This window comes from Pelobates fuscus, chromosome 3 (genome assembly GCF_036172605.1).
Source record: "Pelobates fuscus isolate aPelFus1 chromosome 3, aPelFus1.pri, whole genome shotgun sequence".
In the NCBI taxonomy this organism is placed as follows: Eukaryota; Metazoa; Chordata; class Amphibia; order Anura; family Pelobatidae; genus Pelobates; species Pelobates fuscus.
Window position 1 is genome coordinate 420,767,174 of NC_086319.1, and position 144,179 is coordinate 420,911,352.

General features: G+C 44.0%; 1 protein-coding gene across 1 annotated transcript; it reads left to right on the forward strand.

Annotated features, from left to right (window-relative positions):
- Nucleotides 1-17,449: 17,449 nt before the first annotated feature.
- LOC134603721 (chloride channel protein ClC-Kb-like) lies at nucleotides 17,450-100,577 on the forward strand. Its single transcript, XM_063449900.1, has 22 exons — nucleotides 17,450-17,663; nucleotides 24,230-24,358; nucleotides 24,993-25,121; nucleotides 42,811-42,950; nucleotides 43,053-43,130; nucleotides 44,860-44,938; nucleotides 45,015-45,140; nucleotides 49,663-49,747; nucleotides 54,763-54,864; nucleotides 62,105-62,192; nucleotides 62,659-62,841; nucleotides 64,446-64,515; nucleotides 65,135-65,245; nucleotides 82,185-82,398; nucleotides 82,770-82,903; nucleotides 84,914-85,053; nucleotides 93,567-93,612; nucleotides 97,355-97,419; nucleotides 97,497-97,565; nucleotides 98,202-98,306; nucleotides 99,581-99,667; nucleotides 100,195-100,577. Exons 1-22 carry the CDS (start codon nucleotides 17,450-17,452, stop codon nucleotides 100,327-100,329), a joined length of 2,529 nt encoding a protein of 842 aa, XP_063305970.1. The 3' UTR covers nucleotides 100,330-100,577.
- The last annotated feature ends 43,602 nt before the right edge of the window (nucleotides 100,578-144,179 follow it).

Genomic DNA, 144,179 nt, shown 5'->3' on the forward strand with positions numbered 1-144,179 from the left:
ATTCGAAGCATGGGCTTGTCACCAGTGGGGTACCTGTCACGTATTCATCCGCACATGAAAATGTGGTTAATGGCATTTACTGTCCTGACAGGAAAAGTTGTGCCAAGCAACATTACCGTCCTGACAGCAAAAGTTGTGCCAAGCAGCAATCATGCAAACCTGGTAATTACTTTAGGGATCAAAGACCGGTTACAGCCAATCAGATCCACAGGAGGGGTATTTAAACCCAGCTCTCCTCTTGCTCAGTGCCCTGCCGTGGTTTCATGCCTATGGTTATCTGAGAGTGCATGCCTGATCTTGATTTTCTGGTATTTGACTTTGGCTTTGTTTTGACTTCCCTGATATCTCGTATCCTTGACTTTTGGCTTTCCCTCATCTTTGTGTCTGATTCTGTGTCCCTGACCTCGGCTAGTATTTTGACTTTTCTTGGAGACAATAAGTCCGGCCATTCTAAGGTCCGGTTATACGTTATCATTAGTCCTAGGTGTGACACAGTACTGCGTGCTGGATCAACTTGTAATCCTGACAGTACCTCAGGGATCTGTAATTGGACCCATTATCTTTAATATTTTTATTAGTGATATTGCAGAAGGTCTTGATGGTAAGGTATGTATTTTTGCTGATGATACTAAGATATGTAACAGGGTTGATGTTCCAGGAAGGGTAAGCCAAATGGCAAATGATTTAGGTAAACTAGAAAAATGGTCAGAGTTGTGGCAACTGACATTTAATGTGGATAAGTGCGAGATAATGCATCTTGGACGTACAAACCCAAGGGCAGAGTACAGAATATTTGATAGAGTCCTAACCTCGACATTGAGGAAAGGGATTTAGGAGTAATTATTTCTGATGACTTAAAGGTAGGCAGACAATGTAATAGAGCAGCAGAAAATGCTAGCAGAATGCTTGGTTGTATAGGGAGAGGTATTAGCAGTAGAAAGAGAGAAGTGTTCATGCCACTGTACAGAACAAGGGCCCACTAGATTTTATTGTAGTCTCTAAGGGGACTTTTTCTAACATAGAGTGTAGAACAAGCATGTCAAACTCAAAGTCTAGCACGGGCCACATAAACAGGGTTTAAGTTTATGTGAGCCACAAAAAAAAAAAATTAATTTTCATAGAAACGTAGGTTTATTTTGAAACATACAGTGTAAAAAGAAACCCAGCATCAACGTTTACTAAAACCCAGCATCCCCCTCTACTAAATCCCAGCCCCCCCCATACTAAATCCCAGTCCTCCCCTTCTACTAAATCCCAGCACCCCCCTCTGGCCAACAAGCAGACTCACACTTAATTGCCGCTGCCAGTATGCGACTCTGGAGCCGGCCTCTGGTATACCTCAAATGGCGCCGTCCGCACCCTGTGCCAAGTCTGTTCCCTCCGCTATTTCTTGAAACACTGTGAAGGTGGAGCGCGTTGTAATGTGACGTGGCGTTGCGTGCCTCTATGCACCCCCAGGTATTTCACTGTTCAGTTGCAGCCAATGCAACACTGACCAACACACACACCCTCACTGACAGACACACACACACAGACACTGACAGACAGACACACTCACTGACAGACACACTCACTGACAGACACACGCAATCACTCACTGAAAGACATACTCACTGACAGACACACTCACTCACTGACATATCTATCTAAGACAATATCAGTGGCTTTATCCAGGAGAGCAGTGACAGCCACCACTGTCCTAACACATGAGGGGGCACCCCTGGCAACACTGTCCAATCTGGTGGAGTAGTATGCTATTGGCTGCATGTAGATTGCTGCAGAGCGGAGCCAAGATCGGCAGTATGAAACCAGGTGGGGGGGGGGGAGTTTAATATTTTTAACTGCAGTTTTTCTGAGATGTTTTGTGTCATGGGAAATACAATCTCCTAGGAAAATAGGAAAATAATGTCCTAGGAAATTTGCCATAAATTCCCTCCATATATGTGGGTCTAGAGTGCCCTCTGATGGCATGCCAGCTTTCTTAAGTAACCTCTTAACATTCTTAATTGCTCCTTGTCCTTTGTGATAAATCCCCCTTAAGTGCTTTGAGAGCTACCCATCTTAAAACTTGTAAGGGTTAATTACTTCCTTACGCAAGACAAACTGTACAAAAACATTGTATAAGACTGTGACAGATCCATCTGTATAGACTAGTATTGCTGGTTCGTCTGTTTGCCGTTATTTTCGCCGGATTTCCTGTCCGTATGCCCCTGTTCGTGTGATTCTGGAATACCGATTGAAACTACCGAACAGACGGCCACCCAGGAGAGAAGTGTTCTGCTGGTTAACCTCTTGGCCCCAATTAGAAAGTTGTGGTTAACCGCAGACACCTCTCCATTCCATTCGTACGGGTGGTCGTCGTTCGTATGCCGACCACGAGGCGGCAGCCATTTTGGGACACGAGGAAGATCAGCGGTGCTCGGTGTAAATCCTATGGAACTAAAAACGGACACTTTATCTACCGAACACCGCTGGAAGCTGCCGCCCGCCTTCTATTTCGTGGTACGAACACTGGTCAGTTCGGGAGTTTTATAACATTCGTATGGACTTTACCCAGATAGCCGTCCCATGGAGTCATTCGTATACTGAAGGACTTGTGAAAGACTTTGACTCCATTGCGATTGAACTAGGTACATCGGATCTGAGCGCTATTCGGTAGAAATATGCACTCAGATCCAGGCTATCTGGGGATACGTTACACGAACCATATTGATTCGGTATTTCTTCATTTATGTATTTTACTGTATTTTTCTTACTGTATTTTAAAATGGCGATTGTCTCTATCCTTGGAGATAATTAAGTTTCTTCCCAATTATCTCCGGGATAGAGAAGAAGGATTTATGGGTAAGATGGGAAGGGCTTATATTGAAGCCACTGTGATTGGCTTCTGGCCAATATGTTTTACAGTCTTCCACAAGGTCCCCTAGGGGAGTGTCCACCTTGTGGAGACATGCATAAATACCGGGCAGGTAGCCCCCATTAAACAGATTCCTGTTTGACCTTCAAGACGGAGCTTGGTCTCGTTTGTGGAGGGATTTATTATTGGGACAGCGCTTTCGTTATTTCTAGCTGTGAAAGGAGTTCGGATGATTGGATGGTCGGGAGTTGCCGCGTTCGTATTCTCCGTTCGGGAGTTTGACGGTCGGCTATACGAAATCTGCATTAAAAGGCAAACAATAAAAATCACTTAAAAAAAAAATCTCAAGATTCCTTTCACAAGACATAACACATCATCCACCTGAATATTACCATAATATCAAAGAAAACAAGTTCTTTAGTTCAGACCTTTTTAAATTGTTCCTTACCCATACAGACTAGTAGGACGTGGATCTGAGAGAGAAATTGATAAAGGTAGAAAAAAAGATTTTGCTGTCAGAGGGACGTCCACCTGTACGCTAGTGTCCGAGTCTTTCGACCGTCAGATCCTGGGTTTCGGCACCACATTGATATAGATCCAAATATTGATCTTTGTTATATTCAGAGAAAGACCAAATTATTATTACACGTGCTCTTGAAGGAGCGCGAATTAGACACCAGATGCGTGTTGGTTATCAAAATAAGCCTCTGTCGTTTTTTCGTCAGTTGGGTGTTTCTAAATTAAAAAGTAAGAGCTTACGTGCAAATATTCATGGGACAGTAGTAGGAAGGGAGTGAAAGGGTAAAAGGAGTACAGATAAGACATAGGGATGAAAGTCATGTACATATAACAAATAAGTTCAGAGAAAGAAAAAGAACAGACTGATTGAGAAGAGACAGCTCAGGTGGGGGCTATATGCTCCCGGAACTAGACATATATGGTCTTAAATGTCGTTTTAAGCATCAAGCATTTCCTGAGTCCAAGTTAGCCAATTTTAATATAGGAAATCAATATATGACACCTATAAGCTTGAGCCTTGGAATCAAGATAAATTCTATCACAGTTGCACACTGTGTTTTCTTCTAACTAGATTTGTTATTAACCCTTTTGCTGCTATGAGTAGTGTTACGAACTCTGGTATTTCGGATACCTGTTTGTTTGCTTTCTCCCGAACTGCTAGAGGCTGAGTGATTATAGCTCACAATTTGGCTGTTGACTCGAACGTTCTCCAGACGAAAATACAGCATAGAAGTAAATCCACCAAGTAATCAGAAGCATACCCAAACATTCGCCTGAACTAGATGAAGCGTACAACATGAATGTTTTTATTCAGGCCAAATGGCCAGCCTTTATCCAAGACAGGGGTACATTATACACACCCACAGAAACTCCCACAACATGCCCCTTACATTCCTGAGTCACAATGACTCGACATAAAATATAAAATATCAAAAGTACATAATAAAACCCATAAATATTATAGGGACCCCATAAATGACATATCTGAGCGCCCAAGTTGTCCAAATTGCTGTCTGATCCCACGAACACAGCCGAATCACCAATAGGGTAAAGATTTGACCGACCGCTCACGAGGCGGTCAATTTCAGGAGTCCCAAACAAATCCACAAACTGTGCCCCTGGCTCTTAGGTAGCGTTTGTTCCCTGGGTTCGTGAGAACAAACTGCTCTCCTGGCTGGTCAGGGAAAAGAAGCAGGCGTTTGCAAAGTTGACCGGCGCTCGGGAAGTCGAGGGTCCGATTTGGAGTTCCAGACACTTGATGACCAAGTCCCGCTGCAGCCAGGGGGTGGTAGGTGTTCGGTAGATTTATCTACTGAACAAAAAAAAAGTATGTAGTGTTCTTCAAAGTAGTAATGAAATACTTATTCCTAACCCAATTGCATAAAAAAATATGCATAATATTCGCTTCCTGTCTATATATGTTAAATTTGAGCAGTAACCATTATTTTCAAAACTAGAGCAAATTCCATTAAACTGAACTAAATATCCTATATTCGCTAAACATGGTAACTAGACAAAAATGATTTCCTTTTTTTTCTTTTTTGTTGTTGACCTGCGTAATTATATAAATAAATATTTATTATTTTAGTTTTCCCCTTGTTGGTCACTTCTCACTTGATCTGTGAATAAAATCAGTATTTAGTGGTTAACCATCAATCAGCGCCACAGCGGGCGAATTCCAAATCACGAATCAAACCTGCTCAGTACAGGAAGATCTCCCGATCAGCCCAAATTCACGAATTGTAGTTTGTAACAAAACAGATCGTCAAGTCTAGTGATCACTAGTTTACTAAATGTGTGCGGTTCTCTGTTTAATTTAATGTCTGGACGTTGTGCACACAAGTATAACGTATCTCTTTCTCCTCCCATGCTGCACACCTCCCGGGGTACCGCAGTTTACTACTTGCTTCAGAGGTAGGCTGATATTAAAGGGACACTGTAGTCACCTGAACAGCTTTATCTTAATGAAGCAGTTTTGGTGTATAGAACATGCCCCTGCAGCCTCACTGCTCAATCCTCTGCCATTTAGGAGTTAAATCCCTTTGTTTATGAACCCTAGTCACACCTCCCTGCATGTGACTTGCACAGCCTTCCATAAACACTTCCTGTAAAGAGAGCCCTATTTAGGCTTTCTTTATTGCAAGTTCTGTTTAATTAAGATTTTCTTATCCCCTGCTATGTTAATAGCTTGCTAGACCCTGCAAGAGCCCCTGTATGTGATTAAAGTTCAATTTAGAGATTGAGATACAATTATTTAAGGTAAATTACATCTGGTTGAAAGTGAAACCAGTTTTTTTTTTCATGCAGGCTCTGTCAATCATAGCCAGGGGAGGTGTGGCTAGGGCTGCATAAACAGAAACAAAGTGATTTAACTCCTAAATGACAGTGAATTGAGCAGTGAAATTGCAGGGGAATGATCTATACACTAAAACTGCTTTATTTAGCTAAAGTAATTCAGGTGACTATAGTGTTCCTTTAAGTCAGGCTTAGGGACTATTAGGGGTAAGGGTTCCTTTAAATGTTAGACCTGCTGGCTCTTAGTGTGCACTGATCATTCTGGGCTCACATTATTCATGCTACCCTTGCCTTCTGATCCCTGTAAGTGACATTTCAAGTGGCAGAGTTACGGTTCGTTATAAATAAACCTTTTATTATGATGAAATTGCTTGTAAATCATTTAAAAAAGAATCAGAGTAACATACAATGCTTGCAGTTAATAAATTACTTTACAGACAGTTTTATTTGACAACATCCTTTAAACACTGGAATGAGTGATCCATGCCTTGTTTATATCAGGACTGCTATGCTTCTAAGCAAAGGGTCAATCTAAATAGAAGAGACAGTTCTTTACAGGGCCGGACTGGGGATACAAAGCAGCCCTGGAAAAAAAAATCTATGCCAGCCCCATAAGTCATTGTGCTGTGTAGTGTGTGTGTGTGTGTGTATGTATGTATATATAATATGTGTATGTATTTTATGTGTTTATATATTTTATTTCAAAATATTGGTCCTTTCAGAGTAAAACATTTAACTATACAGTAAGCATACCCACATGCAGACACAGACAAACTCACTGTCACAAGCTCTTTCATGCACGGGCTCACAGACAGACAATCTCATTGATATACATACGCTCAATGACATAAAAACACAAGCTCACAAATTTAGTACAGACAAACTGACACGCAAAGGCTTACTACAGACAAGATCACGGTCACACACACAAGCTTACTGACACCCACATGCTCACTACAGACAAGCACACTGACAAACATGTTCATTACAGACAAGCTAACACACCCATGCTAACTACAGACAAGCTCACACACACATGCTCACTACAGAAAAGCTGACTGATACACAGTGCATTGAGTCCTGGATACCAGTTTATAAGGATCTAGCACTGAATGCTGGGTTCCAGTTTATAAGGATCTAGCACTGAGTCCTGGATACCAGTTTATAAGGATCTAGCACTGAATGCTGGGTTCCAGTTTATAAGGATCTAGCACTGAGTCCTGGATACCAGTTTATAAGGATCTAACACTGAATGCTGGGTTCCAGTTTATAAGGATCTAGCACTGAATGCTGGGTTCCAGTTTATAAGGATCTAGCACTGAATGCTGGGTTCCAGTTTATAAGGATCTAGCACTGAGTCCTGCATACCAGTTTATAAGGATCTAGCACTGAATGCTGGGTTCCAGTTTATAAGGATCTCACCTCTGAACACAAAGTCCATCTAAACAATAGCACACATACTCAGACACCTACTGACACACATCACCAGGTTCACAGTCATAGATCACTCACTAGCAAACAGACACAGACACACACTCACTCACACTCTCTCTCTCTCACTAGCAGACATACACACTTACACTAGCAGACATACACACTTACACTAGCAGACACTTACACTAGCAGACACACACACATACACACTTACACTAGCAGACACTTACACTAGCAGAGACACACACAGCCATTGCTGAAGCTTACCTGGCACTGGCAGGTGAAGTTGCCCTTTTGTGGCCCTTTGCAGTGATGTCAGCAACGTGCGTGGGGGCGGAGCTTGCGTGCGGAGGCGGAGCTTTCATTAAGGAGGCTTGGCTTGCGTGCGGAGGCGGGGCATACGGCCGAAATTAAGGTAAATAGTGCAGAGAGACTAATAGGTCTCCCTCCGGCCGCGGGCAGACCAATTGCGGCCGCACCATCCCCCTGCTCCTCCCTCATTACTCCCCTCGGACTGACACAGGCTGTCACAGTCCGAGGGGAAAATACTTAAAAAAACCTTTACCTAATGATTTGGGCTGTCTGCCCAGCCTCAGATTACTGCGGCCCACCGGGAAATTTCCTGGTATCCCGGTGGGCCAGTCCGGCCCTGGTTCTTTATATTATAAAGAGGAGAAGAGATTCAAGATGTATATTATTAAAGGGACACTCCAGGGTCCCACACACGTTAGATGCACTGTGTAGGTTAGGTTACAGTTATACTGGGTGGGTTTATATTATTAAAGGGACAGTCCGGCTCCCACACACGTTAGATGCACTGTGTAGGTTAGGTTACAGTTATACTGGGTGGGTTTATATTATTAAAGGGAGTCCGGCTCCCACACACGTTAGATGCACTGTGTAGGTTAGGTTACAGTTAGTTATGCCGGGTGGGTTTATATTATTAAAGGGACACTCCAGGCTCCCGCACACGTTAGGTGCACTGTGTAGGTTAGGTTACAGTTAGTTATACTGGGTGGGTTTATATAATTAAAGGGACACTCCATGCTCTCACACACGTTAGATGCACTGTGTAGGTTAGGTTACAGTTAGTTATACTGGGTGGGTTTACATAATTAAAGGGACACCCCAGGCTCCCACACACGTTAGGTGCACTGTGTAGGTTAGTCTACAGTCAGTTATACTGGGTGGGTTTATATTATTAAAGGGACACTCCAGGCTCCCACACACGTTAGGTGCACTGTGTAGGTTAGGTTACAGTTATACTGGGTGGGATTATATTATTAAAGGGACACTCCAGGCTCCCACATACGTTGGGTGCACTGTGTAGGTTAGGTTACAGTTGGTTATACTGGGTGGGTTTATATTATTAAAGTCACACTCCTGGCTCCCACACGTTGGGTGCACTGTGTAGGTTAGGTTACAGTTAGTTATACTAGGTAAGTTTATATTATTAAAGGGACACTCCAGGCTCCCACACACGTTAGATGCACTGTGTAGGTTAGGTTACAGTTATACTGGGTGGGTTTATATTATTAAAGGGACACTCCAGGCTCCCACAGACATTAGGTGCACTGTGTAGGTTAGGTTACAGTTAGTTATACTGGGTGGGTTTATATTATTAAAGGGACACTCCAGGCTCCCACACACGTTAGATGCACTGTGTAGGTTAGGTTACAGTTAGTTATACTGGGTGGGTTTATATTATTAAAGGGACACTCCAGGCTCCCACACACGTTAGGTGCACTGTGTAGGTTAGGTTACAGTTAGTTATACTGGGTGGGTTTATATTATTAAAGGGACACTCCAGGCTCCCACACACGTTAGATGCACTGTGTAGGTTAGGTTACAGTTAGTTATACTGGGTGGGTTTATATTATTAAATGGACACTCCAGGCTCTCACACACGTTAGATGCACTGTGTAGGTTAGGTTACAGTTAGTTACACTGGGTGGGTTTATATTATTAAAGGGACACTCCAGGCTCTCACACACGTTAGGTTACAGTTAGTTATACTGGGTGGGTTTATATTATTAAAGGGACACTCCAAGCTCCCACACACGTTAGATGCACTGTGTAGGTTAGGTTACAGTTAGTTATACTGGGTGGGTTTATATTATTAAAGGGACACTCCAGGCTCCCACACATGTTAGGTGCACTGTGTAGATTAGGTAACAGTTAGTTATACCGGGTGGGTTTATATTATTAAAGGGACACTCCAGGCTCCCACACACGTTAGATGCACTGTGTAAGTTAGGTTACAGTTAGTTATACTGGGTGGGTTTATATTATTAAAGGGACACTCCAGGCTCCCACACACGTTAGATGCACTGTGTAGGTTAGGTTACAGTTAGTTATACTGGGTGGGTTTATATTATTAAAGGGACACTCCAGGCTCCCACACACGTTAGGTGCACTGTCTAGGTTAGGTTACAGTTAGTTATACTGGGTGGGTTTATATTATTAAAGGAACACTCCAGGCTCCCACACACATTAGGTGCACTGTGTAGGTTAGGTTACAGTTATACTGGGTGGGTTTATATTATTAAAGGGGCACTCCCGGCTCCCACACACGATAGATGCACTGTGTAGGTTAGGTTACAGTTAGTTATACTGGGTGGGTTTATATTATTAAAGGGACACTCCAGGCTCCCACACACGTTAGGTGCACTGTGTAGGTTAGGTTACAGTTAGTTATACTGGGTGGGTTTATATTATTAAAGGGACACTCCAGGCTCCCACACACGTTAGATGCACAGTGTAGGTTAGGTTACAGTTAGTTATACTGGGTGGGTTTATATTATTAAAGGGACACTCCAGCCTCCCACACACGTTAGATGCACTGTGTAGGTTAGGTTACAGTTAGTTATACTGGGTGGGTTTATATTATTAAAGGGACACTCCAGGCTCCCACACACGTTAGATGCACTGTGTAGGTTAGGTTACAGTTAGTTATACTAGGTGGGTTTATATTATTAAAGGGACACTCCAGGCTCCCACACACGTTAGATGCACTGTGTAGGTTAGGTTACAGTTAGTTATACTAGGTGGGTTTATATTATTAAAGGGACACTCCAGGCTCCCACACACGTTAGATACACTGTGTAGGTTAGGTTACAGTTAGTTATACTGGGTGGGTTTATATTATTAAAGGAACACTCCAGGCTCCCACACACGTTAGATACACTGTGTAGGTTAGGTTACAGTTTGTTATACTGGGTGGGTTTATATTATTAAAGGGACACTCCAGGCTCCCACACACGTTAGGTGCACTGTGTAGGTTAGGTTACATTCAGTTATACTGGGTGGGTTTATATTATTAAAGGGACACTCCAGACTCCCACACATGTTAGGTGCACTGTGTAGGTAAGGTTACAGTTATACTGGGTGGGTTTATATTATTAAAGGGACACTCCAGGCTCCCACACACGTTAGATGCACTGTGTAGGTTAAGTTACAGTTATACAGGGTGTGTTTATATTATTAAAGAGCCACTCCAGGCTCCCACACACGTTAGGTGCACTGTGTAGGTTAGGTTACAGTTAGTTATCCTGGGTGGGTTTATATTATTATAGGAACACTCCAGGCTCCCACACACGTTAGATACACTGTGTAGGTTAGGTTACAGTTAGTTATACTGGGTGGGTTTATATTATTAATGGGACACTCCAGGCTCCCACACACGTTAGGTGTACTGTGTAGGTTAGGTTACAGTTAGTTATACTAGGTGGGTTTATATTATTAAAGGGACACTCCAGGCTCCCACACACGTTAGATACACTGTGTAGGTTAGTTTACAGTTAGTTATACTGGGTGGGTTTATATTATTAAAGGGACACTCCAGGCTCCCACACACGTTAGATACACTGTGTAGATTAGGTTACAGTTAGTTATACTGGGTGGGTTTATATTATTAATGGGACACTCCAGGCTCCCACACACGTTAGGTGCACTGTGTAGGTTAGGTTACAGTTAGTTATACTGGGTGGGTTTATATTATTAAAGGGACACTCCAGGCTCCCACACACGTTAGATGCACTGTGTAGGTTAGGTTACAGTTAGTTATACTGGGTGGGTTTATATTATTAAAGGGGCACTCCAGGCTCCCACACACGTTAGGTGCACTGTGTAGGTTAGGTTACAGTTAGTTATACTGGGTGGGTTTATATTATTAAAGGGACACTCCAGGCTCCCACACACGTTAGATGCACTGGGTAGGTTAGGTTACAGTTAGTTATACTGGGTGGGTTTATATTATTAAAGGGACACTCCAGGCTTCCACACACGTTAGATGCACTGTGTAGGTTAGGTTACAGTTAGTTATACTGGGTGGGTTTATATTATGTATTATGTATAGAATAAATCTGTTTTTTGGTGCATCAATAACTTACATTGCATAGTAACAACCCCTGGATGTCGGGCTAAGGTAACATCCCCAGAACGTACTTGAAAACCAGAGTAATCTGAAAGTACCTTTTCTGGTTAAAAACTTTGTTATTATTATTATTGTTCACTCCTTATAGGTTCTGTCAAAATAACTAAATGTTACTGAGAAACTAAATGGAATAGTCGTTATCCCTCAAACTGTCACATACTGAGATGTTCCTTCTAACTTACTATCTCTGTCCAATAAAAACCCGTATCCTATATCCATCTGTATGTCTTTCTTTCTAATCCCACTTTCTCTTTTCTATTATGTAGCAAAGAATAAAGAATGGGTTTCAGTGAGCAGTTATCAGACATCTATTGCTGTGGAAGAATCCCTCATTGTATTGGCCTTATCTGGCCAGCTTTCTACGGGATTAACGAACCAACACGCACAATGTTCTTGGATAATACTGCATCCATCGTGGACACACTAATAACACAAGACAAGAAAATATTGACAGCTCTCTAACAGTGAGACTCACCTTCATTCTATCAAATAAAATATAATGGACGAAATATTATAATGTATAACTTATTATAATCGTTTTATTCTACTAAATGGAAATAATCTGTATTTTCAGAATCGTTGGATGTACTATATAAAACACTTTATTTAATATTTTTGGATAAGCATTTCCAATTATTACAATTAGTGTTAATACAACTTTACAATCATAATATAGTACATTTAGTTACATTTTTTTCACATTGAGTTGCTATCAAACTAAAAATTAACTGTAAAACATTAAATTATAGGGCATTAATGTTACATAATTAGACATGGTAGAGCATACACTGATCAGCTACAGCATTAAAGCCACCTCCCTAATCGCATGTAGGTCCCCCTCGTCCACTTACCTTCAGCCACTTACCTTAATCCAGCGCTGGTGACCTCTCCTCCCCGTCCGACGTCACTGGAGCCGAACGCGCATTCCAAGTGTCCATAGGAAAGGTCTTTCTCAGGTGCATCTACCAACAAGGATACAAACATACTATTTATACATAACTTAATAGCAAAGTGATTACAGGTGTGTAATTACAATGCCCATATGTGGTTCTTCTGGGTACTAGTTGCGTTTTTCAGTTTCTAAATTGTCGAAAAATGTTAAGAGCACTAGGTTCCCATCCAATACCACACCTCCCAAATACATAAAAATTCCCGCTCCGGAATGAGTGTCATCCAAGTGCTTCCAGTGTGTATTATGTGCGCCGGAATGTGGAAAATCCAAAATTTACAGTTTCCTGAAGATCAACGGTATGACGTGGGTCATTGTGTATAACGTTCTCCTTGGGCAAGTCCCCTCCTACTTGGGGTAGGAGCATTTTAGAATGAGTCGCCATGGGGATTAAGGGAATAAGGGAGGGCAATCGAGACAGTTGTTATAAATATACTAAAAATGTAATTCTGAATAAAAGCATTCTCTTTATTCTTTCCCCACAGATCATACCCACACCCCCTTTATTCTTCCACCCATAGATCATATCGACACCCCCTTTATTCTTCCACCTATAGACCATACCTATACCCCCTTTATTCTCCCACCCATAGATAATACTTACACAATCTTTATACTTCCACCCATAGATCATACCTACACCCCCTTTATTCTTCCACCCATAGATCATACCTATACCCCCTTTATTCTTCCACCCATAGATCATATCTACACCCCCTTTATTCTTCCACCCATAGATCATATCTACACCCCCTTTATTCTTCCACCCATAGATCATATCTACACCCCCTTTATTCTTCCACCCATAGATCATACCTATACCCCCTTTATTCTTCCACCCATAGATCATACCTACACCCCCTTTATTCTTCCACCCATAGATCATACCTATACCCCCTTTATTCTTCCACCCATAGATCATATCTACACCCCCTTTATTCTTCCACCCATAGATCATATCTACACCCCCTTTATTCTTCCACCCATAGATCATACCTACACCCCCTTTATTCTTCCACCCATAGATCATACCTATACCCCCTTTATTCTTCCACCCATAGATCATATCTACACCCCCTTTATTCTTCCACCCATAGATCATATCTACACCCCCTTTATTCTTCCACCCATAGATCATATCTACACCCCCTTTATTCTTCCACCCATAGATCATATCTACACCCCCTTTATTCTTCCACCCATAGATCATATCTACACCCCCTTTATTCTTCCACCCATAGATCATACCCACACCCCCTTTATTCTTCCACCCATAGATCATACCTACACCCCCTTTATTCTTCCACCCATAGATCATATCTACACCCCCTTTATTCTTCCACCCATAGATCATATCTACACCCCCTTTATTCTTCCACCCATAGATCATACCTACACCCCCTTTATTCTTCCACCCATAGATCATACCTATACCCCCTTTATTCTTCCACCCATAGATCATACCTACACCCCCTTTATTCTTCCACCCATAGATCATACCTATACCCCCTTTATTCTTCCACCCATAGATCATATCTACACCCCCTTTATTCTTCCACCCATAGATCATATCTACACCCCCTTTATTCTTCCACCCATAGATCATATCTACACCCCCTTTATTCTTCCACCCATAGATCATATATATACCCCCTTTATTCTTCCACCCATAGATCATATCTACACCCCCTTTATTCTTCCACCCATAGATCATACCTATACCCCCTTTATTCTTACACCCATAGATCATACCTACACCCCCTTTATTCTTCCACCCATAGATCATACCTATACCCCCTTTATTCTTCCACCCATAGATCATATCTACACCCCCTTTATTCTTCCACCCATAGATCATATCTACACCCCCTTTATTCTTCCACCCATAGATCATATCTACACCCCCTTTATTCTTCCACCCATAGATCATACCTATACCCCCTTTATTCTTCCACCCATAGATCATACCTATACCCCCTTTATTCTTCCACCCATAGATCATATCTACACCCCCTTTATTCTTCCACCCATAGATCATATCTACACCCCCTTTATTCTTCCACCCATAGATCATATCTACACCCCCTTTATTCTTCCACCCATAGATCATATCTATACCCCCTTTATTCTTCCACCCATAGATCATACCTACACCTCCTTTATTCTTCCACCCATAGATCATACCTACACCCCCTTTATTCTTCCACCCATAGATCATATCTACACCCCCTTTATTCTTCCACCCATAGATCATATCTACACCCCCTTTATTCTTTCACCCATAGATCATACCTACACCCCCTTTATTCTTCCACCCATAGATCATACCTACACCCCCTTTATTCTTCCACCCATAGATCATATCTACACCCCCTTTATTCTTCCACCCATAGATCATATCTACACCCCCTTTATTCTTCCACCCATAGATCATATCTATACCCCCTTTATTCTTCCACCCATAGATCATATCGACACCCCCTTTATTCTTCCACCCCTAGATCATATCTACACCCCCTTTATTCTTCCACCCATAGATCATACCTACACCCCCTTTATTCTTCCACCCATAGATCATATCTACACCCCCTTTATTCTTTCACCCATAGATCATATCTACACCCCCTTTATTCTTCCACCCATAGATCATACCTACACCCCCTTTATTCTTCCACCCATAGATCATACCTACACCCCCTTTATTCTTCCACCCATAGATCATACCTACACCCCCTTTATTCTTCCACCCATAGATCATACCTACACCCCCTTTATTCTTCCACCCATAGATCATACCTACACCCCCTTTATTCTTCCACCCATAGATCATACCTACACCCCCTTTATTCTTTCACCCATAGATCATACCCACACCCCCTTTATTCTTCCACCCATAGATCATACCTACACCCCCTTTATTCTTCCACCCATAGATCATACCTACACCCCCTTTATTCTTCCACCCATAGATCATATCTACACCCCCTTTATTCTTCCACCCATAGATCATACCTATACCCCCTTTATTCTTCCACCCATAGATCATATCTACACCCCCTTTATTCTTCCACCCATAGATCATACCCACACCCCTTTATTCTTCCACCCATAGATCATACCTACACCCCCTTTATTCTTCCACCCATAGATCATATCTACACCCCCTTTATTCTTCCACCCATAGATCATATCTACACCCCCTTTATTCTTCCACCCATAGATCATATCTATACCCCCTTTATTCTTCCACCCATAGATCATATCTACACCCCCTTTATTCTTCCACCCATAGATCATACCTATACCCCCTTTATTCTTCCACCCATAGATCATACCTACACCCCCTTTATTCTTCCACCCATAGATCATACCTATACCCCCTTTATTCTTCCACCCATAGATCATATCTACACCCCCTTTATTCTTCCACCCATAGATCATATCTACACCCCCTTTATTCTTCCACCCATAGATCATATCTACACCCCCTTTATTCTTCCACCCATAGATCATACCTATACCCCCTTTATTCTTCCACCCATAGATCATACCTATACCCCCTTTATTCTTCCACCCATAGATCATATCTACACCCCCTTTATTCTTCCACCCATAGATCATATCTACACCCCCTTTATTCTTCCACCCATAGATCATATCTACACCCCCTTTATTCTTCCACCCATAGATCATATCTATACCCCCTTTATTCTTCCACCCATAGATCATACCTACACCCCCTTTATTCTTCCACCCATAGATCATACCTACACCCCCTTTATTCTTCCACCCATAGATCATATCTACACCCCCTTTATTCTTCCACCCATAGATCATATCTACACCCCCTTTATTCTTTCACGCATAGATCATACCTACACCCCCTTTATTCTTCCACCCATAGATCATACCTACACCCCCTTTATTCTTCCACCCATAGATCATACCTACACCCCCTTTATTCTTCCACCCATAGATCATATCTACACCCCCTTTATTCTTCCACCCATAGATCATATCTATACCCCCTTTATTCTTCCACCCATAGATCATATCTACACCCCCTTTATTCTTTCACCCATAGATCATACCTACACCCCCTTTATTCTTCCACCCATAGATCATACCTACACCCCCTTTATTCTTCCACCCATAGATCATATCTACACCCCCTTTATTCTTCCACCCATAGATCATATCTACACCCCCTTTATTCTTCCACCCATAGATCATATCTATACCCCCTTTATTCTTCCACCCATAGATCATACCCACACCCCCTTTATTCTTTCACCCATAGATCATACCTATACCCCCTTTATTCTTTCACCCATAGATCATACCTACACCCCCTTTATTCTTCCACCCATAGATCATACCTACACCCCCTTTATTCTTTCACCCATAGATCATACCTACACCCCCTTTATTCTTTCACCCATAGATCATACCTACTCAATATTCGTATCATCTCGTCCCCTTTTATATTCTATCTGTGATCAAACCATCTTTCCCTAACCAGATCATCTCATGTGTTTGTCATGTTTACACTCAGATTCTAATCATCACAAATTGCACTCAGCGTTTTAAACCCATAATGAGAGCTGGAAATGATAATGTGTGCTGATCCCCCTTACTGGGATATTTATTAAACCAGGCATTTGGGGGAAAGAAGCGATAAGTGAAATTCAAAGTTTAGGGCAAAACAGTATAAATTGAGTTGAAGCATTTTTTGAATCTCCCGGTTTGTATTTTGTTCCAAAATCAGCAATTCTTTACTTAGTGAAGGATTGTGTACCCTCCTCCCCCCCCCCCCCCCCCCCCCAGCAGAAAGTTATTGTATACACACTGGGCTGCACTAAGTGTACCACTCCTGGCTGGGAAATACTGGGAAGGGCCGGCAGGTAGCTGTATATATAAGATAAGAAGGTGAACTGAGCAGTAGCCACACGCACTCAGAATGGGTCTGTTCAGGTCAGATCAGCCAGGGGAGCAGGATGGGCTGCAAGACAAGGCTGCAGCAGTGGAGCTGGGGGAGACAAAAGAAACAAGGGGGGAAAGTAAAGGGGAGAGCGAAATGACTGAGAGTGAGGCATATTCCTTTAATCCCAATGACAAGGACAATCAGAGTACGCTCATCCAAGTCTGTAGCAGAGTACGGGACTGCTTTAAACGTGAGTATATAGCTATATATATACAGCTATCTGTCACTGGGAGACACACAGCTATCTGTCACCGGGAGACACACAGCTATCTGTCACCGGGAGACACACAGCTATCTGTCACCGGGAGACACACAGCTATCTGTCACCGGGAGACACACAGCTATCTGTCACCGGGAGATACACAGCTATCTGTCACCGGGAGACACACAGCTATCTGTCACCGGGAGACACACAGCTATCTGTCACCGGGAGATACACAGCTATCTGTCACTGGATAAACAAAGCTTTAGATACTCAGTATTATTATACAGAGCGGCGAGTTCATTATCAGTGTATTGATACTCAGTATTATTATACAGAGCGGTGTGTTCATTATCAGTGTATAGATACTCAGTATTATTATACAGAGCGGTGTGTTCATTATCAGTGTATAGATACTCGGTATCATTATACAGAGCGGTGTGTTCATTATCAGTGTATAGATACTCATTATTATTATACAGAGCGGTGTGTTGATTATCAGTGTATAGATACTCAGTATCATTATACAGAGCGCTGTGTTCATTATCAGCGTATAGATACTCAGTATCATTATACAGAGCGGTGTGTTCATTATCAGTGTATAGATACTCAGTATCATTATACAGAGCGCTGTGTTCATTATCAGCGTATAGATACTCAGTATCATTATACAGAGCGCTGTGTTCATTATCAGCGTATAGATACTCAGTATCATTATACAGAGCGGTGTGTTGATTATCAGTGTATAGATACTCAGTATCATTATACAGAGCGCTGTGTTCATTATCAGTGTATAGATACTCAGTTTCATTATACAGAGCGCTGTGTTCATTATCAGTGTATAGATACTCAGTATCATTATACAGAGCGGTGTGTTTATTATCAGTGTATAGATACTCAGTATCATTATAAAGAATGGTGTGTTCATTATCGGTGTATAGATATTCAGTATCATTATACAGAGCGGTGTGTTCATTATCAGTGTATAGATACTCAGTATCATTATACAGAGTGCTCATTATCAGCATGTAGATACTCAGTATCATTATACAGAGCTGTGTGTTCATTATTATTATTTTATTTTTTTATATAGCGCCATCACATTCTGTAGTGCTGTACAATGAGTGGACTAACAGACATGTAATTGTAACCAGACAATTGGACGTACAGGAACAGAGAGGTGGAGAGCCCTGCTCAATTAGCTTACATTCTAGAGGGAGTGGGGTATAGTGACACAAAGGGTAAAAGTAGGGGCACGAAGTAGGTTGTTAGAAACGTATTAATTTAGGGCTTAGTAGGTAATTTTTGACAGTTGCAGGTGAGGAGTCATGGGGGGTGGGTTTAAACACCTGCTAACAGTTTAATTGATATGCATTCTTGAAGAAGTGAGGTTTTAATGATTTTTTGAATGAGTGGGACTGGGTGAAAGTCTTACGGAGAAGGGAAGGGAGTTCCACAGGAGAGGTGCAGCCCTGGAGAAATCTTGGAGGCGAGTGTTAGAGGTGGGAGTATGGACAGAGGATATACGTAGGACAGTACGGGCCTCAATGGGACATACTTGTGTATTAGGGAGGATAGGTAGATTTGAGCAGCATTATGTAGCGACTTGTAAGCAAGCACCAGCATTTTAAATTGAGCCCTATATCTAACTGGAAGCCAATGCAGGGACTGACAGGACGGGGAGGCATAAGAGGTGCGAGCGGACAGGAAAATGAGCCTTGCCGCCGCATCAGTGTATAGATAGTATTTGTGGCCACCGACGGATGCTCCTAGCGCTGCTCAAGGACTATCAGCACCGCACTTGACACCATAGGCACCACAGACTCCACAAACTGCCGTAGCTTGGTTGGAATCTCACTGTCTCCTTCCCACCCTGGACTCCAACCTCTGGATCCAGGAGCGTGTAGAAAGTATCTCTCCCGCAAGACAGCTGGGGCTCTCCTCCAGGAGAGTATAGCTGGGGCTGTCCTCCAGGAGAGTATAGCTGGGGCTCTCCTCCAAGAGAGTATAGCTGGGGCTCTCCTCCAAGAGAGTATAGCTGGGGCTCACCTCCAAGAGAGTATAGCTGGGGCTCTCCTCCAGAAGAGTATAGCTGGGGCTCTCCTCCTCCAAGAGTGTATAGCTGGGGCTCTCCTCCAGGAGAGTATAGCTGGGGCTCTCCTCCAGGAGAGTATAGCTGGGACTCCCCTCCAAGAGTGTATAGCTGGGACTCCCCTCCAAGAGTGTATAGCTGGGGCTCTCCTCCAAGAGAGTATAGCTGGGGCTCTCCTCCAAGAGAGTATAGCTGGGACTCCCCTCCAAGAGTGTATAGCTGGGGCTCTCCTCCAAGAGAGTATAGCTGGGGCTCTCCTCCAAGAGAGTATAGCTGGGGCTCTCCTCCAAGAGAGTATAGCTGGGGCTCTCCTCCAAGAGAGTATAGCTGGGGCTCTCCTCCAGGAGAGTATAGCTGGGGCTCTCCTCCAGGAGAGTATAGCTGGGGCTCTCCTCCAGGAGAGTATAGCTGGGGCTCTCCTCCAAGAGAGTATAGCTGGGGCTCTCCTCCAAGAGAGTATAGCTGGGGCTCTCCTCCAAGAGAGTATAGCTGGGGCTCTCCTCCAAGAGAGTATAGCTGGGGCTCTCCTCCAAGAGAGTATAGCTGGGGCTCTCCTCCAGGAGAGTATAGCTGGGGCTCTCCTCCAGGAGAGTATAGCTGGGGCTCTCCTCCAAGAGAGTATAGCTGGGGCTCTCCTCCAGGAGAGTATAGCTGGGGCTCTCCTCCAGGAGAGTATAGCTGGGGCTCTCCTCCAAGAGAGTATAGCTGGGGCTCTCCTCCAAGAGAGTATAGCTGGGGCTCTCCTCCAAGAGAGTATAGCTGGGGCTCTCCTCCAAGAGAGTATAGCTGGGGCTCTCCTCCAGGAGAGTATAGCTGGGGCTCTCCTCCAGGAGAGTATAGCTGGGGCTCTCCTCCAAGAGAGTATAGCTGGGGCTCTCCTCCAGGAGAGTATAGCTGGGGCTCTCCTCCAGGAGAGTATAGCTGGGGCTCTCCTCCAAGAGAGTATAGCTGGGGCTCTCCTCCAGGAGAGTATAGCCCGGGGCTCTCTTCCAGTTGAGTATAGCTGGTGCTCTCCTTTTTTCCCCACAAGGTTATCATCCACGTGGACCTTGTTGGGCACCGACAACACAAATCCAACAACCAATCATTTACAGACACACGGTTAAACACTCCCATTCATTACTGTAAAATTCCTCCCCTCTGTTTGGGAGATAATTAAGTTAATTGCTGTATCAACTCAATTATCTCCAAGCGAAACATATACTTTTTAGACAATTTCTATAACTCCAAAACTATACATGCAATATTAATAAAATTACATTGAACCAGCATATTTAGGGGACAAACATATGTAAAAATCATGCAAATTGGTCCAGTGGTTTGGGAGATAGCTGGAAGTCCCATTTTGACTGACCGCACGCACCTTTTCATGCCCAAAACAGTTCCAGAGATTTGAGCTGTGGGGCCGGTCCATTCACCACAGTTTAAATACTGTTAAAATGCACGAACTGGTGCCATTCGTGCAAATAGCAATGTTAATGTGGCGTTCGTATTGCCAAACGCCGTTTGACTCCATTCACAGTGTTGAAGTCTGAGAGAAGGTAAAATTCAGCGGTGTTCGTGCCATCGCGTGTCCGTTTTGAGTTCCATGAACTCGACTGCAAAACACAGCTGAATGCGTTCAACTAAATTAAAATGGCCGCCGCCACGCGTTCGTATGCTGAATTGCGGCCACTTTGACTACTTCTGCACTTCGGCTGTATCCGAAGTGCCAGTTCAAAAGTGCAGCTCCTTTCCCATAGGATTTAAAGGGCCAGAAACAGTCTTTTAGCATCCAATCTGCACAAATTTAGTTTTTAAAAGGCAATACACCCCATAGGCCATAGTCACAAGGCAAAACGCTAGCCATTAGTACTCTCCAAGCACAAGTGGAGAAGGGCACTTCGTCACACTATTATTATACAGAGCGGTGTGTTCATTATTGGTGTATAGATACTCAGTATCATTATACAGAGCGGTGTGTTCATTATCAGTTTATAGATACTCAGTATCATTATACAGAGCGCTGTGTTCATTATCAGTGTATAGATACTCAGTATCATTATACAGAGCGCTGTGTTCATTATCAGTGTATAGATACTCGGTATCATTATACAGAGCGGTGTGTTCATTAACAGCGTATAGATACTCAGTATCATTATACAGAGCGCCGTGTTCATTATCAGTGTATAGATACTCACGATTATTATACAGAGCGCTGTGTTCATTATCAGTGTATAGATACTCAGTATCATTATACAGAGCGCTGTGTTCATTATCAGCGTGTAGATACTCAGAATCATTATACAGAGCGCCGTGTTCATTATCAGCGTATAGATACTCAGTATCATTATACAGAGCGCTGTGTTCATTATCAGTGTATAGATACTCAGTATCATTACACAGAGCGGTGTGTTCATTATCAGTGTATAGATACTCAGTATCATTATACAGAGCGGTGTGTTCATTATCAGTGTATAGATACTCAGTATCATTATACAGAGCGCTGTGTTCATTATCAGTGTATAGATACTCAGCATCATTATACAGAGTGGTGTGTTCATTATCAGCGTATAGACACTCAGTATTATTATACAGAGCGCTGTGTTCATTATCAGTGTATAGATACTCAGTATCATTATACAGAGCGCTGTGTTCATTATCAGCGTGTAGATACTCAGTATCATTATACAGAGCGCTGTGTTCATTATCAGTGTATAGATACTCAGTATCATTACACAGAGCGGTGTGTTCATTATCAGTGTATAGATACTCGGTATCATTATACAGAGCGCTGTGTTCATTATCAGTGTATAGATACTCAGTATCATTATACAGAGCGCTGTGTTCATTATCAGTGTATAGATACTCAGTATCATTATACAGAGCAGTGTGTTCATTATCAGTGTATAGATACTCGGAATCATTATACAGAGCGCTGTGTTCATTATCAGTGTATAGATACTCAGTATTATTATACAGAGCGGTGTGTTCATTATCAGTGTATAGGTACTCATTATCATTATACAGAGCAGTGTGTTTATTATCCGTGTATAGATACTCAGTATCATTATACAGAGCGCTGTGTTCATTATCAGTGTATAGATACTCAGTATTATTATACAGAGCGGTGTGTTCATTATCAGTGTACAGATACTCAGTATCATTATACAGAGCGGTGTGTTCATTATCAGCGTATAGATACTCAGTATTATTATATAGAGCGCTGTGTTCATTATCAGTGTATAGATACTCAGTATTATTATACAGAGCGGTGTGTTCATTATCAGTGTATAGATACTCATTATCATTATACAGAGCAGTGTGTTTATTATCAGTGTATAGATACTCAGTATCATTATACAGAGCGCTGTGTTCATTATCAGCCTATAGATACTTAGTATTATTATACATAGCGGTGTGTTCATTATCAGTGTACAGATACTCAGTATCATTATACAGAGCGGTGTGTTCATTATCAGCGTATAGATACTCAGTATTATTATATAGAGCGCTGTGTTCATTATCAGTGTATAGATACACAGCATTATTATACAGAGCGGTGTGTTCACTATCAGTGTATAGATACTCAGTATCATTATACAGAGTGCTGTGTTCATTATCAGTGTATAGATACTCAGTATCATTATACAGAGAGCTGTGTTCATTATCAGTGTATAGATACCCGAATCATTATACAGAGCGGTGTGTTCATTATCAGTGTATAGATACTCAGTATCATTATACAGAGCGGTGTGTTTATTATCAGTGTATAGATACTCGGTATCATTATACAGAGCACTGTGTTCATTATCAGCGTATAGATACTCAGTATCATTATACAGAGCGCTGTGTTCATTATCAGCGTATAGATACTTAGTATCATTATACAGAGCGCTGTGTTCATTATCAGCGTATAGATACTCAGTATCATTATACAGAGCGCTGTGTTTATTATCAGTGTATAGATACTCAGTATCATTATACAGAGCTGTGTGTTCATTATCAGTGTATAGATACTCGGATCATTATACAGAGCGGTGTGTTTATTATCAGTGTATAGATACTTAGTATCATTATACAGTGTTGTGTTCATTATCAGCGTATAGATACTCAGTATCATTATACAGAGCGCTGTGTTCATTATCAGTGTATAGATACTCGGAATCATTATACAGAGCGGTGTGTTTATTATCAGTGTATAGATACTTAGTATCATTATACAGTGTTGTGTTCATTATCAGCGTATAGATACTCAGTATCATTATACAGAGCGCTGTGTTCATTATCAGTGTATAGATACTCAGTATCAATTTACAGAGCGCTGTGTTCATTATCAGTGTATAGATACTCAGTATCATTATACAGAGCGCTGTGTTCATTATCAGTGTATAGATAGTATCATTATACATAGCGCTGTGTTCATTGTACAGGTATATTGCATATATTGTTAATAGCTAACATGGTCTCTCTCTCCTCCCAGCTGTCGGGCTGACTCTCCGGCATGTCTTGCTCCGGTTCGGTGAAGATTGGATCTTTCTCTTCTTACTTGGAATCAGCATGGCCATTATCAGCTTTGGGTTGGATGTCACCATTGCCAAGTTACAGAGAAGTTTGTGCCTTTTATCTTAATGGATGGGATTAATGTTAATTGTGCCATTTGGAATCTGGTCACGAAAATTCAGAGTTTAAATCCAGTTATTTGGTTCAGTAAATGGTATGATCCAATTATTTGGTTTAGTAAATGGTACAATCCAGTTATTTGGTTTAGTAGTAAATGGTACAATCCAGTTATTTGGTTTAGTAAATGGTACGATCCAGTTATTTGGTTTAGTAAATGGTATGATCCAGTTATTTGGTTTTTTAAATGGTATGGTCCAGTTATTTGCTTTAGTAAATGGTGCAAACCAGTTATTTGGTTTTGTAAATGGTGCGATCCAGTTATTTGCTTTAGTAAATGGTGCGATCCAGTTATTTGGTTTAATAAATGGTATGATCCAGTTATTTGATTTTAATATCATGATACGTCCCAGTGGCACTGTATCTGTAGCCCTCTGGATTTACTGAATGTTCTGATCCAGTGTAGTCCGTGGATTCTGGAGATTGTTTTACCGTTATAGTAAATGTTCTCATGTGTCCAGTGAGCAGATTCTGGTTTAATAATGTGATATATCTTATGATGTTGTGCTGGTTGATGTATGTTTTTCTATTCCATGTATTAATCAGTTACTACATACCTCTTGCAGTGAACCTGTGGGTGTACGATTCTCTGAACAATTACCTGTACCTACAGTACTTCTCCTGGGTCCTGTATCATGTGTTACTTATGATGATTTCAGCAGGAGTCGCAAAATACATCTCTCCGCAGGCAGCAGGTAACAATGGTTAATGATCTATGGTGACAGGCTTCCACAGTTATTTACTAAATGTCGGATTTTGACCAGATGGCTAAAATTCTAACTGCAATGGCAATTTTTATATTTAATAAAGCCAATTACGGTTTTCCCCGAGCAAATCTGCAGCAATCGCCTGGCTGTATTGAGTGTCTGGATTACATCTGAGCACCAATCAAAGTATATTATTCAGGAAGATTGACAAAGCACAGGCTTTAAACTGAATATAGACAGAACTAACACTAGCAGCCAGCGGGTAAATAGTAAAATATACCTTAGCACTGCAAGGCTTGCTAGCCAGCTGTCACATTAAAAAAGTAAAAATTAAATGAATAAACAATAAGACCCCCATTTTACTATAAGGGAGATTTTAAATCTTCACATCCTTTAACTGCCATGCAGGCATCAAGTGGAGGACTTGAAAAAAAGTAATGGGGCTGACAGATAACTATCTACCTCCACCTGCTGCCATCCGTGATGTGAAGGTGATATTATGGGCTGAAAGGATAGAGAGAAGTTGCCTTTCATGGGCGTGATGTGAAGGCGATATTATGGGCGTGATGTCATGGGCGATATTATGGGCGTGATGTGAAGGCGATATTATGGGCGTGATGTGAAGGCGATATTTTTTTTTAATTTTTTTTTTTTTTTAATTTAATATCTGTTTTTATTTTGTTTTCAAACAAATTTTAGATGAGGGATACAGAATAAAGAATAAGGGTCATTCATAGTGGTAACATATTGGGGAGCATTAACAAAGCACATAGTATACCAAACTTTACAAATGCACCATTACCTCAATCCTGCATAACCACTTTGTGTGAGTGTTTGTATGGGTGCGGAATAGGGGGTGGGTCGTGGTGGGGGTGGGGGTAGTAGTTAGCGAGTCCTGCTGCATGTAAGTCGGTCATAGTAATAAACATATCTGCTAGGGTTTTAGATAGCGTCGTGATGTAGTGTAATTCTTGTCTACAGTCCTTATTTGTGTGAGGTCCTGTCCTCGGGTCTTATGTGGAAATTCCCCAGAAGGTGAGCCATGGCTCCCAGGTCTGGAGATATCTGCCCCTCTTCCCCAGAGTAGACCAATGTATCTCCTCTAGTTCCCTGATTTTTTCTACTTGCTGGATCCATAGCTCCCTTGATGGTATCGCAGTTTGTCGCCAGAACCGTGGAATCAGAGCGTTAGCCTCTCCCAGAAGAAAGTTCAGGAGTTGTTGTTTTGATGGTTCCTTGAAGGCTCGAGGCCATCCGAGGAGAATTTGGGAGGGGGACAGATGTGCCTGCCTGGGTAGTATTCTTATAATATTCGCTAAGATTTGTGTCCAGAGTGGTATGATGGACTTACAGGTCCACCAAATATGCTCCATATACCTCCGTGCTTCCCCGCACCTCCAGCATTCATCGCTGACTGCTGGCCAATATGAGTGTAGCTGTACGGGTGTTCTGTACCACCTCATAGCCCTCTTATAGAAGGTTTCCTTTTGTGCTATGCTGAGTGGGGTTCTGATTCCCATATTCATTATATGGTCCCAATCCTCGTCTGCCATATGGATGTGAAGGCCTCTCATCCATTGGCTTGGAAAGCGGGTCTGGATTGAACTGCTGTTGCTGTGTGTAACATGCGATATATGGTTGAGAGGGGCCGTCTGCGTTTGTGCCCTTGGGTGCATAGAAGTTCAAATGGTGTTTCGTCCCTTGCGTGCCAGTGAGGGAGTACAGAGTGAGTCAGGAAGTTGGTCAGTTGGGCCCTACCCATGATATCTAGAAGTGTTTCTTGCCTGTTGGGTTTGGGGAATGCTTTAGGTTTGGGAGGGGTGTCCTCCGTCACAAGTGCTGAGATGTCGGGGTTTGGGGTCCCCAGTAATCTGGATAGAATGGAGATTCCCTGGCCGTTGTGGAAGTCTGGGTTGGCTGCCATAGGGAAGTATGGGGGAATTCCTGGGGAGAGACCCCAGTCATCTTTATGTCGTCTCCACACCCTGAGGGTGTTATGTATCAAAGGGTGGGGAGTTGGGGATATTTTATGAAGATGGCACGTCTGCCACGGCAGCGTGTGGAGGGGGACTTTCGCAAAGCTCTGTTCTAACCCGTACCATGATTTCCTCTTGGTCATATCTGTCCATTCCCTGATGCGTGTGAGTAGGACAGTGACATAGTACTTGTATAGGTGGGGTAATCCCAACCCTCCCCTTCCTGGAGTGGATGTCAGTGTGGAATAAGCTATTCTGACGTGTTTGTTTCCCCACGTATAGCGCGTGAATATGGATCTCATGGTTCGGAAGAATTCTCCTGGGAGAGGAATAGGTAGGGCTTGGAGCAAGTATAGCACCTTCGGCAGGATCATCATCTTTATTATGTTATTATGTTAATTCGGCCCATTAAGGAAAAGTGGGGTAGATCCCACTTTTTGAGGTCTCGTTTGATGGTAGCCATAAGGGGGGGGGGTAGTTTAATGTGTATAATTTGTTTTGTGTCGCCGTTAGATGTATTCCTAGGTATGTGAGTCCTATTTTCGTCCAGGAGAAGTTATGTGTTTGTCGGATGCGAGTTTGTAAGCTCGGGGGGACAGAGATCCCTAGGATCTCGCATTTTGCTGAGTTGATTTAAAAATTTGATAGGGATCCGAATTTGTCTATTTCCGATTGTACCTGTGTAAGAGTGTTGAGCGGGTCTGTGATAGTGAAAAGGACGTCGTCCGCGAAGGCAGATACCTTCACCTCTTCCCCAGGATATTGGTAACTCCGGATTTTGGTATTGTTTCGAACAGCTGTTAAAAAAGGCTCGACTGCCAGGACAAATAGTAGGGGCGAGAGTGGGCAACCCTGGCGGGTCCCGTTATTTATCTGAAAAGGGGCGGACAGTTGTCTGTTGACACGGACACAAGCTGTTGGGCCTCTGTACAGGATTTGTATCCAGTTCCTCAATTTCGGGCCAAAACCTAGTGAAGGCGATATTATGGATGTGATCCGAAGGTGATGTTAGGGATGTGATCTGAAGGCGATATTATGGATGTGATGTGAAGGTGATATTACGGATGTGATGTGAAGGTGATATTAGGGATGTGATGTGAAGGTGATATTATGGATGTGATGTGAAGGTGATATTACAGATGTGATGTGAAAGGGATATTACAGATGTGATGTGAAGGTGATATTACGGATTTGTGATGTGAAGGTGATATTAGGGATGTGATCTGAAGGTGATATTAGGGATGTGATGTGAAGGTGATGTTACAGATTTGTGATGTGAAGGTGATATTAGGGATGTGATCTGAAGGCGATATTATGGATGTGATCCGAAGGTGATATTACGGATGTGATGTGAAGGTGATATTATGGATGTGATGTGAAGGCGATATTATGGATGTGATGTGAAGGTGATATTAGGGATGTGATGTGAAGGTGATATTACGGATGTGATGTGAAGGTGATATTATGGATGTGATGTGAAGGCGATATTACGGATGTGATGTGAAGGTGATATTATGGATGTGATCTGAAGGTGATACTATGGATGTGATGTGAAGGTGATATTATGGATGTGATGTGAAGGTGATATTAGGGATGTGATGTGAAGGTGATATTAGGGATGTGATGTGAAGGTGATATTAGGGATGTGATGTGAAGGTGATATTATGGATGTGATGTGAAGGCGATATTACGGATGTGATGTGAAGGTGATATTATGGATGTGATCTGAAGGTGATACTATGGATGTGATGTGAAGGGGATATTACGGATGTGATGTGAAGGTGATACTATGGATGCGATCCGAAGGTGATATTATGGATGTGATGTGAAGGCGATATTATGGATGTGATGTGAAGGTGATATTAGGGATGTGATGTGAAGGTGATATTATGGATGTGATGTGAAGGTGATATTATGGATGTGATGTGAAGGCGATATTATGGATGTGATCTGAAGGTGATACTATGGATGTGATGTGAAGGGGATATTACGGATGTGATGTGAAGGTGATATTAGGGATGTGATGTGAAGGTGATATTACGGATGTGATCTGAAGGTGATATTATAGATGTGATGTTTAGGTGATATTATGGATGTGATATGAAGGCGATATTATGAATGTGATGTGAAGGCGATATTATGGATGTGATGTAAAGGTGATATTACGGATGTGATGGCGATATTACGGATGTGATGGCGATATTACGGATGTGATCTGAAGGCGATATTACGGATGTGATGTGAAGGAGATTTTGCGGATGTGATGTGAAGGCGATATTATGGATGTGATGTTAAGGTGATATTGCGGATTTGATCTGAAGGTGATATTACGGATGTGATCTGAAGGTGATATTACGGATGTGATGTGAAGGCGATATTACGGATTTGAAGGCGATATTACGGATGTGATCTGAAGGCGATATTATGGATGTGATCTGAAGGTGATATTACGGATGTGATGTGAAGGCGATATTATGGATGTGATGTTAAGGTGATATTGCGGATTTGATCTGAAGGTGATATTACGGATGTGATCTGAAGGTGATATTACGGATGTGATGTGAAGGCGATATTATGGATGTGATGTTAAGGTGATATTGCGGATTTGATCTGAAGGTGATATTACGGATGTGATCTGAAGGTGATATTACGGATGTGATGTGAAGGCGATATTACGGATTTGAAGGCGATATTACGGATGTGATCTGAAGGCGATATTATGGATGTGATCTGAAGGTGATATTACGGATGTGATGTGAAGGCGATATTATGGATGTGATGTTAAGGTGATATTGCGGATTTGATCTGAAGGTGATATTACGGATGTGATCTGAAGGTGATATTACGGATGTGATGTGAAGGCGATATTACGGATTTGAAGGCGATATTACGGATGTGATCTGAAGGCGATATTATGGATGTGATCTGAAGGTGATATTACGGATGTGATGTGAAGGCGATATTACGGATGTGAAGGCGATATTACGGATGTGATCTGAAGGCGATATTACGGATTTGATCTGAAGGTGATATTATGGATGTGATCTGAAGGTGATATTATGGATGTGATGTGAAGACGATATTACGGATGTGAAGGCGATATTACGGATGTGATCTGAAGGCGATATTATGGATGTGATCTGAAGGTGATATTATGGATGTGATGTGAAGGCGATATTACGGATGTGAAGGCGATATTACGGATTTGATCTGAAGGTGATATTACGGATGTGATCTGAAGGTGATATTATGGATGTGATGTGAATGCGATATTACGGATGTGAAGGCGATATTACGGATGTGATGTGAAGGTGATATTACGGATGTGATCTGAAGGTGATATTACGGATGTGATCTGAAGGCGATATTATGGATGTGATCTGAAGGCGATATTACGGATGTGATGTGAAGGTGATATTATGGATGTGATGTGAAGGTGATATTATGGATGTGATGTGACGGTGATATTATGGATGTGATGTGACGGTGATATTATGAATGTGATGTGAAGTCGATATTACGGATTTGATCTGAAGGTGATATGACGGATATGATGTGAAGGCGATATTACAGATCTCATGTGAAGGTGATATTATGGATGTGATCTGAAGGTGATATTACGGATGTGATCTGAAGGTGATATTACGGATGTGATCTGAAGGCGATATTACGGATGTGATCTGAAGGTGATATTATGGATGTGATGTGAAGGCGATATTATGGATGTGATGTGAAGGTGATATTACGGATGTGATGTTTAGGTGATATTACGGATGTGATCTGAAGGCGATATTACGGATGTGATGTGAAGGCGGTATTATGGATGTGATCTGAAGATGATATTGCGGATGTGACGGCGATATTACGGATGTGATCTGAAGGTGATATTACGGATATGATGTGAAGGCGATATTACGGATGTGATGTGAAGGCGATATGGATGTGATCTGAAGGCGATATTACAGATCTGATGTGAAGGCGATATTACGGATGTGATCTGAAGGTGATATTACGGATGTGATCTGAAGGTGATATTACGGATGTGATCTGAAGGTGATATTACGGATGTGATGTGAAGACGATATTACGGATGTGATGTGAATGTGATATTATGGATGTGATCTGAAGATGATATTGCGGATGTGATGGCGATATTACAGATGTGATCTGAAGGTGATATTACGGATATGATGTGAAGGCGATATTACGGATGTGATGTGAAGGCGATATGGATGTGATCTGAAGGCGATATTACAGATCTGATGTGAAGGTGATATTACGGATGTGATGTGAATGTGATATTATGGATGTGATGTGAAGGTGATATTACGGATGTGATCTGAAGGTGATATTATGGATGTGATGTGAAGGCGATATTACGGATGTGATGTGAAGACGATATTATGGATGTGATGTGAAAGTGATTTTATGAATGTGATGTGAATGTGATATTATGGATGTGATGTGAAGGTGATATTATGGATGTGATGTGAATGTGATATTATGGATGTGATGTGAAGGCGATATTACGGATGTGATCTGAAGGTGATATTATGGATGTGATGTGAAGGCGATATTACGGATGTGATCTGAAGGTGATATTATGGATGTGATGTGAAGGCGATATTATGGATGTGATGTGAAAGTGATTTTATGAATGTGATGTGAATGTGATATTATGGATGTGATGTGAAGGTGATATTATGGATGTGATGTGAAGGTGATATTACGGATGTGATCTGAAGGCGATATTATGGATGTGATGTGAAGGTGATATTAGGGATGTGATGTGAAGGTGATATTACGGATGTGATGTGAAGGTGATATTATGGATGTGATGTTAAGGTGATATTAGGGATGTGATGTGAAGGTGATATTATGGATGTGATGTGAAGGTGATATTACGGATGTGATCTGAAGGCGATATTATGGATGTGATGTGAAGGTGATATTACGGATGTGATGTGAATGTGATATTATGGATGTGATGTGAAGGTGATATTACGGATGTGATCTGAAGGTGATATTACGGATGTGATATGAAGGTGATATTATGGATGTGATGTGAAGGTGATATTACGGATGTGATGTGAAGGTGATATTATTGATGTGATCTGAAGGTGATATTATGGATGTGATGTGAAGGTGATATTACGGATGTGATGTGAATGTGATATTATGGATGTGATGTGAAGGTGATATTATGGATGTGATGTGAAGGTGATATTAGGGATGTGATGTGAAGGTGATATTATGGATGTGATCTGAAGGTGATATTAGGGATGTGATGTGAAGGTGATATTATGGATGTGATGTGAAGGTGATATTATGGATGTGATGTGAAGGCGATATTATGGATGTGATGTGAAGGTGATATTACGGATGTGATGTGAAGGTGATATTATGGATGTGATGTGAAGGTGATATTACGGATGTGATGTGAATGTGATATTACGGATGTGATCTGAAGGTGATATTACGGATGTGATATGAAGGTGATATTATGGATGTGATGTGAAGGTGATATTACGGATGTGATGTGAAGGTGATATTATTGATGTGATCTGAAGGTGATATTATGGATGTGATGTGAAGGTGATATTATGGATGTGATGTGAAGGCGATATTACGGATGTGATGTGAAGGCGATATTATGGATGTGATGTGAAGGTGATATTATGGATGTGATGTGAAAGTGATTTTATGAATGTGATGTGAATGTGATATTATGGATGTGATGTGAAGGTGATATTATGGATGTGATGTGAAGGTGATATTATGGATGTGATGTGAAAGTGATTTTATGAATGTGATGTGAATGTGATATTATGGATGTGATGTGAAGGTGATATTATGGATGTGATCTGAAGGTGATATTAGGGATGTGATCTGAAGGTGATATTATGGATGTGATGTGAAGGCGATATTATGGATGTGATCTGAAGGTGATATTATGGATGTGATGTGAAGGCGATATTACGGATGTGATGTGAAGGTGATATTATGGATGTGATGTGAAGGTGATATTACGGATGTGATGTGAAGGTGATATTATGGATGTGATGTGAAGGCGATATTACGGATGTGATGTGAAGGTGATATTATGGATGTGATGTGAAGGTGATATTATGGATGTGATGTGAAGGTGATATTATGGATGTGATGTGAAGGTGATATTATGGATGTGATGTGAAGGTGATATTATGGATGTGATGTGAAGGTGATATTACGGATGTGATGTGAAGGCGATATTATGGATGTGATGTGAAGGTGATATTACGGATGTGATGTGAAGGTGATATTATGGATGTGATGTGAATGTGATATTACGGATGTGATGTGAAGGTGATATTATGGATGTGATGTGAAGGCGATATAACGGATGTGAAGGTGATATTATGGATGTCAATTGAAGGTGATATTACGGATGTGATGTAAAGGTGATATTAGGGATGTGATGTGAAGGTGATATTAGGGATGTGATCTGAAATATATATTATGGATGTGATGTGAAGGTGATGTAGCAGAGCTCCAATACCCCGGCTGGCTATCTCCGCTGATGCCTTCTCGTAGCTAGAAGAAGCGCTGGTTAATGCTTCTAACTTTCCCCTAGTAACTAGATGACACTTAGCTCTGGAAGTACAACTGGTTTTATTATGCTGAATGCAGCCTTTTATGCACAGACCTTCAGCATGGGGTCTCCATTCAATACACTTAGTGCCCGCCTAGGCGCTCTGTGTCTGCAAAATAATTGAGTTGCCGGTCGCTAAACTGTTTATCTCCCTGACACAGAGGGCTTAACTTAAAAAACAAACCAGAAACATAAGAAATCACACAGGAACTCAACATATCATATATAGAGAAGTCGCGAACATAAAATTTTCGGTTCGCGAACGGCGAACGCGAACTTCCGCAAATGCTCGCGAATCGGCGAACCGCCATATTCTTCAATGGGCAGGGGAATTTTAAAACCCACAGGGACTCTTTCTGGCCACAATAGTGATGGAAAAGTTGTTTCAAGGGGACTAACACCTGGACTGTGGCATGCCGGAGGGGGATCCATGGCAAAACTTCCATGGAAAATTACACAGTTGATGCAGAGTCTGGTTTAAATCCATAAACAGCAGAAATCACCTAATATTCCTAAATCACAATGGATATGGATTGACACCTTGACATATGGATTGACACCTGTCCTCAGAGACCCTGATACACACTGACACAGAGCAGAATAGGGACTGTTCCCCCTACATAGGGTCACTTGGCAGATATGGATTGACACCTATCCTAAGGATCCCTGATACACACTGACACAGAGCAGAATAGGGACTCTTCCCCCTACATAGGGTCACTTGGCAGATATGGATTGACACCTGTCCTCAGAGACCCTGATACACACTGACACAGAGCAGAATAGGGACTTTTCCCCCTACATAGGGTCACTTGGCAGTTATGGATTGACACCTGTCCTCAGGGACCCTGATACACACTGACACAGAGCAGAATAGGGACTGTTCCCCCTACATATGGTCACTTGGCAGATATGTATTGACACCTGTCCTCAGAGACCCTGATACACACCGAGAGAGAGGAATAGGGACTGTTCCCCCTACATAGTGTCACTTGGCAGATAGGGATTGACACCTGTCCTCAGGGACCCTGATACACACTGACACAGAGCAGAATAGGGACTGTTCCTCCTACATAGGGTCACTTGGCAGAAATGGATTGACAGCTGTCCTCAGAGACCCTGATACACACTGACACAGAGCAGAATAGGGAATATTCACTAAATGCCAAACATTGTTATTCAGGGGAATATTCAGTAAATAAGGATAAGGGGGGGACCTACTGTCCTCCCCCTCAACCCCCACCCCTGCGCGGTGGGTGGGGGCCATAAATCACAATGGGGGGGGACCTACTGTCCTCCCGCCCGCCCCCACCCGTGAGCGGTGGATGGGGGCAATAAAAATAATGACGGGGGGGGGACCTACTGTATGATGTTGTATCGATCAGGTAGTATAAGGGTTACGCCCGCTTCACAGTGACAGACCAAACTCCCCGTTTAACGCACCGCAAACAGTCCATTTGCACAACCGCAAACTCCCCATTTGCACAAGGTTGGATACCAAGCTAGCCATGTCCCGTTCCTTGTCATCACTGATGTCATTGAAGGTCTCTTCCTCCACCCAGCCACGTACAACACCAAGGGTCCCCGAAAGGTGACAACAAGCCCCCTGGGACGCCTGCTGTGTTTGGTCTTCCACCTCCTCAAAGCCACCTTCCTCCTCTGACTCCTCTTCTTCAGACTCCTCTCTCTGCGTTGCCGCTCTCTGCGTTATTATAAGGTGTGTTAAGTAGTACTATTCTTATCAGTTTAATCCCTGTTACGAGTAGAGGACTATTTCCTTGTTTCGCCAAACCCCTTCAAAGATGGAAGAAGCGGTATGAGTGGAAGAAACAAGGAAATGTGGTCAGGTGGTGGTGCCAGCCCCACTGAGGGCTTGTACCCAGGTATGCATACTAAACTGAAAAAAGAAAAAATCTCGAAAGAAGGAGATCTAAAACTGGCATAGGAAAAGGTTAGACAACTATAATAAAGTGATACCTACAAATCCTAGTGAGCATAGTTGTATAATAGAGGGAGAAAGGGAAAGCAGAGTAATGCTTCCTAATACCGTGGTTAGTACCCTTTGTTAAAGTAAATTGAGTAATGGACAAAAGTCTTTATTGTATCATTTATAAATAACAAAGGGATACTATACTCATTCCCCTATAGTGGCTAATTGTGTAATAATGGTAATACTATTACCTATTATATAATATTGGCAGGGGCAAGGAAATTCCCTCTAAATAGATGGGTATAGGCAGAGAGTATGGAGACCGGAGTGATGCTGTCATAAAAAGTGTCAATAAGGTGATATAAAGTTAAATGTATCACAGACACGCAGCCACCCTTTCTCTTAGCTAGTTTCCAGAAATGCTGGATAGGTAGAAGGGCTATAAAGACTCAGAGAGGTCTAAGAAGAATCCTCTAAACTAGCCCTAATCTCCTTAAACACCTTCAAGGGTGTTCTAAGCTAATGCTCAATCTAAACGTTTAGATGACTGCCTGATTTCCCATCACAGATGCTGGCTAGGAATAACAGTGTGCAAGACAAAGAGTGGGTCTAAGTGCCCATAGTGCAGTAAAGTGTCCCTAGTGAAGTGAAAAAGAGAATAACGAGCTGGCGCCCAAGAGAATAACGAGCTGGCGCCCTATCTGGGAACGTGTATATGGCATTGAATTTAGGAACCGGGAGATGGAAAAAGATGCTTGGTCGGTCCTCCTACTTCAAATTTGGGGCACTGCGCGTGCAATCTAATGTGCCACCAGATAGGAGTGGTGTGTTAAGTAGTACTATTCCTATCAGTTTAATCCCTGTTATGTGCCTTTTTTTTTGGTTTGTTTTTTGAAGCCACAGTGCAACACCAGAAGCCCGAAAAATTAGGCATGTACACATGCCTGAAAAATTAGGTATTGTTGCAGCCGCTGCAAGCAGCGGCCAGAAAAATTGATGTTTGTTTCCCAGGCAGAAAGTGCCCTAAAACATTGCGGCTTGAACCCTAGTTGGTGGCGGGTAAGTCACGCAAGTCAACCGGCATTCAGAGCTAAAATGCAGCAGCGTGTGGACCATTTTTAGCCCAAGGCAGCTCATCTCATCAGGCCTTTTTTAGTCGAATGTATCGCCCACTGTCAGTCCCTTCGGGATCCATCCCTCATTCATCTTAATAAAGGTGAGGTAATCTAGACTTTTTTGACCTAGGCGACTTGTCTTCTCATTGACAATACCTCCTGCTGCACTGAAGGTCCTTTCTGACAGGACACTTGAAGCGGGGCAGACCAGAAGTTCTATCGCAGATTGGGATAGCTCAGGCCACAGGTCAAGCCTGCACACCCAGTAGTCAAGGGGTTCATCGCTCCTCAGAGTGTCGATATCTGCAGTTAAGGTGAGGTAGTCTGCTACCTGTCGGTCGAGTCGTTCTCTGAGGGTGGATCTCGAAGGGCTGTGGCGATGCGTAGGCCTTAAAAAGCTCTGCATGTCCTCCATCAACAACACATCTTTAAAGCGTCCTGTCCTTGCCGGCGTGGTCGTGGGAGGAGGAGGATTACTTTCACCTCTTCCCCTGTTAGATTCCCGTTGTGCTGTGACATCACCCTTATACGCTGTGTAAAGCATACTTTTTAATTTATTTTGCAAATGCTGCATCCTTTCCGACTTGTTGTAATTTGGTAACATTTCAGCCACTTTCTGCTTATACCGGGGGTCTAGTAGCGTGGACACCCAGTACAGGTCGTTCTCCTTCAGCCTTTTTATACGAGGGTCCCTCAACAGGCACGACAGCATGAAAGACCCCATTTGCACAAGGTTGGATGCCGAGCTACTCATTTCCCGTTCCTACTCCTCAGTGATCTCAATGAAGGTATGTTCTTCCCCCCAGCCACGTACAACACCACGGGTACCAGATAGGTGACAACAAGCACCCTGGGATGCCTGTTGTGGTTGGTCTTCCTCCTCCTCCTCAAAGCCACATTTCTCCTCTTCCTCACAATCCTCTTCCAGCGCTGCCGCAGGTCCAGCAAGCGATGCTGATAAGGCTGTTTCTGGTGGTGATGGTGACCACAACTCTTCCTCTTCCTCTTCACGCTCATCTATGGCCTGATCCAGCACTCTTCGCAGGGCAAGCTCCAGGAATAAAACAAATGGTATGATGTCGCTGATGGTGCCTTCGGTGCGACTGACTAGGTTTGTCACCTCCTCAAAAGGACGCATGAGCCTACAGGCATTGCGCATGAGCGTCCAGTAACGTGGCAAAAAAAATCCCAGCTCCCCAGAGGCTGTCCTAGCACCCCGGTCATACAAATATTCATTAACGGCTTTTTCTTGTTGGAGCAGGCGGTCGAACATTAGGAGTGTTGAATTCCAACGTGTCGGGCTGTTGCAAATCAAGCGCCTCACTGGCATGTTGTTTCGCCGCTGGATATCTGCAAAGTGCGCCATGGCGGTGTTGGAACGCCTGAAATGGCCACACACCTTCCTAGCCTGCTTCAGGACGTCCTGTAAGCCTGTGTACTTATGCACAAAGCGTTGTACGATCAGATTACACACATGTGCCATGCACGGCACATGTGTCAACTTACCCAACTTCAATGCCGCCAACAAATTTGTTCCGTTGTCACAAACCACTTTGCCAATCTCAAGTTGCTGCGGAGTCAGCCACTTTTCCACCTGTGCGTTCAGGGCGGACAGGAGTGCTTGTCCGGTGTGACTCTCTGCTTTCAAGCAAGTCAAACCCAAGACGGCGTGACACTGCCGTATCCGGGATGTGGAATAGTAGCTGGGGGGGTGCCGTTGATGTGGAGCAAGACGCAGCAGCAGAAGAGGACTCAGCCGAGGAGGTTATGGAAGAGGATGGAGTAGGAGGAGTAGAGGAGGTGGCAGCAGGCCTGCCTGCAAGTCGTGGCGGTGTCTCCAACTCCTCTGCAGAGCCACGCATTCCATGCTTGGCAGCCGTCAGCAGGTTTACCCAATGCGCAGTGTAGGTGATATACCTGCCCTGACCATGCTTTGCAGACCAGGTATCAGTGGTCAGATGGACCCTTGCCTCAACAATGTGTGCCAGATATGCCATTACTTCCTTTTGCACAATCGAGTACAGGTTGGGGATTGCCTTTTGTGAAAATAAATTTTGGCCGGGTACCTTCCACTGTGGTGTCCCAATAGCTACACATTTTTTGAACGCCTCAGACTCCACCAGCTTGTATGGTAAAAGCTGGCGGGCTAATAGTTCAGACAAGCCAGCTGTCAGACGCTGGGCAAGGGGGTGACTTTCTGACATTGGCTTCTTAAGCTCAAACATGTCCTTTACAGACACCTGACTGTGGGCAGATGAGCGGGAACTGCTCAAGGCGAGAGATGGAGTGGCGGATGGTTGAGAGGGGGCAAGGAGGACAGCAGTGGTTGATGTGGTTGAAGATGCTGGACCAGGAGGAGGATGGCGGCTTTGAGTTTGTGTGCTGCTTGTACTCATGTGTTGATCCAAAAGCAGTTGTACCTAGGTGGGTGTTGGACTTCCCACGACTCAGTTTCTTTTGGCACAGGTTGCAAATGGCATCGCTGTTGTCAGAGGCAGACACACAAAAAACATTCCACACTGCTGAGCTCTGCAAAGACGGCATTCTGGTGGTGGACACAGCATGCGTTGATTGGCGTGCTGTCGGGCTGACCCCGGGTGCCGATGCATGCTGTCTGACTGTGCCACTAGCTCCTTGCGACGACCTCCCCCTGCTTCCAACTCGTCTCCTCCTCCTCTCTGTCTCCCCATCTGAACTTTCGCCCTGTTCTTCTTCTTGCCGAGCGGGCACCCACATGACATCCATGGACGCATCGTCATCATCAACCGCTTCACTTGTATCTGACAACTCAGCAAAGGAAGCAGCAGCGGGTACAACATCATCATCATCACACCGTACGTCCATGTGTGTAATGCTGCCTGACTGAGACATATCCCTGTTATCTACATCCTCTGGCAATAATGGTTGAGCATCACTAATTTCTTCAAACGGATGTGTAAATAATTCCTCTGACAGATAAAGTGAAGCAGCTGTGGTGCTAGTGTTGGTGGTGGCGGCAGGCGGGTGAGTGGTATCTTGAGAGGTGCCCGAAGCTAAGCTGGAGGAGGATGGTGCGTCAAGGTTCCGAGCGGAAGCTGTAGAAGATTGGGTGTCCTGTGTTAGCCAGTCAACTATGTCCTCAGAACTTTTCAAGTTCAGGGTACGTGGCCTCTGAAAACTAGGCATTATTCTAGGGCAAAAGGGAATCACAGCACCACGACCACGATGGCCCCTGCGGGGTGGCCTGCTTCTGCCTGTAATTTTTTTTGGATTAGTGGTACTATGCATGCAAGCTACTGTGAGACCAGATATGAGTGGCACTGTGCACTGGCAGAGGTTGGCAGAGTACACGCTATAGGCCTGACACACCCGCTTGAAGACAACTGCTATTCAATCTATAACAGTGAAAAAAGTTTTTGGGTTTTTAAATGCACGCTATTGTGACACCAGATATGACTGGATCTGTGCACTGGCAGAGGTTGGCAGAGTACACGCTGTAGGCCTGACACACACGCTTGAAGACAACTAACTGTTATTCAATCTATAACAGTGTAAAAAATGTTTTGGTTTTAAATGCACGCTATTGTGACACCAGATATGAGTGGCAATGTGCACTGGCAGAGGTTGGCAGAGCACACGCTGTAGGCCTGACACCCGCTTGAAGACAACTAACTGCTATTCAATCTATAACAGTGAAAAAATTTTTGGGTTTTTAAATGCACGCTATTGTGACACCAGACCAGATATGAGTGGCACTGTGCACTGGCAGAGGTTGGCAGAGTAAACGGTGTAGGCCTGACACACCCGCTTGAAGACAACTAACTGCTATTCAATCTATAACAGTGAAAAAAGTTTTTGGGTTTTTAAATGCACGCTATTGTGACACCAGATATGAGTGGCACTGTGCACTGGCAGAGGTTGGCAGAGTACACGCTGTAGGCCTGACACATACGCTTGAAGACATCTAACTGCTATTCAATCTATAACAGTGTAAAAAAAATGTTTGGTTTTAAATGCACGCTATTGTGACACCAGATATGAGTGGCAATGTGCACTGGCAGAGATTGGCAGAGTACACGCTGTAGGCCTGACACCCGCTTGAAGACAACTAACTGCTATTCAATCTATAACAGTGAAAAAAAAATGTTTTTAAATGCACGCTATTGTGACACCAGATATGAGTGGCACTGTGCACTGGCAGAGGTTGGCAGAGTACATGCTGTTGGCCTGACACACAGACGCTTGCAGACAACTAACTGCTATTCAATCTATTACATTGAAAAAAGTTTTTGGGTTTTTAAATGCATGCTATTGTGACACCAGATATGAGTGGCACTCTGCACTGGCAGAGGTTGGCAGAGTACACGCTGTAGGCCTGACACACACGCTTGAAGACAACCAACTGCTATTCAATCTATAACAGTGTAAAAAATGTTTTGGTTTTAAATGCACGCTATTGTGACACCAGATATGAGTGGCAATGTGCACTGGCAGAGGTTGGCAGAGTACACGCTGTTGGCCTGACACACAGACGCTTGCAGACAACTAACTGTTATTCAATCTATTACAGTGAAAAAAGTTTTGGGGTTTTTAAATGCACGCTATTGTGACACCAGATATGAGTGGCAATGTGCGCTGGCAGAGGTTGGCAGAGTACACGCTGTAGGCCTGACACACACGCTTGAAGACAACTAACTGCTATTCAATCTATAACAGTGAAAAAAGTTTTTTGGTTTTAAATGCACGCTATTGTGACACCAGATATGAGTGGCAATGTGCACTGGCAGAGGTTGGCAGAGTACACGCTGTAGGCCTGACACACACACTTGAAGACAACTAACTGCTATTCAATCTATTACAGTGAAAAACAGTTCTTTGTTTTTAAATGCAAGCTATTGTGACACCAGATATGAGTGGTGGCACTGGGCAAGTGGGCACAGTATCCACTGTGAGCCTGACTCAGAAGCTGGCAGGCAGGCAACTGCAATTAGATTACACAGGAAAAAAAAGCAGACTGATGTTCTAGCCCTCAAAAGGGCTTTTTGGGGTTCTGTCCTTACAGCAGAGATCAGATGAGTCCTTCAGGACTGTAGTGGACACTGAATCGACTAACCTAGCTATCAATTTCCCTTTTAAATAAGCAGCAGCTACACTGTCCCTCCTCTCACTAAGAATGCAGCTTCAGAATGAATCTAAAATGGATGCTGTACAGGAGGTGGGAGGGTCTGGAAGGGAGGGTCTGCTGCTGATTGGCTGGAATGTGTCTGCTGACTGTGAGGCACAGGGTTAAAGTTTACTCAATGATGACGAATAGGGGGCGGACCAAACCGCGCAAATGTTCCCCGCCGTGGCGAATGCGAACACGCTATGTTCGCCAGGAACTATTCGCCAGCGAACCGTTCGGTACATCACTAGTCATATATCCCTGGATATCTCTGGTCCGAGCGCCCATGTTGTAAAAATAGCACCCTGATCCATAAGGAAATGTCAAATCACCACCGGGGTAAAGTTTTGAATGGCTGCGCACAAGGTCTAATCCCCAAATAGTTCCAGCGCATATGGGGTTTTTGCCAGTCAAATGTCAGGAGTTCCTGTGGTCCAACAAAAGGTGACGTCCCCGGGCTCTCTGGAAGCTATTGTTCCATTTAGTCTCTAGTGCCTTTCCTCCAAATAGAGCTCTCCTGGCAGGTCGGGAAGTGGGACAAAACCGTCAACCAATGTGACCGTCCACCGCGATGTAAAGTGTCCAAGTTGTAATTCCATATGGTTGCCGGCCAAGTGCCACTGGAGACCTTTCGGTACTTTGGGTGCGAATGCTTGCCAGGGAATGGGAGCCTTCGGTACTTGTGTTTTGGAGAAGGGAAGGCACTGAGCCAGTGGTTATAATAGTTACTTTGGGGAAAAGGTTGGGGGGATATTGTACAGGGTCTACCATAGGTAATATTATGGATGTGATGTGAAAGTGAAATTATGGATGTGATATGAAGGCGATATTATTATTTTGATGTGAAGGTGTTATTATGGTTTCCTCAAAATTCTGTTGCAGGATCCGGTATCCCAGAGTTGAAGGTAACACTGCGAGGCGTCGTATTAGCCGAATTCTTCACATTCCGTACTTTTGTTGCCAAGCTAATTGGCGTCACTTGTACCCTTGCAGCCGGCAGCACTATTTTCCTAGGCAAAGTGGTAAGTGTTTTGATGACAGATTAATATTAAGAAAGTCGACAAAAACTAATCATAAGAACAATAATAATTCATTTTTACTGTCTGCTTCACTTATCTTTACAGGGTCCCTTTGTACATATGGCAACTATACTGGCTACCCTTTTAGGGAAGCTTATGGTGAAAATTGTGGGTGCTAAAGAGGTAAATCTTAAATCTTATCCCATCAGTCACCTACCCTATAACTTCTACTAATCCCTATGTGTGAGACGCTCTCTTATCCCATCAGAGGGGACGTCACTGACCCTATAACTTATAGGAATCCCTGTGTGTGAGACGCTCTTATCCCATCAGAGAGGACGTCACTGACCCTATAACTTATAGGAATCCCTGTGTGTGAGACGCTCTCTTATCCCATCAGAGGGGGCGTCACTGACCCTATAACTTATAGGAATCCCTGTGTGTGAGACACTCTCTTATCCCATCAGAGGGGACGTCACTGACCCTATAACTTATAGGAATCCCTGTGTGTGTGAGACGCTCTCTTATCCCATCAGAGGGGACGTCACCGACCCTATAACTTATAGGAATCCCTGTGTGTGAGACGCTCTCTTATCCCATCAGAGGGGACGTCACTGACCCTATAACTTATAGGAATCCCTGTGTGTGAGACACTCTCTTATCCCATCCGAGGGGGCGTCACTGACCCTATAACTTATAGGAATCCCTGTGTGTGAGACGCTCTCTTATCCCATCAGAGGGGGCGTCACTGACCCTATAACTTATAGGAATCCCTGTGTGTGAGACGCTCTCTTATCCCATCAGAAGGGGCGTCACTGACCCTATAACTTATAGGAATCCCTGTGTGTGAGACGCTCTCTTATCCCATCAGAGGGGGCGTCACTGACCCTATAACTTATAGGAATCCCTGTGTGCGAGATGCTCTTATCCCATCAGAGGGGACGACACTGACCCTATAACTTATAGGAATCCCTGTGTGTGAGACGCTCTCTTATCCCATCAGAAGGGGCGTCACTGACTCTATAACTTATAGGAATCCCTGTGTGTGAGACGCTCTCTTATCCCATCAGAGGGTGCATCACTGACCCTATAAATTATAGGAATCCCTGTGTGTGAGACGCTCTCTTATCCCATCAGAGGGGACGTTACTGACCCTATAACTTATAGGAATCCCTGTGTGTGAGACGCTCTCTTATCCCATCAGAGGGGACGTCACTGACCCTATAACTTATAGGAATCCCTGTGTGTGGGACACTCTCTTATCCCATCAGAGGGGGCGTCACTGATCCTATAACTTATAGGAATCCCTGTGTGAGACGCTCTCTTATCCCATCAGAGGGGGCGTCACTGTCCCTATAACTTATAGGAATCCCTGTGTGTGAGACGCTCTCTTATCCCATCAGAGGGGGCGTCACTGACCCTATAACTTATAGGAATCCCTGTGTGTGAGACGCTCTCTTATCCCATCAGAGGGGGCGTCACTGTCCCTATAACTTATAGGAATCCCTGTGTGTGGGACGCTCTCTTATCCCGTCAGAGGGGGCGTCACTGACCCTATAACTTATAGGAATCCCTGTGTGTGAGACGCTCTCTTATCCCATCAGAGGGGGCGTCACTGTCCCTATAACTTATAGGAATCCCTGTGTGTGAGATGCTCTCTTATCCCATCAGAGGGGGCGTCACTGTCCCTATAACTTATAGGAATCCCTGTGTGTGGGACGCTCTCTTATCCCATCAGAGGGGACGTCACTGACCCTATAACTTATAGGAATCCCTGTGTGTGAGACGCTCTCTTATCCCATCAGAAGGGGCGTCACTGACCCAAAAGTGATAAAGTGTCTCCTTAGTATGGCTTCCTGTATTACATTATAAGACATAGGCCTGTGTAAACGTTTTTCCTCTGTTCTTGCAGAATCCGAGCAGGAAATATGAGCTTTTAATAGCTGGAGCAGCTGTCGGCGTGGCTTGCTGCTTTGTGGCTCCCGTGGGGGGTAAGTAGTTCAGCTGAAAAGATAACAACCTACCCTAGATACAGTATATTTTAAAGTATTTTGTCTTCCTTTCTAGGTGTCTTGTTCAGTGTTGAAGCCACGGCCACGCATTTCGCAGTTCGCAATTACTGGCGTGGATTCTTTGCTGCAACATGTGCAGCGTTAATGTTCCGGCTACTGGCAGTCATCAAAAGTGAAAGAGGTGACCTGTTAGAGTATTGCAGAGTGTTACTCCATTAATACCTCTGTCAGCAGATCATTACTCCATTAATACCTCTGTCAGCAGAGCATTACTCCATTAATACCTCTGTCAGCAGAGCATTACTCCATTAATACCTCTGTCAGCAGAGCATTACTCCATTAATACCTCTGTCAGCAGAGCATTACTCCATTAATACCTCTGTCAGCAGATCATTACTCCATTAATACCTCTGTCAGCAGATCATTACTCCATTAATACCTCTGTCAGCAGAGCATTACTCCATTAATACTCTGTTCCTTCCGCCTGTCAGTATACTCTGCTCTATCCTCCTGTCAGTATACTCTGCTCTGTCCTCCTGTCAGTATATTCTGCTCCTTCCTCCTGTCAGTATACTCTGCTCTGTCCTCCTGTCAGTATACTCTGCTCTATCCTCCTGTCAGTATACTCTGCTCTGTCCTCCTGTCAGTATATTCTGCTCTGTCCTCCTGTCAGTATACTCTGCTCTGTCCTCCTGTCAGTATACTCTGCTCTGTCCTCCTGTCAGTATATTCTGCTCCTTCCTCCTGTCAGTATACTCTGCTCTGTCCTCCTGTCAGTATACTCTGCTCTATCCTCCTGTCAGTATACTCTGCTCTGTCCTCCTGTCAGTATATTCTGCTCTGTCCTCCTGTCAGTATACTCTGCTCTGTCCTCCTGTCAGTATACTCTGCTCTATCCTCCTGTCAGTATATTCTGCTCTATCCTCCTGTCAGTATACTCTGCTCTGTCCTCCTGTCAGTATATTCTGCTCCTTCTTCCTGTCAGTATACTCTGCTCTGTCCTCCTGTCAGTATATTCTGCTCCTTCCTCCTGTCAATATACTCTGTTCTTGCCTCCTGTCAGTATATTCTGCTCTATCCTCCTGTCAGTATACTCTGCTCTGTCCTCCTGTCAGTATACTCTGCTCTGTCCTCCTGTCAGTATACTCTGCTCTGTCCTCCTGTCAGTATACTCTGCTCTATCCTCCTGTCAGTATACTCTGCTCTGTCCTCCTGTCAGTATACTCTGCTCCTTCCTCCTGTCAGTATACTCTGCTCTGTCCTCCTGTCAGTATATATAAGGTAAAACAGAATATATCTAGACCTATAGAAAAATAAAAGAAAGCGCTCATAGGGGATTAACGTTAGACCATAAGTGTCCCCTTGGATTTATGTCACACTTACAGAATATCTGTATTTTTCAAGCTCATCAAATTGGTGGATCTCCCCAGATTCCTCGAAATTAGGATAGTAGATTAAGCATGCAAAAGATAAAAAATATCATAGTGCAGCACTGTTTGAAAAGTAAAATCACAGCTTTTAATGGTTACACTTACAACATAGTAGTAGTAAAAAGGCTCATCAAAATGATTCTGTTTTCTTCCATCAATGTGGGGCCAAAACGTCCTTATAAAGAGGTCAGGCAGGCAAAACAGATATACAGTTATAAAATAATAAAATGCCAATCAAATAAAAAGTCTCAAGTCTCTACGCGTTTCGTCTGGGTCACCAGACTTCCTCAGGAGTAGTGCTTCAATCCCTCTGGGGGCTTCAACTTCCTTATATAGGTCTCCCCGCCGGTATTTCAATCCAATTTTCGAAAAACCGATCAGCTGTGTGTCGGTTTGTTCATTCGCTCCATATATGGAGTTCCGGATCCTGCTTGTGGAACGCACGTGCGTTCCATAGACCCGGAAGCATCCACTTCCTCCTCATCTGAGCGGACGTGCGTCACTGGAACGCACGTGCGTTCCACTTCATCCGGTTTACATGTCGGCATCAGAAGGTCCCCATAATGCAAACAGAAAAGAATAAAATGGAATTGAGTAAAATAGAATTACATCATATTAGTGTTAGTGTACAATCATTGTAGATAAGTTTGTTTCGTTCTTTGTATATACAGTGTTATTTCTAGCCCATATCTAATTTGGTCTAAGACATAATAGAATCAGGGTTTTATATTCCCACAGCTAATATTGGTCTATCAGGACCTGAATGCTATCCATTAGTATGTTAAAATCTCCTGCTCTATAACATTACTGAGCAATTCATACTATATATAGGGTTGTGTGTTTTAATCACACTTCTCTTATTTACATACTAAAAGTATATAATGTTGTTTAAATGTATAAGAAAAACAAGCTTATTACGGGGGCAACAGACAGTCCATTTGGGGCAAACCTGGTGCTCTGGCGTCGGTACATTGATGATATTCTTGTTATCTGGAAAGGGTCTGATGAACAACTTGATGATTTTTTCTCCTATCTCAACAACAACATGTTGTCCCTGGTGTTTACACCAATTTACAATATACTCTTACAGTATACTCTGCTCTATCCTCCTGTCAGTATACTCTGCTCTGTCCTCCTGTCAGTATACTCTGCTCTGTCCTCCTGTCAGTATATTCTGCTCTGTCCTCCTGTCAGTATATTCTGCTCTGTCCTCCTGTCAGTATACTCTGCTCTGTCCTCCTGTCAGTATACTCTGCTCTGTCCTCCTGTCAGTATATTCTGCTCCTTCCTCCTGTCAGTATACTCTGCTCTATACTCCTGTCAGTATACTCTGTTCTTGCCTCCTGTCAGTATACTCTGCTCCTTCCTCCTGTCAGTAAACTCTGCTCCTTCCTCCTGTCAGTATACTCTGCTCTGTCCTCCTGTCAGTATACTCTGCTCTGTCCTCCTGTCAGTATACTCTGCTCTGTCCTCCTGTCAGTATATTCTGCTCTGTCCTCCTGTCAGTATACTCTGCTCTATCCTCCTGTCAGTATATTCTGCTCTGTCCTCCTGTCAGTATACTCTGCTCTGTCCTCCTGTCAGTATATTCTGCTCTGTCCTCCTGTCAGTATACTCTGCTCTGTCCTCCTGTCAGTATATTCTGCTCCTTCCTCCTGTCAGTATACTCTGTTCTTGCCTCCTGTCAGTATACTCTGTTCTTGTCTCCTGTCAGTATACTCTGCTCTATCCTCCTGTCAGTATACTCTGTTCTTGCCTCCTGTCAGTATACTGTGCTCCTTCCGCCTGTCAGTATACTCTGCTCTATCCTCCTGTCAGTATACTCTGCTCTGTCCTCCTGTCAGTATACTCTGCTCTGTCCTCCTGTCAGTATATTCTGCTCCTTCCTCCTGTCAGTATACTCTGCTCTATACTCCTGTCAGTATACTCTGTTCTTGCCTCCTGTCAGTATACTCTGCTCCTTCCTCCTGTCAGTAAACTCTGCTCCTTCCTCCTGTCAGTATACTCTGCTCTGTCCTCCTGTCAGTATACTCTGCTCTGTCCTCCTGTCAGTATACTCTGCTCTGTCCTCCTGTCAGTATATTCTGCTCTGTCCTCCTGTCAGTATACTCTGCTCTATCCTCCTGTCAGTATATTCTGCTCTGTCCTCCTGTCAGTATACTCTGCTCTGTCCTCCTGTCAGTATATTCTGCTCTGTCCTCCTGTCAGTATACTCTGCTCTGTCCTCCTGTCAGTATATTCTGCTCCTTCCTCCTGTCAGTATACTCTGTTCTTGCCTCCTGTCAGTATACTCTGTTCTTGTCTCCTGTCAGTATACTCTGCTCTATCCTCCTGTCAGTATACTCTGTTCTTGCCTCCTGTCAGTATACTGTGCTCCTTCCGCCTGTCAGTATACTCTGCTCTGTCCTCCTGTCAGTATACTCTGCTCTATCCTCCTGTCAGTATACTCTGCTCTGTCCTCCTGTCAGTATACTCTGCTCCTTCCTCCTGTCAGTATACTCTGCTCTGTCCTCCTGTCAGTATACTCTGCTCTATCCTCCTGTCAGTATACTCTGCTCTGTCCTCCTGTCAGTATACTCTGCTCCTTCCTCCTGTCAGTATACTCTGCTCTATACTCCTGTCAGTATACTCTGTTCTTGCCTCCTGTCAGTATACTCTGTTCCTTCCTCCTGTCAGTATACTCTGCTCCTTCCTCCTGTCAGTATACTCTGCTCTGTCCTCCTGTCAGTATATTCTGCTCTGTCCTCCTGTCAGTATACTCTGCTCTATCCTCCTGTCAGTATATTCTGCTCTGTCCTCCTGTCAGTATACTCTGCTCTGTCCTCCTGTCAGTATATTCTGCTCTGTCCTCCTGTCAGTATACTCTGCTCTGTCCTCCTGTCAGTATATTCTGCTCTGTCCTCCTGTCAGTATACTCTGCTCTGTCCTCCTGTCAGTATACTCTGCTCTGTCCTCCTGTCAGTATATTCTGCTCCTTCCTCCTGTCAGTATACTCTGCTCCTTCCTCCTGTCAGTATACTCTGTTCTTGCCTCCTGTCAGTATACTCTGCTCTATACTCCTGTCAGTATACTCTGTTCTTGCCTCCTGTCAGTATACTCTGTTCTTTCCTCCTGTCAGTATACTCTGCTCTATCCTCCTGTCAGTATACTCTGCTCTGTCCTCCTGTCAGTATACTCTGTTCTTTCCTCCTGTCAATATACTCTGCTCTATCCTCCTGTCAGTATACTCAGTATTTTCCCACTGAGCCTTGTGTCTGTGCTTTTCTCACTCAGAGACTGTGGCCGTCCTGTTCAATACGAACTGGCGAGTGGAATTCCCCTTCGATCTCCCTGAGTACTTTTCGTATGCCCTGCTGGGGTCAGTATAATGTATTAGCTTTCATATTAAATTAGAGTTTAGCACAGCATGTATATCTCATAGTACTACAAAGTCAATATACTCATAAATCCAGCACACAGAACTAGCTATCATAAATCCAGCACACAGAACTAGCTATCACTAGCTATCATAAATCCAGCACACAGAACTAGCTATCACTAGCTATCATAAATCCAGCACACAGAACTAGCTATCACTAGCTATCATAAATCCAGTACACAGAACTAGCTATCACTAGCTATCATAAATCCAGCACACAGAACTAGCTATCACTAGCTATCATAAATCCAGCACACAGAACTAGCTATCACTAGCTATCACTAGCTATCATAAATCCAGCACACAAAACTAGCTATCACTAGCTATCATAAATCCAGCACACAGAACTAGCTATCACTAGCTATCACTAGCTATCATAAATCCAGCACACAAAACTAGGTATCAATAACGATCATAAATCCTGCACACAGAACTAGCTATCACTAGCTATCATAAATCCAGCACACAGAACTAGCTATCACTAGCTATCATAAATCCGGCACACAGAACTAGCTATCACTAGCTATCATAAATCCAGCACACAGAACTAGCTATCACTAGCTATCATAAATCCAGCACACAGAACTAGCTATCACTAGCTATCATAAATCCGGCACACAGAACTAGCTATCACTAGCTATCACTAGCTATCATAAATCCAGCACACAGAACTAGCTATCACTAGCTATCATAAATCCAGCACACAGAACTAGCTATCACTAGCTATCATAAATCCAGCACACAGAACTAGCTATCACTAGCTATCATAAATCCAGCACACAGAACTAGCTATCATAAATCCAGCACACAGAACTAGCTATCACTAGCTATCATAAATCCAGCACACAGAACTAGCTATCACTAGCTATCATAAATCTGGCACACAGAACTAGCTATCACTAGCTATCATAAATCCAGCACACAGAACTAGATATCACTAGCTATCATAAATCCAGCACACAGAACTAGCTATCACTAGCTATCATAAATCCAGCACACAGAACTAGCTATCACTAGCTATCATAAATCCAGCACACAGAACTAGCTATCACTAGCTATCATAAATCCAGCTAACAGAACTAGCTATCATAAATCCAGCACACAGAACTAGCTATCACTAGCTATCATAAATCCAGCACACAAAACTAGCTATCACTAGCTATCATAAATCCAGCACACAGAACTAGCTATCACTAGCTATCATAAATCCAGCACACAGAACTAGCTATCACTAGCTATCATAAATCCAGCACACAGAACTAGCTATCACTAGCTATCATAAATCCAGCACACAGAACTAGCTATCACTAGCTATCATAAATCCAGCACACAGAACTAGCTATCACTAGCTATCATAAATCCAGCACACAGAACTAGCTATCACTAGCTATCATAAATCCAGCACACAGAACTAGCTATCACTAGCTATCATAAATCCAGCACACAGAACTAGCTATCACTAGCTATCATAAATCCAGCACACAGAACTAGTTAATATTAGAATGTTGGGGTTACAGTTAGCTTGTATAGGGTGAGTGGGATTTAGGGTTAATATTAGTATGTTGGGGATACAGTTAGTGAGTATAGGTGGGTGGGATTTAGGGTTAATATTAGTATGTTGGGGTTACAGTTAGTGAGTATAGGTGGGTGGGGTTTAGGGTTAATATTAGAATGTTGGGGTTACAGTTAGTGAGTATAGGTGGGTGGGGTTTAGGGTTAATATTAGAATGTTGGGGTTACAGTTAGTGAGTATAGGGTGAGTGGGATTTAGGGTTAATATTAGTATGTTGGGGTTACAGTTAGTGAGTATAGGTGGGTGGGGTTTAGGGTTAATATTAGAATGTTGGGGTTACAGTTAGTGAGTATAGGTGGGTGGGGTTTAGGGTTAATATTAGAATGTTGGGATTACAGTTAGTGAGTATAGGGTGAGTGGGATTTAGGGTTAATATTAGTATGTTGGGGTTACAGTTAGTGAGTATAGATGGGTGGGGTTTAGGGTTAATATTAGAATGTTGGGGTTACAGTTAGTGAGTATAGGTGGGTGGGGTTTAGGGTTAATATTAGAATGTTGGGGTTACAGTTAGTGAGTATAGGGTGAGTGGGATTTAGGGTTAATATTAGTATGTTGGGGTTACAGTTAGTGAGTATAGGTGGGTGGGGTTTAGGGTTAATATTAGAATGTTGGGGTTACAGTTAGTGAGTATAGGGTGAGTGGGATTTAGGGTTAATATTAGAATGTTGGGGTTACAGTTAGTGAGTATAGGTGGGTGGGGTTTAGGGTTAATATTAGAATGTTGGGGTTACAGTTAGTGAGTATAGGGTGAGTGGGATTTAGGGTTAATATTAGTATGTTGGGGTTACAGTTAGTGAGTATAGGTGGGTGGGGTTTAGGGTTAATATTAGAATGTTGGGGTTACAGTTAGTGAGTATAGGTGGGTGGGGTTTAGGGTTAATATTAGAATGTTGGGGTTACAGTTAGTGAGTATAGGGTGAGTGGGATTTAGGGTTAATATTAGTATGTTGGGGTTACAGTTAGTGAGTATAGGTGGGTGGGGTTTAGGGTTAATATTAGAATGTTGGGGTTACAGTTAGTGAGTATAGGTGGGTGGGGTTTAGGGTTAATATTAGAATGTTGGGGTTACAGTTAGTGAGTATAGGTGGGTGGGGTTTAGGGTTAATATTAGAATGTTGGGGTTACAGTTAGTGAGTATAGGGCGAGTGGGATTTAGGGTTAATATTAGTATGTTGGGGTTACAGTTAGTGAGTATAGGTGGGTGGGGTTTAGGGTTAATATTAGAATGTTGGGGTTACAGTTAGTGAGTATAGGTGGGTGGGGTTTAGGGTTAATATTAGAATGTTGGGGTTACAGTTAGTGAGTATAGGGTGAGTGGGATTTAGGGTTAATATTAGTATGTTGGGGTTACAGTTAGTGAGTATAGGTGGGTGGGGTTTAGGGTTAATATTAGAATGTTGGGGTTACAGTTAGTGAGTATAGGTGGGTGGGGTTTAGGGTTAATATTAGAATGTTGGGGTTACAGTTAGTGAGTATAGGGTGAGTGGGATTTAGGGTTAATATTAGTATGTTGGGGTTACAGTTAGTGAGTATAGGTGGGTGGGGTTTAGGGTTAATATTCGAATGTTGGGGTTACAGTTAGTGAGTATAGGGTGAGTGGGATTTAGGGTTAATATTAGAATGTTGGGGTTACAGTTAGTGAGTATAGGTGGGTGGGGTTTAGGGTTAATATTAGTATGTTGGGTTACAGTTAGTGAGTATAGGTGGGTGGGGTTTAGGGTTAATATTAGAATGTTGGGGTTACAGTTAGTGAGTATAGGTGGGTGGGGTTTAGGGTTAATATTAGAATGTTGGGGATACAGTTAGTGAGTATAGGGTGAGTGGGATTTAGGGTTAATATTAGTATGTTGGGTTACAGTTAGTGAGTAAAGGTGGGTGGGGTTTAGGGTTAATATTAGAATGTTGGGGTTACAGTTAGTGAGTATAGGGTGAGTGGGATTTAGGGTTAATATTAGAATGTTGGGGTTACAGTTAGTGAGTATAGGTGGGTGGGGTTTAGGGTTAATATTAGAATGTTGGGGTTACAGTTAGTGAGTATAGGGTGAGTGGGATTTAGGGTTAATATTAGTATGTTGGGGTTACAGTTAGTGAGTATAGGTGGGTGGGGTTTAGGGTTAATATTAGAATGTTGGGGTTACAGTTAGTGAGTATAGGTGGGTGGGGTTTAGGGTTAATATTAGAATGTTGGGGTTACAGTTAGTGAGTATAGGGTGAGTGGGATTTAGGGTTAATATTAGTATGTTGGGGTTACAGTTAGTGAGTATAGGTGGGTGGGGTTTAGGGTTAATATTAGAATGTTGGGGTTACAGTTAGTGAGTATAGGTGGGTGGGGTTTAGGGTTAATATTAGAATGTTGGGGTTACAGTTAGTGAGTATAGGTGGGTGGGGTTTAGGGTTAATATTAGAATGTTGGGGTTACAGTTAGTGAGTATAGGGCGAGTGGGATTTAGGGTTAATATTAGTATGTTGGGGTTACAGTTAGTGAGTATAGGTGGGTGGGGTTTAGGGTTAATATTAGAATGTTGGGGTTACAGTTAGTGAGTATAGGTGGGTGGGGTTTAGGGTTAATATTAGAATGTTGGGGTTACAGTTAGTGAGTATAGGGTGAGTGGGATTTAGGGTTAATATTAGTATGTTGGGGTTACAGTTAGTGAGTATAGGTGGGTGGGGTTTAGGGTTAATATTAGAATGTTGGGGTTACAGTTAGTGAGTATAGGTGGGTGGGGTTTAGGGTTAATATTAGAATGTTGGGGTTACAGTTAGTGAGTATAGGGTGAGTGGGATTTAGGGTTAATATTAGTATGTTGGGGTTACAGTTAGTGAGTATAGGTGGGTGGGGTTTAGGGTTAATATTCGAATGTTGGGGTTACAGTTAGTGAGTATAGGGTGAGTGGGATTTAGGGTTAATATTAGAATGTTGGGGTTACAGTTAGTGAGTATAGGTGGGTGGGGTTTAGGGTTAATATTAGTATGTTGGGTTACAGTTAGTGAGTATAGGTGGGTGGGGTTTAGGGTTAATATTAGAATGTTGGGGTTACAGTTAGTGAGTATAGGTGGGTGGGGTTTAGGGTTAATATTAGAATGTTGGGGATACAGTTAGTGAGTATAGGGTGAGTGGGATTTAGGGTTAATATTAGTATGTTGGGTTACAGTTAGTGAGTATAGGTGGGTGGGGTTTAGGGTTAATATTAGAATGTTGGGGTTACAGTTAGTGAGTATAGGGTGAGTGGGATTTAATATCTGGTGAGAGGGATTTAGGTTTAATATTAGGGACATTCCAATGGTTTCCATGGCGATTGCCCCACCGTTTAGACAGAATCCCAATGTATCTTTACAAATAGGAATTAGTGACCGGTTCTAGACTCTTTGTTTTTTTTTCTAGAGTGGTCTGCGGCTGTGTCTGCTGCGTCTATCTCTTCCTCCACCGCGTCACTCTGCTGTTCCTGAACAACAATGAGCGGGTCGGGAAACTGCTGAGAAATAAGTAAGTATCTGCCCCACCAGAGGGGATCCAGTGGGCTCAGGAATAAATAACTTTATTAGACAAATTATGTGGAATATAAACAATGTAGAGACAGATACACAGACAGACAGAGAGAGAAAACGATGCAGATAGTAAGAGATATATACAGGTAACAAGTGAGAGAAATGGAAACATTGACTGAGAGACACCTGCAGTTTTTCACTAAAGTGCAAATTAAAAATAAATTCTAAATTTAAGGCCAAAATAGCCAAACTTGAAAATGTCTCTGAGGCAGGCTATACTACCACTGCTGTTACTCTGGCCTTAAATTTGAAATTGAAAGCGATAGACAGATCTAGATAGACAGACAGACAAACTAGATAGAAATAGTCAGACACAGCTAGATAGATATATAGAGACATATAACTTTAAAAATTGCCTTTCAGGAAGGTGGCTCTTCACCATCTACAGCTGATACTATATTACTTCCTCCCTGCTGGCTGATACTATATCACTTCCTCCCTGCTGGCTGATACTATATCACTTCCTCCCTGCAGGCTGATACTATATTACTTCCTCCCTGCTGGCTGATACTATATCACTTCCTCCCTGCTGGCTGATACTATATCACTTCTGTAACGGATCCCCCGTAATCCGACCGAATACCTTCCGTTGACTGACGCTTCCTAGCTTGCGCCGAGGACCACAAGCAGCGCATCGGACACCACAACCACCGCAGACTCCACAACCGCCGTAGCTTAACCCCTTAAGGACCAAACTTCTGGAATAAAAGGGAATCATGACGTGTCACACACGTCATGTGTCCTTAAGGGGTTAACTGGAGTCTCGCCGTCTTCCTTCCACCCTGGATCAGCCTCTGTCCTCCAGGACCGTGTGGAAAAGACCTCTCCTCCAGGAGAGCGTATCAGGAATAGCTCTTAAAAGAGCTAAGTGATTAAAGCTCAGGGGAGTATACAAGGTATAGCAATCCCCAGTGTGAATATAGCAGTTCCCCTCCAATCACGAGACAAGATTACGTGTTAAGGGTCAAACAGGAACAGAATGCACTGAGGCTGTATTGCTTCTTTTATACACATCTCCCCACAAGGTTACCACCCACGTGGACCTTGTGGTACACAGGACTCAGAGTTACAGCAACCAATCAAACACATTACAGTACATTCAGACACTCCCAGCCTAGGCACACAAACCCTCCCCTCTGCCTGTGATATAATTACTAAACACAATGGGCTGACTTAATTATCACAGGCAGGAAAATATACAGTTTTACCCAATATTCATAACTTCAAAACTATACATGCAATTTCCATAAAAGTTACAGCATAATCAGTATACAAACATATTCAAAAACCATACAATTTGGTCCAGTGGTTCAAAAGATAGATGGAAGTCCTATTTGACCGACTGCAAGCATGGCATTTAATGCCCAAAACAGTTCCACAGATTTAGGCTGTGCAGCCGGTTTATCTTCTCCGCTATCCTGGAGATAATATCTCTAAATCCAAAAACCACATAGAAATACATAACTTATATAATACAATGTTTAACCTATATGTCCAACATATCCCCAGATAGCTTGGATCTGAGCGCTCAATATGTCCGAAAAGCACTCAGATCTCACAAATACAGTTGGATCGCCATGGGTTTAAACAATAGCAAGGGCTGATGAGAGATTGAGGAGGGACAAAGCAGCCAGTTTCAACTGGTCTGGCAGTGTCCCTGGGACAACGCCCTGCTGGAGAACAATGGGACAGTAAAAAGGGGGAGGGAAAGAGGCACATTCTCCCATGGAATCAAAGGGGCAGAAACAGTGCAATACAATCCAATATGCCAAATAACGGTTTTAAAGGCCAAACTCTTCCATAGTCACAAGGCAAGCGGCTGTCAATTAGTCCTCTCCAGGCACAAGTGGCGAAGGGCACTTCGTCACAACTTCCTCCCTGCCGGATGATACTATATCACTTCCTCCCTGCCGGCTGATACTATATCGCTTCCTCCCTGCCGGCTGATACTATATCACTTCCTCCCTGCCGGCTGATACTATATCACTTCCTCCCTGCCGGCTGATACTATATCACTTCCTCCCTGCCGGCTGATACTATATCACTTCCTCCCTGCAGGCTGATACCATATCACTTCCTCCCTGCAGGCTGATACTATATTACTTCCTCCCTGCTGGCTGATACTATATCACTTTCCTCCCTGCCTGCTGATACTATCACTTCTTCCCTGCAGGCTGATACTATATTACTTCCTCCCTGCCGGCTGATACTATATTACTATCTCCCTGCTGGCTGATACTATATCAATTTCCTCCCTGCTTGCTGATACTATATCACTTCCTCCCTGCCGGATGATACTATATCACTTCCTCCCTGCAGTCTGATACTATATAACTTCCTCCCTGCTTGCTGATACTATATTACTATCTCCCTGCAGGCTGATACTATATAACTTCCTCCCTGAAGGCTGATACTATATTACTTCCTCCCTGAAGGCTGATGCTATATCACTTCCTCCCTGCTGGCTGATACTATATCACTTTCCTCCCTGCTTGCTGATACTATATTACTTACTCCCTGCCGTCTGATACTATATCACTCCTTCCTGAAGGCTGATACTATATTACTTCCTCCCTGCTTGCTGATACTATATCACTTCCTCCCTGAAGGCTAATACTATATCACTTCCTCCCTGAAGGCTGATACTATATCACTTCCTCCCTTCCGGATGATACTATATCACTTCCTCCCTGCAGGCTGATACTATATCACTTCCTCCCTGCTGGCTGATACTATATCACTTCCTCCCTGCAGGCTGATACTATATCACTTCCTCCCTGACGGATGATACTATATCACTTCCTCCCTGCAGGCTGATACTGTCACGATTCTGGGAACCAAAACACGCTAACATACACACAGAAAAGGTGCAGTACCGGACCTTAGAGTGGCCGGGCTAAGCACACAAAGAATAGTCAGGAGACAAGCCGAGTAAGGGGAACCAGAAGACAGAATAACGAGAGACAAGCCGAGGTCAAAGGGTAGGAGAAAGTCACAAGGTCGGATAAACAAGCCAGAGAGTACGTAAACCAGAAAGAACCACAAGTAGAACAGCAATACTAGAAAGCAAAGACCACAACAGGGCAGAGAGAGACAGGAAAGGTAAGTATTTAAACCCTGTGATTAATTCTGATTGGATAATTTCCAATCAGAGTTAACAATCACACGTGGGAGATATTTATACCTCCCACTGTGATTGAGGCACTGTGCCTTTAACGCCGGGTCAAGTGGCTGACCCCGGCGCTTACAAAACTGGGCGGTCTCCCAGCGTGCAGTGTCATGCATGCTGCCGCTGGGGGACGAAGAGGAAGACGCGGGCGGCATCCGAGGCTGGGAGGATGCCGCTCGCCGAGCGCACGAGGAGAAGGGGACCGCGGACGGCTGGAGGGTGAGTGCCGCGAGCGCACTGCAGCCTCCCCTCGCAGCCGCCCGCGGGATCCTGACAGATACTATATCACTTCCTCCCTGCCTGCTGATACTATATCACTTCTTCCCTACAGGCTGATACGATATCACTTCCTCCCTGAAGGCTGATACTATATTACTTCCTCCCTGATGGATGATACTATATTACTTCCTCCCTGATGGATGATACTATATCACTTCCTCCCTGCAGACTGATACTATATCACTTCCTCCCTGTAGGCTGATACTATATCACTTTCCTCCCTGCTGGCTGATACTATATCACTTTCCTCCCTGCTTGCTGATACTATATCACTTCCTCCCTGAAGGCTGATACTATATCACTTCCTCCCTGCCGGCTGATACTATATCACTTCCTCCCTGCAGGCTGATACTATATCACTTCCTCCCTGCCCGCTGATACTATATCACTTCCTCCCTGCAGGCTGATACTATATCACTTTCCTCCCTGCAGGCTGATACTATATCACTTCTTCCCTACAGGCTGATACTATATCACTTCCTCCCTGAAGGCTGATACTATATTACTTCCTCCCTGATGGATGATACTATATGACTTCCTCCCTGCAGACTGATACTATATCACTTCCTCCCTGCTGGCTGATACTATATCACTTTCCTCCCTGCTGGCTGATACTATATCACTTCCTCCCTGCAGGCTGATACTATATCACTTCCTCCCTGAAGGCTGATACTATATCACTTTCCTCCCTGCTGGCTGATACTATATCACTTTCCTCCCTGCTTGCTGATACTATATCACTTCCTCCCTGAAGGCTGATACTATATTACTTCCTCCCTGCTGGCTGATACTATATCACTTCCTCCCTGAAGGCTGATACTATATCACTTCCTCCCTGCCGGCTGATACTATATCACTTCCTCCCTGCAGGCTGATACTATATCACTTCCTCCCTGCCGGCTGATACTATATCACTTCCTCCCTGCTTGCTGATACTATATCACTTCCTCCCTGCAGGCTGATACTATATCACTTCCTCCCTGCTGGCTGATACTATATCACTTCCTCCCTGAATGCTGATACTATATCACTTCCTCCCTGCCGGCTGATACTATATCACTTCCTCCCTGCAGGCTGATACTATATCACTTCCTCCCTGCTGGCTGATACTATATCACTTCCTCCCTGCTGGCTGATACTATATCACTTCCTCCCTGCTGGCTGATACTATATCACTTCCTCCCTGCAGGCTGATACTATATCACTTCCTCCCTGCAGGCTGATACTATATCACTTCCTCCCTGCTGGCTGATACTATATCACTCCTTCCTGCCAGTACTGCTAATACTGTGGTCTGCTCTTAAAGGGCAAGCACCCCACCGTACCCTGCTTTGTGAGTATTAGGAAGGGGGGCACAAATCATGTATAATATCCTGGAAAAACAATACACTCAATCTGATATAGCGTATGTCAGATTATGTGTGATTTCCGGGATATTATACATAATATGAGGGTGTCAGGGAGCCACATGCAAAATGAGGGAGTCTCCCAGAAGAAACGGGAGACTTTTGATGTCTGTAGATAGAAAGAACTAGATAGATAGAACCAGATAGATAGATACAAATAGATAGAAATATAGAGACAGACAGAAGATAGATAGATAGAACCAGATAGATAGTTACCTATACTCAAGTATAAGCCGAGTTTTTCAGCACATTTTTTGTGCTGAAAAACCCCAACTCGGCTTATACTCGAGTCAGTGTCTGTATTATGGCAACTTACATTGCCATAATACAGACAGGGGGCTGGCAGCGAGTGCTTACCTCTCCTGTAGCTCCTGTCAGCTTCCTTCTCCTCCGCGCCGGTCCGTTCAGCACCTGTCAGCTCCCAGTGTAAGTCTCGCGAGAGCCGCTGGGTCATAGTGCGGCTCTCGCGAGACTTAGTGTGAGCTGACAGAGGTGCTGCACGGACCGGCGCGGAGGAGAAGGGAGCTGACAGGAGCTGCAGGAGAGGTAAGTAAACTCTGCCAGCCCCCCTCCCCCCCGCCCCCCACTGAACTGCCAATGCCACTGGACCACCAGGGAATGAGAGCTCCCCTCCCTGCCATGTATCAAGCAGGGAGGGGGGACGAAAAAAATAACAAAAATATTAATAATAATACAAAAATAATAATAAAATAATAATAATTTTAAAAAAATTAATATAACAAAAAAACTATTAAAATAAAATAATTAAAAATAAAAATAAAATGCCCACCCCCACCAAGGCTCTGCATCACACACTCAAACACTGCATTCATACACACTGCACTCTTATACACACACTGCACTCATACACACACTGCATTCATACACACTGCACTCTTATACACACACTGCATTCATACACACACTGCACTCATACACACACTGCACTCATACACACACTGCATTCTCATACACACACACAGCTATACTCTCCTGGAGGAGAGGTCCTTCCCACATGGTCCTGGGTCCAGAGGTTGGAAGGAGATGGGGAGACCCCAACCAAGCTACGACGGTTCGTGGAGTCTGCGGTGGCTATGGTGTCCGGTGCAGTGCTGATGGTCCTTGGTAAGAACTAGGAGCATCGATTGGCGGAAAGTCCGTCACAATCTGTATGCCGAGGACACCCAGATATATCTCTCCTCCCCTGATCTCTCCCCCACGGTCCTGCAATGTGTCACTGCTTGCCTTTCTTCTATTTCTGATTGGATGTCCTCCCGCTTTCTGAAACTCAATCTCTCTAAAACTGAGTTTCTAATTTCCCCCCCTCATAATGCTGATCCTCCTCCTTTGCTCTCATTGCAAGTTGATTGTGCAGGCATCAGTCCATCCTTGCAAGCTCGTTGTCTTGGTGTTATCTTTCATCCTGGCCTCATCTTTGCCCCCCATCCAGTATGTTGCTAAAACCGGTCAATTCCACCTTAAAAATATCGCCCGCATCCGCCCCTTTCTTACACAAGATGCTGCCAAGGAGCTTGTTCATGCTTTGATAATCTCTTGCATGTATTACTGTAATTCTCTCCTAGCTGGTCTCCCCGAAAGCCAAACTGCCCCGCTACAATCAGTAATGAATGCTGCTGCCTGGCTGATCTTTCTCACCCGTCGTTCCTCTGTCGATCCTTACATATAGGTGTCAATTCAAAATACTAACCCTTACCTATAAAGCTCTAATCAACTCTAGCCCCTCTGACATTTCTTCCCTGATTCATAGATATGCCCCTTCTCGGTCTCTCCGCTCTGCAGGTGGCCTTCTCCTGTCCGCTGCTCGCACCCTTACTGCTAACTTTCGTTTGCAGGACTTCTCGAGGGCGGCTCCCTTCTTTTGGAAGAGCCTGCCTACCCCCATCAGACTTTCCCCTAGTCTTCAATTGTATAAGAAGTCACTCAAAACACATCTGTTCAGAAATGCTTATGGACTCCCAGAGTTACTTATCTATACTTACCCAAGTCTGTCTCTTGCTCTCCTAAAGAGCCACACTCCACTTTCACCTCCAGTTAGGCTACTTTTCCACCTTGTTTGGTGGCTGTCACCCTTGCTGCCATGTTGTGTATTTGTACCCCACCTCATCTACACTGTAAGCTCGTTTGAGCAGGGTCCTCATCTACCTATTGTTCCAGTGTCACTGTGTATTTGTCTCATGTATTGTAAATTTCCCCCCATTTTTATAATATTGTAAAGAGCTACGGAATTAGTTGGCGTTATATAAATACCAATAATAATGATAGATAGATAGATAGATAAACATGTGTCTTGTCTCCCTTTCTAGTAAGATTGTCTACGCAGCCCTGGTTTCTTTTATTCTGGCCAGTATCACATTCCCACATGGATTTGGTCAGTACATGGGAGGCACTCGGGTAAGTGACCATACATTGCTTTAAACACATATAACTGCCATACTCTCAGATTCCATTAATTCATGTGGTTGTACATAAACAAAGCAAAACTATCCACAGAATAGCCGTCAGTGCTCTCTGACAATATTAAATAAGTCTTTCGGTACTTGAGCAATGGCCATAAGTGTAAGCTCTTGTTTACCAGTGCAGTGTTCCTAGATCTCATCACACCCCGCAGATGCTATTTCAAGCTAACAAGCGGGTTGGGATGCCTGTGTGCACAAGGCTTTCCGGTGATGCTATATTAGTAAGGAAGGGGGCACAGGGGTAGGTACCAGTAACTGTAAAGATGTCAGTAAATGAGACAGAAGTAGGGTTTGCACTTCTCTATACTAACCCTAAATAGAGAACGCATGGGGGTAGGTGGCCACAAAGTCACAAGGTTGTGTAATACATAACATGTTCTAAGAAATGCGTCTTTCCGTAGCTCACCATGAAGGAACATCTAGAAATGTTCTTTAACAATGTCACTTGGGGGATCGAGGAACTATCTGTGAATGTTAGCGCCTCCAGACAGCCACCCAACCCGAGCTACGACAATAACTTTCTGCAGTGGATGCACCCTAACATGTCAGCTATCGAAAAGCTTGCCATTTTCATAGTTCTGAAGGTAAGATCCAACTGAATCCCAGATTTTATTTTCCTTTGGTACCGCTGGGCGATACTAAATGAGCCCACGTATAAAGCATGCTTTTCATTTATCAGTTACCTTGTGTCTTCCATCATCCAATCCTTCCTTAATACATTCAGTTTCATTAACTTAGACCATATACCTTGTAACTGGAGATCCTCGGGTTCTAGACCAGGGGAAGCCAACCCTCCACACTCCAGATGTCGTGGACTTAATCTCCCATAATACTCTTACAGCTAAGCTATAGGGGAGATGCCTGTCCGCAACATCTTGAGTGTCAAGGTTTCTACTCCTGCTCTAAGTAAACAGTCGATATACACCCAATATTTTGTACACAGTGAGATGAGTGAATTAGAAACTGTAACGGATCACCTGTACTCCGACCGAGTACCTTCTATTGGACCGTGTGGGAAAGACCTCTGCTCCAGGAGAGCGTATCAGGAACAGCTCTTAAAAACACTAAGTGATTAGAGCTCAGGGGAGTATACAAGTATAGCAATCCCCAGTGTGAATATAGCAGTTCCCCTCCAATCACGAGACAAGACTACGTGTTGAGGGTCAAACAGGAACAGAACTGTTTTAATGAGCACCAAAGGACTTTCTTTTATACAAGTTTTCCCACAAGGTTACCACCCACGTGGACCTTGTGGGATACAGGACATGCAGTTACATCAGCCAATCAAAACAGAACAGTACAGGCAGACACTCCCAGCCAAGGCACACAAACCCTCCCTCTGCCTGTGATATAATTACTGTACACAATGGGTTAACTTAATTATCACAGGCAGGAAAATATACAGTTTTATACAATATTCATAACTTCCAAACCATACATGCAATTTCTATAAGCAGTATACAAACATATCCAAAAATCATACAAATTGGTCCAGTGGTTCAAAAGAAGTCCTATTTGACCGGCTGTAAGCCTGGCTTTCCTGCCCAAAACAGTTCCACAGATTTAGGCTGTGCAGCCGGTCTATCTTCTCCTCTATCCTGGAGATAATTGGCTTAAGTGGGTGTGGTAACTTAATTATCTCCATGTACAGGGAATATCTCCATTTACAACAACACTAAAAATACATAATTCCTATTATACTGAACAGAACCCCCACATTCAACCTATCCCCAGATAGCTTGGATGGATCTGAGCGCTCAGATCCCATGAACAGAATAAAATTGCCATGGGGTTAAAGTTAAGCAAGGGCTGAGGAGAGATTGAGGAGGGACAAAGCAGCCAGTTTAAACTGGTCTGGCAGTGTCCCTGGGACAACGCCCTGCTGGAGAACAATAGACAGGAAACGGGGGAGGGGAAGAGGCACATTTTCTCATGGATTTAATCCCTTAAGGACCAAACTTCTGGAATAAAAGGGAATCATGACATTTCACACGTCATGTGTCCTTAAGGTGTTGAAGGGGCAGAAAAAGTGTGTAACAATCCAATATGCCCAAATAATGTTTTTAAAGGGCACAATCTCCCAGGGGCCATAGTCACAGGGTAAGAGGCTGGCAAGCAGGCCTCTCCAGGACCAAGTGGCGAAGGGCACTTCGTCGCATAAACCTAGATCTTTTCTCTTGTTTTCCAGTTCTTTATGTTGCTCTTAGCAAATACGATGATCATCCCCGCAGGATATTTCCTCCCGGTCTTTGTATATGGTGAGTACACAGGCCTGACAGGCTGCAGGTTTTTTATATCGGTACGTCTTTATATTTTCTTTTCTTATCCAGTATTCAACATTTTTTCATTTAGCATACTCAATGTACGTAGTGCACTTTTTTTTCCATTCTTTTTATGTTAATGCATTAGGGTAAACACACTTACACACTTAGCAGGATCTTTTAGCAGTAAACTTTGCCATTGGCAATTATTAGCAGCCACCCCTACTTTAGACTGTGGAACTTGGTGCCCCCTTCCCCACCATATGCTCAAATATGTTTCCTGGTTTAAGTTCATTGTGCATTGGGAAAAAATAATCTTAATAATCAATGCAGCACTCAATGTCAGTCTGCCGCAGTAAAGCTCTATACGATATTTAACATAATACAATGCGATCCCATGAACTCATCAAAGAGCAAATGTAAGACCCCCGTGTCACTGGGAAAACTGGAGTAACTTTTAATTTTGAACTAAGATGGTGCACAGTGTGGTATTCTGAGCCAAATACCGAGTCCTTCATTAACAGAAACAAGAACGTTTTTTTACCATGTGCATCGCTACATGGTCAAATGCAACAGAACACAATGAAATAATTAAGAAATGGTCCCTTTTTCACAGGTGCTGGACTCGGAAGACTTTATGGAGAAATAATGGCTAAAATCTTTCCAGAAGGCATTATCTCCGAGGGAATCAATATTAAGATCACGCCGGCAGGATACGCACTGGCAGGTGAGTGAGTAAACTCTGTGTCCCAGTAACTGAAGATTTATTTATAGGCCGCTCTTATTCCCTTATCTGCTTTCATTAAATTCCTGCTGGGTTGGAGCAAACATTTTTGGCTAAACAGGTAAAGACGCGTTTTACTGCCCCATTGTGCATTTTCAGGCCTGTGTGTCCTGTAACCCCCTCTAATATCACCAACAGATTCCGTAGCGCTTTACAATTTATGAGAGGGGGGATTTAACTATATATGGGACAATTACAAGAAAACTTACAGGAACGATAGGTTGAAGAGGACCCTGCTCAAACAAGCTCACAGTCTATAGGAGTTGGGGTATAAAACACATTAGGACAGGAAATAGCAATTAATTAAGCAGAGCTGGAGGAGAGAGTAGAGTGCTGCCCTTTAGGAGAGAGCAAGAGACAGGCACTTCTTAAACGATTGAAGACTAGGGGAGAGTCTGATGGCGGTAGGCAGGCAATTACACAGGAAGGGAGCCACCCACGAGAAGTCCTGCAAGCATGAGTTGGCCATACAGGTGCAAGCAGCAGACAGGAGAAGGTCATGGGCAGTCCAGAGAGACCAAGAAGGGGCATACCTATGAATCTGAGAAGAGATATAATAGGAGTGCTTTATAGGTATGGGTATGGGTTAGCACTTTGAATTGACTCCTATAGGACACAGGAAGTCAATGTAAGGGCTGACAGAGGGGTGAGGTGTGAGAGGACCGACTAGAGAGGAAAATCAGTCTGCATTCATTACAGACTATAGAGGGGCAATACGGCTTTTGGAAAGATCAATTAGGAGAGGGACACAATAATCCATGCAGGAAATTACTAGAGCATGGACAAGCTCCTTGGTAGCATCTTGCGTAAGAAAGGGGTGGATGCGGGCTATGATTTTAAGATGGATGTGAGGCTCAAAGGTGAGGCCAGAGTCAGTTATGACGCCAAAACAGCGCGCTTGCAAGGATGGACTTATGTGGATACCACTTGAAGGGAGAGCAAAAGAGGAGGATCAGTATTAGGAGGAGGAAAGACGAGGAGCTCAGTTTTAGAGAGATTTAGTTTCAGAAAGTGGGAGGACATCCAGTCAGAGATGGAAGAAAGGCAAGCAGTGACACATTGCAGGATGGCAGGGGAGAGGTCCGGGGAGGAGAGATATATCTGGGTGTCATCAGCGTACAGGTGGTAGTGGAATCCAAAAGAGGTAATACATTTGCCAAAAGAGGCAGTATAAAGAGAAAATAGAAGGGGAGCAAGGACAGAGCCTTGGGGGACTCCAACCGAGACAGGAAGAGGGGAGTAGGTATCATTAGGAAAGGAGACACCGAATGAGTCTTGGGAGAGATAAGAGGAAAACCACAAGAGAACAGTCACAGAGACCGAGTGATTGAAGAGTTTGAAGAAGAAGAGCATGATCAACGGTGTCAAAGGCAGCAGAGGTCAAGAAGAATTAGTATGGAGTAATGGCATTTGGATTTAGCTGCGATTAGGTCATTAGTGAATTTGATAAGAGCAGTCTCAGTAGAGTGGAGAGGGCGGAAGCCAAATTGAAGAGGGTCAAAGAGAGAGGTGGAATTGAGGAAGTGAGACATACGGGTAAAGACAAATCTTTCCAGAAGCTTTGAGGAAAAAGGGAGCATGGATATGGGACAATAGTTAGAGGGGGAGGACGGGTCAAGAGATGTTTTTCTCAGGATGGGTACAACAGTGGCTTGTTTAAGGTAAGCAGGGACCACGCTAGACGAGACAGAGCAGTTGAAGATGTGTGTTAAGGAAGGCACAAGACATGGGGAGAGAGATCTGATAAGGTGAGATGGGACAGGATCGAGTGGGCAAGTGGTGGAGCCAGGGTGGAGCTGCAGCTCCAGGCCCAGGCCCATGGAATAGGCCCATTTAAAAAAAAACAAAAAAAAACCTGACTGGTATTTTACTGGCACAGCCGGTATTTGAGGCTGCTTGGCCATGCCGTTATTGCAGTAATACCAGCAATACAAATGCAGGTATTTTTCTCAGTATAAACGGAGATTACTCTGCAATAGCAGAACCGGCCAGTAGGGGTCACTTTGTGTGGAGAGAGGCAGGAATAGGAAGTTACAGCATATCCCTGCCTCTCTCTACTACTCACTGATCCGTGTGGGGAGCAACTACACAGCACAGAGAGTAGCAGACAGCAGCTCTACAGCTCAGGTAAGGGATGGGGGGAAAGGCAGCAGGGAGACATGGGGACACAGACACTAGGGGACACTGGGAGACCTGGGGACACTGAGATACTTGGGGACACTGGAAAACATGGGGACACTGAGACATGGGGACGCTGAGACACATGGGGATGCTGTGAGACATAGGGACATTGGGAGATACTGAGACATTGGGACACAGAGACACTAGAGACACAGTGTCCCCATGTCTCCCAGTGTCCCAATGTCCCCCAGCCAGTGTCCCTAGTGGCTCAGTGTCCTCATGGCTCCCAGTTTCCCCTAGTCTCCCAGTGTCTGTGTCCCCATGTCTCCCAATGTCCCCCAGCCAGTGTCCCTAGTGGCTCGGTGTCCCCGTGGCTCCCAGTTTCCCCTAGTCTCCCAGTATCTGTGTCCCCATGTCTCTCAGTGTCCCTAGTGACTCAGAGTCCCCATGTGTCCCCAAGTCTTCCAGTGTCCCCAAGTCTCCCAGTGTTTGTGTCCATATGTCTCTGTGTCCCCATGTCCACAAGTGTCCCCATGTCTCCCAGCCAGTGTCTCAGTGTCCCCTAGTCTCCCACTCTGTGTCCCTAGTGTCTTAGTTTCCCCAAATGTTTCAGTGTCCCTATGTCCCCCAGTGTCATGTGTCCCCATGTCTCTTTGTCCCCATGTCTCCCAGAATCTTCATGTTTCCCTAGTATCCCCATGTCTGTATTCACAAGTGCCCCCATGTCTCCCAGTGTTCCCAAGTGTCTCAGTGCCCCCATGTCTCCCAGTGTCCCAGGGTTTTTCAGTGTCCCCATGTCTCACTTTGTCCCCTAGTATCCTAGTGACATGGGGGACACACTGAAACATGAGGACACTGGGAGAAATGGGGACACTGAAACACTGGGAGACCAGGGGACTGGGCGACATGGGGACACTGATACTGTGATACATAGGGACACTGAGACATTGGGTGACTTGCTAGACAGGGAGACACTGGGAGCAATTCATCTATACAGCAGAATCAAACTGTGAGTAGTTTGTTGGTGATTTTACAGAATTTTCTCTTATGTCACTCTTTGTGATTTACATCATGTGATGTCACGCATAACTAATTAATTATACAAATTATTAAGGCTGCTAATTTTTTTCCAAGAAGGGTTGCAACCCTAACTACTCTTCACATACTCTTGCTTAAAGAAACACCCTAGGGTCAGGAACACAATTATGTGTTTTTGACCCTATTATGTAAAAACCACCATCTAGCCCACCCCCCCTCCCCCTTGCCTCCCTAAATATAGTAAAATCTTACTTGTATTCTGTAATCTGCAGCTGCTTGCATCATCAGAAGGTGTGGTCTGAGCAAATTACAATGCTTCTCGTAGGATTGGCTGAGACTGTCAACTAGGCTGATCAGGGGAGAGCCAGCACAAGTCAAACGTAGCCCTGGCCAATCAGCATCTCCTCATACATATAAAATTAATCAATGTATCTCTATGAGGAAAGTTCAGTGTCTGCATGCAGAGGGTGGAGACACTGAATGGCAGTGCTGCACACTAGGCAGTACTGCCCCAGGAAGCACATCTAGCAGCCATCTAAGGAGTTATTTTCACTGAAAATACAGTGTTTACTGCAAAAAGCCTGAAGGGAATGATTCTACTTACCAGAACAAATACAATAAGCTGTAGTTGTTCTGGTGACTATAGTGTCCCTTTAAGTTTGGAAGCTTAAAAGGGATGTATTTCAACAAAACTTGTGGACTGGCTGACAATAAAGTTAGTTTAGGTAATGCAGATTTTGGTTTCTCTAACACTGTGGCATGTCCCCTTTCTTCTACACTCACTACATACACCTTTTCTCTGTCCCAGACTAAATACCTGGAACTTCTGCCTGCTAGTAAGACGATAAGGAGACAAGTGGACATGTGAGTGCTAGAGGACAGTCCTTAGAAAGCGTGGAGTAGGTGCATCATTTGATGCATTTATGTCACGCTCCGGGTGCTGCCTACATAGTATGCCCTTAGTTGGACAGCATGATTGATTGGCAGGCAGCCTGACATGCATTCATGCCAGGCTGGCCTTCCAATTCTTTGGACAGACATGCCTCCTATATTGGGCATGTTCACCCCATTTAGCAGGTCTGGTCACCTTTTACCCTGCACTTTGACTTCCTGCTTCACTGGACACTGCTGTTAGGGGGTATGGATTTGCTTAAAAGATGAAAGCATAAATTAGAGAGAGATTATCATAGAGTATGTGTTTTCTCATAGCTGCATCCTTTGCGTTTCCCTCCAACACCATCTCAATTAGATACATGACGCTTGGGAGGTATGGTTGTTTTAGTGTTTTTGTTCGATAAGATTCTGTAATTAGGCCCATCATAATTGTCAGCACCAGGCCCACTGGGCTCTTAATCTGGCCCTCGGTGGAGCGAGAGAAAAGAAGCACAGCCACCTCTTGTTTAGTAGTCAGGGAGAAAGTCTGAAGGGTAGGAAAGGCAGGATCTACGTGTGGTTGAGAAAGAGAACGGCAAGGTGGGGAAAATTATTTCCTTAGCTGTTCAATCTTAGCGGTAAAGTAGCATACAAAGCTATTGGCTGTAAGGTTAGTTTGTGGGGTGGCCACAGCAGGGCGAAGAAGACAGTTAAGTCAAAGAGACACCTGTGATTGCGGGAGCATGAACTAATGAGAGAGGAAAAGTATGACTGTTTAGCGAGGGCAAGGGCTGCGCTGAATGAACACAATATGAATCTATAATGGAGAAAGTCTGACTGGGTGCGAGACTTCCTCCAGGAGCGTTCAGCACAACAGGAGCATCGATAAATAACGGCAATGTTAGCAGAGAAGGGTTTGAAAAGGTGAATCAAATTAATTTCAAATGATGGGAAAGAGAGGGAAGGGGGGTTGGGCAGAGTTTAAAAAGACTAGTGGGGTGTATGGGCCAGTGATGATGTGTGTGCATGCCACTGTATGTTTACAAATCATGGACTAAGTATGTTTCAGTGTTTGTGACACTGTGTGTGTTTACAAATCAGTTTTATGTATGTTTTGTTGTGTGTGTGTCACTGTGTGTGTACATGGGTCAGTGATTCTGTGTGTGTGTGTGTATGTTTCAGTAATTGTGTGTAGCTGTGTCTATATTTCTGTGTGCTGACTGTGACGGACCACCTGGCACCCCGACTGGGTGCCTCCGGCAATTTCTGCTTCCTAGTTGCCTTGAGTACTATAAGTACCACACCGGGACCGTAGTCCCTTAGCCGCCGTATAGCTGTACCCTACAATCACGAGGCTGCGTGTTGAGGGTGAAGTGACTGACTTTAATGGGACCACACTTGGCCTTTTATGACAATCCCCATGCAATCCCACCTGGACCTGATGGAAGACTTAATTACAAGGTCACAGGCCAATGAAAACAGTGTTACAATACATGACACTCCCATACATAAACAGATAATCCCTCCCCTGGGCCTGGGAGATAATTGGATCAGAAACTGTATTAATCTAATCCAATTATCTCCAAGTACAGAAAAACACACCTTTTCCCATATATTCCAAAAGTATCCCAAAAACACATAAAACCCCACAAACATATCAAACATGACCAACATATCCAAAAATCACCCATATCAGTTCAGGAGGTTCAGGAATTTCCTGGAAGTCATTTATTTGCGGTGAGAAACGTTCTGAGTTGTTAATAGGTGTTAACTAGCTCCAGGGTGGCCTCTAATTCGTGCGGTTGTTCGGGAGTTTGAAGTGCCGCTTCGAACTGCTTCGAAAGTTCAAAGTGTTGGCATACAAGTCCAAAAGGCACAAACAGCTTTACCCACAGTTCATTACAGGGGTCATAGTCACAGGGAAGGAGGCTGGCAAACGGGCTCCTCCAAAAGCCAGTCGCAAGGTTACTTTCGCCACACTGACCATTTTAGACCAGCTTTACATTTTTTTATAAAAACAAACTTATTACGGCAAAAATAACTCTTTTCAAAACACTTTGAGAACTCTAGATATCTATGTCAGTATGTGTTAAAGTGTGTCCATTCCTCAAATAAATCATTTGCAAACTATATATTATTCATCAAAGGATTACTCCAGGTCTTTTGAGGCGCTGCAATTTTTTTCTTTTTAAAATGCCCTAATGGGCACTACTATTAAGCCTCCCCCTCTAGCATTTGGCAATAAAACCTGCAAATAAAGGCTTTTACTCACCGGTTCCACGTTCTGTCTTCCATGCCTCCACCCAACGTCAACAGTGCCCAGTCACAGTTGGCATGCACGCAGTTTGAGCTGGCGAGGGAAGGGAGCAAGGTCTGGAAAACATAAAAAAAACAGACATATTGAGGCTCCGGCGGGGGGGGGACTCAGAAAACTGAGGAACAGAGGGGACAACAACAATCCCCATTGCAAGCAATATTGAGGCTAGGGAGGGCTTAGAAAACTGACAGAGGGGGCAACAACACTTCCCCTTACCTACAAGGGAGAAGCTCTATTTGTTAATTGCCAGCATGCAGTTCGTGCAGACGATGGACATATTGTTACGGTTGCCTCCAGGCTGGCTGGAAGTTGGACCGTAGAAAGGATGCTTTTAGCGCTCACCAAAGGACCATCAGCATTGTAGACACTATAAGCACTGCATAGACACCATAAGTACTGCAGACTCCACGAACCGCCGCTGCTGGGCTGGGATCTCGCCGTCTGCTATCCACCCTGGACCTATGCCCAGGCTCCAGGTTCCAGTAGGTGAGCCTCTTCATTCTGCAGAGCGAAGCAGAATCATGAACAAGAGCTCAGTAGCAAAGGGAGCATGCAGAGCATAGCAATCCCTGTAGTGATTATAGCTGTTCCCTACAAACATTTGAGGCTGCAAGTTAGAGGGACAAGTCATTCTGTTTAATTGGCACCAAAGGGCTTTCTTTTATGCAGGTTTCCCTTAGATAGGACCACCCACAGGGTGTTACAGAACAACCAATAACACACGTACATTACAGAAAACACTCCCAGCAATTACACACAAAATCCTCCCCTCTGCCTGTGATATAATTATGATACACAATGGGTTAACATAATTATCACAAGCAGGAAAAATACTGTTTTTATACATGTACTATAACTTTAAAACCACACATCCAATCTTCATAAAAAACTGTACTATTACTGTATATAAATATTATTAATCAGCATCGTTTAAATATAAACATACTCAAAAATCATAAAAATCCATTCAGTAGATCAAAAGTTAGCTGGAAGTCCTTTATGCCCACTGCAAGCACATTTTCATGCCCAAAACAGTTCCATAGATTTGGGCTGTGCAGTCGGTCTATTTCAGGCTGAAAAAACGAACAGGACTTAGTCTCTGCGGCTGAAAGTTCAGTATGGTAGAAGGTAAGGGTCAGCAGTGTTCGCGGAAATGTGTAGCCGATTTCAGTTCCATGAATTTGGCTGCACACACCGCTGACCTCGTTCGAATGAACAAAGATGGCGACGCCACGTGTTCATTTGCGCAAACGGCGGCCACCCAGCGTTCGGCAATTTACCTACAGCAGGCTCCCAACCTGGGAGGTAAATTGCCTGCACACTTCCACTTCTGGGTGGTCCGCCTGTGTGGTACTTGGTTCAGTAATCCCTTTTTTCTGAGCCAAGTGTAAAGAAGCCAGGAACAAAGTACTTTTAACAAGTCTGGGGACACAGGCTTAAAGGGGCAGTGTCCCAAACAAGTCTGGGGACACCGTCTTAAAGGGGCATTGTCCCAATTTTCTCTATGCCTCAAAAATGTGCTTAAAGGGCCAGCACCAGTCCCATAAAAAGTCCATAAGCCCCAATATGCTCACAGACTGTTCTTAAAGGGCCATACACACCCGGTCCATAGTCATGGGGGAAGAGGCTGGCAAATAGGCTCCTCCATAATCCAGGGAAGCAGGGCAATTTGTCATTTAAAGGAACAGTTACAAAAGGCATTTTGTAATACATGTTATGTACAGAACTGACATTAGGCAGTCTGGAACAGAGCTCCGGGTTGCCCAAATAACCTACGACCAATATGTTTGACTGGTTTGACGCAAACTCGCCCTTAACATTATCCATACAAGACAGGAGCACAAACATGCCAGGGAATTCGGTATCACTCAGGAAGACTATCAACACGTTCAAACGATGATATCTCTCCTGGAGGAACAAAATGACAACCCACCCCTCACTACATGTAAACCCCCTTCATGGTACACCCCTAATTTTAAAGATGTATCAAATATAGATCTCTTTGTAAAAATGACTACCAAAGCCTTGGACTCCCTCCCCCCTCCTACAGAAGCTCCTGATAACCTAACCAAAGCCGAACGTGAAGCACTTCTTGAGAACTCAGTAAGAACAATGATGTGGTTATAAAACCTTCGGATAAAGGAGGAAATATAGAACTTATGGACCAAGATAAGTACATCGATATGTGTCTTGAACATCTTAAAGATAATACTCAATATCAAGTACTGCCTCAGGATCCTACAGCTACTTTCCTCACCGAATTAAAAATCTTGCTCACCCAAGCTTTGGAGGATGAACTAATCAAAAAGGAGGAATATCAATTTATGATTCCGACCAACAATCCCACTATCTCAACCTTTTACTGTCTCCCCAAAGTTCATAAATCCCTAACTAACCCACCAGGGAGACCCATTGTCTCTGGGAACGACTCTCTAATTGAAAAAATTAGCAAATTTCTTGAACAACTCCTCCATCCATTTGTTACAAAACTTGAGTCGCATGTACAAGACACAAAACATACCTTGTTGATATTGGAAAACTTAGAGGTTCCACCCTACTCACTCCTTGCCAGTCTGGATGTGGTTTCATTGTACAATAACATCCCCCATGACAAGGGATTATATGCCACTTCCTACTTCTTACACAGATCTACTAAGTACAACCCCGAGCAAATTGAATTCATCTTAACTCTTTTGGAGTTCGTTTTAACACATAATTACTTTGTGTTCGACGGTTTGTACTACCTACAACTTCGCGGTACGGCTATGGGCACGGCTTGTGCCCCTAGCTACGCGAACTTATATTTGGGATGGTGGGAGGAGAACCTTTTCAAAGACACAACCACTAACCAATTTTCTCAATATATACACAAATGGTTGAGATATATTGATGATATTTTAATCTTTTGGACCGGTTCTTGTTCTAGCTTCTCTGACATGGTGAAGGTGCTAAACAACAACGATATTGGTTTACAACTGACACACGTCATTCATGAAACACAACTGGTATTTCTAGATCTCAGAATCTTACTGAACATGGATGGCACAATAGATACTGAGCTGTATAGGAAAAGCACTGCATCCAATAACCTTCTCCACTGGCGCAGTTTCCACCCTTACCGCCTGAAAGCTGGAATTCCATATGGACAGTATCTCCGAGCTAGGAGAAACTGTTCTAATGAAGTGTCATTTAAAGCCGAAGCAGATATTTTGAGGACACGCTTCAAGATCCTCAAAAAGGCCTTTCAGAGGGCTCTCTCTCAAGACAGAAGTTCCAGCCTTCATTCTACTAAAGTCACCTCACCTAACCAATTGATTAGGTGTATAGGAACCTACGACAAGCAATGGCAACCTATCAAAGAGATATTTACTCGGCATTGGCCAATCCTACAACATGACACTGACTTAAAACCAGAAGCAGTGGCATATCCCAACATCACGGCTCGTAGGTCAAAAAACCTCAGAGACTTTCTGGTACACAGTCATTTTGAGAGAAAAACACCTTCCAAGAACTGGCTCACTGCACCCGTGGGAATGTATAAATGTGGACGGTGCAAGGCATGTCCTTTCATAAACCAGTCCAAATTGATTAAGTGCACGAATACACAAAAATAATTTAAAATCAACCAGTTCATAAACTGCAGTACTACACGCGTCATATATGTCATCACATGCTCTTGCAGCATGCAATATATTGGAAAGACCTACCAAGAACTCAGGAGACGCACTTTGCAACATGTGAATTCTGTTAAAAATCTACATCTGAGTACTCCAGTGGCCATGCATGTCAGAAATTTCCATGATGGAAACCCTAATCATCTATCTTTTCAGGTCTTGGAAAGAGTTAATTTAAACTCCAGGAAAGGTAACTTCAATCACATACTTCTTCGTAAAGAGTCCAGGTGGATTTATGAATTTAAAACTCTCACTCCAGGCGGTCTAAATGAAGAATTCACCTTCACTCCATTCATTCATTCACATTAGGATTCATTTAGTCAATAGAGCGTATGTATTTATTTTTGTATACTAATGCTCATGACAAGATTTGCCCCTTGTGACTAAGAATCCCTTATTAGATTACACATATGGTCTTATTTTTTATCCTAGTCTGGTTTTTCCTCTGTATTATTATTTTTTTCACCCCTTGATCAGCATTGAAGGGGTTAAAACCGATCTTTATAGCACTCCACGATCACAGGGATATAGACATTATATACACCATTTCTTAGTGTTTTTATTATGTCTTAAGTCCTCCATTGATATGTAATTGTCTCTACTTTTTGAGTCATTTTCGCTCATAAGTTTGTGGCAGTTTATCAGTTTTCAACTGCAACATTTATCTATTCATATGTATTATCATATTCATGTGTTTCCTCTACAGACCCTACAGGGTTAATGATGATACTTATTCAATTAGTGATCATCATCACTGACAATTAGTGACCGACCAATCAGAATCAGTGGGTCTCGTTTGAATCCACCTATAAGCTCTACCTATTACCTTTAAATAGCTGATACTCACCTCACATCGGTTCCCCTCTGATGAGTTGTGACGAAACGCGCGCGTCAGGGGCCATTGGATTCAGTGCAACAGCTCAGTGTGTGGTCCTTAGATCAACATGACTGCACTCTCTGAAGGATCCTGTTCACCACTCCTGTTATGACTGGTGCAGACTATATTGTGGGGTAGATCTATGCCATTGTGCATTATTCTTTCCCCTTCAGTACACATTCGATCGTGATACTACCCCCTCCCTCTGTGTCTGCTGGCTATAACAGTTATTGTGGTTTAGTTTGGGCTATTTTAGCTCCATTTCTCATATGCAGTTGGTGGCAACATTCCACTCCGTTTACCAAGTAAATCATTACTGTTACTATTTCAGTTCTTACTGCAACTTTGTTTTGTTGCAAGTTACTTATACCAGAGGTATCCTGAAAACTTATGAACAGGTCCTCTGTGTTTTTATGTATCTAATGTAGCTATATCTTTAGTGTATATTTGTACAGCACCTCATTTATGTATAATTTATCACTATAAAGAAGGAACCATATCTGCACTGTGACCATTGTAGACCTGTCAATAAGTATGCTGGATATCTTAACAGCGAGTATAGGTCTCTCTCTACATAGGTCACAGGGTTGATTACCTACCAGCACTTTCAGTGTTCGATTTTTTTCACAGGTCACAGGGCTGATTCATGCTCAGAAACTCGGCAGCAGCTGCCCATTAGACCCCAATTCAGTGTTCTCCGAATTGCACACTACTTGAAGTATCGAATGTCACCCACATTGCAATTTGGGACAGATGTGCCGCGATACTATGTGCACAAATATACCATTATAATATAGGTATACGTGTATTCACCATCTAGCTTACACATTTTGATTAGCACTTATTTTTTGGTTCTTTTCTTTTGTTTTGCTGTACATACATTTACACTTACTGTAAATTCACTAAAAGTTATTTTCAATATTTTTTATCTTTTCCTCCAATTGTTTTATATTTTTCGTACTATTAAAAGTTAAATTTTAATGATATCTTGATCCACTAAGGGCACTCATAGCTTGTCTCCTCTTTCCTGTTACTACCCTGGTAGTCCATTGTGGGTTAACCCCATCTTTTGAGTGTCTTTCCTGTAGCTTCCACCTTTTTTTCTTTGCCCAAATAACATATGCCGGGGCATATAGTGTACTTTGCTTAAACTAATTATCTCCCAGGCACGAGAGTTACAAAATTTAAAACATAAAATATTAAAAATACATATAACACATATAGGAACCCCCCACAAATATTATATCTCCAGGTAGCCTGGATCTGAGTGCCCAAGTTGTCCAAATATCGCTCAGATCCCACTAACACAGCCGAATCTGTCCAAATTAGTTCCAGAGAAATAGTGGTTGCGGTCGATCACTTTCGGGAGTTCCCATACGAACAAACTGTTGAGCGGTTCCCCTGGCTCATAGGTAGCGATTGTTCGCCTTGTTCATCCTACCAAACAGCGCTTTCCTCCCTTTTTGTGGAAAGAAGCAGGCGTTTGTGTGATTTTACCGCGAGGTTAGGTGTCCGACTTATAGTTCCAGACACTCAACGACCAAGTCCAGCTGCCTGCGTTCGTGCAACAAGATGGCTGCCGTTTTCTCCAGCACGTGTTGTTCGATTATACGAATGGTGGCCACACAGTTAACGAGCCAGAGGGTGGTCGTGTTCAGTAGATTGTAACTGCTGAACTGGGGAAATGTATTTGTGTTCGGGAAACTGTATACCACGAACTAGGAGGGAAATGTCTTTCGAAGAGAGGGAAAATAGTGAGTTTGTCACAATGTATCGGGCCCATAGTCGTTTGGCAGGAGGCCAGCTTCCACACTTCTCCAGGAGTTTGTGGAAAACATCCAGGGTAAGGAACATTTGTCACACTAAACATACAATCCTAGTATACATGTATATAAACTATCTATTCACTACTCACATTGCTTATAAATCTTCCCTCCTCCACTATATATGTCACTATTATTTCCTTACACTATTAGTGTCACTGTTCCCTGCTCACACTATGAGTGCCACTATTCCCTCCTCACACTATTAGTGTCACTATTCCCTCCTCACACTAGCTGCCACTATTCCCTCCTCACACTATAAGTGTCACTATTCCCTACTCACACTGACTGTCACTATTCCCTCCTCACACTATGAGTGCCACTATTCCCTCCTCACACTATTACCCTACTGCCACTGACCAGTAATCTGGACCAGCCTATGAGCAATGATAGGGTAGTTTTAATACTTATTTGTCTACTGTCTATTGTTATTTCTATATGTGTTTAGGACTATGTGATTTTAGAACATATCAACATAGTACCACCCCCTTACCCACACGTCCCGTTTTGTTTAATGCCAGTAAGTCTGTGTGCCAGCCAAGAGGTAACCAGCACCTACTGCCACTCAGAACTGACGTTTATTTACCCTATTAAAGTATGATATTGTAATATCTCTTGCGACAGGATACTATACCTGCTCTATATTTCTTTTGATACTAACATCCCTATATTGGGTTTCTCTATAAGGACAGTTTTTCTCTCTCTTTGCACTTTAAACTTTGAGGGTTACCCCCTCCCTGTCCGGTCACACTTGACAACGTTATGGGCCAACCCATGTCTCTAAATTACTGTATCAACTCAATTATCTCCAAATGAAAAAAGGACAATTTTTATACATTTCTGGAAACACCCCAAAATCACATAATAACCCCATAAAACATACTTCCCCTGATAGCCCCGATCTAGGGGAACAACATATTCAAAAATCACCCAGATCGGTTCAGGGATTCAAAAGTTATATAGAAGTCCCATTTCTGCCCAGAATAGTTCCATGAATTCAGCTGGTGCAGCCGGTCTCTTTCGTGCAGTTCAAAATGTCGAACAATATCTTTAAGGTAGTCGTGTGCCTCTTAGTTTGTGTGTTGTTTTTACCGAATGATGCCTCCTTCGGATGAATTAGGACGAATCTAAGTGGTCCTTGAAGTCCCAGCGGTGTTCGGGCCGTTGAGTGTCCTAAAATAGTTCCAGACACTCAATGACCAAGCCCCGCTGGATAAGTTCGACAAAACAAGATGGCCGCCACCACATGTTCGTGCATACGAATCGACGGCCACCCAGTAAATTACTTAGAACGCTCAGAGTTGCGGTTTGGAATAGTGTCATATAGGTCAATTGATGGCACAATGGGTGCACGAAATGTTCGGTAAAACATTCTGTATATGAACTAGCTGGGTAAAGTCTGTTCATCTTAGTTTGTATACCGTTTTAGGCGAATGGCATTACTAATAAAGTTCAGGATGGCAACAAAATATAAGTCCAGCGAACAGAACAGTCACCATTCCCTCCTCACACTATTTGTCACTATTCCCTACTCACACTATGAATGTCATCATTCCCTTCTCACACCATGAATGTCACCATTCCCTCCTCACACTATGAATGTCACCATTCATTCAGACTGCAAGAGTAGTGCCTATCCATAAAAGTGGTGACACTACTTTGGTTTCTAACTATCGCCCAATATCATTGCTCCCTGTATTGTCAAAAATCTTAGAAAAATGTGTCCATACGCAACTATTTGAGTATTACCAACAATCAAACTATCTGACCCCTGATCAATCGGGCTTTCGCCAGAATCACTCCACTACAACTGCCCTCTTAAAAGTTTGCAATGAAATCCAAACTGGCATGGAACAAGGAGACCTAACTGGAGCTATTTTCCTTGATTTTGCAAAGGCCTATGACACAGTAGACCATGTCATTCTACTGCACAAACTCAAAAACACAGGTATTGGTGATAGCTCGCTAACCTGGTTTTGATCGTATGTATCGGATCGCTCGCAATATGTGTCCATTTCTGACAGCGACTCCCTCTCCCAGTCACATGTGGTGTTCCCCAAGGTTCCATTCTCGGCCCCCTACTATTTACATTGTAGCGGAGAGGTAGTATAATCCACAGTATCTCCGCTGGGTAACAGGAACAGCATAAAATAATCCAGGCAAATAAGTACAGCATACAATAACCCGGTAGCGTTACAAGAATCCTTCCTTCCCAAGAACTAGACGACACATAGGCTGGGAGTCAACTGAGCTTTTAATCACAGGTCACAGTATTTATGGAATTCCCCATGCAAGGGGTTTCCCTACTGACATTACAGGGGTTGTACAGTAGGGGACTACATGGGGAACTGATCAACCTGGACATTTCTCCCATCATGCACTGCTGTACGAGAGGGATACTCCCACTAGAATATACAGTTATGTGGATTATCCCTCCGTACAGCCAAACCAATATTTTACATGAAAATGCATAACTTTTATAATATTCGTTAGATTTAAACGAATGGACGTTCGGTAGATAGCTGGGGTCTGAGCGCACATTTCGTGAAAGTACCGCTCAGATCCCAGCCTAAATAACCGAACGCCGCACGAAACCCACATTATTTCTAAGTTACATTCAAACTACCGATTGACCTTAGGGAAACACATTACCGAAGGACCGGGGCTCCCGAACGGCTTGGAAGTCCAGCGGTATTCATGCCGTTGAGTAGCCGATTTTAGTTCCAGGCGCTCGACGACCAAATACCGCGGGGCTAACAAAGGATCAAAGATGGCCAACCGCCGCGTGGTCGGTAGCCGAACGACGGCACCAACAATGTTGCAATCCTTAATGGGAGCCACACGACCTCCTGTGTGTGGTCTCCCTTCGGTAGTTTGTTCGTTTCACGAACAGTGTTGAAATTCACTGTTCGTGAAACTATTGCATGAATGCTGGCGGTTTTCATGCCGCCAGCATACGAACGCTATTGTTCACCTGAAATACATTACACATACATACGCTTGGTTCTTAAAGCGGTAAACACACATTTAAGAAACACAGTTTTAAAGTGGCTGCTTTTGCCACATACATTTTTTATAAATGATCTGCCTAATGTCTGCAAATCCTCAAATATACACATGTACGCAGACGACACAATAATCTATGCTAGAAAATCCGATCTACCGCAGCTTGAGGCTGTGCCCCAAGACCAGTTTACAGAGGTAGAAAAGTGGATCGCAAAAAACAAACTCTTCCTAAACACTGACAAAACTGTCACAATGATCTTTGGAACAGTACCTAAATTACACAAATTACACAATTCCCACCTATCCATTAAAACAAATTAAAATGACACACTGACCGCAGTCCACTTTTTCAAATACTTGGGTATGTTGTTACACCCCCAATCTATCTTTTGGCCTCCACATAGAAAAACTTGCATCTAAACTTTATCCAAAACTAGGTGCCCTGTACAGAAATAAATCCTGCCTAAGCCCTACAGTAAAGGAAAATATTGTACAGCAAATGCTGATGCCAATCATTGATTATGGGGATGTAGTATATGCATCGCAAACCCACCTTAATAAACTCAACACATTGTATAACTCGTTCTGCCGATTTGTGCTACAATGTAATTACAGGACCCACCATTGCGACATGCTAAAAGAACTAAACTGGCTGTCGCTGGAATCCCGACGCACCCTTCATCTTTCCAGCCTTGTGTTTAAGAGCTTTTCTGGGAAGCTCCCACCCTACCTGAACACAATGCTTTCCCCGGCTGTTCCCACCGCCTTTAACCTCCGATCCAGTACCAGCACTTTATTTAGTCTACCTCAATACAAAAAGAAAGCGTCCCGATCCTCCTTCTCCTACAGAGGGCCGCAATTGTGGAACAACCTCCCGCACAATTTAAAATCTTCCCTAAGCTTAAAGTCCTTTAAGAGATCTCTCTCTACATACCTCAAAACAGAATGCACCTGTCATGGTTGATTATATATTTCCTACCTGTTCTATGTTACATTTTGTATACAATGTCTGTCACTGTTTCCTCCCTGCATTATGTCTGTCACTGTTCTTACTACCTCTGTTGATGTTCTATCTCCTATCTCTATTACTCACACTGCTCTCCATTAAATCATTGTCCACACTAATTGGGAACATTTATTTCTGTATCTTCAGGGGCTGCAGCCTATTCTGGGGCCGTGACGCAAACTATTTCCACCGCTCTGCTAGTGTTTGAGCTTACAGGACAGATGTCTCATATTTTGCCTGTGCTAATTGCTGTTCTTATAGCCAATGCCATCAGCCAAAGCTGCCAGAATTCCTTCTTTGACCTCATCATAATTATTAAGAAACTGCCGTATCTACCGAAGCTCACCATGGGAAGAAGCAGGTCAGACATAAGACTATTTGGTCTTGTTACCTGCGCAAACCTGAAGCCATGTGTACAATTGTTTGCTAGTTCGTGGTGTGATAAAGTGGGTTGGAAGTTAATAATTAGTAGTGTTTTATAGTATGTAGGAACATGCTAGTTAGTAGTTTGATAGAGTTGGGAGTAGTGCACTCTTTAGTATAATGAATGAGTGGGTAGGATCATGCTAGTTAGTGCTGGGATAGAGTAAACCAGTTAATTGCATAAAAGTAGAACTAATCATATGAAAGAATGGATGAGAGGTTGCACAATAGTACCGTGATAGGTTGGGTGACTGTGAGAGTGTTTGAGAGTAAGCCAGTTAGTGATCTTTGTGTTGGATTTCTCCACAGTGCCCATGATATCAGTGCAGAAGATTTCATGATAACAGACCTGCTCTACCTGGTGAAGGGCTTTAAATACAAGGATGTTCGAAATCTGCTCAAAACATCAGAACTCAGACAGTTTCCCATTGTGGATGCAGAAGGTTCTTTAATAAAGCTCACCTCTTCTCCTACCTTCTCCATTCTCTCCTCTGTATATTTCCTCGGTATCTTATCCCATCCCCTACCTTCTCCATTCTCTCCTCTGTCTATTACCTCGGTATCTTATCCCATCTCCTAACTTCTCCATTCTCTCCTCAGTATATTCTCCCATCTCCTACTTTCTCAATTTCCATCTTGGTATCTTATCCCGTCTCCTATCTTCTCCATTCTCTCCTAAGTATCTTCTACCATCTCCTCCTTTCTCCATATCCATCTCGGTATCTTATCCCATCTCCTACCTTCTCCATTCTCTCCACTGTATATTACCTCGGTATCTTATCCCATCTCCTACCTTCTCCATTCTCTCCTCTGTATATTACCTCGGTATCTTATCCCATCTCCTAACTTTTCCATTCTCTCCTCAGTATCTTCTACCATCTCCTACTTTCTCCATTTCAATCTCAGTATCTTATCCCATCTCCTACCTTCTCTATTCTCTCCCCAGTATCTTATCCCATCTCCTTTATCCATATCCATCTCGGTATCTTATCCCATCTCCTACCTTCTCCATTCTCTCCTCTGTATATTACCCCATCTATCTCCCCTGTATATTTCCACATCCATCCTCGGTATCTTCTCCCATCTCTTACCTTCTCCATTCCCTCCTCTGTATCTTATCCCATCTCTTACCTTCTCCATTCCCTCTTCGGTATCCTATCCCATCACTTACCTTCTCCATAACCTCCTCTGTATCTTTTCTCATCTCCTACCTTCTTCAATCCCTCCTCGGTATCCTATCCCATCACTTACCTTCTCCATTCTCTCCTCGGTATCCTATCCCATCACTTGCCTTCTCTATTCCCTCCTCTGTATCTTATCTCAACTCTTACCTTCTCCATTTCCTCCTCTGTATCTTATCCCATCTCCTACCTTCTCCATTCCCTCCTCGGTATCTTATGCCATCACTTACCTTCTCCATTCCCTCCTCTGTATCTTATCTCATCTCCTACCTTCTCCATTCCCTCCTCGGTATCCTATCTATCACTTACTTTCTCCATTCCCTCCGCGGTATCCTATTCCATCACTTACCTTCTCCATTCCCTCCTTTGTATCTTATCTCATCTCCTACCTTCTCCATTCCCTCACTTACCTTCTCCATTTCCTCCTGTGTATCTTATCCCATCTCCTACCTTCTCCATTCCCTCCTCTGTATTTTATCCTATCACTTACCTCCTCCATTCTCTCCTCGTATCCTATCCCATCACTTACCTTCTCCATTCCCTCCTCGGTATCCTGTCCCATCACTTACCTTCTCCATTTCCTCCTGTGTATCTTATCCCATCTCCTACCTTCTCCATTCCCTCCTCTGTATTTTATCCTATCACTTACCTTCTCCATTCCCTCCTCAGTATCCTATCCCATCACTTACCTTCTCCATTACCTCCTCTGTATCTTATCTCAACTTTTACCTTCTCCAATTCCTCCTCTGTATCTTATCCCATTACCTACCTTCTCCATTCCCTCCCCGTTATCCTATCCCATCACTTACCTTCTCCATTCCCTCCTCTGTATCTTATCTCATCTCCTACCTTCTCCATTACCTCCTCTGTATCTTATCTCAACTTTTACCTTCTCCATTTCCTCCTCTGTATCTTATCCCATTACCTACCTTCTCCATTCCCTCCTCGTTATCCTATCCCATCACTTACCTTCTCCATTCCCTCCTCTGTCTCTTATCTCATCTCCTACCTTCTCCATTCTCTCCTCGGTATCCTATCCCATCACTTACCTTCTCCATTTCCTCATCTGTATCTTATCTCAACGCTTACCTTCTCCATTCCCTCCTCTATATATGTTAAAGTGTCTATATAAATACATATTTTGTAAAAAAATAACTATACCTATCAAATCCATCTTTTCCATCTTTTTATTTTTCCCATTTCAGACATTTTTTTAAATCTTCATGTCAGTTTCTCCTCTTTTGACTCGTTGCTTTCTTACCTTTCCTTTAGAATCCAAGATTCTCCTAGGCACGGTCAGTCGGAAGACCCTGAGCAAGATGTTGTCAGATCAGCTTAGTACGGAGCGGAGAATTCAATTCATGCTTAATCGGGGTGGAACAGAAAACCTAGATTGCAGCCTTACTGTAAATGTAAGAAACAGAATGAATGTGTTGGCGAGATAGGGTGAGGTGAAAATGATAATGAACATTAATGAAGAAATCGTACTGGTATTGCGATGTCCGTTGATAAGTTTGTATCTTTGTTATTATTATTAAGTAGAGATTGTAGCCTTATTAGTCCAGTGATGTAGATGTAAAAAAAACAGATAAAATTCGTATCTTGTAATACCTTTTTTATTGGACTAACATAATTTTTTAATGACAAGCTTTCGGGAGAACCTTCCCTTTCTCAAGTATAAAGCTTGTCAATGAAAAATTCTGTCAGTCCAATAAAAAAAGTATTACAAGAAAGGAATTTTATCTGTTTTATACATTATTATTATTAATATTGGCATTTTTATAGCGCCTACTTATTCCGCAGCGCTTTACAATATTATAAAGGAGGAAATTTAACTATAAATAAGACAATAACAAAACGTTACAGGAACAATAGGTAGACGAGGACCCTGCTCAGATGAGCTTACCGTCTAGAGGAGGTAAGTATAAAGACACAATAGGAAGGACATCAAGGGGAACAAACAACAAGGAGGGAAAGTAACAGAATTGGAGGTGAGCGTGGAGTGTGGCCTTTTAGGAGAGAGCAAGAAAAAGGCTTGTGAGATAGAAGGCCAATTAGGAGAGAATACCAGTAATCTATGCGAGAAATTACTAGATTATGAACATCTCCTTAGCAGTATCTTGAGTGAGAAAGGGGTGGATGCGGGCAATGTTTTTCAGTGGAATCAGCAGGATTTGTACGTTTGTGTGGTGGTAAGTGTGAGAGCTAAAGCTGGATGAATGGATGTCTGTGAGAGTGTGAGAGTGTTGTGTGTTGTAAAGACAGATGCGAGATTGTAAGAGGCTGAGTGGCAGTGGCATGACAGTAGGTGATAAAGACAAAAAGGGAATTGGGGACACACCCGGAACATTCATTTTGCAGGAATGGTGCTGCCGTAGTGACCAAAATGTATATATAATACAAATTAAGGAACAGAGCATACATAAAATAGTTTAACTATTTATAAGGCTACTTATAATCCCCTATCTCAGCAAACTAATATGGGGATTCAGTTCCACCATACGGCCATATTGTGTTAAGTTCACTGCTACATCACAGTACCCCAATATCCGTGGATCCTACACTAATTACATCACAGTACCCCAATATCCGTGGATCCTACACTAATTACATCACAGTACCCCAATATCAGTGGGTCGTACACTAATGACATCACAGTACCCCAATATCAGTGGGCCCTACACTAATTATATCACAGTACCCCAATATCAGAGGGTCCTACACTAATTATATCACAGTACCCCAATATCCGTGGATCCTACACTAATTACATCACAGTACCCCAATATCAGTGGATCCTACACTAATCACATCACAGTACCCCAATATCTGTGGATCCTACACTAATTACATCACAGTACCCCAATATCCGTGGATCCTACACTAATCCCATCACAGTACCCCAATATCCGTGGATCATACACTAATCACATCACAGTACCCCAATATCCGTGGATCATACACTAATCACATCACGGTACCCCAATATCCGTGGATCATACACTAATTACATCACAATACCCCAATATCAGTGGGTCCTACACTAATTACATCACAGTACGCCAATATCCATGGGTCCTACACTAAATACATCACAGTACCCCAATATCAGTGGGCCCTACACTAATTATATCACAGTACCCCAATATCCGTGGGTCCTACACTAATTACATCACAGTACCCCAATATCAGTGGGTCCTACACTAATTACATCACAGTACCCCAATATCAGTGGGTCCTACACTAATTACATCAGAGTACCCCAATATCAGTGGGCCCTACACTAATTACATCACAGTACCCCAATATCAGTGGGCCCTACACTAATTACATCACAGTACCACAATATCGATGGATCCTACACTAATTACATCACAGTACCCCAATATCAGTGGATTCTACACTAATTACATCACAGTACCCCAATATCCGTGGGTCCTACACTAATTACATCACAGTACCCCAATATCAGTGGGCCCTACACTAATTATATCACAGTACCCCAATATCAGTGGTCCTACACTAATTACATCACAGTACCCCAATATCAGTTGGCCCTACACTAATTACATCACAGTACCCCAATATCCGTGGGCCCTACACTAATTATATCACAGTACCCCAATATCAGTGGGTCCTACACTAATTACATCACAGTACCCCAATATCAGTGGGCCCTACACTAATTACATCACAGTACCCCAATATCAGTGGGCCCTACACTAATTACATCACAGTACCACAATATCGATTGATCCTACACTAATTACATCACAGTACCCCAATATCAGTGGATTCTACACTAATTACATCACAGTACCCCAATATCCGTGGGTCCTACACTAATTACATCACAGTACCCCAATATCAGTGGGCCCTACACTAATTACATCACAGTACCACAATATCGATGGATCCTACACTAATTACATCACAGTACCCCAATATCCGTGGGTCCTACACTAATTATGTCACAGTACCCCAATATCCGTGGATCCTACACTAATCACATCACAGTACCCCAATATCCATGGGTCCTACACTAATTACATCACAGTACGCCAATATCCGTGGGTCCTACACTAATTACAACACAGTACCCCAATATCAGTGGGCCCTACACTAATTATATCACAGTACCCCAATATCCATGGGTCCTACACTAATTACATCACAGTACCCCAATATCAGTGGGTCCTACACTAATTACATCACAGTACCCCAATATCAGTGGTCCTACACTAATTACATCACAGTACCCCAATATCAGTGGGCCCTACACTAATTACATCACAGTACCACAATATCGATGGATCCTACACTAATTACATCACAGTACCCCAATATCAGTGGATTCTACACTAATTACATCACAGTACCCCAATATCAGTGGGCCCTACACTAATTACATCACAGTACCCCAATATCAGTGGGCCCTACACTAATTACATCACAGTACCACAATATCGATGGATCCTACACTAATTACATCACAGTACCCCAATATCAGTGGGCCCTACACTAATTACATCACAGTACCCCAATATCAGTGGGCCCTACACTAATTACATCACAGTACCACAATATCGATGGATCCTACACTAATTACATCACAGTACCCCAATATCAGTGGATTCTACACTAATTACATCACAGTACCCCAATATCCGTGGGTCCTACACTAATTACATCACAGTACCCCAATATCAGTGGGCCCTACACTAATTACATCACAGTACCACAATATCGATGGATCCTACACTAATTACATCACAGTACCCCAATATCCGTGGGTCCTACACTAATTATGTCACAGTACCCCAATATCCGTTGATCCTTCACTAATCACATCTCAGTACCCCAATATCCATGGGTCCTACACTAATTACATCACAGTACGCCAATATCCGTGGGTCCTACACTAATTACATCACAGTACCCCAATATCAGTGGGCCCTACACTAATTATATCGCAGTACCCCAATATCCATGGGTCCTACACTAATTACATCACAGTACCCCAATATCAGTGGGTCCTACACTAATTACATCACAGTACCCCAATATCAGTGGTCCTACACTAATTACATCACAGTACCCCAATATCAGTGGGCCCTAAACTAATTACATCACAGTACCACAATATCGATGGATCCTACACTAATTACATCACAGTACCCCAATATCAGTGGATTCTACACTAATTACATCACAGTACCCCAATATCAGTGGGCCCTACACTAATTACATCACAGTACCCCAATATCAGTGGGCCCTACACTAATTACATCACAGTACCACAATATCGATGGATCCTACACTAATTACATCACAGTACCCCAATATCCGTGGGTCCTACACTAATTATGTCACAGTACCCCAATATCAGTGGGCCCTACACTAATTATATCACAGTACCCCAATATCCATGGGTCCTACACTAATTACATCACAGTACCCCAATATCAGTGGGTCCTACACTAATTACATCACAGTACCCCAATATCCGTGGGTCCTACACTAATTACATCACAGTACCCCAATATCAGTGGGCCCTACACTAATTACATCACAGTACCACAATATCGATGGATCCTACACTAATTACATCACAGTACCCCAATATCCGTGGGTCCTACACTAATTATGTCACAGTACCCCAATATATGTGGATCCTACACTAATTGCATCACAGTACCCCAATATCGGTGGATCCTACACTAATTACATCACAGTACCCCAATATCCGTGGGTCCTACACTAATTACATCACAGTACCTCAATATCCATGGGTCCTACACTAATTACATCACAGTACCCCAATATCAGTGGGCCCTACACTAATTACATCACAGTACCCCAATATCAGTGGGTCCTACACTAATTACATCACAGTACCCCAATATCCGTGGGTCCTACACTAATTATGTCACAGTACCCCAATATATGTGGATCCTACACTAATTGCATCACAGTACCCCAATATCGGTGGATCCTACACTAATTACATCACAGTACCCCAATATCCGTGGGTCCTACACTAATTACATCACAGTACCTCAATATCCATGGGTCCTACACTAATTACATCACAGTACCCCAATATCAGTGGGCCCTACACTAATTACATCACAGTACCCCAATATCAGTGGGTCCTACACTAATTACATCACAGTACCCCAATATCAGTGGGTCCTACACTAATTACATCACAGTACCCCAATATCAGTGGTCCTACACTAATTACATCACAGTACCCCAATATCAGTGGGCCCTACACTAATTCCATCACAGTACCACAATATCGATGGATCCTACACTAATTACATCACAGTACCCCAATATCAGTGGATTCTACACAGTACCCCAATATCCGTGGGTCCTACACTAATTACGTCACAGTACCCCAATATATGTGGATCCTATACTAATTGCATCACAGTACCCCAATATCGGTGGATCCTACACTAATTACATCACAGTACCCCAATATCCGTGGATCCTACACTAATTATATCACAGCACCCCAATATCCGTGGGTCCTACACTAATTACATCACAGTACCCCAAAATCAGTGGATCCTACACTAATTACACCACAGTACCCCAATATCCGTGGATCCTACACTAATTACACCACAGTACCCCAATATCCGTGGATCCTACACTAATTACATCACAGTACCCCAATATCCGTGGGTCCTACACTAATTACATCACAGTACCCCAATATCCGTGGGCCCTACACTAATTACATCACAGTACCACAATATCGATGGATCCTACACTAATTACATCACAGTACCCCAATATCTGTGGGTCCTACACTAATCACGTAACAGTACCCCAATATCCATGGATCCTACACTAATTACATCACAGTACCCCAATATCCGTGGGTCCTACACTAATTCCAATGTGAGAGACAAAGTAAGTATTGAAAGCCTATGTCTAATGCGCGTGCGCGGCATTGCTGCGCACGCGCATTAGGTATCCCCCGCTGGTGGCTGCGCATGCTTAATGTACAATATACAGCCTAATGTATAGTATACAACTTAATGTATGGTATATAGCTTAATGTATTGCATGCAACTTTATGTACAGTATACAGCTTAATGTACGGTATACAGCCACCAATATTAGGCTACTGTGAAGTAGAAGTGGGCCTTTTAAGATTTAAAACAGTATTTTTATATGTGCACTGTTCCATAGTAGGTGGTGTGAGAACTGGCATCGGGGTGTTATGATACGTGGTGAATGGTGGTGTGGTGTGTAGTGATTGGTGATGTGTGGTGTAGAGTTGGTGTGGCGTAGAGTTGGTGTGGTGTAGAGATGGTGGTGTGTAGAGATGGTGTGGTGAATGGTGGTGTGGTGTAGAGATGATCTGGTGAATGGTGGTGTGGTGTAGATATGATGGTGTGGTGAATTGTGGTGTTGTGTAGAGATGGTGGTGTTGTGTAGAGATGGTGTGGTGAATTGTGGTGTTGTGTAGAGATGGTGGTGTTGTGTAGAGATGGTGTGGTGAATTGTGGTGTTGTGTAGAGATGGTGGTGTTGTGTAGAGATGGTGTGGTGAATTGTGGTGTTGTGTAGAGATGGTGGTGGTGTTGTGTAGAGATGGTGGTGTTGTGTAGAGATGATGGTGGTGTGTAGAGATGGTGTGGTGAATGGTGGTTGTAACGGCTACCCAGATAGAGAGAGGGTTTCTGCCGTTGGAGACGTCCTTTTTCCCTGCAAGCTGCTGTGGAGAAGTAGGCTGATATAATCCCATCCACGATATCCAGAGCGAAAATCAGGTTCAGCTGCAACAGGAACAGAATAACCTTCCCAAACAATCCCCTTTCAAGAACGAGACGAGGCTACGTTATGAAGGGTCAAGATGAACTGAGGACTGGGACACCCAGCCTGCTTTTTATTAGAAAAGGGTACACACAGGACACTCCCAGGGGGAGGATGAAAACAACCAATTATGCACAGGGTAACACCCCCACGTCTCCTCCCCTCAGATAACCACATAATACAATTAGAACATACAATATTTTGCCCCAGTTCTGGATGTACCCCAAAAACAGGGGGTACACCTTTAAATCCGGCACCGCTTGAGAGATCTTCGTTCGGGGAACACTCTGTCCAAAAATCAGCCCGATTGGGTGAACGGTTCGGGAGTTACAGAGTTTCAAAGTTTTGACCGACCGCACAGACCAACTAGCCGAAAATAGTTCCATGAGTTTTGGCCTTGCGGTCGGTCTCTGTTCGCACGGTAAAACGGCATGAAAATCTTGTCATCCATCCGAATCGCGGGGTTCGCTGAAATCCCCATAGGTGACTGAGTATAACTACCGAATGGTGGGGTGTTCGGTAGTTTCTGTGCGAACTTGTGGAGGTCTGGAGGACTCAGCGGTGTTCGCCTGTTTGCGTATCCGTTTTTAGTTCCATGCGGTTACAGGCAAACACCGCTGTTCGCACACAAGATGGCCGCGACCACGTGTAAAGTCCTGAAATGGCGGCCACCTACATTTCACATACGGACTTCGCACGAAATCAGGCGAACAGAGGCATGAACCGAACAAAAGAAAAGACTAAGTTGGAAGGATCTGTTACAGTGGTGTTGTGTAGAGATGGTGTGGTGTTGTGTAGAGATGATGGTGGTGTTATGTAGAGATGTTGGTGTTGTGTAGAGATGATGGTGTTGTGTAGAGATGGTGTGGTGACGGGTGGTGTTGTGTAGAGATGGTGGTGTGGTGTAGAGATGGTGTGGTGAAGGGTGGTGTTGTGTAGAGATGATGGTGTGGTGTAGAGATGGTGTTGTTGTGTAGAGATGGTGAGGTGAATGGTGGGTGTTGTGTAGAGATGGTGGTGTGGTGTGTGGTGATTGGTTGTAATAAATTCCTTCTTCTGTGTGTGTTTTCAGGATGATTGAAATAAGTGTTTCAATGTACATTATCTCACAAAAGTGAATACCCCCCTCACATTTTTGTAAATATTTTATTATATCTTTTCATGTGACAACACTGAATAAATTATACTCTGCTACAATGTAAAGTAGTAAGTGTACAGCCTGTATAACAGTGGTATGTGACTCGTTAGTGTTACAAGGTCAGGTGTGAATGGGTAGCAGGTGTGTTAAATGAGTCCTTTGTCCCCTATTCTATATAGATATGCCCATAATGACATCAGAATATAACCCTATCCATATAAGGACAAGACCCCCAATCCACATTCCAGACTACTCAGACAAAGAAAGCTTTGTGACTTATTAATACCATGTTACTTATGTCAATTCAGACATCCAAACCTAATCAATAGAAACATAGAATATGCAATATTCTACAATGGTGGTGTGGTGTAGAGATGGTGTGGTGAATGGTAGGTTGGTGTGTGGTGTAGAGGTGGTGAATGGTGGTATGGTATGTGGTGTAGAGATGGTGTGGTGAATGGTGGTGTAGTGTGTTGTGAAGAAATGGTGTGGTGGTGTATAGAGATGGTGTGGTGTATGGTGTGGTGTGTGGTAAATGGTGATGTGGTGTGTAGAGATGGTGTGGTGAATGATGATGTATGGTGTGGTGAACGGTGCTGTGGTGTAGCGATGGTGTGGTGAATGGTGATATGCTGTGTAGAGATGGTGTGGTGATGTGGTGTTGTGTGTGGTGATGTAGAGATGGTGTTGTTTGTTGTGATGTATGTTGTAGAGATGGTGTGGTGAATGGTGATGTGGTGTGGTGTGTAGAGATGGTGTGGTGTGTGGTGATGTATGTTGTAGAGATGGTGTGGTGAATGGTGGTGTGTTGTGTTGTGTAGAGATGGTGTGTTTTGGTAAGAAGGCATTCAATCGGTTAGAAGTGATGGTAAGTGAAATTAAAATATTAAACAACGCTATTGCTTGGGAGGAGAAGGTAACATATTATATTACATTTGATTTATTTCAGTCTATGGGAGAGAATGGATCATCAAGACCCAGACTGCCAAGAACAGGTGATATTCTGTGTCAATCTTGTCTACCTTCTTTTATAATCCCTTAACTGCTGAGTGTTACTCCTTGTCTTGCACTCTCTGTCTATAGGAATTAACTTCATTCACTAAGCACTAGACTCAATATAGATAAGGGCAGGCAGGCAGTGGCGGAACTATCGCGGTCGCAGGGGTCGCAGGGGTCGCAGCTGTGACCGGGTGCCCGCCAACATGTGTTGGGGTCCCAGCCAGCACGGTAGAGCTACTGGGGCCGCATTGAAGGGGCCCATCGGGTGGTCCACTCTGGTAGGGCCACCAGATGGAAATGTATTTCCAGTGAGCCCAGTCAGCGCAGCAGCGCTTTTAACAGCACGACCGGGCCCCCTGCGATGACTTCACAGCTAGGAGGAAGTCGCTTCCTCCCAGCAACCACCGGGGGCCATGTGGGAGGAAGGAGGAGGGAGTCAGAGTTGAAACTCTGACTCCCATCAGGCTGAACCACCTCTGGACCCCAGAAAAGTCACCCTCTTGCATCTAAAAGGTAGGAAACAGAAGGGTGACTAAACCATTTTGTGTGTGTTTGTTTGTATGTATGTATGTGTCTGTCTGTCTGTGTTTGTGTGTGTGTGTGTTTGTTTGTATGTATGTATGTGTCTGTCTGTCTGTGTTTGTGTGTGTGTATGTCTGTATGTGTGTGTGTATGTGTATGTGTGTGTGTATGTATGTGTCTCTGTGTGTGTGTGTGTGTGTTTATGTATGTATGTGTGTGAGTTTGTATGTATGTGCGTGTGTGTCTATGTGTGTGTCTGCATGTGGTGGGGGCGCAATGTATGGGAGTGGGAGAGCAGACGTACAGGGGGGGTGGCTTGGGGTAGACGTATGCAGGGGGCCCCAGGGCAATTTTCACGCCGTGTCCCTGTGATTTCTAGTTATGCCTCTGCAGGCAGGGTGAGTGTGAGTGAATGTATTCGAGTAGATAAGGGCAGGCAGAGTGAGTGTGAGTGGGGGAATCAATGGAAAATCGGTCAGAGTGAGTCAGTCAGGGTGAGTGTGTTAGAGTAGATGAGGACAGACAGGGTGAGTGTGAATGACTGTGTTAGAGTAGATGACAGGCAGGGTGAGTGTGAGTATAAATGTAAGTGAAGTCAGTCAGGGTGAGGGTGAGTGGGGGTATAAATGTGAAGTCAGTCAGGGTGAGGGTGAGTGGGGGTATCAATGTAAGTGAAGTCAGTCACGGTGAGTCAGTGAGGGTGAGTGGGGGTATCAATGTAAGTGAAGTCAGTCAGGGTGAGTGTGTTAGAGTAGATGAGGACAGACAGGGTGAGCTTGAGTGACTGTGTTAGAGTAGATGACAGGCAGGGTGAGTGTGTGTTAGAGTTGATGAGGACAGGCAGGATGAGTGTGAGTATAAATGTAAGTGAAGTCAGTCAGGGTGAGAGTGAGTGGGGGTATCAATGTAAAGGAAGTCGGTGAGGGTGAGTGGGGGTATCAATGTAAGTGAAGTTGGTCAGGGTGAGTGGGGGTATCAATGTAAGTGAAGTCAGTCAGGGTGAGGGTGAGTGGGTTTATCAATCAAAGTGAAGTCAGTCAGGGTGAGGGTGAGTGGGGGTATCATTGTAAGTTAAGTCAGTCAGGGTGAGTGGGCGTATCAATGTAAATGAAGTCAGTCAGGGTGAGGGTGAGTGGGAGTATCAATGTAAGTGAAGTTGGTCAGGGTGAGTGGGGGTATCAATGTAAGTGAAGTCAGTCAGGGTGAGGGTGAGTGGGAGTATCAATGTAAGTGAAGTCAGTCAGGGTGAGTGGGCGTATCAATGTAAATGAAGTCAGTCAGGGTGAGGGTGAGTGGGAGTATCAATGTAAATGAAGTCAGTCAGGGTGAGGGTGAGTGGGGGTATCAATGTAAATGAAGTCAGTCAGGGTGAGAGTGAGTGGGAGTATCAATGTAAGTGAAGTCAGTCAGGGTGAGGGTGAGTGGGAGTATCAATGTAAGTGAAGTCAGTCAGGGTGAGTGGGGGTATCAATGTAAATGAAGTCAGTCAGGGTGAGGGTGAGTGGGGGTATCAATGTAAGTGAAGTTGGTCAGGGTGAGTGGGGGTATCAATGTAAGTGAAGTCAGTCAGGGTGAGGGTGAGTGGGTTTATCAATCAAAGTGAAGTCAGTCAGGGTGAGGGTGAGTGGGGGTATCATTGTAAGTTAAGTCAGTCAGGGTGAGTGGGCGTATCAATGTAAATGAAGTCAGTCAGGGTGAGGGTGAGTGGGAGTATCAATGTAAGTGAAGTTGGTCAGGGTGAGTGGGGGTATCAATGTAAGTGAAGTCAGTCAGGGTGAGGGTGAGTGGGAGTATCAATGTAAGTGAAGTCAGTCAGGGTGAGTGGGCGTATCAATGTAAATGAAGTCAGTCAGGGTGAGGGTGAGTGGGAGTATCAATGTAAATGAAGTCAGTCAGGGTGAGGGTGAGTGGGGGTATCAATGTAAATGAAGTCAGTCAGGGTGAGAGTGAGTGGGAGTATCAATGTAAGTGAAGTCAGTCAGGGTGAGGGTGAGTGGGAGTATCAATGTAAGTGAAGTCAGTCAGGGTGAGTGGGGGTATCAATGTAAATTAAGTCAGTGAGGGTGAGTGGGGGTATCAATGTAAGTGAAGTTGGTCAGGGTGAGTGGGGGTATCAATGTAAGTGAAGTCAGTCAGGGTGAGGGTGAGTGGGAGTATCAATGTAAGTGAAGTTGGTCATGGTGAGTGGGTTTATCAATCAAAGTGAAGTCAGTCAGGGTGACGGTGAGTGGGGGTATCATTGTAAGTGAAGTCAGTCAGGGTGACGGTGAGTGGGGGTATCAATGTAAGTGAAGTCAGTCAGGGTGAGGGTGAGTGGGGGTATCAATGTAAGTGAAGTCAGTCAGGGTGAGTGGGCGTATCAATGTAAATGAAGTCAGTCAGGGTGAGGGTGAGTGGGAGTATCAATGTAAGTGAAGTTGGTCAGGGTGAGTGGGGGTATCAATGTAAGTGAAGTCAGTCAGGGTGAGGGTGAGTGGGAGTATCAATGTAAGTGAAGTCAGTCAGGGTGATTGGGCGTATCAATGTAAATGAAGTCAGTCAGGGTGAGGGTGAGTGGGAGTATCAATGTAAATGAAGTCAGTCAGGGTGAGGGTGAGTGGGGGTATCAATGTAAATGAAGTCAGTCAGGGTGAGAGTGAGTGGGAGTATCAATGTAAGTGAAGTCAGTCAGGGTGAGGGTGAGTGGGAGTATCAATGTAAGTGAAGTCAGTCAGGGTGAGTGGGGGTATCAATGTAAATTAAGTCAGTGAGGGTGAGTGGGGGTATCAATGTAAGTGAAGTTGGTCAGGGTGAGTGGGGGTATCAATGTAAGTGAAGTCAGTCAGGGTGAGGGTGAGTGGGAGTATCAATGTAAGTGAAGTCAGTCAGGGTGAGTGGGCGTATCAATGTAAATGAAGTCAGTCAGGGTGAGGGTGAGTGGGAGTATCAATGTAAGTGAAGTTGGTCATGGTGAGTGGGTTTATCAATCAAAGTGAAGTCAGTCAGGGTGACGGTGAGTGGGGGTATCATTGTAAGTGAAGTCAGTCAGGGTGACGGTGAGTGGGGGTATCAATGTAAGTGAAGTCAGTCAGGGTGAGGGTGAGTGGGGATATCAATCTGTAACCAGTCAGGGTGAGGATGAGTGTAAGTGAAGCAGAGAGTGTGAGTGGGTGTATTAGCTTAGGTTAGAACACACAGGATGAGTGCATTCTATCTCCTGTTTCTCTGTTTCTTCAGACACGTCGGAAGCTGTGGACTCCGCGTATAGTGTCCAAGACACAGTGCCTTATGACAGTGAGGAGGTGAGGCTGTAATATTAATAAGCACTCATACTCGGCGTAGTATGACGACAAATGGCATAACATCATTGCCTTTACAGGTAACAAAACCACGCAGCGAAGGGCGTAAGAGACGACCCAGCAAATTCCGGAGCCAATACCTGAAATTAGTGAGTAAACCAGAAGAAATAATGAAATATCGGCTCTAGATTGTAACACGTATATTTTTTATTAAGTAATTTCCAAATAAAAGTATTATTTTTTTATCTGAAACATGAGATGCATAGGTAGCTCATAAACACAGGATTCAGGGATGTGTAAAAAAAAATAAACAACCGTAATTTTACAGTATTGTAATTTTTCAGTTATTCGTTCATCATTTAAACAAATATTGACTTTTGTTACAGTCTTATTACTGATTTTTCTCAGAGATGTAAATAGGAGTTTATCTCCAGTTCTATAGATTATATAGGGCTTTGCAGGAAGCTCACTCTCGTCATGCAGTTTGACCTGCAAAGGTTGTAGTAGAGTATGGAAGGACGGAATGTCGCCATTTGCAGTCCATCTGTATAGATGTAGAGGGACCTGATGGAGCCCTGGTAAATATTAATTTCCCTGCATGTAGACAATGAATGCTAGAACTAGAGGGGGGAGTAGTGCTCTAAAGACTAAATGCTGTTTAGAATTGGTTTTCAAATAAATGCATCTGAATCCTTGTGCCCTACTGAGTTCTGTGTAACCTGGGATCTTTCACTTGGATGGAACGGGACTGTGGATGGGGAGTTCATAGTGAGTGTGTGTTTCAGGTGGAAGAGTGGGAATGCCAGCAGCTGAACGAGGTAGTATCCATGGAAGTGTTAAACATTGACTCGGCTCCGTACCGACTGGTCGAAAAGCAGACTCTGTACCAGGTGAGTCTACATGAAAGAATGAAAAATTTAGGGCAACATGACTGGGGATGATGGAGGGAGTGCAGGTCAGAGAGGGCTAATTGAGTGCAAGCGAGAAGGGGTTGGGAGTTTAGTTAGTTAGTATAGGTAATAGAGAGTTTGTGAGTGCAGGTAATTGGGTTAGTGAATGTAGTTATAGAGGGTTTTGTTGGTTAGTATAAGTAAGAGGTAGTTTGTGAGTGCAAGTAATGGGGGTAGGGAATGTAGTTATAGAGGGTTTAGTTAGTTAGTATAGGTAATAGGGAGTTTGTGAGTGCAGGTAACGGGGTAGGGAATGTAGTTATAGAGGATTTAGTTAGTTAGTATAAGTAAGAGGTAGTTTGTGGGTGAAGGTAATGGGGGTTAGGGAATGTATCCAAATAGCGTTAGATTGTTCAGTAGAATGGAATCACCATTCGGGTAAAGTTCTGACTGGCCAGCCATGAGGCGAAGGCCCAAAACAGTTCAAGAGAACTGAGGACAACAGCCGGTCTTCTTTCGGGGGTTCCTGTGCGAAAACCGACAAACGCTCCCCCCAGTCGGTAGTTCCTATCTCCTGAACGTTGTTTGTCTAGTTGGTCGGAAAGTTGAACGGGCAGCAGTACCATATTTGCCTGGGTTCGCAAGACCGCGTGACCCGAAAATAGTTCCAGGCATTCAATGACCATGTACCGCTACCTGTGTTCGGGAGAAAAAATGGCCACCATGCACTGGAACAGATGTGTTCGGTTATACGAATGGTGGATACCCGGGGAAAGCACTTGAGTTATTCACCTAATTTGTGGTTAACAGCCAGGGGAGGTCGATGTTCGGAGATGTACAAAAAGGGGAACCACACACTATCCATTCGGGAGACGAACAAGGGGGTACAGACAACCGAACAAAAGGGAATGAGTCTGAATACAACATGCGGCCCAGTCTGAGCACAACATGCGGCCCAGTCTGAATACACCATACATCCCAGTCTGATTACACCATATGGTTCAGCAGAAGTGGAGTAAGTCATCCAAAAAGGCCTTCCGGTCTTGTAATAATTTTCAAAGGTGGACAACATATGCCTGTCCGGAAGTCAGGTGGGGTCGGGTGTAGGAGATACACTAACTAGCTGAACACGAGTAGAGGGAAGTAAGGATATACAATAGAACATACATATCCCATCTGAAAATGGCAGAAATGATACACATACTTGTCCATCATCATGAGATATGTGATTTTGTATATTTATATATTATGTGTCGACCCCCATCTCTCCTCAGGTTTATGACCTGTTTAACCTTCTTGGACTACGCATGGCTTATGTCACCAGCACTGGCAGACTTATAGGAGTGGTATCTCTGAAAGAGGTAATGGAACTAGTGACATCATTACGATGCCATTCTGAAACTAGAAATATCACGTAACTAGAAATATCACATAACTCCAATATGACAATGAGATAGGAGTAAAATCACATTATACAAATACTGACATCACTCTGACAGGGATAATATGGAAAATGCATCGCCCAGTACTGTATGACTACTGACTGAGGATATACATTTCATATTTATTTTTCACAACTAAAATCTAGAGAGATTATAAGGACAGCCTAGCCACCAAAACCACTTTAGCTTAATGAAGCAGTTTTGATGTATGGATGGTACCCTGCAGTCTATCTGCTCAATTCTCTGCCTTGTAGGAGTTAAATCACTTTGTTTATACAGCGGTAAAAACATTTGCACATTAACACAATGTCCTAAAAATTGCCATTTCACATATTCACCATGACACAATGGGCGCTTACTAATGATGTCACTAGAGACTTTGTCAAGACAAGTTATGGCTGATGCTGCCAGACGCCTCCATAATTAACATCCTTTCCTTTCCTCAGATAAAGGATGCTGTACAAGGATCCGTGAAAGGAACATTCGTCCCACGAGCCAACAAAACACAGGATGGAAATGAGGAGACTATCTCCCTACATGCCCTCTCTACACCCCCGACACCAAGACCATCATCCAGCTGACAACTCATTTCAAATGGAGTAACTATGAACTAACAAGACATTTTCATGAAAATTACTGCTTAGATGGAGTAGGTTGGTTAAGATTGAGTAGTAGAAATGAGGTGTTTGTCATGGCCCTCATTGGGTTTCTTACCACCTACTCAAACACTTGGGCAGCCTCCAAGGTTTCGCTAAATTATATCACTTCATTTTTATGGGGACTTTTCATAAATATATGTTTTTAGCAAATAAATATGTAAATATCCAAATTATTGTATTGTTTTGCTTTATTTTTACCATTTTACCAGTAAGTTGCCATTTATAATTTTCAGGCTGCCGTCGAGTAACAAAATTATATCAAGTGTCATTAATGACATCAATTGTAACATATGGAGAAGAATTGACCATATAATTTCCCATTATACAACATAATAAGTGAATTAGAGAATTTTTCCAAGTTTTGGCCTAAATTGACCCAGTTTAGAAATCTGGTGAATATGCTATGTCCTTATGTTTTCTACTTAAAAAAATAACACTTTAGGGGGCGGGGCCGACCGCCATGCTGAGAGGTCGCATTCAAGTCGAGCTCCTGCAGACTCACGACAATTATGCTCATAAAAAGCAAATAAGCTACTCACCTGCAGTAAAGCAGCAGCGTTTTGACCCCTGAGAAGGCACATAAGCACAGCTACCTCGCTATCCTGCCCTGCGGTTTCCCTTTGGAACTCCGATGCCACGTGGTAAGGGCCCCGTATCCCCCCCCCCCTTTGGACCGGAGGGGTCATCCCGGTCCCAGGAGACTGTCTCCGCGACCTGTAGTGCTTGGGCCTGAGGGGGCTCCCCACGACCAAAATGGCGGAAACGGGAGGCAACCCTAAAATGGCGGCGCAACCAGGGACCACCAGATCACAGCTAAACTGATACCTAGAGGCTGTCCAGACGGCGGAAAAGCAACGGGGACCCTCGCTACAGCGCAGCTACCAACTTACCTATCCACAGACGGGGACTCCCAGCTCCCGCGGCAACGAGCAGTCGTGACCTGCCACCTGGTCCATCAATAAGCAAGGCTGCCACTCCTGCCGACCTACACGACAACACAGCAATCCAACTACATCCAGCTGAGGATCTCACGATGGAATCTCACAAGGGGAGAGCACTCACCCCTCTTGCCACTGAACACGATGGACTCACTCCTACCATGCCACACACTCTGCAGATCGGAGGTTGGATAAGCATGAACTGCCACAGCATGAACTGCCAAAGGGACTCTCTCTCAAGGTCTGGGCTGCACTCAGTGGGAGAAGCTCCTGCCACTTTTCAGCAGTTACAGGATGCCAGTCTAATTTTGTATAGTTAAATGTGCCTTATTGCAATGTTATGCTGCTTCCTCTCTCCTATTTACAAATCTATTTTAACTCCTATGACTTCGATGTAGACAAACACGACTAGCCTGTGTACTAATATACTCAAAAATCAGTATGAGCACCCTGACAGATAAGCGAGACTAGCCTGCAAAAGCCTGCATGTTATTCGCTGTTTATATTAACCATCATTACACTCAGACAAATGCTATGCTTAAATACGTTTACAGATTACATCAGCATGTATTGAATCATAATTTCTAGTACTCAGTAACTAATCTAAAGCAACAGTTATACTTAACCTGCCATACTATGCATACTTATGCAGCGTAGTTTAATCAACTATTACTCTATATAAAAATTGTGCAGAATATTCCACATGCCAACCAGCTGTTAAATGTCTGTTTGTATGCTTGTCAACGCTGTTGGGGCATGACGAGCCCACTTGTTATATTTTCATGCACGCCAAAAATAAAGAATTAAAAAAAAAACAATAACACTTTAAAGGCTTCTGAAAATAACTCGGTGTGATAATCTTTATGTTTGCATTTCCAGATCAATGTATAAATGCAGATTTATTTGAATTAACTGTTTCCCTTGGCGTTTACTGCCCCAATAGGAGTAGTGCTTACCCAGCTAATGGTTGCTATGCATTGTGAAGACATCAGGATCACTATATACACTCACAGTGAGCTCCATAGAATGTGGTGCTAGCGTGAATCCCAACCGAGGATTAACTAGTTTAAAGGGACACTGTAGTCACCACAACAATTACAGCGTAATGTAGTGGTGTCTATAGACTGTCTTCAGGCTTTTTGCAGTAAACACTGTTTATAATACTCCTTATGGACACCTCTAGTGGCTGTCACCCAGACAGCTAGGGTAGGGGAATGCTGAGTCAGAAGCACTGACATTTAGTATCTCTACGCCCTGCATGGAGATGCTGAACATCCCCCATAGAGATGCATCAATTCAATTCAGGGCTGTGTTTTGCTCCATCCCCCACCCTGACTCCTTGGCTGAGATCATCAGAATTGACGATCTCAGGCATGGAGGCGGATCAGGGAGGTAGGCAAGGGTGGCCCAGGGACTAAAATGTTTTTTAACACTGTTCCTTACCCTATAGTGTTATCGTTTTGATGCCCAATGAGAGTCCCTGTGGCCAATCTACTCTTGGGTTAATGAGGAAACATTACCCTGAGCAGGAATGGGTGGCTGTGATTGGCTCATTGCTGATAGGAATCGTTATGGTTAGATCGAAGTGTGTAATCTCTGCTGAGGCCACGCCTCCAGCGGGGGCAGAATTGAGAATGGCCAGGGACCTTTATTTAATGTATAAGAGCTTTTCTGGGAAGCTCCCGCCCTACCTGAGCAGAATGTTCTCCCCAGCTCTTGCCACCTCCTATAACCATCGATCCAGTACCAGCACTTTATTTAGTCTACCTCAATACAAAAAGAAAGCATCTCGATCCTCCTTTTCCTACAGAGCACCGCAATTATGGAACGACCTCCCGCACACTTTCAAATCTTCCCAAAGCCTAAAGTCCTTTAAGAGATCCCTCTCTACATACCTCAAAACAGAATGCACATGCCATGGTTAATTATATATTGCCTACCTGTTCTATGTTAAATTTTGTATATATTGTGTATTAATATTGTTTTTGTATTTTAATGTACCCTATTGTATCAATGCAATGTTTTGTGGACCCAGGACATATTTGAAAACGAGAGAAATCTCAATGTATCTTTCCAGTTAAAATATTTTATAAATGAAATAAATAAATGTTTAGCAATGAATGGAGGGACAATGCCAGGGGACTCCAAACACTACAACCACTTCAATGAGATGAAATGCCTAAACGTTATAATGCCTAAAATGTCAGATAATTGCAATCTTATTCTGCTCTTGGACATAGCAAAAAGCGGACGTGACTGTATATTCCTCTTATTTAGCAGCGACTTGTAGGGATCATGGGTTAGGGGTGCATGGAGGAACTGGCCTTGGGGCAGCAAGGAGGATAAATCTGGCCCTGCCTTCAGTTTCACATTTAGCCAGTGGATCCAGACCAGGTCATTCTCACTGCCACAATGTGGTTTGGTGAGCCATTAACTGGTCCTAACAGTGTCCCCATGGGACCAGGTCACTCTCACTGCCACAATGTGGTTTGGTGATTCATTACCTGGTCCTTACAGTGTCCCCATGGGACTAGGTCACTCTCACTGCCACAATGTGGTTTGTTAAGCCATTACCTGGTCTTAACAGTGTCCCCATGGGACCAGGTCACTCTCACTGCCACAATGTGGTTTGGTGAGCCATTAACTGGTCCTAACAGTGCCCCCATGGGACCAGGTCACTCTCACTGCCACAATGTGGTTTGGTGAGTCATTACCTGGTCCTAACAGTGTCCCCATGGGACCAGGTCATTCTCACTGCCACAATGTGGTTTGGTGAGCCATTAACTGGTCCTAACAGTGTCCCCATGGGACCAGGTCACTCTCACTGCCACAATGTGGTTTGGTGAGTCATTACCTGGTCCTAACAGTGCCCCCATGGGACCAGGTCACTCTCACTGCCACAATGTGGTTTGGTGAGCCATTAACTGGTCCTAACAGTGTCCCCATGGGACCAGGTCACTCTCACTGCCACAATGTGGTTTGGTGAGTCATTACCTGGTCCTAACAGTGTCCCCATGGGACCAGGTCACTCTCACTGCCACAATGTGGTTTGGTGAGCCATTACCTGGTCCTAACAGTGTCCCCATGGGACCAGGTCACTCTCACTGCCACAATGTGGTTTGGTGAGTCATTACCTGGTCCTAACAGTGTCCCCAAGGGACCAGGTCACTCTCACTGCCACAATGTGGTTTAGTGAGCCATTACCTGGTCGTAACAGTGTCCCCATGGGACCAGGTCACTCTCACTGCCACAATGTGGTTTGGTGAGTCATTACCTGGTCCTAACAGTGTCCCCATGGGACCAGGTCACTCTCACTGCCACAATGTGGTTTGGTGAGCCATTACCTGGTCCTAACAGTGTCCCCATGGGACCAGGTCACTCTCACTGCCACAATGTGGTTTGGTGAGTCATTACCTGGTCCTAACAGTGTCCCCATGGGGGTCCGTGATAAAGTCAGAGCTGGCTGTGACCTTCTCTTACATCCTCACCAGCTGAGACATGTCGTCGCCTCAGGTTTATGGATATAGTGCTTAATAACAGGGAAGATCATCTACAAGGTCACTTGGCATTTTATTGCCAAAATTGAAGCCAAAGTCTATAAATACACTAAGTACGGACTTTGCCCTCTTTTAGACTCTTCGCAGTGGAGAAGACCTGTTTTACGGCTGTTTATGAGGCTGTTGTTTTATTGGAACGCGGTAAATAACACTTTCTGTGTTGATCTTTTTATCATTACAAGTTTAAAACGTGGTGTTTGTCCATGAAGAGTAGGGGGTGTGATGCCTTTCATGCTCTGTTTTGGTCTGTAATATCAGGCAGTATCATACTAATGATGCACAACAGATGCAAATATAAATGCATTGGTTAAATACTGAGATTGAAGGAAGGGAGTGTTTTTTTCTGTTATATAGATCACAGACAGAGGCATACTATACATTAAGCTGTAGTTGTCCCTTTAAATAAAAAAAAACACAATTATTTTTCTTCTGTTTTATATTTTGCTGACGTTTTATTTTCTCTTTTTTTTTTTTTCTTGTTCGTAGGCCTATTGGCGTCTGCCTCAGCGTCTTTACTTCCAATGCCTTTTTTCTATCAGTTTCTGCCTCTGTGCTCCTTTTGTAACTTGTTTTCCCTTATATTATGGTACGTGTCTTTGCCTATCTTATCATCAAAAATGACACAATATGGCACAGAAGAAGAAATAAACATATGGATTCCGAGAGAAGCCTTAAGATGCAAAATTCTTAGATCTGAGACGGCTGGTGCTTTATGTTGCATGCATTTTTCTCTAAATATAGGTAGCTAATCATCGAAATTAAAGTCTCACCATAAGGGTTAAAATAATATCAAATAGCACTGGACACAGTTCAGGCAACTTAGATAACTTATAAGCAAAAGCTCTGTTTTTATTATTTATATAGCGCCATCAAATTCCTTAGCGCTGTACAATGTTGTTATGAATTAATACGGTCTAGGTAAAGGCCGAACATCAGTTCCCTCACCATTGAGCACCAGAGCACTTGGAGGCCGACAGTGTATGTTAAATTAGGGTAACCTGACCATTCCTGACGGTTATGGACAGATACACAGTCCAATCAGCCCCAGGCTTCGATCGATGCAGGTGTAGGAGTGCGTATTACGTCATTGCTCCCTCCCCTGTATGTAATAATGAATTGAACTTTTATGTATGCACAAAGAGCAATCTACACGTAGAGCTGCAGTTTCTATGTTAGATACACATCCCAGAATAGGAAAGATAAGCCCAGAGCGAGACCTCACATAGTATGGAATTTGGGAATAATGTGGTTAGAAAAAATACTAAAAAGGAAAAAAAAATGCGCCTTCACACACACACACACACACACACTCACACAGCGGCCTTCACACACACACACAGCGCCCTTACACGCACAGCGCCTGCACACACACACACAGCGCCCACACACACAGCACCTACACACACAGCACCTACACACACAGCACCTACACACACACACAGCGCCCACACACACAGCACCTAAACATAGAAACATAGAATATGACGGCAGATAAGAACCATTCAGCCCATCTAGTCTGCCCAGTTTTCTAAATAATTTCATTAGTCCCTGGCCTTATCTTATAGTTAGGATATCCCCACCTACACTGGAACAGCATACAATAAATCCCCCCAAGAACGAGACAAGGCTCCGTTTTGAGGGTCAAGCAGGAACAGACAGAGCTGTGGGTTTATTGTTCTTATATACACATTCTTACACATTAGTACCACCCACAGGGTTTTGTAAAACAACCAATAAACACATACAATACACTCAGACTCTCCCACACAAAATCCTCCCCTCTGCCTGTGATACAATTACCTTACACAATGGGTTAATGTAATTATCACAGGCAGAGAAGTACAGTTTTTCCACATTATTCATAACTTTAAAAGTATACATCACATTCACATTTTCAGAATCAGCATATTCCAAATACAAACATATGTCAAAATCATCCAAATTGGTCCAGTGGTTCAAAAGATAGATCGAAGTCCTTTGTGACCAAATGAAGCATGGCTTTTCTGCCCCAAACCAGTTCCACAGAGTCTCCTATCCTGGAGATAATTGGGAAGTAATCCAATAATCTAGGACAGAGGCAAAACTCCATTGAACACATGACTGCAAAAGACAATAAAATACATAAAAATATATAACTGTGCAGCCATTGCATAAACAGGTACATTCAACATATCCCCAGATAGCTTAGATCTGAGTGCACATTATTACTGAATGGCGCTCAGATCACATACATACAGTTTAATTGCCATGGAGCCAAAGTCTTTCACATAGTCTTTCATTATACGAATGGGCTCCATGGCATAGCTATCTGGGGTATCACTGTTCAAACAGGGCAAGCACCGAATGACCCGGCTTTCGTGTCTTTGCAGGGGGAAATCAAGCGTTTCAAGTTCAACATGGGGCCATAGTCTAAAGGCAGCAGGCAACCAGGCTCCTCCAATGCACAGTGGCGAGAGAGAGTGGTCTCGTCACATATATATATATACACGCGGCGTGTGTGTTTGTGCTTTCGGGTGCACACCCTTAAACAATAGGCTGCGCACGCCTATCTATACCATATTGTACAAAATCAGACTCTGCTCTACGCCTTGTCTTTGAAGACAATGTATGTAAAGCTCCGTATTTGAACTCATAAATAAAGAATTATAAAAAGAAAAAGGCATAAAATCACAAAATTAGCAGTTTCATTATAAAGTCATTGAGGAAATTTTTGACCAATGTAGTGATGGGCATCGAATAGTGGCGGGCTTGCATGGTCAGAGTGAATTAACGGAGTAAAGAGTCCAGAAAAAGGGACACGGTGAGACGATTCTGGGGAAGGAACTGTCTGTCTGACGAGGCTCATTGATCTGGAATAAAGCCTGAAAATGCTGCGATGGCAAAATAAACCTTGGGATTTAACGAACATTCTAACCAACAGGAATAAAACAACACAGGGCTGCAAATTTAGAATAAAGGTTAAGCTATCCAAATAAAAAGTACACTACTAGATAAGAAGATGATAATATAACATATAACTAGAAACATGATCAAATAAATTGCCCAAAGTAAATAAGAGTACCCTGACTTCTACATAAAAATAGAAAATAAGAGAGGAAACGTCGGCACCAGTGTTGGCAAGTTCAATCTAGCCAAGACCGGCTACATCCAAACTGAGCATTTCAAGAGAAAATCATATTTTGTATCAAAGTCATGAAGAAATTAAAAAATCTTTCACGAGCTCACATGGTCAGATGGGCGAGGTTACCGGCACAGGATTCATGGAGATAACATTTCATGGACTGCATGGTTAAATTATTGTCCCAGCGTCTTGTGTGATGGGGAAGTGGGGTCCTCAGCAGTATAGCACATGTACCTCCTACCAGGGACTAAAATAATCTACAATCTCCTCTATTGTAAAGTGCATCAAGCAAGGTGGAATCTGGTTTATAACAAGCACTGTTCGTGGTGACTGAGGGGTGTACTGAATTCTGTAGTGAGCCACACTGACTCACCATGCACATTCCACATCATCCCAAAACATTAGAATTATAGCTTACAGTAAGTTCTACTGAGTGCATATTTCAATATAAACCGCCCTTTAACGAACTGTATTGTGTGTGGGAGCCTGGAGTGTCTCTTTAATAATCTAAACCCACCCAGTATAACCAACTGTAACCTAACCTACACAGTGCATCTAACGTGTGTGGGAGCCTGGAGTGTCCCTTTAATAATATAAACCCACCCAGTATAACTAACTGTAACCTAACCTACACAGTGCACCTAACGTGTGTGGGAGCCTGGAGTGTCTCTTTAATAATCTAAACCCACCCAGTATAACCAACTGTAACCTAACCTACACAGTGCATCTGACGGGTGTGGGTGCCTGGAGTGTCCCTTTAATAATATAAACCCACCCAGTATAACTAACTGTAACCTAACCTACACAGTGCACCTAATGTGTGTGGGAGCCTGGAGTGTCTCTTTAATAATCTAAACCCACCCAGTATAACTAACTGTAACCTAACCTACACAGTGCATCTAATGTGTGTGGGAGCCTGGAGTGTCCCTTTAATAATATAAACCCACCCAGTATAACTAACTGTAACCTAACCTACACTGTGCATCTAACGTGTGTGGGAGCCTGGAGTGTCCCTTTAATAAAATAAACCCACCCAGTATAACTAACTGTAACCTAGCCTACACAGTGCACCTAACGTGTGTGGGAGCCTGGAGTGTCCCTTTAATAATATAAACCCACCCAGTATAACTAACTGTAACCTAACCTACATAGTGCACCTAACGTGTGTGGGAGCCTGGAGTGTCTCTTTAATAATCTAAACCCACCCAGTATAACCAACTGTAACCTAACCTACACAGTGCATCTAACGTGTGTGGGAGCCTGGAGTGTCCCTTTAATAATATAAACCCACCCAGTATAACTGTAACCTAACCTACACAGTGCATCTAACGTGTGTGGGAGCCTGGAGTGTCCCTTTAATAATATAAACCCACCCACTATAACTAACTGTAACCTAACCTACATAGTGCACCTAACGTGTGTGGGAGCCTGGAGTGTCTCTTTAATAATCTAAACCCACCCAGTATAACCAACTGTAACCTAACCTACACAGTGCATCTAACGTGTGTGGGAGCCTGGAGTGTCCCTTTAATAATATAAACCCACCCAGTATAACCAACTGTAACCTAACCTACACAGTGCATCTAACGTGTGTGGGAGCCTGGAGTGTCCATTTAATAATATAAACCCACCCAGTATAACTAACTGTAACCTAACCTACACAGTGCATCTAACGTGTGTGGGAGCCTGGAGTGTCCCTTTAATAATATAAACCCACCCAGTATAACTGTAACCTAACCTACACAGTGCACCTAATGTGTGTGGGAGCCTGGAGTGTCCCTTTAATAATATAAACCCACCCAGTATAACTAACTGTAACCTAACCCACACAGTGCACCTAACGTGTGTGGGAGCCTGGAGTGTCCCTTTAATAATATAAACCCACCCAGTATAACTGACTGTAAGCTAACCTACACACTGCACCTAACGTGTGTGGGAGCCTGGAGTGTCCCTTTAATAATATAAACCCACCCAGTATAACTGACTGTAAGCTAACCTACACACTGCACCTAATGTGTGTGGGAGCCTGGAGTGTCCCTTTAATAAAATAAACCCACCCAGTATAACTAACTGTAACCTAAACTACACAGTGCACCTAATGTGTGTGGGAGCCTGGAGTGTCCCTTTAATAATATAAACCCACCTAGTATAACTAACTGTAACCTAACCTACACAGTGCATCTAACGTGTGTGGGAGCCTGGAGTGTCCCATTAATAATATAAACCCACCCAGTATAACTGACTGTAAGCTAACCTACACACTGCACCTAATGTGTGTGGGAGCCTGGAGTGTCCCTTTAATAATATAAACCCACCCAGTATAACTAACTGTAACCTAACCTACAATGTGCATCTAACGTGAGTGGGAGCCTGGAGTGTCCCTTTAATAATATAAACCCACCCACTATAACTAACTGTAACCTAACCTACACTGTGCATCTAACGTGTGTGGGAGCCTGGAGTGTCCCTTTAATAATATAAACCCACCCAGTATAACTAACTGTAACCTAACCTACACAGTGCACCTAATGTGTGTGGGAGCCTGGAGTGTCCCTTTAATAATATAAACCCACCCAGTATAACTAACTGTAACCTAACCTACACAGTGCATCTAACGTGTGTGGGAGCCTGGAGTGTCCCTTTAATAATATAAACCCACCCAGTATAACTAACTGTAACCTAACCTACACAGTGCATCTAATGTGTGTGGGAGCCTGGAGTGTCCCTTTAATAATATAAACCCACCCAGTATAACTAACTGTAACCTAACCTACACAGTGCACCTAACGTGTGTGGGAGCCTGGAGTGTCCCTTTAATAATATAAACCCACCCAGTATAACTAACTGTAACCTAACCTACACAGTGCATCTAATGTGTGTGGGAGCCTGGAGTGTCCCTTTAATAATACAAACCCACCCAGTATAACTAACTGTAACCTAACCTACACAGTGCATCTAACGTGTGTGGGAGCCTGGAGTGTCCCTTTAATAATATAAACCCACCCAGTATAACTAACTGTAACCTAACCTACACAGTGCACCTAACGTGTGTGGGAGCCTGGAGTGTCCCTTTAATAATATAAACCCACCCAGTATAACTAACTGTAACCTAACCTACACAGTGCATCTAACGTATGTGGGAGCCTGGAGTGTCCCTTTAATAATATAAACCCACCCAGTATAACTAACTGTAACCTAACCTACACAGTGCACCTAACGTGTGTGGGAGCCTGGAGTGTCCCTTTAATAATATAAACCCACCCAGTTTAACTGTAACCTAACCTACACAGTGCATCTAAAGTGTGTGGGAGCCTGGAGTGTCCCTTTAATAATATAAACCCACCCAGTATAACTAACTGTAACCTAACCTACACAGTGTATCTAACGTGTGTGGGAGCCTGGAGTGTCCCTTTAATAATATAAACCCACCCAGTATAACAAACTGTAACCTAACCTACACAGTGCATCTAACGTGTGTGGGAGCCTGGAGTGTCCCTTTAATAATATAAACCCACCCAGTATAACTAACTGTAACCTAACCTACACAGTGCATCTAACGTGTGTGGGAGCCTGGAGTGTCCCTTTAATAATATAAACCCACCCAGTATAACTAACTGTAACCTAACCTACACAGTGCATCTAACGTGTGTGGGAGCCTGGAGTGTCCCTTTAATAATATAAACCCACCCAGTATAACTAACTGTAACCTAACCTACACAGTGCACCTAACGTGTGTGGAAGCCTGGAGTGTCCCTTTAATAATATAAACCCACCCAGTATAACTAACTGTAACCTAACCTACACAGTGCATCTAACGTGTGTGGGAGCCTGGAGTGTCCCTTTAATAATATAAACCCACCCAGTATAACTAACTGTAACCTAACCTACACAGTGCACCTAACGTGTGTGGGAGCCTGGAGTGTCCCTTTAATAATATAAACCCACCCAGTATAACTAACTGTAACCTAACCTACACAGTGCATCTAATGTGTGTGGGAGCCTGGAGTGTCCCTTTAATAATACAAACCCACCCAGTATAACTAACTGTAACCTAACCTACACAGTGCATCTAACGTGTGTGGGAGCCTGGAGTGTCCCTTTAATAATATAAACCCACCCAGTATAACTAACTGTAACCTAACCTACACAGTGCACCTAACGTGTGTGGGAGCCTGGAGTGTCCCTTTAATAATATAAACCCACCCAGTATAACTAACTGTAACCTAACCTACACAGTGCATCTAACGTATGTGGGAGCCTGGAGTGTCCCTTTAATAATATAAACCCACCCAGTATAACTAACTGTAACCTAACCTACACAGTGCACCTAACGTGTGTGGGAGCCTGGAGTGTCCCTTTAATAATATAAACCCACCCAGTTTAACTGTAACCTAACCTACACAGTGCATCTAACGTGTGTGGGAGCCTGGAGTGTCCCTTTAATAATATAAACCCACCCAGTATAACTAACTGTAACCTAACCTACACAGTGTATCTAACGTGTGTGGGAGCCTGGAGTGTCCCTTTAATAATATAAACCCACCCAGTATAACAAACTGTAACCTAACCTACACAGTGCATCTAACGTGTGTGGGAGCCTGGAGTGTCCCTTTAATAATATAAACCCACCCAGTATAACTAACTGTAACCTAACCTACACAGTGTATCTAACGTGTGTGGGAGCCTGGAGTGTCCCTTTAATAATATAAACCCACCCAGTATAACTAACTGTAACCTAACCTACACAGTGCATCTAACGTGTGTGGGAGCCTGGAGTGTCCCTTTAATAATATAAACCCACCCAGTATAACTAACTGTAACCTAACCTACACAGTGCATCTAACGTGTGTGGGAGCCTAGAGTGTCCCTTTAATAATATAAACCCATCCAGTATAACTAACTGTAACCTAACCTACACAGTGTATCTAACGTGTGTGGGAGCCTGGAGTGTCCCTTTAATAATATAAACCCACCCAGTATAACAAACTGTAACCTAACCTACACAGTGCATCTAACGTGTGTGGGAGCCTGGAGTGTCCCTTTAATAATATAAACCCACCCAGTATAACTAACTGTAACCTAACCTACACAGTGTATCTAACGTGTGTGGGAGCCTGGAGTGTCCCTTTAATAATATAAACCCACCCAGTATAACTAACTGTAACCTAACCTACACAGTGCATCTAACGTGTGTGGGAGCCTGGAGTGTCCCTTTAATAATATAAACCCACCTAGTATAACTAACTGTAACCTAACCTACACAGTGCATCTAACGTGTGTGGGAGCCTGGATTTTCCCTTTAATAATATAAACCCACCCAGTATAACTAACTGTAACCTAACCTACACAGTGCATCTAACGTGTGTGGGAGCCTGGAGTGTCCCTTTAATAATATAAACCCACCCAGTATAACAAACTGTAACCTAACCTACACAGTGCATCTAACGTGTGTGGGAGCCTGGAGTGTCCCTTTAATAATATAAACCCACCCAGTATAACTAACTGTAACCTAACCTACACAGTGTATCTAACGTGTGTGGGAGCCTGGAGTGTCCCTTTAATAATATAAACCCACCCAGTATAACTAACTGTAACCTAACCTACACAGTGCACCTAACGTGTGTGGGAGCCTGGAGTGTCCCTTTAATAATATAAACCCACCCAGTATAACTAACTGTAACCTAACCTACACAGTGCATCTAACGTGTGTGGGAGCCTGGAGTGTCCCTTTAATAATATAAACCCACCCAGTATAACTAACTGTAACCTAACCTACACAGTGCATCTAACGTGTGTGGGAGCCTGGAGTGTCCCTTTAATAATATAAACCCAAAGCTATATTCCTGGCACTATAGCTCCCTCTGCTTCCCTCTGCCTGATCCCATCGCCGATGTCTCTCGATGCTGGACGGCGGCTCCACCTCCTCCGACGTTACTAACTAAGGGGAGCTCATGCGCATGGCCGATATATGCCGCACGCGAATTAGGCCATCCCCATCAGAAAGTATGGAATCAATGCTTTCCTATGGGGAAATAACTGATGCTGGAAGTCCAGCATCGGTTTCCGGACCAAAAATCTGTTCGTTGCCAGGAAGCCCTCATCTGCCTGTCTGGCAGACAGCCACTGGAGGCTGACTTAGTGCCGCAGTGTAAGCAATGTAGTTTCTATTTAACTATAATGTTTAACACTGCAGCACTAAGTGCACTTCGATGAGCTGAATCGGTCCGGGTGCCTATAGTGTAACTTTATAATAATAATTTCTGGAAAGGTTCTCTACCAGAAGAATGCCTTAACTCTTCAGGTTACGTTTTACAGGTAAAAAGAATGAAAGGTGAATTTATAAATAAGTATCTAAATAAAATGTTCCGAAACACCCGGTTATGTCTTAATCTTCCACTTTGATCCCCAGGTCACGGCATTCAGCTACAATTTTACCAGGTATATTTGGGAGTAAGCTCTTACTGTATCTTTGAGTGCCATCTACTGGGCATTCGTAGTAATGAACATCATAGCTCTGTGTTGAGCATAGAATCAGATGATGACTGGCAATAAAATGGGTACAATCCAGCCACTCGCTACAAATAGGGCTATGACACTCACAAGATTACACGCTGCTACCCACAGATATTGTTTTTTAATGCCTGGACGAAGTGTGTGAAAATAATAACAATATCACAAGAACATAATAAACATTAAATCTCTTCACTGCTCTATATCTCCGAATATAATCAGTTAATCTGTTATTATATTTGTAGTATTCAGAGTATGAACATAGAGAAAACACGCACTCAGAATGGACCACAGACCGGGACTGACAGAGACAGTGACTGAGAATGGACCACAGACCAGGACTGACTGAGAATGAATGAACCACTGACCAGGACTGATAGAGACAGTGACTAAGAATGAATAGATGACCGACCAAGACTGACTGAGACAGTGACTGAAAATGGACCACAGACCAGGAGTGACTGAGAATACATGAACCACAGACCAGGAGTGACTGAGACAGTGTCTGAGAATGAATAAACCACTGACCAGGAGTGAATGAGACAGTGTCTGAGAATGAATGAACCACTGACCAGGACTGATAGAGACAGTGACTAAGAATGAATAGATGACCGACCAGGACTGACTGAGACAGTGACTGAAAATGGACCACAGACCAGGAGTGACTGAGAATACATGAACCACAGACCAGGAGTGACTAAGAAAGTGACTGAGAATGGACCACAGACCAAGAGTGAGAATGGACCACAGACTGGCTGAGACAGTTACTAAGAATGAATGGACCACAGACCAGGACTGACTAAGACAGTGACTGAGAATGAATGGACCACAGACCAGGAGTGACTGAGACAGTGTCTGAGAATGAATAAACCACTGACCAGGAGTGACTGAGACAGTGTCTGAGAATGAATAAACCACTGACCAGGAGTGACTGAGACAGTGTCTGAGAATGAATAAACCACTGACCAGGAGTGACTGAGACAGTGTCTGAGAATGAATAAACCACTGACCAGGAGTGACTGAGACAGTGTCTGAGAATGAATAAACCACTGACCATGAGTGACTGAGACAGTGTCTGAGAATGAATGAACCACTGACCAGGACTGATAGAGACAGTGACTAAGAATGAATAGATGACCGACCAGGACTGACTGAGACAGTGACTGAAAATGGACCACAGACCAGGAGTGACTGAGAATACATGAACCACAGACCAGGAGTGACTGAGACAGTGTCTGAGAATGAATAAACCACTGACCAGGAGTGAATGAGACAGTGTCTGAGAATGAATGAACCACTGACCAGGACTGATAGAGACAGTGACTAAGAATGAATAGATGACCGACCAGGACTGACTGAGACAGTGACTGAAAATGGACCACAGACCAGGAGTGACTGAGAATACATGAACCACAGACCAGGAGTGACTAAGAAAGTGACTGAGAATGGACCACAGACCAAGAGTGAGAATGGACCACAGACTGGCTGAGACAGTTACTAAGAATGAATGGACCACAGACCAGGACTGACTAAGACAGTGACTGAGAATGAATGGACCACAGACCAGGATTGACTGAAACAGTGACTGAGAATGAATAAACTACATACCAGGACTGACAGAGACAGTAACTGAGAATGGACCACATACCAGGAATGACTGAGACAGTGACTGAGAATCAATGGATCACAGACAAGGACTGAGTGAGAATGAATGGACCACAGACCAGGACTGACTAAGACAGTGACTGAGAATGGATCACAGACCAGGAATGATTGAGACAGTGACTGAGAATGAATGGCCCACAGACCAGTAATGATTGAGACAATGAATGAGAATAAATGCACCACAGACCAGGATTGACTGAGACAGTGACTGATAATGAATGGACCACAGACAAGATCTGACTGAGACAGTGACGGAGGATGAATGGACCACAGACCAGGACTAGCTGAGACAGTGACTGAGAAAGAATGGACCACAGACCAGGACTGACTGAGACAGTGACTGAGAATGAATTGACCACAGACCAGGACTGAATGAGAATAAATGGACCACAGACCAGAACTAACTGAGACAGTGGCTGAGAAAGGCCCACAGACCAGGAATGACTAACACAGTGACTGAGAATGGACCACAGACTAGGAGTGACTGAGACAGTGACTGAAAATGGACCACAGAGCAGTACTGACTAAGACAGTGACTGAGAATGGACCACAGACCAGAAGTGATTGAGACAGTGACTGAGAATGAATGGACCACAAGCCAGGACTGACTGAGACAGTGTGAGAATGGACCACAGATCAGGATCGGCTGAGACAGTGACATAGAATGAATGGACCGTAACAGTGACTGAGAATGGACTGTGACAAAACTACTTGGTGCCTGCAGAAGAGCCCCGGTCATTTGTGTGTTTCCCTTTGAATAACTGTGTTATCCCTAGCTTGTTACTGTGTTTTCCCTAGCTTTTCGTGTGTTATGCCTGTTTTTCCCGAACTGGGACCACCCCAGTGCCCCATTAGAACATTCCCATCAATTAATCAGAACATTTGCACTTGTAACATAAGTGCGAAACCGCAACATTCGCACTGGCAACATAGTGTGAAACCGCAAGGGAAGTAATTAATGAGTGCTCCCCTGCGTGGCCGTCATTTCGTATAAAGGAACGCCGAACAGGGGAAGCATTCATGGCCTGAAAGGAGCTGCTTCCCTTGCAGGTTTCAGCACCTGAGCTGCGTGAACGAGGACGAGTCGGGGTACATGCCGCGGTGGGGACTTCTTCTGGGGAAACTGGCTGGTTTGGCTTGCTTTTCTGTGGCTGGGAGACAAAGGGCTCCCAAGCACAGAGGCTCCTGGGATGAAGAAATCCCATGTTGAGAGACAAAGGGACAGCAACCTCTTTTACTGCCTTTGGCTACCAGGTGGGGAGAATCCTGGGATATGGCCCCTGTCTGTTTGGGACAAAGACCCCTTGCATGGGACTATGCATAAAAGCTGTGTGTACCAATAAAGATTGTCAGAGTTGTACCCTTCATCTAGTCTTGACTGATGTTTGGGGAAGGGATTGCTGAACCACTGAATTCACTTGTATGCTGTACTTTGATTCCTGAGAACATAGGAATTAGTGCCCAAACTGTAAGCTATGATCACTAAATACCTAGTAGTTCAGGAGGAACCAAAGGAACATTGCATGGACCAGGAGGAACCAAAGGAACATTACATGGACCACAGACCAGGAATGACTGAGACAGTGACTCATAATGAATGAACCACAGACCTGGGGTGACTGAAACAGTGACTTAGAATGAATGGACCACAAACCAGGACTGGCTGAGACAGTGACTGAGAATGAATGGACCACAGACCAGTACTGACTGAGACAGTGACTGAGAATGAATGGACCACAGACCAGGACTGACTGAGACAGTGACTGAGAATGAATGGACCACAGACCAGGATTGACTGAAACAGTGACTGAGAATGAATAAACTACATACCAGGACTGACAGAGACAGTAACTGAGAATGGACCACATACCAGGAATGACTGAGACAGTGACTGAGAATCAATGGATCACAGACAAGGACTGAGTGAGAATGAATGGACCACAGACCAGGACTGACTAAGACAGTGACTGAGAATGGATCACAGACCAGGAATGATTGAGACAGTGACTGAGAATGAATGGCCCACAGACCAGTAATGATTGAGACAATGAATGAGAATAAATGCACCACAGACAGGATTGACTGAGACAGTGACTGATAATGAATGGACCACAGACAAGATCTGACTGAGACAGTGACGGAGGATGAATGGACCACAGACCAGGACTAGCTGAGACAGTGACTGAGAAAGAATGGACCACAGACCAGGACTGACTGAGACAGTGACTGAGAATGAATTGACCACAGACCAGGACTGAATGAGAATAAATGGACCACAGACCAGAACTAACTGAGACAGTGGCTGAGAAAGGCCCACAGACCAGGAATGACTAACACAGTGACTGAGAATGGACCACAGACTAGGAGTGACTGAGACAGTGACTGAAAATGGACCACAGAGCAGTACTGACTAAGACAGTGACTGAGAATGGACCACAGACCAGAAGTGATTGAGACAGTGACTGAGAATGAATGGACCACAAGCCAGGACTGACTGAGACAGTGTGAGAATGGACCACAGATCAGGATCGGCTGAGACAGTGACATAGAATGAATGGACCGTAACAGTGACTGAGAATGGACTGTGACAAAACTACTTGGTGCCTGCAGCAGAGCCCCGGTCATTTGTGTGTTTCCCTTTGAATAACTGTGTTATCCCTAGCTTGTTACTGTGTTTTCCCTAGCTTTTCGTGTGTTATGCCTGTTTTTCCCGAACTGGGACCACCCCAGTGCCCCATTAGAACATTCCCATCAATTAATCAGAACGTTTGCACTTGTAACATAAGTGCGAAACCGCAACATTCGCACTGGCAACATAGTGTGAAACCGCAAGGGAAGTAATTAATGAGTGCTCCCCTGCGTGGCCGTCATTTCGTATAAAGGAACGCCGAACAGGGGAAGCATTCATGGCCTGAAAGGAGCTGCTTCCCTTGCAGGTTTCAGCACCTGAGCTGCGTGAACGAGGACGAGTCGGGGTACATGCCGCGGTGGGGACTTCTTCTGGGGAAACTGGCTGGTTTGGCTTGCTTTTCTGTGGCTGGGAGACAAAGGGCTCCCAAGCACAGAGGCTCCTGGGATGAAGAAATCCCATGTTGAGAGACAAAGGGACAGCAACCTCTTTTCCTGCCTTTGGCTACCAGGTGGGGAGAATCCTGGGATATGGCCCCTGTCTGTTTGGGACAAAGACCCCTTGCATGGGACTATGCATAAAAGCTGTGTGTACCAATAAAGATTGTCAGAGTTGTACCCTTCATCTAGTCTTGACTGATGTTTGGGGAAGGGATTGCTGAACCACTGAATTCACTTGTATGCTGTACTTTGATTCCTGAGAACATAGGAATTAGTGCCCAAACTGTAAGCTATGATCACTAAATACCTAGTAGTTCAGGAGGAACCAAAGGAACATTGCATGGACCAGGAGGAACCAAAGGAACATTACATGGACCACAGACCAGGAATGACTGAGACAGTGACTCATAATGAATGAACCACAGACCTGGGGTGACTGAAACAGTGACTTAGAATGAATGGACCACAAACCAGGACTGGCTGAGACAGTGACTGAGAATGAATGGACCACAGACCAGTACTGACTGAGACAGTGACTGAGAATGAATGGACCACAGACCAGGACTGACTGAGACAGTGACTGAGAATGAATGGACCACAGACCAGAAATGATTTAAACAGTGACTGAGGATGAATGAACCACAGACCAGGATTGACTGAGACAGTGACTGAGAATGGACCACAGACCAAGAATGATTTAGACAGTGACTGAGAATGAATGGACCACAGACCAGGACTGACTGAGACAGTGACTGATAATGATTGGACCACAGACCAGGAGTGAAAATGGACCACTGACCAGGATTGACTGAGACAGTGGCTGAGAATTAATGGACCACAGACCAGGACTGACTGAGACAGTGACTGATAATGAATGGACCACAGACCAGGACTAACTGAGACAGTGACTGATAATGAATGGACCACAGACCAGAAGTGATTGAAACAGTGACTGAGAATTAATGGACCACATACCAGGAGTGAGAATGGACCACAGACAAAAACTGACTGAGACAGTGACAGAGAATGAATGGACCACAGATCAGGAGTGACTGAGACAGTGACTGAGAATTAATGGACCACAGACCAGGACTGACTGTGACTGAGAATGAATGGACCACAGACCAGGAGTGAGAATGGACCACAGACCAGGAATTACTGTAACAGTGACTGAGAATGGACCACAGACCAGGAATGATTGAAACAGTGACTGAGGATGAATGAACCAGAGACCAGGATTGACTGAGACAGTGACGGGGAATTAATGACCCACAGACCAGGACTGAATGAGACAGTGACTGATTATGAATGGACCACAGACCAGGAGTGACTGAGACAGTGACTGACAAAGAATGGACAACAGACCAGGAGTGACTGAGACAGTGACTGAGAATGAATAGACCACAGGCCAGGACTGACTTAGACAGTGAATGAGAATGAATGGACCACAGACCAGGAGTGAGAATGGACCACAGATTAAGACTGGCTGAGAAAGTGACTAAGAATGAATGGACCAGGACTGACTGAGACAATGACTGAGAATGGACCACAGACCAGACGGTCAGGCGTGGCCGTTTCACAGGTGCCAAAAAGGGGATTTGAGATCTGGACTCTTGCTGCCTTACTCCTGATGTCATGTCTCTGAGCCACACTTCAGTTCATGTTTCTGCCTGATGTCCTATCCTGACTTGTCTGCAGCACTAGGGGGGGTTGGACTTTACCTGTGGCTGCTCCACGGTATGTATGTCCACCTGAGGCAGATAACTCATTAGCAATGTGTGGCAAACTCCCCTTTTTAGCTGAATTTGCCACGAGTTTTTAGAGAGGCCTGCTTGCCAGCCTCTTGCCCTGTGACTATGGCTCCTGGTATGTATTGGCCTTTAAAAGCACTATTTGGGCATATTGGATGTTAAAGCACTGTTTCTTCCTCTTTAAATTATATTGGAACAGTTTTCCATGTTGAAAGTGGCACTTCGGATACAGCCGAAGTGCCGAAGTAGTCGCCATTCGACATTCAAACACGTGGCAGCGGCCATCTTGTTTAGACGAACGTGTTAAGCTGTGTTTTGCCGTCGAGTTCATGGAACTCAAATCGGACACACGACGGCACGAACACCGCTGAACCTTACCTGCTCCAGAACTTCGACGGGAGTCGAACAGCGTTCGCCAATCGAACGCCACGACTATTGGCACGAACTGCCCCAGTTTGTGCATTCGAACAGAACTTAGAGTTGGAAATAGTCCGGCCGCACAGCCTGATACTCTGGAACTGTTTTGGGCATGAAAATGTGCGTGCGGGTGGTCGGTCGGTCAAATGTGACTTCCAGGAATTTCCTGAACCCCTGCTCAGGGCTATCAGGGGATGTATAATTTGTGGTGATATGTGATGTTTTGGGGTGTTTTCTGTGTTTTGTGAAAAATGTGTTTTTTCTGCTTGGGGATAATTGAGTTAATTAGAGTATCTTACTCAATTATCTCCCAAGCAGAGGGGAGGGTTTGTGTACAGTATCTGGGAGTGTCTAACTGTACAATACGGTTTTGATTGTTTTTTTTACTTTGTGTCCTGTGTTCCACAAGGTCCACGTGGGTGGTAACCTTGTGGGGAAAACTGTATAAAAGCCAGTGTGTCCATTAAACCGTCTATTTCTGCTTACACTCCAAAACTGGGTGTCGTCCAGTTATTGCTCCTGTGTCTGCTGTTCCAGCTTGCAGGAGATTCAACGGGGAAAGTCCATGTAAGGACTAGAGCTGATTCCCCATTCGGATCCAGGAAGGAGCAATTCCAGGTCCCCAGTTTAGGCACGACGACTGTGGGCAGTAGTGCTGCGGTTTGTACAGGGAGCTCCGCTACACAAGGTATTTAAACCGACCTCTCCATGAGAACATTGTCAGTTCTTTGATTCTGGTGATTGTGTGTTGTTCCTGTTTTTTCTCCTGATACTTGATCTCCAGATTGACCCCGGCTCCTGACCTTGGCTTTCCTCCTTGTTTATCCTGACCTCTGACTTTTGGCTTATACTTGACGATCCTTCTGCTTGTCTGTACTGCGAATTGGAACACCTTTCATGCACAGCCCCTGTGCACAGATTCACAGTGCTGGTGGTTGTAACGGATCACCTGGCACCCCGACTGGGTACCTCCATTGATGGATGCTCCTAGTGCTTCCTGAGGACTCCAATCACTCTAGCCAATACCACAACCACCGCAGGCCAAACCTCTCTTCCTTCAAAGCGAAGCAGGAACAAGCTCTTATAAGAGCTTAGGAGTGATTAAAGCAAGGGAATATGCAGAGCATAGCAATCCCTTGTAGCAGATTCCCCCAATAAGAGACGGGACTCCAAATTGAGGGTGAAGTAGAACTGACTAAAACTTTATTTTACTTGGGACTAGCCCATATGGTCATTACATTAACATTGCTGTGAAAACTCAATAAAATTACAAACAGTCAAATCATAGCAGGCAACATACAGTGACTTATTATAACATAATTACATATTGATAAATGGGTGGGGAAGACCATAATTAACACAAAATGTCTCTCCTGCATGCAGAATTAGCGATATGCAAATCTACCTGAATATGCAGATTACCAGTCTTGCTATTCAGGTAGGGCCAAATCCACCTAGTTGGTAGCAATCTTCAGCAGTACAGGAGAGCAGGCAATACATCCCAGGGGCCATAGTCACATGGCAGGAGGCTGGCAATCAGTCTTCTCCAATGCCCAGTGGCGAGGCTGGTTCCGCCACAGTGGTTTCTAACCTTATCACCTTGGACTGTGTATATCTGCAAGGGTGAGCACAAATCTCTGCCTACTGGACTCCCAACTAAGGTAAGCCCAGACACCAGGACTGACTGAGACAGTGACTGAAAATGGACCACAGACTAGGATTGACTGAGAGAATGACTGAGAATGAAAGGACCACAGACAAAGGACTGACTGAGACAGTGACTCAGAATGAATGGACCACAGACAAGGAGTTAGAATTGACCACAGACCAGGACTGACTGAGGCCGATTGGTATTCCCTGGCACTGTCCCTCTGTTCAGTGTTAAGCCATTTCATGTAATAGATTATTATTATGTATTTATTATTTATAAAATATTTTACCAGGAAAGATACATTGAGATTTCTCTCGTTTTCAAGTATGCCTTGGGTCCACAAATCATTGCATCGTTATATTAGGGTACAATAAAATACAAATACAATATTAATACACAATAAATACAAAATGTAACATAGAACACATAGGAAATATATAATCAACCATGACAGGTGCATTCTGTTTTGAGGTATGTAGAGAGGGATCTTGTGGCGAAACCGACCTCGCCACGTGCCCTTGGAGAGGGCTGCTTGCCCGCCTCTTGCCTTTAGACTATGGCCCCTGTTCTTTTTCCCTGCAGAAAGGCTGGTTTGTGCCTTTCTGCGGACTGTTAAAGCCATGCTACCCCAGATAGCTGTGCCATGGAGCCCAGCCGTATACTGAAAGACTGTATGAAAGACTTTGGCTCCATGGCTATTGAACTGTATGTATGTGATCTGAGCGCCATCCGGTAATAATGTGCGCTCAGATCTAAGCTATCTGGGGATAGGTAGAATGTCTATATTTTATGTAATAAATGTAACCTTGTGTATTTTATTGTATTTTTATGTCTTTTATTGTCCTTTGTCTGCCATGTGGCTAATGGAGTTTTGCCTCTGTCCTTGGAGATAATTGGATTACTTCTCAATTATCTCCAGGATAGAAGACTCTGTGGAACTGGTTTTGGGCAGAAAAGCCATGCTTCATTTGGTCACAAAGGACTTCGATCTATCTTTTGAACCAATGGACCAAGTTAGATGATTTTGACATATGTTTGTATTTGGAGTATGCTGCTTATGAAAATGTATGTTTTATGTTTGTGACATGAATATTTTAGAAGTTATAAATATTGTGTAAAAACTGTATTCCTCTGCCTGTGATAATGAGATTACCTATTGTTTTCAGTAATCATATCACAGGCAGAGGGGAGGATTTTGTGTGGGAGTGTGTGTGTATTGTACGGATTGATTGGTTGTTCTGTAATACCCAGTGGCCTGTACTGTGGTTGTGGATTGTAAAAGAGACTGTATGTGCCAGGACAGTCCGATTCTGCTTAACCCTCAAAACGAAGTGTCGTCTCGTTATTGGGGGAATTGGATTGTATGCTGATTGCCAGGAGTGTAACCCTTTCGTATGGTTTTCCTGTTCAGATATTTCCAGGGTTCATGTGTTTTCAGTTCGGGAGATTGGTGCTTACAGTAGCTGTCGGTGCATCTGGAAAGGGGAATATCGCCTAAACGGTTTTTAACCTCTGGTGAACAAAACGATCCGTTACAATTGGTGGCAAGCGACGGGATCATTCCCACAGCCCAGAAGGACAGCTACAAGGTAACACCATTCCCTAGATTTACAAATTGAGGGCATGGTTAGTACCCGTACAGCGACCCTATCTACAAAAGGAACCAACTTCAGCAGAGCAAGCATGGCGTCTGACTACATTCAGGAGGAGTTTGACAGAGAGGTTAATGAGGTGCTGTCTGTCTATGGACCCAACCCCCCAGAGAGAGCCGTGCAGCTCGCCAGGAAACTAGTAGGAGAGTACCTGCAATTCCTAGCAGATTTGGCCAAAAAGGAGTTACAGGGAGCTGAAGGTGCTGTCCTTCCTCCCCAGCGGCAGTGTGTATCCCAGGGAGCTGAAGGTGCCGTCCTTCCTCCCCAGCGGCAGTGTGTACCCCAGGGAGCAGAAGGTGCCGTCCTTCCTCCCCAGCGGCAGTGTGAGTCCCAGGGAGCCGAAGATGTCGTCCTTCCTCCCCAGCGGCAGTGTGTATCCCAGGGAGCTGAAGGTGTCGTCCTTCCTCCCCAGCGGCAGTGTGTATCCCAGGGAGCTGAAGGTGCCGTCCTTCCTCCCCAGCAGCAGTATGTATCCCAGGGAGCTGAAGGTGCCGTCCTTCCTCCCCAGCAGCAGTGTGTATCCCAGGGAGCTGAAGGTGTTGTCCTTCCTCCCCAGCGGCAGTGTGTATCCCAGGGAGCTGAAGGTGCCGTCCTTCCTCCCCAGCGGCAGTGTGCCCCAGGGAGCAGAAGGTGCCGTCCTTCCTCCCCAGCGGCAGTGTGAGTCCCAGGGAGCCGAAGGTGTCGTCCTTCCTCCCCAGCGGCAGTGTGTATCCCAGAAGCCGAAGGTGCCGTCCTTCCTCCCCAGCGGCAGAGTGTCCTGCACCCCAGCCACGGGACAAAATATTGAAAGGGGAGACAGTCGGTCCCCCCCTCCATCAGCAGAGAGAGTGTCAGGGAGAGGAACCTGCTACCCCCTCTCCCCAGCGGCGGAAATTGTTCCAGGGAGAGGAGTCGGTGACCACCTCTCCCCAGCGGCAGCTTATTTCTATGGCCCCTGTTTTTTTTCCCTGCAGCAAGGCTGGTCTGTGCCTTTCTGCGGACTGTTAAAGCCATGCTACCCCAGATAGCTGTGCCATGGAGCCCAGCCGTATACTGAAAGACTGTATGAAAGACTTTGGCTCCATGGCTATTGAACTGTATGCGTGTGATCTGAGCGCCATCTGGTAATAATGTGCGCTCAGATCTAAGCTATCTGGGGATAGGTAGAATGTCTATATTTTATGTAATAAATGTAACCTTGTGTATTTTATTGTATTTTTATGTCTTTTATTGTCCTTTGTCTGCCATGTGGCTAATGGAGTTTTGCCTCTGTCCTTGGAGATAATTGGATTACTTCTCAATTATCTCCAGGATAGAAGACTCTGTGGAACTGGTTTTGGGCAGAAAAGCCATGCTTCATTTGGTCACAAAGGACTTCGATCTATCTTTTGAACCAATGGACCAAGTTAGATGATTTTGACATATGTTTGTATTTGGAGTATGCTGCTTATGAAAATGTATGTTTTATGTTTGTGACATGTATATTTTAGAAGTTATAAATATTGTGTAAAAACTGTATTCCTCTGCCTGTGATAATGAGATTACCCATTGTGTTCAGTAATCATATCACAGGCAGAGGGGAGGATTTTGTGTGGGAGTGTCTGTGTGTATTGTACGGATTAATTGGTTGTTCTGTAATACCCTGTGGGCTGTACTGTGGTTGTGGGTTGGGAATAAAAGAGACTGTATGTGCCAGGACAGTCCAATTCTGCTTAACCCTCAAAACGAAGTGTCGTCTCGTTATTAGGGGAATTGGATTGTATGCTGATTGCCAGGGGTGTAACCATTTCATATGGTTTTCCTGTTCAGATATTTCCAGGGTTCATGTGTTTTCAGTTCGGGAGATTGGTGCATACAGTAGCTGTCGGTGCATCTGGAATGGGGAATATCGCCTAAACGGTTTTTAACCTCTGGTGAACAAAACGGTCCGTTACAGATCTCTTAAAGGACTTAAGGGAAGATTTTAAATTGTGCGGGAGGTCGTTCCACAATTTCGGTGCTCTGTAGGAAAAGGAGGATCGGGCTGCTTTTTTTTGTATAGAGGTAGACTAAGGATGTAGTTATAGTGTCTGGAGTCCCTGGGGCTGTCCTTTCCATAGCTCCTCCCCCAGTGGAGGTGTGGCAAAGGCAGATATTACACACTTCCTTGTAGTCATACCAGCAGTGGGTGCTGTAATAGGCTGAAAGCAGACAGCTGACACTCTTAGCCAATCACGGCCGCCCATTACTGCTCAGACAAATGCTTCCTCATAACCCCAGGCAGCAGAGAGGGGATGAGCTGTTGGGTACTCTCATGGTGCTCGTGGACTCCAGACACTATAACAGGGGTAGGCAACCTTTTAGTAGTACTGTGCCAAAACCAGATCTTGAAGTCCCTTGGCGTGCTGATCTTGAGTTGTGTATGTTGCCGTATTCTGCTTGTGTTATTTATGGGTGCTGCTGTTACGTTGTAGTATTTGTGCATATGTGAGCTGTAATATTGTATATGTTCATGAGTAGTTTGTGGTATTGCGTATGAGACCTATGAATGTGGGCTGTGTAGGGGGGCTGCTTGTGGACTTGTGTGGATTATATGTCACATAGTGTGTTTGGTGGTGATGTTTTGCGCTGCTTTTAGTATTGCATATGAGAGGCTGCTTTTGGGGTTTTGTGCATGTATTTGGATTGTCAGTGGTGTTGTGTTTCTGGGGATTGTGCGAGTGTGTTTGTGTGTGGGTTGCTTGTATTATTTCAATAAGGGGGACTTCTGCTGCAGCTCTGTGTATATCTAGCAGTATGGGTGGCTTCCTGTAATCCATTGGGAACCGAGCTAGCCAGGTACAGGTCAAGGACAGGAACAGCGATAGCTGTGGTGGGCTGCTCCCTTTCACAAGTGCTGGGAGGAACTTTTCTGAGTTCACTTCCTCTAAGTGCTGCAATGCATAACTTGAGAATTGTCCCTCATCACCTGCAATCACCACTTGGTTTGAACTATCAGATATCTGAAGTCCCACTGGGGCTCCTGATAGGCCAGAGTTTGTCTGTCTCTGGCAGCCTTGAGTGCCGTGCTTGGTACACGTGCCATAGGTTGCTGACCCCTGCACTATAACCACTTTACAGTGCCTGATATGATGAAAAGCTGCTCAGCTTAGAAGATAGTAAAACAGGGCTTCAGGACACTAGTATCGTCTTTTAGACATTAGAAATGCACTAAATGCTTTTTTCCTATATAACTGCACATGAGATCCTTTTTATATTTGATAATGAATACAACAGTAAATGCCACGTGTTTTTCTGTAGTTTCTCTATAAGCTGCGGTACCCTACTGATTAATAAAAATGCGGCTAAATAAAAAGGCTGTCTTCACAAAAATGTAATTTGTGTTTATTTAAAAAGTGCTCGGCGCCAAGCTCACAGACATGCAGGAAATAAAGTTCCTTGTTCCTCGGGTGGGACAAGACAATAACGACTGATTATGTTTATTAATATGATATAACTGCCTTATTATTTACAGAGATAAGACATTTTATTTAGTTTGAAAATTCAAAGAATTTGGAGGGGAAACCACAATTAATTAAATTAAATTAAATAATGGTGTATTTCTTTTTGTAACGCTAGACAGTTGTTTTCAGTTTCCTTTCTGTCTACAAAAAAAACAGACGTCTTATCTCATGATTCTGTCTATGCTAGAGTAATGGAAATGGCCATAATGCGACTTCTATGAGATAGCGCTCGTGGTTGCTAAGATCACAAACCAGTCATATAAGATTTTCAGCTCACAGGGCGAACAATGCAATCTTTTTTTATTGTGTAGTATTTGGTTTCTGATAGATATAAGGAGATTCTAAGGGTCGCTGTGTTTCAAGGAGGGGTGAAATCAGATGTCTATGATAGGTAATATTCTGATCATCATGATATAGACAGTGTGTAACAGGCTTTATATTTCAGAATAATTTCTTAAAGGTCCACTTATGTCAACGTTCTAGTCATGCAGGTTTCTCCAGGAGTGGTGAATTATTTCATAAGCTGGAGTTTATTGGCAGAAAATGTAAATAGATACTGTGACAAAGCTCACGTTATCCGACTAAGTACCTCCACCAAGTGAGCTACCTTGCTGCCACCAGGGGACTCAGGAGAGCTTTGCCAAAGCTTGAATGGGGCCTCTGAAGACCTCTTCCACCAATCCAGCTTGCATCTCTTTTGTTACGATTCTGGGAACCAAAACACGCTAACACACACACACACACAGAAAAGGTGCAGTACCGGACCTTAGAGTGGCCGGGCTACGCACACAAAGAATAGTCAGGAGACAAGCCGAGTAAGGGGAACCAGAAGACAGAATAACGAGAGACAAGCCGAGGTCAAAAGGTAGGAGAAAGTTGCAAGGTCGGATAAACAAGCCAGAGAGTACGTAATCAGAGAGAACCACAAGTAGCACAGCAATACTAGAAAGCAAAGACCACAACAGGGCAGAGAGAGACAGGAAAGGTAAGTATTTAAACCCCTAGATTAATTAACAATCACACGTGGGAGATATCTATACCTCCCACTGTGATTGAGGTACTGTGCCTTTAACGCTGGGTCAGGTGGCTGACCCCGGCGTTTATAAAACTGGGCGGTCTCCCAGCGTGCAGCGTCATGCATGCTGCCGCTGGGGGACGGAGAGGAAGACGCGGGCGGCATCCAAGGCTGGGAGGATGCCGCCCGCCGAGCATACGCCGGGAAGGGGACCGCGGACGGCTGGAGGGTGAGTGCCGTGAGCAGACTGCAGCCTCCCCTCGCAGCCGCCCGCGGGATCCTGACATCTTTACTTCCACACAGGTATAATCCCCTCTGCCTTTGCCTCTCCTGTTCCTCTTCAAGCAGGAATCCAGGGCCAGCCTTAGGCCCTTAGGCACCCTGTGCGAAAAATCACACACACACACGCAGACAGTCACACACACACGCAGACAGCCATACACACAGAGGCAGACAGTCACACATACAGATAATACGAACACTATAGGTGGAGCAATATGTATACTTTCCTCTCTTATTCAATCAGTTGAACAATTCCTCATATTTTAGGTTGTAACACAGTACGTAAATGTTTAGAAAAATCTGAAACACTGTCTAACGAACATGTTGTTTTTATTATAGATAGTATTACATGGATTTTAGAAAATAACTATTTTATATTTAATTTTAAATTTTATTTACAACAACAAGGCACAGCTATGGGGACCAGGTTCGCCTGTTTTTTATATGGAGAGGTTCCCAAAAAGATTTAGAATTTTTTTTTAAATAAATTAATCAGAACTCCTGGGGCATACAGTTAACTAGCAATTTTAGTACACGTAATATTAATTTTTTAGACCTGGAAATTTATGTTGAGGAAGGTGTCTTAAAAACTAAAAAAAAAATTTCAAAAGTAGATGTGAATAGCTATGTATTGTACAACAGTGGACACTATACCCCGTGGCTTAACAATATTCCCAAAGGACAACTGCAACGCATACGAAGAAACTGTACAGATAAGGACATATTTGAACAGCAAGCAAAAACTGTAATGAGAAAATTTTCCCAAAAAGAATACCCTAATGAATTATTACTTAAAGCCTATGAGGAAGTAAACAAATTAGACCAAGATTTTTTAATTTCTAAAAATAGCAATAAAATGAGTGGAGACAATACTCTTCAACCTCTGGTATTAGATTTTAATAAGGACTCACATAAACTCAAATCCATTATAAACAAACATTGGCATCTACTAAGGAAAGATAAAGAATTAAATAATATTATTCCACAAAAACGTTTATCACTTTTAGAGGTGCCACTAATTTAAAACAAATCCTTACGTTTATAAAATACATACAATGTAGGAGATGATTCACACTTCTAGAATGGTTCTGTAATATAAAAAAGCAATATAGTGTAATATGCTAATACAATTGTATCAATCGAAATGAGCGTCAGGTACTCACAAGCCTAGAGCCAAATTCCTGCATATGGCTCTCATGGATAGCGCTGTGGGACTTTTTAGGATGTCCCTCTCCTATTCCCAGATCACTTATAGGATGCTCCGGTTGAGTAATAATCCAGGTTACACAACTTGACTTGAATCTTTCAGGAGAAAACTTTATTGCTCCCCAATGTGGAGTAAAACATGGATAAAAGTAAAATATAGATAAAATAAATAAAAAATAGTATGACTATCTATAGTCCTGCCGATTGGCAAATTAATGTCCAAATGTCCGAAACGCGTTTCGCCCCGTACCAGGGGCTTTTTCAATCGGTGTATGGGCTTCCTTCTCTGTTTGGCGTCTTCTTAATCCCCTTGTGTCTTTCACTTCCGGGTTCCGGCTATCGTACGTATGGAACGCAATTAAGAATTATTATCACCATTAGCACAATACTAGCACTTTAATATAATATGTCAGCATATGATGTTTTTTTCAGTGTGATTAATACTATCTAAGTTAAAGGCTATTATCACCTTTTGCACAATATCAGCACTTTAATGTTATGCTACTAATGCTATTAAATTCCCATTAATTCCGAAATGGAACGCACGATACGCTCGACATGCGTTCCAGTGACGTCAGTTGATAGAGACGGCGCCATCTGAAAGTGGAACGCATGCCGTCAGCGTTGGAACGCACGTTGCGTTCCATACGTGCGATAGCCAGAACCCGGAAGTGAAAGACACAAGGGGATTAAGAAGACGCCAAACAGAGAAGGAAGCCCATACACCGATTGAAAAAGCCCCTGGTACGGGGCGAAACGCGTTTCGGACATTTGGACATTAATTTGCCAATCGGCAGGACTATATATAGTCATACTATTTTTTATTTATTTTATCTATATTTTACTTTTATCCATGTTTTACTCCACATTGGGGAGCAATAAAGTTTTCTCCTGAAAGATTCAAGTCAAGTTGTGGAACCTGGATTATTACTCAACCGGAGCATCCTATAAGTGATCTGGGAATAGGAGAGGGACATCCTAAAAAGTCCCACAGCGCTATCCATGAGAGCCATATGCAGGAATTTGGCTCTAGGCTTGTGAGTACCTGACGCTCATTTCGATTGATACAATTGTATTAGCATATTACACTATATTGCTTTTTTATATTACAGAACCATTCTAGAAGTGTGAATCATCTCCTACATTGTATGTATTTTATGTTTGTATTTTATAGAGTGGTGTAAGGGGTTTCCACTCAGGTGATCTGTGGCATTTATTGCCACCACACTTAATCCCACTTTGTTTGTATATATACTTGTGTTTCACCAAATCCTTACGTTTAATCACCCCAAAAGGGAAATGCCTGACATTTGCACAGACGTTATTCGGCATGTGCTAAAACTTTTATATAAACCTTTGTACAGACGATATTCGTCATGCACTATAACCTTAAACTGAATAAGACACGGACACAGTTAATTCTGTTGGAGTATAAAGTCCACAGCTTTTATTAATTAAATTATTAATTAAATTATCATAAATTAACATAATTTAGGGTCATTGTCCAACTATACATTAAATTACTATACCCCCCACACAGTACCCCTGACAATGACCCTACCAATTGAACAATATATAACAAATAACAATTCACTTGAAACACGGCCTACCAAAGAGGCCCCACATCATATTGTTAACTGTAGGGGTGTACCTCAGACACCCCTACACCCACAGGTTCGTCGCCACCGAAGAGCTAGAACCAACCAGTCCTTAATTCCATCAGGCCTACACCTCGGCCTGTCCAGTCCAAACTCTACGCCAAATTCCAATTTCTACTATGCCCTGTTCCGCCGCTGTGACTGAAACGGAACTGCTAAACCAAGGGAGGGTGGGTGGGACAATTTACAGGTAAGAAAGGCTCTGGTTAAAATGGCCCCTATTCTAAAATGTCTGCTCTTTATACTCCCTGTCTCCGCCCCCAAGCTCCATTAAACTAATCCAACCCCCAAACACTAGCACCTGCCCACTTCCTGGCTCTGTCAAGGCCCACTCCTCCTACTGCGTTGTTCCATGGGCTTCATGACATTTGCACAGACGTTATTCGGCATGTGCTAAAACTTTTATATAAACCTTTGTACAGACGATATTCGTCATGCACTATAACCTTAAACTGAATAAGACACGGACACAGTTAATTCTGTTGGAGTATAAAGTCCACAGCTTTTATTAATTAAATTATTAATTAAATTATCATAAATTAACATAATTTAGGGTCATTGTCCAACTATACATTAAATTACTATACCCCCCACACAGTACCCCTGACAATGACCCTACCAATTGAACAATATATAACAAATAACAATTCACTTGAAACACGGCCTACCAAAGAGGCCCCACATCATATTGTTAACTGTAGGGGTGTACCTCAGACACCCCTACACCCACAGGTTCGTCGCCACCGAAGAGCTAGAACCAACCAGTCCTTAATTCCATCAGGCCTACACCTCGGCCTGTCCAGTCCAAACTCTACGCCAAATTCCAATTTCTACTATGCCCTGTTCCGCCACAGCACATGGCTTGACCTCCTTAAGCGCATGTGCGACCCCCACCACACCTAAACAGGGCCTGCTCAATACCTTCATGGAACCCAAGGTTCAACAAATCGTTCCCCACGTCTGACAGGTGTACACCGTCCCTCCTGAAATACCCATGTAACATGCCCTCCAACTCTCTGTGACGCACCACTACGCCCCCAGAACGTCTAATAAAAACTGACATAATCTTATTAACCTTACCCCTCGATCGAGCTATTGCAGCCGGGTCCCTGGCGTGCCGCCACGCAAATCGCGGAACCATTTCAGACCACACCACCACCACGCCAGGAACCAGCTCCCTCAGCCGATCTACATCCCTTTTCATCCTTCTCACCAATTCCCTTTGCGGAATCCCACCTAAGTCGTTCCCTCCTCCATGAATCAATACCACATCCGGGACCGACCCACCAACCACTTTCTGAAACAAGAAATTACACAAACTCTGCCAACTTGCTCCCCTGAAACCAAACCAACATAGAGTCACTCGTTCCCAAGGAAAGCCCAGCTGTGATCCGCTTCTGCGAACTGCGGCCCTCTTCTCCGCCCAGTACACATACGAGTGGCCCAGCAACCAAACTTTCAAACCTGAAAAGAGACAAAATTAGTGGCAGAAAAAGGCAACGTCCCCATCCCCAGATACTTGCACCCTAGCAATTACACCAACTTATCAGGCCTTACATACGAGCGGAATCGCACGGACTCCCACCTCCCTATTTGCTTGATCTTCTCGTCCCCCAGACCTAAACGCGCAGCTTCCGTCGCTGCCCCAATGCGAAAGGAGTGCGTCCCAAATTGACTCGGCTCTAAGCCCATTCTCTGCAGACCCATTCGAAAAATCCGCAGAAACTGAAATCTCGACAACGCTGAACCATCGGCGTGTAAAAAGAAACAACTCTTACCTTCTGGCCGCACCTCACAGTACCTTTTGCCACAAGCCACCGGGCAAGCCTCTGATCCTGGCAACTCATACAGTACCACCGCACGTCCCTTGCCGTACACGTCCGTTTTAGACCGGCGCAGCCATATCTGCACCTGATCAATACCCACGACCACGTCCTTGAACATCAAACCGCCGTTCCCCAACTTGTTGGCACTCACCAGCTCACTAATGCGAAAAGCCCCAAAAAACGCCCAGACAAACGCCCCGGAAAATAGTGTCACTTCGAAAGGGGAATTACACAGATCAATCAACACACTTAACAGGTTTTGCAAAACCGAAAACGACACCGGTCGCCTCGGGTCCGCGAGCTTCTTACCCTTCTTAAAGCCCTTCAAAGCCTGGCGTATTAGAAAATTCTTCGTAATGTCCTCCCACCCGTTGAACTTGAACAAAAACGCCATGGCGGACATGCACCTATCTATCACGGCCGGCGACGCTTGTTTAGCAAACAAGCGACACAGTACCCACAACAGCACATCCACCCTCTGCCCTTGCGAACTGTCACCCCCTACCTGCTGTACCGCCTCGTCCCATTCTTTCCAAACCTTGACATAGCCTGACCAAGTGCTCGGCGCAAGAGAATTCTTTATACACTCCCCAAGCATGCGGTCCCGAGCTGCCACATCTCGCCAGGGCAAGCCTGCCCCTGTGCCAAAGCTTCCGGCGCCGCTTCCCGAAATCGTTCCCACTGAAAACGAGAAAGCGCATCAGCTACCACATTCAACATACCAGGGATGTGCCTAGCCCTAAACACCAAATTAAAAGACATACAAAGAAGGACAAAACGCCGCAGCAAACACAAAACAGGGGGGGGGGACGCCGACAAACTATTGATCGCCTGTACTACCGCCATGTTATCTGAGTGAAATATAATATGCTTGTTGGACAACACCCGCCCCCACAAACTCACCGCTACCACCACCGGGAATAGCTCCAGAAACGCTAGATTTTTAATCAGCGAGCTTTGCCTCCAGGCCTCCGGCCATGGCTCAGCGCACCAGTGACCCCCCAGGTAAGCCCCAAAGCCTACGCTACCAGAAGCGTCGGTGTATAGACCAACAACCTCCCCTGATGCCGCCGGCTCTCGAAAAATCACCGTTCCATTAAAATCCTGCAAAAACCGGTCCCACACCATTAAATCTGCCTTCATATCGGCCGAAACCCTAATGTAATGCGACGGCAGACGCACCTTACTCGTAGCTTGCGCGAGGCGCCTACAGAAAACCCTCCCCATGGGTATGACCCGGCACGCGAAATTAAGGCTCCCCACCAGCGATTGGAGCCCACGCAGTGTCACTTTCTTGGCCCTCCCTACCGTGGCCACCAGCTCCCGCAGCCGTGACAATTTGTCCCCCGGTAACCTGCATTCCCATTTACAGGAGTCAATTTCTAAGCCCAAAAAACTAAGGCACGTCGTAGGCCCCACCGTCTTGTCCTCCGCCAGGGGAACCCCTACTTTATGCGCCACCCACTGAAACACGTCCAATATCTGAATCCCGCGGGCCCACGCAAAGAAAATCATCTAGGTAATGCACCACCGCACCCTCTGCCGATTCCGTCCGCACAACCCACTCCAAGAAGGTACTAAACTTCTCGAAATAGGCGCACGAGATCGAACACCCCATAGGCAGGCACAGATCAACAAAATATTCCCCTTCAAAACAGCAACCGAGCAGATGATGGCAGTCCGGGTGTATCGGGAGCAGTCGAAATGCTGCTTCCACATCTACCTTTGCCATCAGTGCACCATGCCCCAGCCTCCGAACCAACTCGACTGCCTTGTCAAATGACGTATAAGAGACGGAGCTAAGAGCCGTGTCGATGTCATCATTCACCGAAGCCCCTTTCGGGTACGATAAATGGTGAATCAACCTGAATTTGCCTGCCTCCTTCTTGGGGACCACGCCCAACGGGGATATTCGCAAATCGGGCAATGGCGATGCCGAGAACGGCCCTGCCATCCTCCCCAGTTGCACTTCCTTACTTAGCTTGTCCCTCACTACCTCTGGGTGTTCCCGCACTGACTTAAGATTCCCACATAACGTACTAGGTCCCCTAACTACGTAGGGAATAAAGAACCCTTCCCGAAAACCCCGCCACAAGAAAATAGCATCTTCCCTGTTAACGTATCGCCTTAGCCAAGGCAACATCGCGTCTATTTTCACCGGAGACGCTCCCAACGGGAGCTGCGGTGGCTGCCGCCCCTGCGGGCCCGCTTCCCCCGCCAGACTTACCCTTTTTGAAACAACGGTTGACACCGTGGGACCCCCCGCAGCCTGAGCATTCGTGCCGGAACCTGCAATTATTTCCCCATTTGCAATGTCCTTCGTTGAACATCCAACAGAAACCTTTCTTTTGCCCAGCCGACCCGGCCCCTGAGGCCGTGCCGGCTGCCCCAGGAAAGGGCGCCGCCTTCTGAGCCATCATAAGGCGCATCCATAACGGCAGGTCCATTTGGTCCCACCGCATGCTCGCATTCGCTGCCAGCCGCTGACGAAATTGTTCGTCGTACCTCCACCAAGCCAAACCTCCGTAGGTTCGGTACGCGTCACCTATCCCGTCCAAATAACAAAATAGTTCTGAGCAACGCCCCGGCGCCTTCTCCCCGATTACACTAGCTAGAATGCAGAAGGCCCTCAACCAATTCCCAAAGGTCTTAGGTATCTTGCGATACCTCCGCCTTTTCTCCTCTTCCTCCTTTTTAGCATCCTTCTTATCCTCCTCCTTCAAGTCTAAGAACTCCTCTAGGGGAAGGAGGGAAAATATCTCCACAAACTCACCTTTCCATATCTTCTCCTTCACTTCCACCTTTAAATGACATCCGAGGGGGCCCGCGAAGGACACGTGCACATTCTGCCGCGCCGCATCCGGGACATCACCTACCTCCCGCTCTTCGCCCCCTCCTTCCAACCCAGACAAATCAGCCCCCGCTCCCGACTCACCTCCGCCGTGCGCGGACAGCTGTGTAACCCCGAGCCCTGTAGCTACGTCCCGACTACTCTCTCGTGCCCACACCTTCCCGAACTGCGCAGGCGACCCCTCTTTCCCAGACCAAGAATCTAAAAATGTTCTTAAATCATTTAACAACTGTCCTGGGTGTCGTGTGTGTAAGAACTCACCACTCGAACCTCTGGCCGTAGCTGGCTGCAGAGGCGCCGTCCTTCCGTCCACCTTTTCAGGCACCGGAGAATCCCGTTGTCGCCGACTCCCATCCGCCTGGACTCGCCTCGAGACCGTAGGGGTATTGCTCCGAGACCTGTAGGGAGAAGGAAATCTGGGTAGTCTGTCCTGAACCTTCCTCACCCGCCTTTCCTCCCTACGTTCCTCCCAATCCTCCTCAGCAACGCTGCGTCTCGCAGGGCGACTGCCCTCACGAGATGATCCCCTCCACCGATCACTGAGCCTCTCTCCCGGCGAACCCGATCTTCTCCGCTGACTCCTCCTCCTGCTATCCCTGGAATCACGCCTCCTGCAACATGAGCCTGCTAAGCTGCACCCGCTCCGCGCAGGTGATCTTTCCCTGCTCCCTGAACTCCTTGCCCTGCTCTTCGAAACGCTGCGCCTGACGCCAGAGAAGCGTCGTTCTGCTCTCCACTCACTCCCTGAGGCCTCCCTGTCATGAAGCTGACCCTGGGAGCGGCCAGATGGGCCCTCCCGCCTACCGCTGACATCCCTAACCAGCTTAACAGTTTGAGCACCCTGTCCCTCAACTGTCAGTGCCGAGCCTGGCCTCTCCTCGGCCGTCTGCCCCATGTCAGATTCATCTTCGCTATCCTGGCAGCCTGCCGTGTGCCCAGACCCACTCGCTTCTTGTGAGGTCCCCTTGTCCCTGCATCTGTCTCCCTGACCTGCCTCAGCCTGAGACGTCCCTGCCCTCACACTGCTGTCCTGGCCTCCCCCCACAGCTTGAGGGGCCGTCATACATCCGCCATCACCATCACACCCCTGCCCTCCAGCATTCGCACTAGTGGCTGACTCACCGGGACGTGTCCGCTTCGTGCCGCCGCTCACATGACTCCCAGCCGGCCTGGCCTCCGTCCCGGCCGTCTTCCGAGATCCGCCCGGACCGTTCCTCCTGCCAGCCGCGGAACCGCGTGGCTTAGATCCATCCGCCACCATGCGCTGTGCGGCCGTCCTCGCCAGGCCGCTGCCGCGCTCACCGGAGCGAGCCGTGCGCCTGCCTGGCTCTGTTGACCGGGGCTCACCCGGACCGTCGGTCACCCCACTTCCCGCTGAAGGGCTCCTCCTCCGCCGCGCTGCAGGCCCAGCGCCCGGGCTCAAACGCTGAGGTGGTCTCGTCCTCCTTGCCGGTCGACGGGCCGGTACCGCAGGAGCAGGCCCGGCAGTCCCCAACTGCTGGTGAAGCCAATCCAGTCCTCTGTCCTTCACCGCTGCCCGAACACCATCCAGGATCTCATCTAGCGACGCCATAATCCTGCAGAAACGACAAAGAAAAAGAACCTCGCCGACCTGACACAATTTACAGGTAAGAAAGGCTCTGGTTAAAATGGCCCCTATTCTAAAATGTCTGCTCTTTATACTCCCTGTCTCCGCCCCCAAGCTCCATTAAACTAATCCAACCCCCAAACACTAGCACCTGCCCACTTCCTGGCTCTGTCAAGGCCCACTCCTCCTACTGCGTTGTTCCATGGGCTTCATGACACATTTTTAAGTAACAACAAAAAAGGCTTTTATTCATGCGGGACATGTGTGGGATGTAAGTGTAGTGTAAATAGGACCCTAAAAGGAATCAACACATTTAAAAGTAAACATTCAGATTATGAGTTTAATATTAGGGATTTTATTACCTGTGTGACGGTACAATCCGTTACTCCGTCAAGCATTCCCTTCTTCCCATAAAATAACATCACCAAGTAATCCACAGAGTAATAACTTGCTGGTCTCGCCAAATAATCCACACATGAGCCAAGGCTTAATGCTGGAACAAGACTGATTTACTGGCACACAGAACTCACAATTTATGCAGCATAAAACTCCTCCTCTGGGCCAGGCTAGATAATTGAGTTTTAGCAATATACATAGCTCAATTATCTGCTGGCCAGAACATTTACAGTTTAACATACTTTTTACCTAACATTCATAACTCTAAAACCATACATCACATTCACATAAAATTACATATTCACAATCAATCCATTCAGGGGAACAACATATTAAAAAAATTGCATGAATCAGCATGGCAGCATGGCAATCTGGTTTAAGCAGGTTTTACAGAGGCCTCTATCCTGGAGACAAAGGGGAAAGTAATCCAATTATCCATGGCTATAGGCAGACTCCATTGAGCACATGGTTGCAAAAAGACATAAAACACTTTAAAATACATAAAGTCCCCTTTTACACATAACACACAGACATTTCACATATCCCCAGATAGCTGGGATCTGAACGCACAAAACTACCGAATAGCACGCAGATCCTATTCACACAGTTCAATTGCCATGGAGCTAAAGTCTTTCCCATAGTCTTTCATTATATGAATAGGCTCCATGGCATAGCTATCTGGGGGTATCACCGCTCACACAGGGCAAGTACCGAATGGCCCCACTGTGTTTAAAGGGCCAGAATGAGTGACATGCACTCTGTTAGGGCCGAATACTGTTTTTAAAGGGCCCAATCTCCCAGGGCCATAGTCCAAAGGCAGGAGGCGGGCAGCCAGGCTTCTCCAATGCAATGTGGCGAGATTGCTCTCCTCACAACCTGTTTTAGTAAAAATATTATATATTTGTTAATCTGCCCATGTGGACTTCAGTATGTAGGGAGAACGATCCGTCCGCTACATAAAATAATTTATGAACACGTTAACAATATACGCAAAGGATTTGAGTTACACAGTGTGTCTGCTCATTTTAAGAAATATCACAACAGAGATCAGAGTGGATTAACCTTTGTAGGGATACAAAAAATCCTGGCGAGGAGGTGAACACATACAGCACATAGGTAGAGAGGAAATGAAATGGGTCCATAAATTGGGAACTCTAGAACCAATGGGTCTTAACATTGAATTTGATCTTTTTAACTTTTTGTAATGTTTTAACTTTTTCTTTATTTTGCACTAATTGTTTTGTTTGTATATGTCTTTTTATTCTATTAGTAGGATGTAGGACATCTCATATAGCTGCTATTACATCTGGTATGATGATATCTATTTAATTGTATCCAAGAAGGAGTGTATATTTCTTTATTTATATTATAGTTATATATTAAAATTGTTTTAAGTTTTTTATATACAGACATGTATGGTAATGTATTAATATACCTGTTAGTACTATTAGTACTATTAGCTTTTACTGTTTTGCCTCAATGTGAATACTCCATTTAGGTGATATGCCTAAACACAAAGACTGGACTTTTAATTATGGAGTCATTAGGTGATTCAGGACCAATAGACTTTCATTTCATAAAGTTCACGCCCAGAGAGACCGGCATAAAAACCAACAGGACAGCATGATTCAGTACGTGATCTGAGGAAGCCGATTTGGCGAAACGCGTCATCACGCACGACGTCACCACGTGATCGCTCCGAAACCCGGAAGTATCTACTTGCGGCGGCACAATTCAATAGCCGGCGGATTCCGGCTTTATTCATCGCGACTGCTCTGTATGGAGAATCTTCTGTACGGGTGACAAAGAAGCTATTTTACTATTTTATCAGATTGTGTGAATTATTTTTATACCATTTATTCAAATAAAGTGCTTCAGAAGGATCTGACTGCTGTCCTGATTACAAAAGGTCTCTGAGTCCTGAGATAAGAGGACTTCTGCCATTACAGTTAGAGCAGACTTTTACTGCTCTACCTTTGTAAGTGTGAATTATTCCCCTTACGTTATCTTATTTTAAAGTCATATCCTAGGATCTTTGTTTCTTGTGTTTGTTTTACATATTTATGTGACCCTGAGGGGTGATCCACGCCAGTGGTGCTAAAATTGTAAGTGTGGATTTTTCCCCAATTGTTTTTTTTCACGTGTTGCACATTGCACATGCACTTTAAAAATAGTATTGAGGATTAAATTTTTTATTTTACACAATAGAGTTATTTAAAGTTATAGCGCACCTTATTTTTATGCAATGTATATATAGTGGTGTTTTGAGCTATTTTACACTTTAAGGTGCAGCTTTTATACTGCTTCACTTGTAAATAGATACATTTTGTGTTCACTGTCACTAAATATATAGCGCCTTTTGTTTGCCTGTAGATATTTCTTAGATAAAAAAATGAATGCAGATAAAATCTATATGGTATATAACATCGCCAAAACGCGTTTCGCCCATAATGGCTTCTTCAGTTGGCTATTCTTAATACTCCTGAGTCCATGTAGGTCTTTATATATAATATCCATTCCAATTTCGCTGTCTTTTTCGTCGTTGGAACGCAAATTGCGTTCCACTCGTCCATCGGCATTCTACTTCCTGGTTCCGGTCTTTGTGGTCGGTATCTACTTCCTGGTTCCGTTTTTTTTTGTCGGTGGAACGCAACTTGCCGGCCCAGCAGGTACCACTCGTCCATCGGCATTCTACTTCCTGGTTCCGGTCTTTCTGGTCGGTATCTACTTCCTGGTTCCGTTTTTTTCCGTCGGTGGAACGCAACTTGCCGGCCCTGCAGGTACCACTCGTCCATCGACATTCTACTTCCTGGTTTCCGGTCACATGGGAATCGGCTGTGAGTGGAATGCACCATTCGCCTATTTCGATCATATGTATTCAGTAAATGTACCATACCAAGTCCCTTAGACAGTATTACAAAATGAGTTCTTTCACTACACACCTGTGTAGTATTAAGTCCATCATCATAAAACATATCTTTACCAATATTTCTATATGTGTTGAATAAATTCATACTGGAGGGATAATAGATAAATGGTTAGATACATTAACTCCATCTGAACAGATGGTCCAATACTTTAACTCCACATTGTCACCATATAACCTATTTAAAGTGACAGTGCGACCTAAAAAAATATTCCCACAAAATTCTATATTTAAAAATCCAACATTAAAGTGACAGTGCACCTTTAATGTCTATTATATTAAATACCACAAAGTGGAGTAGATGATCAAACTTAAAGTGACAGTACAACCTTAATATATGTTATATTGGATAACTTAAAACTAGATAATGGATACAGACAAATACTTGAGGGAACAATATTGTCATATCAGATTTATCTATGTCTTTCACACATACAGGCAGACAGCCACACACACACAGGTACTCACACACACACAGGCAGAAAGTTGCACATACTTACACACACTCACAGACAGTCAGTCATACATGGTTACCTCTGTCCTTTATGGTTTGGGAGGAGTGAAGGCAGTGCAGCTCTGGTTGTTGGGGAAGCAGGGACTCCTTCCTGCTTCCCATGCACCTGTCATTTTAGCCCCGCCCCGCCGTCATTTAAGCTCTGCCCCTGCCGCAAGGTATGCCCTGCCCCCATCACAATGCTGGGAGGATTTTTTTTCTAATCCCGGGTGGAGAATAATGTAATCCACCACCCCGTAGCCAGTCATGTGTGAGCTGTGTCGGCCGCAGGGTGCCCCCTGCTCCACGGCGCCCTGTGCGGCCGCACAGCTCGCACACCCCTAAGGCCGGCCCTGCAGATATCAATACCTCTGCCTACACTGTGACCAGCTACTGCCTTTACAAAGGCACTTGTAGCTCTCAGGCCTAATTCTTTTTTTTAATTTGTCCCTGGAATCAAGAACCAGAGCTGCCAGCCAGCAGGTCTGAAGACTGTTATTGGGATCCCTGAATAAACCAACCAGTACATACAGTTCCAAATGGAACTTACACACACTACTTTATTTTGAACAAGGACTAGCCTTTAACCACTTGTCCTTAAGCAAGTAAGTGAGGAAAAACATAAACAAACATTCATAACTTGCAAGACGTAAAACAACAATCGAACAACGAATCAAATATATGATATAATCACCACGTTCCAAATTATGGAAAAACACTGGTATAAAGATGCAACCGGTCAGTTTATGGTTATTGGTTGTTTTTTTTGCACTTTCCCAATTTGGATACTGTGATTATACAAATTAATGCATTTTCCAGTTTCACCAAAAGAAGGAAATGTAAATTAATCACATGTCTGGAAAAATCCCTTTAAAAAAATAAATAAATGAAAAAATAATGGTATTCCAACCTTGCAACAATTGCAAACACAAACTGGGGGAAGCAGTCCTACTAGCCTCTGTGTACCTTCCTCCCCAAAACAGAACTCCATTCCAGGCCAGGGTCTTTAGTCGGTGGGAAGGAGGTCGACCTGCAGTCCTCTCCAAGTACCAAGGTGATGGAGGATTCCATTAGAGTTACATCACTGTGGGAAATGGCAGAGAACACTGGGGATTAGAAGATCTGGTGGAAGCCAGTGTGTACATAGTGAAAGGATTATTTGCAGGATTGCTGTAGAGAGGTAGGTTGGAAGAGTAATAAATACATTGATTTAGCTTGTAGGAAGAACTTCCCACCCACTGATCAAACTTAGAGTCCAGCTTTTCCAGTTTACTAACCCCTATGCACTAAATATATGCCAGATTGAATACGCTCTACATGCTTGATGACAAGTAAGGATAGGTTGAAAGACTCATGGATTTTCACATAACTGGATTTTCACTCCAAACCGAAGCCCTATTTCAGACTTTACTTGGGCAGGCCTGGAACAAGGCAATAGAGTCATGGGACTCTGAGCTACCTCATGGGTATTTAGTAGCAATGTTGAATTTAAGGTTCTTTTGCTAATGAAAACGGGTGAGCTGCACGATCACTATCCTATGTGACTTCTTCCTTCCTTATTTTCCACTTGCCATAGAAATAAAGTGGAGAATAGACTTTGAGAGAACATAAAATAATGATATAAAATTGAATAATTCCTATTGAGTTCCCAATTGAGGCCTACTCCATAGTACGTATCATTTGTCTGAGCATGCGCCCTAGGCGAATGCCTTGGTTACCTTATGTGTAATCCAGGAAAT

Bases quoted from the DNA above. Each gene is read 5' to 3' on its own strand.
- LOC134603721 (XM_063449900.1), top strand. From the start codon at position 17,450: ATGGGTCTGTTCAGGTCAGATCAGCCAGGGGAGCAGGATGGGCTGCAA. The intron at 45,141-49,662 runs GTGACCTGTTAG...TTTCTCACTCAG, and splicing joins AGTCATCAAAAGTGAAAGAG to AGACTGTGGCCGTCCTGTTC. The intron at 99,668-100,194 runs GTAATGGAACTA...TCCTTTCCTCAG, and splicing joins GAGTGGTATCTCTGAAAGAG to ATAAAGGATGCTGTACAAGG.